This window comes from Neopsephotus bourkii, unplaced genomic scaffold (genome assembly GCF_033783945.1).
Source record: "Neopsephotus bourkii isolate Nb327-2 ecotype Australia unplaced genomic scaffold, CSIRO-AGI_Nbou_v1 NB_196, whole genome shotgun sequence".
Lineage (NCBI taxonomy): Eukaryota > Metazoa > Chordata > Aves > Psittaciformes > Psittacidae > Neopsephotus > Neopsephotus bourkii.
Window position 1 is genome coordinate 506,033 of NW_026900709.1, and position 144,179 is coordinate 650,211.

Sequence of the window (144,179 nt, forward strand, 5' to 3'; positions counted from 1 at the left end):
TATGCCAGAAAGAGGGTACTACCAGGGCAGGCATGCATTACTTCAGCAGCCCTTGCAGGTATGGTCATAGGAAGCATGAATCTCATTCAAAGTCATGCACCCAGAATGCTCTGGATACAGTCCAGAGCAAGAAGACCTTTAAGCACTGTTTGCTCTATTTCCAGGAGTCAATCTTCAGCTCTTGCGCGGGAACCCTTCCTGCTTCAAAGTGATCTAAAAGCATAATACTTGACAGATCGTAAAGAATCAGTCAAGGTAATCGTGAATGTTAAAAGTGCCATAGTTTGTAGCAAATATTTGCATTGACCTGAGTATTTATTCAAGAAATGTGCAAGGATGTGTGCTACAGTACCAGATCCTGATTGTATCCTAGTGTTTCTCTTTGTCTTGCTAAATGTACAGCCATAATGGAAATGTATCATTCGTTTTACTACTTACTAATTTTCCACTTAAAAATATAATTGTCATAATGAGAAACTGGAAGCAGTCTATGGTGATATTCCACTAGAATAGAAATGAAGCACTTGAAAAATGCTTTGGAAGCATCTTAGTCTCTTAAACCGTAAATCAGTATTAAATGTAAGATGCTCAGTAATGTAAAAGTGATCAGATCTTCAAAGACAAACATTTCCATTCTCTTTTCTCACTTCTCTCATTAGGACACTGTCTGAAAGTAATAGAAGTAACCATGGCCAAAGAGTGGTTTTTAATGGGGTGTTTTGGCTGTGGGCTTTTTTACGATTAAATGAAATACAAAGTTTCTTGATGCATTATTTTGTCATTTAGGAGACTACTTTCCAAATTTATGAAAAGCATAATAAATTCTTATTTTAAAAGACCTTTTTCTTCTAATAATAGTTATAATTACCATGTAACATGGCATGAATCTTAAGTACTTAAATACATTATATAAGTATGAGCCAAATCTCTGTAAATGCCATCAAATAACCTGGACTTCTATAACTTACTTTCCAAGTAGCATATTTTGGTTTACTACTTTGCTGGAAACACAGGAAGGAACATATGACTAGAATTTATTTCAAGGATGCCTTTTAATGGAGGTTTTGAAGCCTAGGTATTGAAGCAGTCTTTGTAGCATTTATAATCTCTCCCCAATATTTTTAAGTCTAAATATGAATTTAGTTCTTTGTGATCATGTATTTGTCTTCTCTTATATATGTAGCAAGATTTCAGTGGGCATGAGATATGTAAGGCCAAAGTCTTGCTACACAAAATTTTTCTTTCAGAAATCTTGTTGCCTTTGCCATTTTCCATCCCAATAATTCAACAGTCAGTTGAAGAAAGGAATAAGGGAAAATTTCTCCAGGCTGAGCAGCAAAGTTTAATACCTAAAACTGAAAAGACTCCCAGATGAATAGAGCAAACCAGACAACCCAGCAGACATGAACTCTGGCCCACAATCTGCAGATAAATCTGTTTGCATGGACAATCACCTACACAGTCTGATGATGTCAGTGGAAATCCATGCAGAGGTAAGGACTTGCGGGCAGAAGCTTGGCTCTGCTCAGATTAGGGAAGCTGTTCAGGTGTTCCATTTCTTTGTAAAGTGAGACAGATGTTAGATGGTTGCTGCCATTATATTTACAGTAGACCATGAGTCAGTTCAAGCACTCAAAATTGCTGGCTGTCAAGCTGAGCTGGGTACTGCATTCATCCTTCATTACTGGGAATTTAGGTCTGTATCTTAGACAAGGGCATGAGTGAAATAAGATTTTTCATCCTATTATGATTTTCTTTTTCTTGCCACACAAAAAAAACCTTAATTTAGTTTTGCACAGGTTTTGGTCGTGTATGAGGAGATGCAGTCTAAGAAAAGGTGAAATTAAGCTTCTAGCAGAGTTTCATAGGACTGTTGATTATTATGTAAGTAATTCAAAAAGATGCTATTTTTTTACTTTCATAACAAAATACTTTTCATGACTAAATTCTTTATTCCAATTTATAAATACTAAAGGCATCTTCTATACATACCTTGTTATATTTGTTAAAATCCACTTATCACTTATGAAATACGAAAGAAATGTGTTTTATTAATTTATTCCACAGTATTATTATTCCAAACTTAGATACATCTTTCGTAAGTATTTTTAGTTCTGTTTCCTCTTATTGTGTCTACTAGCTTTCTCCTGTCATAAATTTGTATACTCTCAGCCAAAAACTAGCAGGTGTCCCATTGACTACTAGCATAGATGATAGAAAATTTGCTCTTGGAAGCCTTTAGAGGAAAAAAAATAAAAATAATCTGAATCATTCAGACTTATTTGTCTCTGTCTTTCCTTCTGTTTTTGTCGTGTTGTTTTGGTTGGTTGTTTTGGTTGTTTTGGTTTTTTGTTTGTTTGTTTCCTTTTTCACAGTACTCCTTAAAATAGTTTTTTCTTGTGATGTTCAGAATGCCTTTGGAAAGTATTTTCTCTCAGGAACCTAAGCTAGGTTAGACTAGCTTTTGATGGCCCAAACCTTAAAGATACTGAACACATAAAGCTGTTAATTTCAGAAGGTAATTCTTTGGTAAACATAATCCTAGCAGAGTCTTGAACAGAGTTCTAGCTAAGAAAACTGACAAACTTAGAAAAGAGTAGAAAGAATGGCCTGTTTTTCCAAAATAAATTATTTTTTTTAAATCTCTTTTGAGTATCCTGTGAAAATTCTGAAGTTGGTCAAGAGGTACGTAAGCTTTGCTATTCAAATGCTTTAAGAAGGGGGCCTACAAGGATGCTGGGGAGGAACTCTTCATTTGGGACTGTAGTGATAGGACAAGGGGTAATGGGTTAAAACTTAAACAGGGGAAGTTGAGATTGGGTATAAGGAGGAAATTCTTTCCTGTTAGGGTGGTGAGGCACTGGAATAGGTTGCCCAAGGAGGTTGTGAATGCTCCATCCCTGGCAGTGTTCAAGGCCAGGTTGGGTGAGGCCTTGGGTGATATGGTTTAGAGCGAGGTGTCCCTGCCCATGTCAGGGGGGTTGGAACTAGATGATCTTAAGGTCCTTTCCAACCCTAACTATTCTATGATTCTATGATTATACGTATACATATATATATATATGTACACACACTTCATATTTTCCAAGGTTGCAAGGAAGAAACTCATGGAGTTTTCTACCCCCTACTTGTGGGGAAAGAGCTTGTGTGCCCTTGTGAGGTTGAGAGCTATGCTGGTGGTGGCATATGCTTCCAGTTGGGTCTCCCATGCCAGACAGGTCTCAGCTGAAGGGTCAGACAAAGTGTGTCCACGGGCAGGATGGGCTCACTAGCCTTTGAGCAACCATCCTAGGAGAAGGACAACTCTAACTTCAAACCCAGGCAGATGGAGCTCGTATAGCCCTGTAAGGCCATCCATCTAAGAGAAGGATACTCTAATTAAACCTACGACCTGAGGACTTTGCTGTCACCATCCAAGCTCGCTAGGCCCTGGCAAATAAACCTCAGGTGTAAAGGGTGGGGCCAGTTCTGTGCACGCTGTGCCTCACCTAAAAAATCCACTGCGCAGGCCCGAAGGGTTTACCCACACTGGCAAAGCCCTGTAGCGACAGGCGAGGGACGAAACGGCAGGTGATAAGGTGCACTGGAAGTCGCAGACCCAACCCTGCATGCAGGCTGTTCAGGACATTGGTCACTCAAGACTGACTCAGGAGATGACAGTCTTGTTTATCAACATCCTGAATGACCAAGCAGCCTTTTTTCAAGGAGATCACTGCTTGCTCCTTATGGAGGGAGGCCTAGAAAAGGTGGCCTAACCAAAGCTTATCTCCCCTCTACCTGGTTGGCTAGCCACTGCCAACGGGCATCTTCTGTTGTGGTCTATCAAAGACAGGTGTCCAGATAGACACTTGCATGTGGGAACATCAGAGCCATGCTTGATATAGCGGACAGTGGGCGTCCTGAGCACCATTCTGAATTAATTGCCCATGAACTGTCATGACTCAGCATTGACATTGCTTCTCTCAATGAATTTCACCTTTATGAGGAAGGTAGCCTTAAAGAATATGGTGCCGGCTATAGACTGTACTGGTCAGGCAAACCCAAAACTGAAAGTCATCTTTCTGGAGTTGGCTTCATGATTAAAAACTCCATCGTCTCTAAACTTGAAAATTTGCTAATAGGTCACTCCGATCATATTATCTCCTTACACATTCCACTACACAATAAGCAACATGTTGATCTTTTCAGCGTATATGCTCTGACTCTGCAAGATGACCCTGCAGAAAAGGATAAATTCTACACCGACCTGCGTCACCTCACTCAAAAGGTTCCTATAGATGATAAGATCATAATCCTTGGTGATTTCAATGACTGAGTAGGTAAGAACTCTGAAGCCTGGAAAGCAGTACTAGGCAAGCACAGTGTTGGTAGCTGCAATGATAATGGATGCCTCTTGGTAGAGTTTGCCTGCAGAGCAGCAGCTTACCATCACCAATACTATTTTCCAGCAGAAAGACAGCCTGAAGACAGCCTGGATGCATCCTTGATCTAAACACTGGCACCTTATTGACTATGCCTTAGCACACCAGAGAAATGTTTGCGATGTCTGTCACACCCGAGTGATGCCTAGTGCAGAATGTCAAACAGACCACTGCCTTGTACGCTGCAAACTTAACCTCCACTTTAAGCCCAAACCTAAGAGGGGCTGCATTCCGAGGAGGAGGCTCAAAGTTAATAATCTTCAAATAGCTGCAGTGATGGACAGCTTTCAGGCTAACTTTCAAATTAGGCTTGAAGACCATCTTATAGACTCTTCTACTGAAGCGCTTTGGCAACATATTAAAAATAGCATCCTGCAGTACTCTGAAGCATCCTTTGGGTTCTCCTTAAGGAAAAACAGACTGGTTTGACGATAACATTCAGGAGGTCCAGGACAAAGAAGAGATCTGTCCATCAAGCACGCCTCGCTCAGCCACTTTGCCATGTAAGAAAAGCAGCCTTTTGTCTTGCATGCAGTAAACTCCAACAGAAACTTTGAGATATCCAGAACAAGTTGTGGCTCAGCCTAGCAGAAAAGACTCAACTATGCCAGATTTGGGTGACCACGGGGGATTCTATGAGACTCTGAAAGCAGTGTATGAACCCACATACCAGGTTCAAAGCCTCTTACTCAGTGCAGATGGCCAAATGCTTCTTACAGATAAAATCTCCATCCTGATTCATTGGTCTGAACACTTTCAAATACTCTGTAGTGCTAACCGTGTAGTCCAAGACGCAGGAATCCAGCACATTTTACAACATCCGGTGAAAAATGAATTGGATATAGCCTCTACCATAGGGGACATTTTTAAGGCTAGACAGCAAGTGAAAACTGGCAAGTCAGCTGGGGTCCACAGAATCCTACCCGAAATCTGGAAGCATGGAGGCCAAGCACTTTATGATAAATTTCACGAGCTAGTTGTGTGCTATTGGGAACAAGGTAAACTATAATCAGATTTTCGTGACGCAATCGTCATCACTCTGTATAAGAAAAAAGGTGTAAAGTCAGACTGCTCAAGCTACCATGGTATAACTCTGCTTTCCATTGCTGGAAAAATCCTTGCAAGAATACTATTGAACAGGTTAGTACCTGCTATCACAGAAGAACTTCTACCTGAAAGTCAGAGTAGTTTCAGAGCTAATAGAAGTACCACAGACATGGTATTTGTTCTCAGACAACTGCAAGAGAAGTGTAGAGAACAGAATAAAGGGCTCTGTGTAACTTTCATTGATCTCACCAAAGCTTTTGACACTGTGAGCAGAAAAGGCCTGTGGCTGATCTTGGAATGATTAGGCTGTCCCCCCAAGTTCCTCAAAATGATTATTCTGTTAGATGAAGATCAGCACGGGCAAGTCAGATATGGCGATGCACTCTCTGAGCCTTTCCCAATAACCAATAGTGTGGAACAAGGTTGCGTTCTCTCACCACCTTCCCAATAACCAATGGTGTGGAACAAGGTTGTGTTCTCTCACCAACTTTATTCACAATCTTCTTCAGCATGATGCTCCAAAGGGCTACAGTAGACCTCAACGAACAAAACACCATTTATATTTGATATCGTACCAGTGGGAGCCTGTTCAATCTAAGTCGTGTGAAGGCCCACACTAAGACCCTAAATCACCTTGTCTGTGAACTGCTTTTTGCTGATGATGCCGCCCTTGTTGCCCACACAGAATCAGCTCTGCAGCTTTTAACATCTTGCTTTGCAGTGGCAGCCGAGATTTTTGGGCTGGAATTCAGCTTGAAGAAGACAATAGCTCTCTACCAACCTGCAGCACAAGAATATTACCATCATCCCCACATTACCATGTGTGAGTCAGAGCTTAAGTCAGTTCAGCAGTTCAGCTATCTGAGAAGCATTATTTCCTCGGATGCCACGATCAACAAAGAGATAGATAACAAAACAGCAGAGGCACATAGAGCCTTTGGAAAACTCCATAAAAGAGTCTGGTACAATAAACACCTGAAGAAAAGTACAAAGATTAGTGTCTACAGAGCCATTGTACTGTCTACTCTTTTATATGGGTCTGAATCATGGGTCATCTATGGTCATCACCTGCGATTCCTTGAACGCTTCCATCAGCACTGCCTCAGTACAATTCTAAACATCCATTGGATTGACTACGTGTCAAATGTTACTGTCCTTGAACAGGCAGGGGTCACCAGTATCGAGGCCATATTCCTGAAATCGCAGCTGCGCTGGGCAGGGCAGGTCTCCAGGATCGAGGATCACCGCCTCCCTAAGATTGTGGTTTATGGTGAACTCGGCACTGGCTGCCACAAGAGAAGTGCCCCAAAGAGGAGAAATAAAGACTCCTTGAAACAATACCTCAACCTTGGCCATATTGACTACCATCAGTGGTCCACCTTGGCCTCTAATCGGGAGATTTGGAGACGCACCATACATAACGCTGTTGTCTCCTTTGAGAACACACACAGAATTAGTCTCAAGGAGAAAAGACAATGTAGAAAGAATCGTGCCTCACCCGTACCACCCAAGGAGACCTTTCGCTGTACTTTTTGCAACTGGATTTGCCTATCCCACGTAGGCGTTTTTAGTCATCAGCGCGCTTGTAGTAAGAGTGGGTAAAGCCCTTCCCAAATCTTCATTTGTGAAGTCAAGTCATCAATATTTTCCAAGGCTGCAAGGAAGAAATTCAAACTGAGTGCAAATTGAAGATCAAGGTTTCTGGTTGGCTTTCAGGTAATCAGAAAGAAAAAAATAAGCCACCTGTTAACAGCAGTTACCTGAAAGTTTTTTTGTTATTCATGTGACCAGCTTAAATATATTCTTGTTTCTTCTATACTGATGATTTTGTTTTATCTTGTCTTTGCACTAGTAGAATTTCCTGTTCATCATCTCTTCGTTCCAGGAACAGCTAACAGCCACAAGTCATCTTGATTGCAAATATAGTTAAGTAATTTATAGCCTGTATTAATATTTATATGTGAAAAAAACTGATTGTCCTAAATTCAGTTTGTTGTATTTTTATATGCTGAGTTCCACAGACAACATCTTAAGTGACTGTACTTTTTTAGGATAGAGTTAGCAAGGAACAAAGCTTGTGACTGAGAGGAAGGAGCTCTCACATCTATGCCTGTTCTGCATGTCATTTTGTGTTAACATAGATGTGCCATTTAAAACCTGCTTCTTCCATTAGCACACCTCTAACATAGATGTTTGGAAGAATTGTGCTTTGAGATATGATAGTGAAGGCACACTGAAAGATCACTATGTCAGTGTAATCACTTGTCAGTGCAGTCACTATGTCAGTAGTAATCACTATGTCACCTTTCCGCTTTAGCTTCTAATAAAACAGAATCATAGAATGGGTTGTGTTGTAAGGGATCTTAAAGATCACCTAGTTCCAACCCCCTTGCCATGCAGGGTTAATGATACTTCAAAGTTTGAAATTCACTATTAAAATATATTTTTGAGTTGATTAATTTAAGCTGTTATCTGCACTGTACAAAAATCATGCAAGGAGCATCTCTATAGGGAATACGAATCAGTATCACTTGAAGCACAACTGTTGTGGCTAAAGCCTCCAATATCACAGTCTTGCAGTTCTGTATGATCAAGGCTATGAAGTGCTCTTTGCCTCTCTAATACTATCCACTTTAAAAAATGCAGACTCTTCTGATTTTGGCTATTACTTTTCTCTGGCATAGCTGAATTATTTTATAGAGCACAAACATTCCCACAATTTAGCTCACGTCTCTGGCAAGTTAACCAACCCCTGTTCCTATGGAGCCAGAATGTACGGAAGGCAGCCATGTAGACGACCTAGGTTGATTTAAAAGACTGTGGCTGGAGAGAGCAAATGAGTCCTCCAAAACAGGAGGCTCTCGGAAGGAACTATTGCTGCTGCACATGACTGAACTTTCCATTTATTCCTTCTAGTCTCTGCTAATAGCATCTCAGCCTTCACAAAACATACTTCCAAAAAAACCTTGCACTAAGTGGAGAGGAAAAACATTTTGTCTCTGTATACTAACTTTTCACTTCATTTGCCATTCAGAAATCCATAGTGTTTAATTTCTTCTTTGGCACAAATTCTTTTTCTCTTTCAAGTACTTACCAAACTGTGATACAAGGGAAATCCTCAAGACCCTTAACCATACTATCTGCTGCATTATGAACTACCATACTGATAGTTATGGCAGTCCTTTATACTAGCCCCCTTTTTAGTCAGGATACACAATAAATAGCATGTGAAAGGACACATTTTACTGGTTAGATTACATGCTTGTATTTTACTGCTGATTGTGTCATACAAGTGAACAATGTCTGCATGAGCCCAAAGGGATGACTTTCTTCATAATCTGTGGTGTAGTCCAGCACTGTTGCCTGTTAAGTACTATCTTCTCACAGAAAAACCCAAAGTATTCCTGTAAACTACAGTATTTCTTCTTGCAGGTTTTGTCACTGGTATGTCTAACACATTATTAGTGAAACTGCATCTTGCTGATGGGATTTTAATCCCTTTCTTTCAGTAGACATTTTTTAATTTGTGTGGAACTCTTAACATCTTAATAGTGATTAAATGTATAGTATTTAATTTAAAGTATTAAGTTTAGCTTAATAGATTATGTTAGATTTATCCCAGATAGGTAAGGTGAAAATCCAGAAGGTCGGGCTTTAGACCATGCACAGCACTTCTGTGAAATATTTTTGTGGCCTAACTGGGATTATTCAGGTGTTAAATATTAAGTGTAAAAGCTTTGCTGAACCTGAACCTTGATTAACCGTAATACCTTTCTTGCTTTTACAGAATTATGGGAAAATATCGGAAAGCTAAATGAAACAGCCTCAAACAAGATCTGTGCAACTTCCCTGTTACATTAATCTGTAGACAGAAGAGAAGCAAAATCAGAAGAAACACCTGAGAAATCAAATTCAAGGTGAATGTGAGTAGAAGACTTCTCTTGAAAGATAACACAGAAAAGTTTTGGATATGTTTAAGCCAGAGACATTTTTCATATTTCTTATTAACATTAAATTCCAGTAGCCAATATAGAACGGAGACTGGGGTTTTGTTTGGTTGATTTTTTTTAATGATTTTAACATTACAAACTTCAAAACCTCTCTGCCCCTATTTACCTACCTTTAAACTAAGGCTTAAGCCTGTAAGGTTAAAGTCTTTTGCATCCACAGAGTAAGACTCAAAAAAAAAAAAGGAAGAGTTAAGGCTGCCACTGAATCCCCTAGTGATGCATTCATAATTTTTATATAATAGATGGTAATATTGATTTCATTTTATTTTATTTTTTGCCTCTGCAAATAAACTTCCAGGGTTTAAGACACATAAAACCAGATGGTTGATGTTATGATGCCTTTCCTATGTGGAACTTTTATGTATTTTCTTTCCTATACCATTTTTGCAGTTTTTATTTCCAGTTTCAGAAAGCAAGGTTTAAGTCTTCGGTAATCTATTAAACTCCCATAGCATCTTTTCCTAATCCCAGCCATAAATAATCTCCTATCTTTATATTTCAGTTTTGAGAACAATAGGCATAGTATTCTGTTGTATTTAGTGTAGCAATTGCCATAAAAGATGCAGGAGCATTGGTTTACTTCAGTAAGTTTGAACTTTTGACAGACTTGGAAGAACGAGCAATTCTAAAGCTACACATCTCTTAGTGTTTAAGTTATAATAAAACAAAGCCATGTATGAACAGATAACTGATCCTGATTAGTCATTCAGCATTTTGAAATCCTTGTTTTTCCTTTATATTATAATTTCTAGTTTGCCAAATGTAGAAAAATACAGGTCAACCAAGGTGGGGCTGACTGACTTGTAACAAGTTGTGCTTTTTCAGCCTGTGGTGATTCTCTGTTTCCTTAAAACTGGCCATTTTTTTTTTCATTAAGTATCATATTGGTGTTTAAACCCCTCGGAAAACAGTTATCCAGGATATGCAGCAGAGCCTGAAATGGAGAACTGAGTTGAAACAGATAAGGCTTGGATCTGAAATATCCCTTCATGAGCATGGCATTTTAAAGGATGAGGCATAGCTGCGGCAGTGCATCAATGGAAGCAATGATACCTCAGTTTTGTCTTTTGGTATGAAGTTTGCCGAAGCTCTAGCTCTAGCCCTAGCCTGAAGTTTAAATGTTGATTAATAAATGAGAAGTTAGGAAGTATTTTGAAAGAGCAGAGTGAAAAAATTAGTGGTAGGATGCTGAAATACAGAGCACGCCACAATTGAATGCATCTTATTAGGTTTTCTTTCAAAAAAATTACTGTTTGTGTTTTGGTATCTTCTGATTAGTGTGTCAGATGGTTCCCTTTTAGCCCAATTATTTCCAACACCTGTAACTAAAACAGTTATTTTTGACTTTCTAGTGAACTTCTCGCTTCATTTTTTTTTAAGATTTCAAAACTTTATACAGCATAAAGATTATGAACAGTCATGTGACCTTTATGGTTATGCAATCTTCTGTTATAATTTTTCAAGATTAAAAAATGCAAACCAACCAACCAACCAAGACAAGCCACAGGTAACAACTGAAATGAATCTGAAAAGAGCAAGTTAAGGTACAGTTATATTAAATATTCTGGCACTTCTCTGCCCATTTCTGACCCAGCCCTCACTGTTGCTTTGGTAAGTTCTAAGTTTATTTCAAGTAATTCTCTCCTGACATAATTTCTGTCTAAACAGAAACCATAACAGTGACCATACAGGTGACAAGCTGAACTCTTTTCAGGGGGAGAAAAGGAAGAAAAACATTCTGTTTCTGGTCCAGGACCCTGTTGCCTGAGCACAGAACAATTTGATACCTTTGCCTCCCCATTGCCAGAGGAGGCTATGAGATCACATGATGTCTATAGGACAATGATTTGACCAACACTCCTCGGCCTGAAAGGCGAATGGTTGGAGAAAACTTTTGTAGTGGTTTATAAAATAACGAGAAGAATGAAAGAGATAAATAAGATGTGATTCTATGCTGCCCTGATCTAGAAGGCTTTGAATAAAACTCAGAAGTGGCAGTATCATACTGCATAAAAGGATTATTTCTTCACACAACAGAGTTCAGATTGTTAAAGCCATGGGCCTTGCCATGGGATGTTTTGAATGCTGTTTGTATAAGTTCAGAATGCTTCTGGAGAACTCAAGGTGAAAAAAAAATAAAAAAGAAAATCACATTTGGAAGCTATTAAGCACAAAACACCACTCGTGGCTTAGGAAATCCCTTAGCTGTAAATCGCTAGAAGCATTTTTACTCTGAGAGATTATCGGTTTGTAATTGCCCTGCTCTAGCACTCTTCCTGAGGGGATCTGCTGCTAGTCACTGCTCAAACTCAAATATGGGGTTAAAGTGGACTTCAGTCAGACCCAATATAGGGAAAAATCACATTCTTTTTCTAAGTGATGCATCCTGTTTTTCACTGAAAAAGCCCTGATATGCAGTGGTTCATCATTAAAAAAGCAGTGTTAAGTGAATTTAAATATGTTTCTGACCACATAGCACATTCACTGAAGGAGAGAGCATGGCATTTAGAATAATGAACCAGCAGTCAGACTAACTCAGTACTAAATTGCAACTGTCTGATAGATCTGTAGAAATATCCCTTAACATAACATATGAGTTGGACATACCCCATCACATATTTACAAAGATGTCTTGCCTTGGAGAGTGACGGTTTCCTTGTCTATGACCTAGATTCCCAGTTATGTTTGTTTTTCATAAATAAGGCCACACTGAGAATTCTAGTCTTCATGTTAGTCTTAAATAGCCAGAAATATTTATGAACCAGGTGATTTGTAAATCTCCACGTGTGTTAATAACCTTATTGGGCAACTGCAGTACTACATGAAAATATAAATAAATCATAAATAGTTATTAGAACAAAAGCCATTCAGTATTTTGAATGCCTGTCTGGAGCACAGTGAAGCAGTCCCTGTCACTACTGAGCTCTTAAATTTGAAATCAGAGTCTTATGACAGCAGATTATTCCAGGGAATACTGGAACAGAAATGAAGAGAACATAAAGGAAAATATTTATATACTATAGAGGATATGTAAGTATATAATGTAATAACCATATAAATGTGATTGCAGAAATAAAGCATGCAGTAATTTCATAGGTTTTGTAGGGTTCTGTATATATCAATGTTAATGGTGACAAGAGCAAGACCAGGACATTTAAAAGTCTGCTGTATCAGTGTGCTTAGATTGGAACAACACATATTATTGTTTTTCAAAATTACCAGAATTTGCAGAAATCAAAATATGTAGAAATAAAATTGAGGCTCTTTCTCTTAAAGAGCAGACTTATTTTTAACAACGACTTTGTGTCACCAGCTTAAGACATGAAGAAGCAGTTTGCCTGCATAGAAGCCAAAAGCAGAAGAAATTTGCTATCGAGACAGAGGGCAAGAGGCAGACCACATAAATATGCAGTATGTTATTTTAATTCATTCCAAAGGCTGTAATTCAGAAAAGATTTTCATCCTTTTCTTATAATTTACTTAATAGACCCATTTCATAATCTTCTTCATTCTGTGCAAGGCTAAGGGGCTAATGATGAATTGCTTTGTTTTCTTTGATTCTAACCAAGTCTTTGGTTAAATGCTGCGCAATTGAGGATATGGAAGTATAAGGCCCCTGCAGCTTTCACAGTAGAGTAATCCTGGTCCAAAAAGAAGTTAATCTAATAGTCAATCACTCCCAGATCTCATACCCTTTCTAAGTTAGAGTCCTATTTTGTTTCCTTACCAATTGGGTACATTTTGCTTTAAAACTTTTATGTAATCTGCCTGATGAGAAGATACTGAATTGGCTATTTTTGATGTTTATGACATGTTTGTGTTTTAAAACTAGGTTCATTTCTTTAGATAGACTGACATAAACCTTATGACTAGTTAACACTGAGTTATGACAGCATCTGCTTTTTAAGGGAATAGGTTTTGCACAGTCTGACATTCTCTGCTGGTTATATATTCTCTTCTCCCATTGTCAAGTTATTTCACTACTACCTCTAGCTTAGAGTTGCTTAAGTCTACTCATAACCTAGTCACATATACTGTAATTCTGCATGGAGTCAAGTATCAGAGGAGAGAGAAGGTATCTCCTTTCAGGTTCTGTTACACTATTACTCAGTTTAATGCTTTGTAATATCACCCGCTGGATTACTTCATGTCTTTTTGCCCTATTATGGAGACTTGAATACATAATTACATGTGTAATAATGTGCAACAGTGTTTATTTATTTTAAATTCCTGATTCATGGACTGTTAAGTGTGGATATGAAGATACACAATGAATACCTGTGTGTTTTATAAACAACTCTTACATCATGAGTGATCATAGATAAATAATCAGGTGGTTTCTTGTGTAAAACATACATTTACTAAAACCTTACTACTTGACTGTCCTTATGGAGAATTGTTCTCTAACAAAGAAAGCAACACCATTTCAAGGAGCAGTACTATCTAACAAAACTAAGAATTGTATGTGTTTTACTGGCTTTTAGGACACAGCTTTACAAAAAGTTCAGTATAAAATCTAATGCTACCCACACCGCCAGGAAATGTTTTCCCTTAGGCAGCACCTTACATCCCCTAAGAAAACATGTGGTCTAAGAACTACAATCCTGTAAGACCACATCGTGTTGCCTTAAATTCATAAAAACAGCCTTAATTTAACTGTTTATATTTACAGGATACATGAATTCATAACCTAAACCTATTACTTTGAAACATTGACTCTTGAGCTCTAAATCAACACCTTTTAGAAATCTTTTAAGTTGGTAAACATGCTTCTTATCAAACCAAGCAGCAGCAGCTGCTGCTTCCTTTGTGGTATTAAAAGCTGAAAACCCACCCCTCAGTCTGTATAGGGGACACTTCCATGTTCTGCATTATCATTATCTGTAGCTGCGCACAGCTGCAGAATGGCCCCATCTGAGAAGGCTGGCATTACACAGACATCTTCCAATCCAGAATCTGTTCCACAGGGCCCAGTGATACCACAGAAATCAAAACAAAACAAAAGCAAAACCAAAAAAATTCCAAAAATCCCCAAACAAATGAATACCCCACAACAACAACAAAAAGAAAGAAAATAGGTAGGTTTGTGTCAGGATCTGAGGGTGGGGAGGAAAGAACCCAGTCATTGTCTCTGGTGAATATTATTGTTCTTGCCAGCAGCATATGGTGTTGTAATTGAATGTCATAAAGTTTGCATGTAAAAAATGCTACCAGACTTTTGGTTTACAGTATTGTGAAAAAATAGCAGCAAATAGGTACTGGAAACTGTAATGCCTAATAATTTATTCACTCCTCAAGCCAAATTCACACTCAAAGCCAAATCATGTGCAGAATGAACTCTAGCATATGCTAATATTAGTAGCTCTTTTTTCTTGCCCAGTCTTTAAGGAAAGACTTTTGACTGTTGTAGTTTGGAGTACCATTACATTCAGTTCATATTTCAAGTATTACACAGGCAGTACAGAGGGGAAGTATTATCAGTGGAACATACTGGACACAGTTTTTATGGATCCCATTTTAGTAAAACTATGGACATTTGGAACAAATACTGTTGCATTATTTCCTCAATTACCATGCAGTCCAGGTGGGAAGCAGGTAGGAAGTCTTCAGAGAGACAAAACATCTGTGGCACAAAGTCTGACTGAATTAGAGAATCTTACTTAAAAAATTCTTAGTGTTCTTCAAGTATGGTAGAACTGTTCGTATCTTTCTGTGGCCTGCTCATGTCCATCAGACTTTCATTCTTTTCACTCAAGTGCTCTGGTTTCACTTCACATAGAGATATGTGCCAGGCAGAACCTTCCTTAAGTGTTACCTGCTCATATCAGCATATGGTAGTGTTTTGCATGTATTTTAGAAAATTTCAAAATCACTTAAAGATTTCTATGTCACTTATTTGTAATGAAAATCATTCAAACTAAACATTAGTCAATTTCCCGGGAAGGCGCATCTCTTTTGAGAAACAAATGAGAGGCCCTGAGAATGCAACCAGCAGCCATCCTGAGTAGAGATGTCAGTCAGAATAGTACAGTTGCTCAAGAGCTCCAATAAAACAGTTAAGCTGAATGTAGCCAAATAGTTTAATTTGGTTTTACACTCCAAATGGAAATAGTCCACCAATCCCTGTAAAGTCTCTTTTTCATTTTCATCTTATTATTATGCTATAAAGAAGAGGTTGCAGAAAGAAACATTTTGATAGAATTTGTCAAGGAGGTAGCAAAGGATTATTTTAAATGGTCTCCACCTGCAATAGTATGCTAAAAGTCCAAATTTCTAATAAAAGTAGAAAAGTAGGGCGTTGCATTTATATCAAGTATTATGTGTTACAAAATGTTACCCAGGTTACTAAAACCTGAAAATGTCGATGTGTCATGCTTTTCTCCAACTCTGGCATATAAGGGGGAAATATTCATAAGGTTTGCTAAATGCTGTAGTCAAAACATCTTTCTGGTTTGACCTGTCTGTAGAAATTGCCTACTACTCTGGATGCCATCAAATGCTGTTGTCAACAGCTCATAAGCCTGCGTGGAGAATTATTCTTCTCTTTTAAATAAATTGATAATTTTCTGAACAAGTTCATCTTCAGTTGCATTTTAATAAAAAATACTCTCTTGAGTACACTCACATAATCTTGGAGGCTAGAAGTGGAAAGAGCTTATTAGGTCATCTAGTTTACCTGTCTGCCAGTGTGTGATTGTGCACTACAAGGTCGTTTATAATTCTTTGGCTCTTGGCATTTTGTGCTATATACAAAATGAAGCAGGATTTACCAGTTTAGACAAAAATTCTGTGATAAAAGGCCTCTCACTTAAAGGTTCCACATGTCGTGTTCGTCTCAGCTAATGGCAAGACTAGGAGATCTTACATGTTCTCCTTTCAGACTGACACTACAACCAATATTTTTTGTTTAAAATTACATGAAATTGATTAAAAAAAAAAGAAAGAAAAAAAGCTTGTTCTGTAATTATTCACCAAATTCATTTGCATTAGAAAGCAGAAGACAGTTCAAATAGAAGACTTAGTTCAAATCATGCCACTGGATCTAGAAAGAAATTTTAAACTTTGATCTTCTAATGTGTTAGTTATAATAATAAAATGTCTTATATTTGAGATAGGACATACATATAGGACATCAAATTGCGAATTCTCATCCATTTTTTTCAGGCTCTGGGGAAAGGGGTGGGAAATCTTAGGGTACGAGTGCCTTGAAAAGAATGCCATACAGATGAAAAATACCCCAAACCACAAAACCCCTGAAGTGCTTCATTCTAAACCGATTTATTTTATTCAGCAACTGAAACTTGTTTGTCTCACCTTATTTATAACGTTACATTTGTAATGACAGTAGTCATTACAGTATCAAAAGTTACTGACAGTTTAAGTGTTTTCTAGGAAAAAGAAGTCAACTGTTCATTTTTTTCCCAGGCTTTTGCAGATCTTATTGCTATCTCATCTCATGTCCACAAACTCATTGTAAACACAGACTGATGTAAAGCAAACACTGAAGCCTCAGTATCAGATAAACAGAACACAAGATTTGAACTTTTTTCTACACAAGTCTTCCCAACATAATTTACAGCAAAATTTCCATATGTATCAATTTTTATGGGATTTTATGAACTTCATATTGTTTTCTTTGAGGAAGTCTACAGTTTTGCTGACTATACAGGGGTTTTGATGATGCTTTTAGTAGATGTGAATTCATAAAATAAAGGATGTGCTGTGTGCAACAACAAAATGTGTATTTTTTAATACAGAGGTCATGTAGAAATGCAGAAAGTTTTGTGTCTATACAGTGCCCTTTCGCTTAATTTCACAGAAGCTAGGGAAAAAAAAAAAAGACTGAAAAATGCTTTTACTGAACTAAGTAAGGGTACTAAAAAGGCATTTGATAATTAACACTGTAAAGGAAGACAGTGAAATGTTTTATAAGAAAAAAGATTCTTGGCCAGTTGAAGATTATGATATCAGGGAAGACCAAAGTGACAAAATATGGAATAAAAAACTGAGGAGTTACAACTAACTTCATGTCAGGATACATAAAGTGGGTAGTTTTAGGGAAAAAGCATAGAAAACAAAATTATAATTTTATATCACAGTATCACAGTATCACAGTATGTTAGAGATTGGAAGGGACCTCAAAAGATCGTCTAGTCCAATCCCCCTGCCGGAGCAGGAACACCTAGATAAGGTTACACAGGAACGTGTCCAGGCGGGTTTTGAATGTCTCCAGAGAAGGAGACTCCACAACCTCCCTGGGCAGCCTGTTCCAGTATTCCGTCACCCTCACTGAGAAGAAGTTTCTTCTCAAGTTTAAGTGGAACCTCTTGTGTTCCAGTTTGTACCCATTTCCCCTTGTCCTATCATTGTTTGCCACTGGGAAGAGCCTGGCTCCATCCTCGTGACACTCCCCCTTTATATATTTATATACACTAATAAGGTCACCCCTCAGTCTCCTCCAAACTATAGAGACCAAGCTCCCTCAGTCTTTCCTCATAAGGGAGATGCTCCACTCCCTTAATCATCTTAGTTGCCCTGCGCTGGACTCTCTCCAGCAGGTCCCTGTCCTTCTTAAACTGAGGGGCCCAGAACTGGACACAATATTCCAGATGAGGTCTCACCAGGGCAGAGTAGAGGGGAAGGAGGACCTCTCTCGACCTACTAACCACCCCCCTTCTAATACAACCCAGGATGCCATTGGCCTTCTTGGCCACAAGGGCACAGTGTTGGCTCATGGTCACCCTGTCGTCCACCAGGACCCCCAGGTCCCTCTCCCCTACACTGCTCTCTAAGAGGTTGTTCCCCAATCTATACTGGAACCTGGGGTTGTTCCTGCCCAGATGCAGGACTCTACACTTTCCCTTGTTATATTTCATCAAGTTATTCCCCGCCCAACTCTCCAGCCTGTCCAGGTCTCGCTGGATGGCAGCACAGCCTTCTGTATACCAACACAGGCAGAAGCTAATTTTACAGCTGCAACAGAGATCTAGTTACCTGGATTTTTTAAGCCAGAAAACTCAGCTTTAGTCTGAAATTCTCTAATTAGAAAATACTAGAGATATTTTTATTGAAAAGGTTGCAGGAAATATTGCATTAGTAGTATGTGCTTGAAAACTATCAGTTGCATTTATGCTTGGTTTATCTGAATGGAAAATACAAAATAGGAACACTGAAGACAGAAATAAAACAGTGCAGGACAATGAACAGGGCAGAGGTGCAAAACTCAGCCCAGAACAGAAAAGGCAGATGCTGCCAGGATAAAGAAGCTACAATCCAGGCATTCTAGAGAAATGTACAACAGCTTTTTCAGACACTCCGCTACATAATTAGAGCTCAGTTTTGTGTCTTCCAACTGTCAGAGGGATTTTGAAAGTTGAGATTTCAACTGCATTCAACCCTGATATGAATTCCTAACCTGCTTTCACCTTGATTTTAGTTAGGTTCTAAACAACTGATCAGTCAATGTCATAATTTAAGATTTTTAGATAAACTAATATCCACCCATTGCATAACATTAAACTTTCTCCACATTACAGTATATGCATGTATCTGCAGTACTAAAAATACACATTTATCAAGGTGAGTTAAAATAATCCCTGGATTTGCACACATTATTTCCGCTTTTGCTAAATTTATGAACATTGCAAAAAATACATGCCTTGTGAAAGAAATCTCCAGTCAATTTTTCAGTCAGGACATTTAACATAAATTTTCCAAAAACATCAAATCAGCCTTCAAATAAACGTGTGTCCTTCTGGAAGATGATATGTAAGAAAACAGATTCACTGTAAGGTCATTTTATTCCTGAAGATGCCAGAAATTTGCTTGTATGGGTGTATTGGTGAAAGGTTAGCAGACAGATCAATACCTTTCTGCTTCTTCAGCAGCAGTGTCTGAAGTAACTGGCTGGTCGTTCTGTGGGTGGTTCTTTTGCTTTTCAAAATGTCAGCCAAACAGCCACAACTGTTAAGGCCCTGTGCTTCCCAAAGTACACAGATGTTCGGGAATGGATAACTACCAACTGTGAAAATAAGTTGGACATCCAAATATGCTTTCTGAGGAAGTCATCTCATGAGACACACTAAACCTTTGAAAAGCAAGGGCAGTTTATAATAAAGTATATTATGTAAAACCACGTTGGTTTAAAATATATTATGTATAGACATATTTTAAAAAGCGGGAAGGACAGGTACACCTTAAAGAAGCTATGCTTTCTGAAGGTGGTTTGTATCATTAAGATAAACAGGGTGGGAAAGGAAAGGGTCCAAGGAGCTGGCAGGGCTGAGGTGTCAGGCCTTCTGCATTTCTGCTCTGTCCTAGTGTGATCTCAGGTCATAATATTCTTTGATTCGGAGACTCTGTGGCTCAAAAATCAACTTCTGCCTGCATAACTGCCTTGTCTGGTTCTTACCAAAACCCAGCAGTCTCTTAGAGTCTGTATCCCTTTTCCTCGTTACTCCAGCAATACCCATGCCATGCACCTTGATAGTTCACTGCTTGAATAGATGACACTCACTGTACTGTTTTACAGTTACCTGTTTTGACAGGTAACTGTTTTGATGATTATCATTAGTTCTGTTTGAAGGGAGAACAAAAAAGCTGTTGAGTTAACCTGCCAGGTTAGACGGTAACTCATTGTAGACAAACTGTTTTCATAGAAATAGAGCTGTTTAAAAAAAAGGTCATTATTGAAAATACTCAAAATATTTGGATTAATTTGTGAGTATGTTGCATGTGAAAGGAGCATTTTACAATACATGTTTTACGATCTCACATATGTGAAGACTGTTTTACAGTACTTATGGCTTAAAAATTACAAGGTGTCCTTAAAAACATCCTATATCTGAAATTAATGCTAAAACCGTGAAACTTATAGTTAGTTTGAATTTGACCTAATAGTCAAAGCAAAAAGCAAAGAAGAAATACTGTAAGCACTTTGGGTCAAACTTTTCTATTCATGCTACAAATAGACTGAAACAGCAGCACACAAGGAAGCACCAACTTAATGTCCTTAGATTTTTGTTTACCAGTTAAAAACAACAACAACAAAAATTATTAGTGTGATGACTGTGAAACTGAAATGTCCAAAGAAAGAGCAGCTTCAAGCTCTTGATTCCCTGAAGATAGCTGAGAGACTGCAGGGTCAGCCAAGTAGTGACTTGTTGATGCAAAGTGTCTAGATTGTGCCTTGCTGGCTGACTGTGGGGTTGCTTAATAGTGCTCTGGGGACAAGGGGTGAAGGGTTTGAAGAGCAGGCTCTTCAGCTATCACAGGTCTGAATAGCTCATCTTAAACCTTATTTCCTTATTTTGTTTCTTTTCCTTTTGTCCAACTTTATTCCAGATGTTAGTGGTGCTCTTTGTTAATCAAGTGATGTGTAATTACAGTGAGAACCAGATCAGAAGCTCCAAAACAAGAAAATGCAGGATGTGTAAATGGCAGGTATATACACCATCCAAATTCTGTTGGGAGCTTTGTCTTTCAGAGGTGGCCACAAAATCCTGCTGTTGAAAATCAGGCAATATGTATAGGGGTCCTATTTTATCTCCTGGTGTTCTCTTGAGAGAAATGAATAGTAATTTAAAAAATACCTAATTTGTGCCTGTTTGAATGGGTTTGCATCTGGATTCCCAAGGAGATCAAGCCAGCCTAGATATGTCAAGCGGCACTTCTGGAAAGTCAAAACTGCTTCAGTGGTGAGTGTAGTAAATCTCTTTGTGTTGACTTGATAGGCCTTTGATGTTTATACTATTTGATGTATTCAGGGGTCTGGCTTATGTGTCATTCAGCTCATTGAAAAGAATGCACTGCATTTAAAAACTGTAGAACAGAGTCTCTTCTCATTTTCTTCTACATCTGACATCATTTCCCACAGCCATTCCTGAAGGGTAGAAATAACTCTATAGTGAGAGATTATGTCTTTCATGTATCATTTTTTTGCCTGACTTTTTCACAGAAACAGAAAATAGAGCAAGGTTCTTGATGCTTTTTTTCCATATTAAGTTTGTTAAAAAGACCTGGATGTGTCTATAAATGTAATTCATATCTACTTTAACACTTACATAATGAGCATCTGTGTGTTTTGGACTTCTGATTTATTCTAAAAATAATATTCAAAATTTCCTTTCAGCTTGAAATCTATCAGAATATCAGACTTCAATGTCAGTTCCAGAAAGAACCGGTTGCAGTGTTTCTGGGGAAGGACAAATAGTTGTTTTTCCTTTTTGAGGGGTTATTAGCTCTGCATTGATAGATTAAAACTAGCTTCCTCATTGTATTCCAAAATAGCCAAAGCACTATTCTAAAGCAAAACTAGTGCACATTGCTAGATTGATAACATTAGAAGTTATTCAAGGTCAAATTCTTTGAATTCTTATGGTTTGAATTATATTTTACTCTTTGCCCAGCAGAAATTACAATCCACGCTGCTTGTGTACTTTTATTAGTACAACATTAGAAACATCTCATGAATATTAAAGTATTGCTGCTGACAGCTTTGCAATTTTCCGAAGATATTAATGAGGTGAATTTTCCTAACTGTCATTTATTTGAAAACAGCATTTCCAGACACTAACAGTTTTGGTGTCTTTTTTTTTTTTTTTTTCCTGAAGAGCTCTATAAGGACCCTTCACTCTAACTGTGAAAATGTTTTAAAAAAAGTTAATAGAAAAGACTTCATTCCTCTTCTTCGCACACTTGCATATAGGAGATGTTTGATTTAAATACACATGGTTTTCACCTTTATGACAGTTTATTCACAGGTTAACAACAACAAAAAAATATTATCAAACTGCATTGACAAAATTTTTAATGCTATTTATTAGAAAGCTCCTTTAAGCTAAAATTCAAAAATGCTTCTCTGATCACTAAAACAATAGTGTCATAAGTTTGCACTTAACATATACACACTTTGTTAGGTCATAGCTAAGTAAGCTTGATCGTACTTTATCATGAGCCTATGGCAAGTATGTTTTTAATGACACCTGTATGCTTCAGCTCTATTTGCAACATCATGCTCAGATTGTACATCACTTTCTACAGCTTGCCATTTTACCAGATGGCAAGTTCTCTGGGGTGTGGGTAGCTACCTGAATTAATACTCTAACTAGTGTTATTTATATCGCAATATCATCTGCACTGAGGGGTAGGTATGCTCAGGTTTTACTATGACACAGTTTGTGAGATTTTATTTTAAATAGGAGCCACCGACATTCAAAACATTTTATGATAATATCCTCAGACTTACCATCCAACCTCCCTCTTCTTGATGTTTCTTGAGAAGGAGGTGCCTTTGCAGTTGGTTCTGTCAAAGCCATGTGGCACCAGGTGTGGCAGAAGAGGGTATCTGCTTTGCAAGCAGCTGCTGACCCAGGAAGCAGGGGCAGCTCTAACTCTGAGGAAGTCAAGATCTATCCCAGCAGAAGTTCATAAATCTTCCAGTGAGCTTTCTTGACGCTAAGTTTTAACAGTGACATGCACTAGTGGCAAAACACACACATAGTTTTCACCATTTTACAAGAGAAGGTGGCTATAAAATAATACAAAGGTCTTGCAACAATGCTGTATCATGTGATGACGTGGCAGTGCTGCTGCTGCTTTTTCTGCTGACTTTTCAAGATGCAGTTGTGCATTTCTGCAAGGGCGCAGCAGCCCTCAGTAGGTCTTTCAATTTCCAGCCCCCAAGTCCCAGAGCCAGTCACCTTGCCACTTGGCTGTGCCTCTGAAGGGTGTGTAAGAGTAAGCTGCAAGGCTGTTTAAAAGGGAATGATCTTTTATATTGTTTTGCGATGTGGAACAAATAAGTATGCTTCTCAGTATTTTTTCGTAATTAATAGCCTACAGGATGCTTGCTTTGTATCATACTGTTCTCCAAAGAGAGTTGCATCCAGGCAAATGTGCATGCACATGCCAACAGAAGGCTACAATAAATCTTCGTATTGAGGTTGCCCCAAGCTAAAAAGCTAGAGACAGAAAGCACTAGTCAGGATTCTATTTTTTTTTGTTCTTTCTCTAAGGCAGTGACCTTGAATCATGAAAATGGAAGGAATTCCACTTATTCAGAACAGGCGTGGGGCAAAAAATCAATTTCCAGGTGTACAGAAATGTTTTGTATCAGCCAGTGAAATCTGTTAGTATGTTGATTGCTTTTGCATTGCAACACTTGATTTAGCTCGGTATGTAAACATCAACAGCAGTAGTCTGTAGATTGTGCTCATGCAGATTTGTGGAGATGTTAACCATTATAAGAATGTTAGTTACATCCTCAGAAATGTGTTCTACAGTGTGCCTGTATTTAAGAAATGTCTTTTTTAATTTTTATTTTATTTTTATTTTTATTTAGTTAAATTCAGACAAAAATATAGAAAGTTTGCGTGTGTTGATCTGCACTCTCTGAACATTGGTAGAGGACTAACAGAACAGCAGCATAAAGCTACAAAAGGATTTATGGTTTCACTCACTGGAGGCACAACTCTTATTCCAAAGGTACCAAGCGTTTGACAGGAATGCTAGTTACGCTTCTGAACAATAATGGTGAGTGTCATTTGGCTAGTGAGGACCAAATATGAGGTACATGACAACCTGCCTAAACTGTGATTCATTAAATATGGTGCTGGATCAGGACAAGCATTCTCCACATATCTTTATTTCTTTATTCTTTATTTTTAGGAAATATTCTCTTTTATATTGTAGTTTCCTATTTTCTTGACACAAAATGACACTCGAAGTTCTCAGTGATCTAGAGATGGTATATGTAAAACAATTAGTGATTTTGAAATTTCATTGTTCTTCCAAAGGAAAATCTTTCTTTCACTTTTTGAGAAGTTAAAATGGTCATGGGTAATATGTTGGGAGCTGGAAAAATAACGGTACGCAGTGATTTTGTTCACAATGGCAAAACATAAAGTAGGACAGTAAGGCAGCTTATGGGAAAGATAGTAAAACAACACTGACCTCCTGACCATTATAAATTAGGAAGTGCAATTCTAAATCAAAACCAGCACCAGAAGCTCTGGGAATGGGAACAAGCTTAATTCTCTGTTGTGCAAAGAACCCAAGATTTCCGTAGCAGCAGATCAGATTTTCAGCCCTGTGTATGTGTCTGCTTGTTTCATAAATTCCTGACAGTGTGTGTTCTGCTGTCCTTGGGAACAAGCAGAAGCCAGTGAGGGTAGATGCAGGGTGGGTAGCTGGAGACTGGTACTCTTTCCATGCCAGTGAGATGCAGAGTTTCCTGGGAGTGGGGAGATTTGAATAGTCCTTGGTTTCCACTGGGGAATCTTTCTGCGTTTGAGAGCCTCCTTCTCACCTGTGTCTACCGGACAGGCTGACCACTGTCACTGCATTAAAAAACATGCTGCTACCATCAGGAAAGAATGACCCAGACCAGATCTCTAATCTTAAAATAAATACTAATCAGATATAGTTAGCATTCACTAAGAGATACTTTCCACATCTGCTTATTTTAATTTTCTGCATGCAAAATTTCTTCAACAGCGTGGGTCCTGGAGCATGACTGGTCTCTAGCAGGAGTGTAGTAGAATATCCCTTTGAGCACAGGGAATTTAGATGGGGCAGGGAGGGTGAGGTTACATGTATTTTCATTTAAAAATAGACTCTTACTTCTTTGCTCTCAAAATCAAGACTATGGCACTCTCTTTTTCCGTATATTCATGCCTGGCTATTCACTGTCCTGCTGTTTGAAAAAAGGGTTTCTAATACCTTCAAATACTGATTTAATTAATTGAAGTAGACACTTATCTAAATTTCCCATGCGTGTGGAATCTGCTGAACAGAACACATTCTTATATTGAGAAGTGAAAAGATTTTAATCCTCAAAACTGTGTATTAAAAAAACCCATTGTTGTTATATTCTTCCAATATTTTTTTTTCTATTGTATTCATTTCCACTACTCTATGACACACAATTGTTAGGAAAGCATCTCTTATCTTTAGGAAACAAAGAGTAAATAGAGCTCTAGTGAGGCATGATATTTTGATTCATAGAATAGTTTAAATCCAATTCATTAACATAAGTGTTTCAAGTAAAAATTTAAAAAGACTTATATTATTGCCACTCTTCATGACATAGAGGTTGCAGGGAAGAAAAAGAAAGGAAAAATGTGTGCTATTTTCACTCGGTTTTCCAGATGATTCTTTCTAAATATTTAACTTGGTTACCAGAGACCACCACAACTTTGTTGTTACTACTTTGAGGTGGTTTTGTGGTATCTTCTTTAACTCAGAATATCTAACAAAAATTTCCCAAACTTGCCTGTCATAGCCCAAACAGTTCTTGCCAACATGCAGTTGATATTTGAACTAGGGTTTTCTGTACTGTAATATTAAAAAAAAAAAACAACAACAAACTGCAAGCCTATATAGAACTTAGCCATGAAATGAGTTCAGATGAGCCGTGTAACTACATACCTATTTATGGTTTTCTTTTTTAATATCTTTGTCAGCCATTGTACCTAATGTTATTAGTACAGACTTTAAAGGGCTCAAATACAGGTAGCAATTACAGGTAGCAATTTAATGTTCTTAGGACAGAAAGGAAAGCTACCTTTGAAAAGCAGAACAGATTAATCCATGTACCTAAGCTAGGGTCCCACATTGTTCTTCTATGCATGACACTGGACAGATTAAGTGCCACCACTTTTCAACAGCAGATGTATGATGAGCTCTGTGGCAATATACTAGAGTCAACAGCAAAGAAAAGAATGTGACAAGTGGTTATGGATCAGAAGAAATCCCATTAAATAGGGATAGAGAGAATCCTTGCAGTCCGCCTTCCAGGCCACCCACCCACCAGCATGAACAGCAGCAGGGCTGAACCCAGTGTCGTACACTTCTTGCAGAAAAGCAGCTGGATGCTGTTTCTCCATTCTAGGAAAATAGTGTACTCTTTGGGACACACAGAGCCCTTACAATCCACGTCATACCTGCCTCACACTGTTTGCAAGTGCAAGAATTGTATTGTCATGTTCTCTGACCTACTTGCACATCTCCAGTGCTTTCAGTTAGAACTGGTTTTTCTTTGCTTCCAATCATGTTAATACTGAACAGCTCAAGAGTTAAAACATTTAATCTCTGTTCTTCTGTTTTTTGTTTTTTTTCTGAAGAATGAGTCATATGAGTACGGATGGCCTTTTGTTATTCTTTAGTAAATTCAAACAAGAATATTTATGCTCTCATTAGAAAAAACAATAAATCAGCAAACAGAAATATGTGAAACAATATCTTAAAAAAAATCTTGGCTGTATCTTACAGTTATTGTTCCTTTTTTTTTTATTTTAGAAAGTCAAACACAAAAGAGTGCTCATTAAATGTGCTGCATTGCTAGTGCTGAAGCTTAAACCCTGGAATTTTTCGATGCTGAGGACCAGTAGCTGAAGTACAGTCCACTTGAGCCCTTCTGTAAGCTACATGTACTGTTTGGAACAACAGTGATTTGAGCAGAGATAACAGAGATAGCAACTGGTCCTTGAGCAGGGCCAACAGAGTGACTGCTTGATTTGCGTGGTGCACCCTCACCTTCTACACAAACCTCGTGGTATTAAGGATAACCTACTTTTTAAGATAACTCACTCTCAGATTGCTCTTCTGATGAATTCAACGGGGTTTTTGTTACTTTTAAGATACACCAAAACATGATTTTCTTGTGATTGTATAAGACTAAACATAGACCCAAATCATGACAAAATTTGTTTATACATTTATAAATCTTTTGTGCCATTTTACGTTATTTTGATGTCCAAGAAGCAGAAGTTTTAGAGTACAAAAGCTTTTACAAGATATTCTGCCACAAAATCGTGTAACTATTTCATGAAGTACTTCCTTAGGTGGGTAAGACTGTATTTCTTTAAAAAAGTGAAGGTCTGAGATTATTTCAATTGTGTGGTGGAAATAATTTTGACGCCTTGCTGAAAAGGATGAGCATCTTCACAAAGGCATGGGGCCAGTGTTCCAACTTAACAGATTCCTTTGCTGGCAACCAGAGTAAGTACGTGGTCAGTGCAGAAAAACCACGCCCTGGCCACAGATTTTTAATTCCCTAGCATTCAGTACACCCAAAGGTCATTAAATTAGCTTGGCTTGTGTCCCTCCTGCTGTGAAGAAAAATTGCTGTGGGTGCCGTCTGCTCTACCCGTATGCAGTCATAATGTTGGCTCTGCCTTAAGAACCTTCACAGCTGTGCTGTAACACAGTTAGTTCCCAGCATGACTCAGATGAAAGATTTAATTTAATCTACACAGGACTTTTAAAAAGCTTTTATTTGTGAAAAAGTTTTTATTTGTGAAAACATTGAAGCTGTGCAAAGCTGAAAACAGAGCACGTGTGAAAAAGAGACTGTGTCTCAAAGGCTGATTTCCCATTGTCTTAGGAAATAATTTCAGTGAAAATGGAAAGATAAGAGAAACAATTTCGTTGACTTGGCCACCTTAATTCCTGTAGTTGTCCATCAGTCATAATTTGTATTACTTTAGCTCATAAATAGGAATCATTAAAGAAGCACATGGGTATTTTTGTTATTTAGTGGCTCTAGATTCAGCTTTTGTTGTAGGTCAAATGTTTTTTAAAGGAGGGCTTTGAGAGGAAAATAATGTATTTTGGCATTTGTATTAATTCACTAAGTACAATTTGAGCAAAACCAAAAGCTTCTTTACACTTACCTACCTTGTTTTTTGTTGGTTTTTTTTTTCCTTTCTCACCCTCTGCTTTTGGTTGCTTTTTAAATGTTTTATTTCTGTGAAACTATACAATGCTTTTTAAATTCTGATCATTAAAATCCACACAGAACAAAAAATATCTATCTTATTCCTGACACTGGGGTAATTACATTGGCAAAAACTGAAGATTCTCAGTTCAGATTGAGCTCTTCTGGAAAAAAGGGATAGCTGTCAGCATGTTGTGCCGGTCAGAACTCCATGAACTTTCAAAGTAACACTTGGATCATTAAGGATGGTCTTTTAGGGAGGTGGACCTGAGGTCACCTGATAAATATGTAAAATCATGTCGTTCATTTGTCTTTTGGAGGCAGCTTATTATTATCCACAAGACCCAAACATGCTCAAGGAATCCCAAACTGCAGATGTAGTATGAATTCTCCAGTCTTCTGACGTACAGGTTGGTCATTAGTTTTGGTCTGCACATTTTTCATGGAACCTGCAGTAGAGCACAAATAAGTTTAATAATGTAAGTATTTCAGATTCCCCCATGCAAAAGTGCTCCAGTTCTGATATGAGTACCTTTTCCTGTTTAGTCCAGATGCCAAGACACTACACCCTTGGGAAGGTGAGTGTTAATCAAGGACTACTTACTAAATATTACAAAACTGTCTGCAGGTCTCAAGGAACAAGGTGGGTGGATTTATAGATGGCCTGTTTCTGTTGTGAAAAAGAAGCCTTTGATTATAAAGTGTCCATGGTGTTCAAGGAAAGCTGTTGCGCCACAGTTTGTTCAGGCCAGGTAATGAAAATGAAACAAAATGGTGAAGTTAAAAGGAATTGACTTATGACTGCAAATGACAATTGCTTCGTGGTTTTACACTAAAATCATAAAATCAATTCTACAGCCACTGTTATGTAAAGGTAGCACTAATGAGAAATTCCAGTGTAGCTGAGCATTACCATTCATTACTTGCTGAACCACAGCAAATATACTACAGAACCAAAGAAGATAAGGTCCTTAGATTATTTTGGGTTCTTATGGAATGTAATCATTAGGTGATATTTATTATGCTTCCATACAGAAACCTCAATATTCATTTCTGTACCAATTCAAGCCCACAGATTGAACACCCAATGCCTATGGGAAATAGTAGGCATCATGGATAAATCTGGATTCCTAATCAAGTTAGAGAATAATTCAGTTTCCAAGGTGAACAATACAGAACTGTTCTTAGAATTTTAATGTTACTGCAACAATCAAGTGTTTTTCTGTAAAAACTGAAGCTTTGGTGAAATGGTGCAAGTAAGGGTGTCATTAAGGGTGTTCTCTTTTTTTTGAAAGGACAAACTTAAGAAATGTAGAGAAATCTTTACTGTGGTCCAATACGCTGAGAAAAAATGTAAAATTGAGTTTGAAATTGGCTCTAAGTCAAACACTGTGATCGAATTTATTTTTTCCTTGGCCATTTATATGTGAACGCTTATAACATTCATTAAGTTTCATGTAAATTAAACAATCACTGTGATGAACATGTGGGAATTAATACAGAAAACAGAATGGCAATAAACTGATCTGCCTGCAATTTTGATAAGCAGTTTAATTCTAATTCTATACTTGAGAGTGCTTTGGATCCAGTGGTTAGTCTGTATGCTCATATTGAAGACAGCTAAATGAATCAATCCAGGCATTATTAAATATTGTGGTTCTAATTTATGTCCTGAACATAACTCCAAAAGATAAGAAAACCTTGCAGGCCTGTGCATAAAAATTTGAAGCATTTTGTCTTACATTCCAAGATAGCTCAACAGGGCATGGTTAGCTTTGTTGGTTGTTATAAACCTAAACTTTATAAATCAAATAACCCAACCTGTTAAGTAATATGATACTGGATATGAAATTGCACAAAATGATTCCACCATCCCAACAGAGTCAATGAGGAAAATTGGGAGGTATTTAATTCATGCCCAAAAGGTATGTTTAAAGTAGCATCAAATTGTTTAAGATCTCTTCATACTTGCTTCAACTTCTTCCACCTCAGGTGACCCCAGCAGGAAAGGATTAGCCAGTTTAAGTGCAAATGTATTTCAGATAAATAGGTTTTGAAATGAGAACTGATACCTTTCAGGTTAAAAGGTAACATTAAGCTGCTCTTGTTTGTAGTGCATACAGAGATATGGGTCACTTTTTTGGGGATGACTGTTCATGGCATTAATGTATTATTGATAGGAGGCATGGTTTTCTGGGTCACTGTAATCTCAGCAACACTAAAGAACAAATGAATGAGCACTGCTGCAGTTAATAACCTGTATCAGATTAATTCACTGAGAGTAGCAATTAGTTTGGTAATTGTTTTATCAGAGATGCACACTGTGACAGCTTTCTGCATTCACTTTGGAGTCTCACAAACTTCATAACAAAATTACATTCATAACAAAACCTGCTTAGGCCAGTTTATTTGAAAATATAAGGGTTTGTGTTCTTATCCTATTCTCAGTAAAGTTTTATATGGAATGAAGAAAGAACTAGGCTTAAAAGGGATTAGTAGTCATAAAATGTCTTCTTTTTTTCTTTTTTTTTTTTTTTTTTTTGGTCCACTGTATCTTCTTGTTTGAGGAGCAAACAGTGAAGAAAATGGTGGTACTTGTTCTATGTTCCTGTCAAGTGTCGTAATGACAGAATCAAACTGAATTTGAAAAGTTTTAGTTCACACATTTGCTGCTTCTATTTGGGATCTTATTTTATTCATGTAATTTTTTTTAGGCTTGCTTTCTCCCCATATCATCCAAAATCATGGTGTGAGGCAGAGATAGTGAAAAAAGTACTGGAACAGAATTTTTGCCATTTTCAGGCCTCCCTTTCATTAACACTGACATCAGCAGAAATATCCACTTCTGAGAATCTTTCAGTTTGTGCATCTATATCAGGTACTTACCTTTTATCTTTGTTAGGGAGCACCAAGAATTAAAAATCTTCTTTGGGCTGTACCCATTGATTCTAATTAACATGAGAAAATGCTTCACCACAGAGGCTTTACCACAGGACTTCTTTTTTTTTCACATGTGTATGTATTGCATGCAGTGCACACTGACTGTTCATATACAGTCTCAGTGTGCATTCTGTACACACACAAAAGTTCCAGATGTGCTGTGTATCTTGTTAGTTGACTTTGTTCTTCTGTAAAGCCAAGGGAAATATTAATCATTCATTTACTGTTAGGGGATGGGTCTTCTTCTCATGTTTCAGTAAAGGGGGTGGAAAAGCAAAGTAAGCCAATTTTTTTCCTATTTAAGGCCAAAGCTGGGGAATGCATGTGGCTGAGTTCTGTACATGGCCTGGTGCTGGAAGGGCAGGGAACAACCGATGTTGCTATTTTGAATAGATTTTTCTTCCCCCCCCATTTTTATTTTTGCACAGAGAGTCTCATGTCTAATGTTTAGACATGATGAGCTTTGTGCGAAAAGTAACTTTGCTCATTCTTGCCGTGTTTCAACCCTCAGTTATTTTGGCACAACAAGACGGTGAGTAATTCAAGCTTCTTATGATTTAATGTTTTTATTTTATTTTTATTTTCACCAACAATTTTAATAGCTTTTAAGAAATGTGTATTCACAAATCTCACCAGAACACTCTTCCTTCACTAATTCAGCCGTCAGATACTTAATGCTAAAGCAGAAAGCTGCAGGAGTTTGAGTTACCGTCCCCGAATGTTTTTCTTCACTTTGTTTTCTTCTGTGATTACAAGGACTTTATAGTTCTGGCTGCCTTAGCTGCGATTGTTCTTGTTCTTACTTGTTTCCCTATTACAGACAGCGGAGAGATTTTAAGCTATTTCTTTTAACTCTTGGAATACCATTTTAATGGTTTAAACTGTGCTGCTGTGAAGTTATTTGTCACAAGCAATAAGTCTTTGCTTCCAGCGTTTTTATTTGAAGTTCTTCTCCTCTATACTTGTGTGTTTTCCACTGGCAGCGTGGGGGTTTCTTTAAATAATTTGCATGCAAAAAAAAAAAAAAAAGCCTTAAAATTCCAACCAGTTTTAATGAAATAGTTTTTAAGAGGGTATATGAAAATATGTCAGCTTATGGGACTTTTACTTAGTCATAACGCAGGAGGGTAAATGAATTCCCTCAGCTGCAATAGTTTGAATTGTGCATCTGCAGGCTGTTTTAGTCCCTCAGGAGACTGATTAGCCGCTGATCGTATCTGAGAATCCATGGGAGTATGCGTGTGTTTACAGAGAACAGGAACACCAAAACCCAAATGTACATGGAATTTAGAGGGGGGAAAAATACTTAGTATACAACAATTCAACTTAGAGTGAAAATAAGTTTGGTATGAGTATTTAAGTTAAACAGATGACATTCCACAAGTACAGCTGACCTTTTTTGGATGTTCTCTGTTCCTACTTGCCAGACATTGTAAACCAGAGCTTCCTTAAGATAACACATTTTCTTTATTGTAAATATAAAAGATCTGCAATGTATTTTTTCCTGCATGAAGGCAATTAATAACTTTACAGACAACTTAGTAAGCAGCAGCCAAATAAACTGTAGTGCAGTAAAACCAAATGCCTTTAAAACACCCCCCTACCCAACTCTATGATACAAATCATGAAAATGATTACTTTAGCCCTTTCATGGCAAAACTATCTGCTGCAGCATACCTGGAAAGGCACCTTAGCCAAGGAGGGTGACTGTGAGTCCACCAGTAGGCTGTTAGCAGTGGAGCAGTTTGAGCTCAGGGGGCTCTGTGCATGAGCAGATCAGGTAACGTCATCTGCAACAGCAGCATGCCCAAATACCAGCTTCCTTCATCAAGCAGCACAGACACAGGCTAACCCTTGCAAGGGCTTTTTTTTTTTTTTTTTTTTTTTTTTTTGTAAAAACAACGTAAAGATGTTCTGTAGAAGAGAAACATAATATACTGTGATGTTTTTCTGTTTCTGCTTTCCCAGTACATAAGCTGTTCCTTTAGTAATCCTTGGTGAAGAAAATGCTATAAAATTTTAGCAAATGTATGCTGTAAGTTTTCTCTGCTTATAGCACAAATAACATAGTCCATACAATTAATATGTATTATGTATATTTTATATTTATGTATAAATATATATACCTATGTTCAGAGAGACAAGGACTAAGGGACCAGCCAATATAAAAAGAAGGAACATCAGTTTTACTTCTCCCAATAAACAAATCCCCTCTGAATGTCATGTCCCTTACCCTCACTGTGGTAGTACCCCTGGCCATTCTGAGGTGCCACAGATATTTGACTCAAGGAATGGTAAATTTGGGGTAGAAGAGCAATATAGAAATGAAATGTGAGGGAGTATTCTCATTTCTTTGCCACATTCCTGTTTCATGGTGTAGTAACATTTCCTTATTGGGCTAGCTTCCATACTGCTTACAGGGATGTGGTTTCACAGAGACACTGATAAAACACTAGTTATCCCTTAAAATACCTGACTCTGTCCTCTCTTTGGAATGTTCCTTTCCACATATTTGGATATGCTTTTCTTACAGAAAATAATAATTGAAGGAGTAGATTATTAGTATCACTAATTCACATGCAGGGCAGCAATGGACTGGGAAATCAAATTTTCCACAATTCATAAGAGAATTTCCCGACATGCTAAAATGCTCCCTCTTGTCAAGAAAAATATTTATATGGTTAGTATCAAATGTAAGTCAATATAAAATTTTCCTTGGAAAAACCTGGCAGGAGACAAGATTTGGCAAGACATTAAGGAAACTGATCAGTATACACTGACTTTAGGACAGTCAGATGTACCTCTGGGCTGTGGGTTTCTTTGTCTTGCTGTAGTAGCTAGGAAATACTAGTATTTGTGTATGGCCTCAGGCTGAACCTCTTCAAAAGCTCAGGAGCTGGATATTGTGGAACAAGGAATTTTCTGTGAATTCTGTCCTGGTAACCTACTAGGATGCTTTTAGCCTGCATATGAAATCACCTTGACACAATTCAGGCTTCCTGATGTGTGTCAAATTAGCATAAGGCATTTGCAAGCCATGACTGTTCAAGATAAAATGCCTCCTAGTGGCTGACGTGAAATAAAGCTGGTGCTTCAGACATGACAGATAATAAATATTCAAGCACAGTTCCAGCATTTGAAGGCACTTTTACATCCTGCATATTAAACTAACAGAAAGTGTAAGAATTTGGAATGGTTCTTTAGGAAATAAATCCATCCTCTACCAGCCACCACAATTTGTGCAAGTATATGCTAGCCTTACAGCTTACATTCATCCTATTTGAGTTTCTAGAGTCAATTAAGACAGCTAATTCCAGAAGATAGCATAATTTTTAGCATGTTAGCTAGATTAGAGGTACTTGACAGGTTCCACCAGCTACAAAGGAAGCACATGCACAGCCCTGCACTCATTGGTGCCAAAAGGGAGGTCAGATGGATTTGGGCCTGTCTCAGCTGCATCTAAGTGGTTAATGGGTATCTCAGTCACCTGAAGTGTGACACTTATCATACATACACCACATCATCCTTAAGGAACTTAACTGAGATGATCAAGAAAACTCTACTGTTCTAAAAGCAGTATGAGAGTAGAGCCAGAAACCCTTCATTACTATTCCAAATATTGTTTTGCTCTAGTGTAATTAGAGCATTTTCCTTGTAATGTAAATATTATCTTGGATGTTTGTTCAGGAAGCTGACTTCTGAGGTAATGACTGAATCCTGAAATATCTCTGAGAAGACTTACTGACCTTTCAAATTACTTTCAGTCATAAATTTCAGTTCTAAAATTAAATATAACCACTCCATATAGGTTTCAGGAGGCAGAGAACTTTTTATGCTGAGCACACGCTTCTGATCCCCTAGAAAAGAAGGTTGATGTTTTAGGAAAACTTGTGAACACCTTGGCTTAGACATTTTGCTTTCTTCTTTCATTCATTTATAAAGATTTAATAGGTGATGAAGTAGACAGTTATTGCACAGATGCAGGGCATTTGTGAGACAGCCAGACTGACATTATTAACACTCACCTATATGCAACAACGCACATAGGCATTCTTTGTTGATAAATTAACTAGTTTAAGGGTAATGACTATCCTTAATTGGTGAAAACCTTTTTTTTCCTCAAAGATTTTGGTAATACAGAAAAATCTCCCTCCAGAGCTTGGAGGGTAAAACCAGATAAAGTATGTCTGCATACCAACAGATAATTACACCATCATAAGTAACCCAGGCTATGTGAAGGTATGAAAGATCAGAGGTTTACTGCTGTTCTTCCATTTTTTCTTAACAGTTTTTTGTCAAGCACACGGCAGGCAAGGTTACATTTAGGAAAACTGCAACGTTCCTTTCTGGTCTGGAAAAGTCACGCTAAATGAAAGCCTGGGGAATCCACCCACTCTAAACATTATATATATGTTATTGGAAATATGACTAATTTCATAAAGACATTTTAAATCACACATCCCTGGAAGACATTAGCTTTAGGAAAATGAGACCATTATATATCCTTTCCATTCTTTTCCAGGTTTATTTTTGATTTGAGGCCAAATCTACGTAGATTGATTTTTTTAAAAGAGGAGGTAGAGTTGGAAACATCCACTCCTTTATCACATGGGGAAGAAGGAGAGGTAGAAGGGTGTTGTCTCTGGCATGAATATGCCAGAGTCATTATATGCCTCAGAGTCATTATATTTGCTCCAGTCTTAGTGCTGCAGGTTACAAGCAGATCCTATTTCCTCTTCCATCTTCTGCCAAAGTTTTGAGGTTTGAAATAGGCAGCCAGGTGTCACATGCAAAATCTTAGCTGATGCCAGCCTTATACAACAGATGTGTTCGCTGGATGCTAGATTTAATAGATCCCGTCCAAGAGAAGGAAAGGAGTGAATTACTGTCACTTTTTGTTTCACAGACTGGCTGATAAACTGGATTGACATTGTTCCAGTTATGTGCTAATATTGTTCAAACCTTCTTTTAATCAGAATTGTGCAGAAAATGGGAAATAGCGGACTTCATAATTAGGAAAGTATGCAGTAGGTCACTAATGGAAATGATGGAGTCTGTCATTTAGCATTTTGGATTAAAACAATCTCCTCAGAGTTTAAAGGTGAAGCCTAACTGTAGAGGGAAGAAAAGTGTGTTTTCCCAGGCCAGTGGGCACCATGAAAATTATATTGCTTTTGATATTTTTGTGGTAGGTTAGTAGTCTGGAGAAGAGCACAAGCCACAGCTGCTGTAAGAGTTGCAAATTTTAATTTGTTGGTTTGAAGTAATAATTCATCAAAACCCACAGAAGTGGAAATTAGTAAAATGGTCATGTCCATTAATACTTCAGATTATGCTGGCCTTTAGTCATGCTTGTTTAAGAAACTAGGCAAAGTTCTTGGCTAAGAAAACAAAACCATGGCAAATATAAGATGTTAACAAAATGGGGGAGTGCGTTGTGTTGAAGTAACTGAGTTAGATTCCCACATCATTGCATAAATTCTAGGTGATGGACCAAAATTCAATTTATTTTTGGCAACACCCCAAAAAATAAAACTCGTACTTGAAAAATGTATATATAATCTTCTGATTCAACAGGACAACCGTAAGAGTATTCTCCTTGTGGTAGGTTGGTGAATTGCACAACTTTAATATGGTTTAGAGTTCAGTACCTACCACGTGTACGTCTACAATTTTGAAATGTTGTGATTTTGGATTGAAAAATAACCTTCAACCCACAAAGGAAAAAAAATTTTAGTGTCATCATTTTACCTGCTGCAATTCTTTACCAGCCTACCCCTCCTTTGACATATTTATGATAATATACCTTGTGCAAAAGGAGAATTGGGCATATATGCAATTCCTTCTCCAGGGGTGGTGCAGAAAGTGGAAGTGTATTTTGCTTCTATACCTTCAGGTCACAATGCTGAGTGATGCATGGATGGATGAAGAAGAATGCTACAGTCCCTGGCCCTTGGCTTGCTGCCCATCTCCAATCTAGGGGATCTAATGGATTCCTTTTGGAGAGGAGGCTGTTTTGGGCTGTGTGGCTCATGGTGATGTTATCTGTGTTACAGAGATGCTGTATCATGACTCACTGCATTTGGCTTCCCATGGCCATGCTACTACTTGATACCAGAGCCAGTACCCTGGTTTAGTTACTGCTGCAGGACAGCAACTTCTCCATAGATTTTCTTTCTTCTTTTGAATTTTTTGATTTGTATAGGTTTTGTGAAGCTTTACTGTCAGTCCTCTCTCCAGCTTCCCTGACAAGAGGTGTTTTGTCCCTGGAAAAATCTGTAAGGAATTCCCAGAGAATTTCCCGATATTTCTCCATTCAGCACAGTCAGACACTTTGTGTTTCAGGGAAATTCCCGTATTTATGTATAGGGACCATGCCATTAATATTTCTCACATTGCTTTGAGACTCTGTAAGAGTTTCAAATATTAACCCTCACCGTGTTCCTGGCTGTGGCTAATGAACTGATCTCTGAATCTTTACAGGCAGTAAAAAATTATATACTATAGGAGTCAGAAAGTCTCTTCTGTAAGTATAACAGAGATAGAGATGTGTGCTTATCCTGTCTTAAACGCTGGAAATGTGCAAGGAGGAATGAGTTCCAACACTGACTGTAGAGAAATTCATCTTTGATGCGGAGGCACAGTAAATGATATTTTTCATTTACACTTTCAAGCAGTCTGTATTTTTTCTCATCTTGTACTTTCTAAAGGAAGTTTCTCTCCATTTTGCTTTTAGAAAACCTATCCTACTTCCAACCACTGCTTATATTTATTTATTTTCACTTCAGAGACAATCTTCTTGTCTCCAAATTTGTGAAGTGGAAGCCTCTGCCTGTTTCATGTCAAAATGACAAAGGAAAACATGATTTAACCCCCTCCAAAAACAACCATTTTTTCACTTTAGTTTGGATAAACTTCATCCCTGGGACTTCTGGCTTTGTTTAGTTTAGCAGAAGAGATTCCTTTCAGATTATCTAAGAGACTACTTCCATTTTCCCTGATTTACATCAAACCCTTCATTTAAACCGTTCATTTAAACATGAACGATCTGAATGAGAGTGAAAATGATACCTCCTGTAACAGTGTCTGCACATTTTTTCATTGCTTTAATTCCCACAAGTACTCCATTAAGAGGTGTATTCCAGGGAGGAGAAAGCACACACAAAATATTAAACAGCAAGAATGTGATGATCATGATGGAAAGATAGATATTTTAAGCTGAACATGTTTTGTTATTTTGAAAGCCTCAGCCTTCTCTTACAGCTAAAGAAGCACCCATATGGTTCTCAAGAAATGGGAGATGTGACTTGTAGTTTTAAGAATCTACCTGTGTTTGTACCAGGATGGTCTTCAGTAAAACACAAAGATCTCCATAGCCACAGGAAACCCATCCCTTTCTGCAGCTGGTGTCTCTTCCAGTCACTGTGAATTCCATATTGGAGGGTGGCACAGACACTTCTCCTATCCTGCCAGGCACCAAAATTTCCTTCCATGTACAAAACCTCTGTAGGCTGCAATGGTGCCTTCAGGCTCTGCTTCAGCTCCAACCCCAGCACTGTGAAGGGCAGTAGAATCACAGGAACATCCTGTGCACGTTTGCAGCAGTAGATATGAAAGAATGATCTGTGTCTGGAACTGACTTCCCACAGCAGTTCAACACTGCCAGTTCTTGGAAAACTTCTGGACATAATTAGTTCCCACTGCAATTCCCTGCAGTTCACACCAAGTGAGCAGTGGGTGTCTGCTGCAAATATCTGTTTTCCTTTATTCTTTCCCTTTGTGCTTCTTCTCTTTTCCTTCCTTCCACTTTCTTTTAGGAGAAGAGGCAAGAGCAGAATTGCAGTTCCTTTTTCAAACAGACATGAGAGAAACAGTCGCTCACCCAAAGTTAATGAAAAATACGGGAAGCATTGCTCATCATTTCTTTGATGTTCAGTGTAATATTCAATCTGAGCATCAAAGGAGAATGAGCTACATCCCCAATGCTTTCCTTCAGCTATAAACAGTGAAAATAGAATTCACATTATCTCAAAAAACACTTCTATGTTCATGAGAGGCTCTCTTTAAAAAATCACATATTTTTTCTCTGTTTGGCTTTACATCTACTGTATGGTGTTGGCTTGTTTTCCTACAGAGCAGTAGTCATTCTGTGCCAGCTGTTTAAGAGAAGAATGTCCTAGAGAAAACAAACAATGGGCTGTGTAGTGGGAATTGCAAATCTTTGAAAAGAGCAATTGAAATCTGCTCAGACATTTTGAAGATTCTTTGCACAATATTCAAAGGCTGTTGGTGGCTTAGTCATTGGCAGGGTGGTCCTCTTTGTTGATCCCTCTTTTTTTGTATGAACAGAATAGCATAAATATGAAGGTAGGGGGAAGGAAAAAGAAAGAGAGGCATCCAAGTCCAACTGATTCTTCTCCTGTTAGTGCAGCTGAAGAAAGAGTGTTGTAATCTTCTTTCAGTGACGAATCAAAAAAAGGTAGGGAGCCTCTTCAGTTATAAGGTGTCCTGTGTCTCAGGCTCTTCCACTCATACCTTTTAAGGGGTCCAGCACATAAACTCTGGTTCTAGCCCTCTTCTGCTACACAGCGCTGTTTATTCTCACCCTGTGCCAGCAGGCATTGTTGCTGCACAGAGCAGGGAGAGCTAAATGTGTGCCAGACTTCAGGTTGCCACTTCAGTAGCAATGACTCTGACCTCTGATATTAACAAAAAGTCAGCTCTGTGTTTGAAGTCTCTTCAGCTGACCAGAAGTGTGGATTTTCACCTGATGAGGGAATCAGTTAGGAAGATCCTTAGCTCTTCACACTTGAAAAATAGGCATAAAATTTAATGCTTAAAAGTGGCCCCAAAATTAAGAAAATTGTCATTTGTACCCTGAGAAAACACAATACTGACTTTGGTAGCCTTAGGAAAGTGACAATAAGAACGTTGTATTCAGTGTACAAATAGCCATTTTATTATCCTCTATGAGGCAGATAAAGAAGAATTTCAAATACTGCCATATGTATCCAATAAACTGTCCAAAATGAATGTGGGGTGAATTAGTATAAATCGGAGTAAATAATGAATAATGAATGAGTGCAAACAGATACAAGCAGATGCAACTAGGTTAATGATACTTTGTGCACTCAATCTCCCCTATCCCCAGCCTTCTGAATTACAAGTATCTTCCATTTATTGGCAGCCAAAGATGCAATTCTTTTCTTTAGACAAGATGCCAGAGTTCATTCATCCATCACTGGAATATGAAATACAAGAACCAAACTCTTCATTTACTTCCAACTTCTGAAATTACAGAGAAATCAATAGAATAGTGTGGGGAGTTATATTATTGTAGAATTTGAGCCCCTGCTGCTGTTTTCATTTCTGATGTAAATTCACTATGGCCATGAAGATATTCTGGGGCTGACATCGTCCAATGCATCTGAAAATGTAAATGATATTACCATATGTACTAAACTGCATTGTTAGATTTCCCATCTGTTTCAGTCTCGGGAGAGAAGTGTTGAATCAAACTGATTTCTTCCAAGGCAAACACAAACAGTATTGCATAAAGTTGTTGGCCCTCTCACTGAGAGAAAGAGGGGAAAGAGAAGATCATGTCCCACTTGAAATTTTAATCACCCGATAAAAATTGTTTTAATTACAAAGTTAGGTAATGAAAAAAAAATGTCATACTTCCTCCTTACCCACCCACCAGAGCCTTTAGGTTCTATCTTGAGATGCTTTAAGTATCATGAATGAAGTAGTTATAGTAAGTGTTTTACAGGAGGTGCTACGTAAAGCAAGCTGTAACAGTGATCAGTTTCCAGTGGTTCCCTTTCACTTAGCAGCTCAGAAGCTGAATCTCACTTTCATGGTGCTTTGGATCTGTCAGAGAGGTTGTACAGTCTGGGAAATCTGCTTGTGCATAATGACTTTTCCAGTTTTTCTTTATTCATGCCTGGACAGACCTACTGCAAGAAAAGTTGCGAAGAGCCCTCCAGTATTATAAACTATTCCTTGTCCTAGGGAAAATCAGAAATGCAGAAGCATGTTTTTGAGATATATTCTGGGGGTGATTTTTTTTTTAATTTATTTAAAGTTCTGGAAAAAGTTGTGCTGGATTTTGGTAAATTTTTCCACTCCATTGATACTAGTAATGTTGAGGTTGAAGCTATCACTTTTCTTTAAAAATACATTAGGCCAGCTTCTTATGGAATAAAATTAGAAGTATACATGTGTTCAAGTGCTCAAAATTAAGATTACCCTGATACTTGGACTCTGACTGTAGAAGTCTGTATTGACTGCTCAAGGAGTGGGCAGGATATATTTTTAAAGAAACTAATATTTTATAATAATTTATAAAATCATAAGTAATCACATAAGACCTGGAATTCATGTCAGTTACTGCTTGGTTTAAGACACCAGTCTTGCTGACATTTGGCATCATTCAGTCTAAAGACAAGAAGCACATTAAAATCAGATTACTGCAGAGTAGTGAGAATTTGTGCCAGCATTACAACTAAATAGCCACACAAAAAAAAAAGGAATTGCAGATTGCTGCTTATTTTTAGAGTGACATCAAATGGCACAAAAGTTGATGTGCCAAAAAATATTGTAATAACTGAGAGGATGGAAAAGTCTCATAGGCATTTTACCAACAGTTGGAAGAGTGACTGAAAAAAATGTGCAAAGGCCAGTAAAATCAAGGGAGATTCTGATCAGGCAGTGTTCACCCTTAATCAGGAAGGAATGATACACATTCTGCAGAGTATAACAAAAGAGGTCCATTGCTGCTAAGAAGACAGGATTATAAATATAACTGAGTTATAGAGTCAACTTGTTGAGAGAGGACTTTGGAGAGGAAATCCCAGAATAACATCTCAATATAGGCAGTCATTCAGGAATATCTTCCTCCCTCACAAAGAAAACCCAAACAATTTAGGCCATGATGTTGTCAAGGAATACCTAACAACAAAAGGAGTATAACCATCTCCTGCTGCTTATTTTTAAGATGTTTTTCTCAGTGTTTAGAAACAAGTATAACAATTTTCTGGGCAGCCCCAAAGCAGCAAGGTGATACACATATAGCAATCTATTCTACACTGCCCCTCGTATTAGTCAGTTTAAAGTCACTGTTCTGCCAAAGACAACCCCCACCAACTAAACAAGCAAAAAACCCTCCTTGCACTTTGTTTTCTTATCAGCTGTTTTGAAACAAGAAAACTTTTCTTCCGTTGTTTTTCATGCTCAACACCAGCTGAAGCTAGTGGGACTGTTGTGTAACAATACTGCTGATGGGATATCACTGGTCCCCATTACAAAGCAAAGCTTATGGGACCGGGTGACCTTTAAAAGTTGCATGAAGAACATAATTCAAGGATATCAACATTCATGCCTGACTAGAACAATTTGTGAAACATAAATGTTGAGGCAGAACAATGTGACAGCTTCAGCCACTTTAGACCCCATTACCTTTTAGAAGAGCAATAGCCCTCTGAAGATGAAGGAGAAAAATTAAGAGTTCTTTCATAAGTCACTCTTTGAAAGATTAGGAAAAAACCATTAATCTTCAAGGAATATAGAAGCATTTTGTGTTTTACTTGGTAGCAAGTATGCCATAAGGTTATTTTTATAATCCTGGTATTTCTAAGATTTCTAAAAGCTGCAGAATGGTTGCAGCATTTGGAGCTTATAAAGATAAATGAATGCAGCAAGCAATGACTTGTTTAAAATGCAAACACTTGTTTGTACCAGTGCAGGCCTGATTTCCTGGGGGTGTGTGTTCCATTTTGTAATCTGAAAGACAGATTGGGTAGGTACAAGCGCAAGGACAGTTTGGCTATATGACGTAATGATCATTTGGCTGAGAATTCAGCCTCTTCTATACATTGCTACTGAAACAGTGCATGTCTCCTTTCTGCAATATCTCTGACAAACAAGTGCAGTATTATGATTAACCAGCATTCTTTTTTTGCTGCTTTCTCTTTCTTGCGCTGAGTTTGAGTAAAGAGGAAAACATCTGGGACTGGCTCAGTGGCAGAACTGTTCAAACACCAGCTTTTTTGGCAGACAAGCATCCCTAGAAGTAAGAAAGCTCTGGTTTCAGAGTGAAAGCACAGGATGTAGCCACCCTTCTTTGGTTATAAAACTCGGGAAATCTGTGAACCTTTCATTCATACTCCTTTTCCATTCCACCCGATAGCAGTTCTTCCTCCTAAAGGATGTGGACCAGGAAATGATTTTTAAGATGGACCTGCTCTGATTTTTCATAGCCTGAGTTTAAATGTTTCATCAAAGTTTCATTCCTGCTACCCCCAGTCAAATGAAGGACCACGCTTGCAAAATATTGCATCAGTACCATTAAATCTGCAAATATCTAACAGATAGGTACACCCTAATTGGCCCTCATGCACCATGTCAATGGATTCAATTAGTTAGCTGGTTAAGACAATTCCAGCTGAGAGAATGTCTGTAGGCCCTACAGTTGAAAAAAATATAATCTTATTAAACTATTTTCTTATATTTCTGCCTCTTTTCCTGACTCCTCTCTGAAACTGATACTCTCAGTACTCGGCACTTACCTGACAGGAGAACATGTTAACAAACAGGACATTCTGGCGCAGCAAGCCGCTTAGTTCATTATGAGTCTCTTTGTTTCCATTACTGACCACGGGATGGAACAAGTCTGTTTGATTTTCTTATAAACATCATCATAATACCAGACAGGGAGCCCAAACCATTTACTCTGAGGTAGACGCTGTAACATTCTTTTCTGCTCAGTAAATGGAAAGCTGCTATGCTGCAGACGCTGAGATGGATTCCTGTCTCTACTCCAGTGTAGGAGAGGATTAGAGCTTTTCCACTGAAAAAGAACAATATATCTCCTAAACAGTGAAGGAATACACAATAAATGGATTTGTTTGTTATAGAAGAAATTTAAAACCACATTTTGAAGTAGTCGTCCCATAAAGCAAATCACCAAAACCTGGTCAGAGTAAGGAAGCACAGGCACTGTGCAATTAAAAGTCCGTAAAAAGCAACAGAAAGACCCTTCTTAGCTTCAACAGAATTTATATTTAGTCAAAGTTAGAGGCAAGGGCTGCTTTCATCTCACTGCTTTAGACTTTGCCGGATTAACTTTAAATAACAGCAAAATCTGTTTCCTTGACTCATTGTGTTTGTGATCAGATTCTCACAGATCAAAGCTCCTTGGTTTTGTTTCCCAAGCTACCATCCAGCGGCTACTGGAGGGTAGTGAATCACCTCATGTGGACTATTGCCCTTTCTGAGACAGCACCAGATAAGTTCAAGATGTTATTTAATTTCTAACCACTTAGTCATATCTCTGCAAATGGGATATATGAGTCTGCTGCTAAGGCAATGGCAGGACATTTGCTTTGTCCAAAGTGGAAAAGCTGTGGTTTTTGAGGATACTATTAGGAGACTTTTCCCTTCTGACATAGAAATGTAGTTGTCATGATCATGGCAGTTGCACAAATAAGCCAAAAGCAACTATAAAACAGATCATCTTCTCAGGTCGTAGCACTAGATAACAAATTCCCATTCACCTTCCTGGGAATCAGGATTATGATCCGTATGACATCTGTACCCTTCAGGCCTACCACAATCATATTTGTTTTCCCCTGTGCACTTTTGGGCTCTTTTTATGTACCACACAGGTCCATTGAGACTAAATGAGGATTTTTCTTTCAGCTTCGGCTATTTGTCTACTTACATACAGCTGCGACTTAGAAAAACATTACATTATTGGTCTTAACTTACATACGGTTACTTAGAAAATAGAAAATAATTAAAAATCAACATATGACAAAGCTTATGTTGCCTTTTCTTCTTTTTCTCACTTTTTACGCTGGCCCAGGGAAATGCTATTCACAGCAAAATCTTTAAAAATGTCAATGCTCAGTAAACAGCATAAATGCAAATTTAGTCAGGCTTTCAAATATTAAATGTAGTTTTGTACAAAATCTCCAACAAACCTTTGCAGTAACTGCAGAGAAGTGAAGTGCTGTATAGCTAAAATATTTAGAGCTTTGGGAAGAAGAATAAGATTTTGCATTGCCATAGATGAATACTGTTGAGTTCTAATATGTTTTTAAATCTTAAGCTAATATATATGTTTAGGGAACAATAAGAAAAGCTGGGTAAGGCAAGTATGTGACTTTTACCACAAGTCTAGAGGTAGTTAAGTCAGCTTTTTTATAACCTTGTTATTTCTATATGTTTCTTGCCAGTGCTTTAGCACAAATCAGCTTTCCTTTTCCAAAGGATTTTGGAGCTAGCAGTTAATCTTTACAAGAAATACAAAATGCATTATGTCATAACATGCTGACACACAGATCTACATCTGAGCACAGAGGGGGTGTCTTGAACAGACTAAGTCTTCCCATATGTAAGTTTCCTTTGGAAACCCATTTAATACTTTCATTCTGCCAAAGGCCACAGTGATTTTCATTGCAGCTCTCCCAGCTTATTTCTTAATTCATTTAACAATGTCCAGAAAGTTAGAAGCAAATATAAATGTCATTATATCCACGTCTTCAATTTTTTGCCTTTTTTCCTCCTGTTAAATAATGCCATCTACTGTAGAATAATTGAATGACAACCTTTTACAAATGCAGAGAAATCCACTTTATTTTCTTATTACTGTAAAATTATGTCAGTCATTTTGTGACACATTCCAAATTCCCATGGTTTTCATCAATAATCTTGACTAAAATGTGGAAAGGTGAGTATTTCCAGTGTGAAAAATCGGTGAATGAGAAAAGCCTCTGCTTAAGAAAAGGGCAGCTGTCTTGAAAACAATCTTTTCTAACCAGCAGGTCAAAAATATGGGAAAGATGGCCCTTTTCTGCTCCCCATTCAAGGACCTGTTCTCTTAAGCTTAAGTCAGCAGGAACACACCTCTGGAAATAATAAACAAAAAAAAAATCACAAAAAAAAAACAAACAAACAAACAAAACCACCAATACAAATAAATGAAAATTAAGTAAGGATGAAGAAAAAATAGACATGAAAATGCAAATCCTTGGATATAAATTTACTACTGAATAAGAAAATTGCTGTCTTAAACACATAGTTAAAAACAAATTGTGGTTTTGAAAGCATACAAAAATGCTGAGAGTTGAAAATGTGAATTTTAAAAATAATAAAACACATCTTATGGGTACAGAAGTGTGTACACTATGCATTTTTTTATATGTATATGCAGTTCATATAACTGTACATTACATATGCACACAGTATTATGTTCTTTTAGATCTATATCATGGTATTTTTATTTAATAATTATGTATAAACTATGTTTTGCCCTAAACTATAGAAAAATCACCTCTTACCTTCGTCATTACATTTAACCTGCGGAGCTGGGAAGTACTTAAGTGGAATGACAGCTAAGTACATAGCTCTTGGGTGAAGTGGATCTATGCCCACCTGTGTTCCCCAGGGTGTATCCAACCAGCTCCTTTTTAAAAGGATAACAAGCTCTAACCCCCCCTTATCCTTGGCGGTATTCTGCCTCCCGCAGTATACTGCTGTTGAGGTCTTCCTCTGTACCGTGAACCACTTACACACTGACCTACTCAGATTTGATAATTCAGGTTTTCCCATGTGTCATTAGACAGATTACAAACAAGGTTTCATTTTTAATGCTGCACTTGCATTTATTTTTGAGGCTTTTTGCATCTTGTTGTTCTAATCAAGCTGGTGGTAAAAACCAGCAACCATAAGACAGTCAATGTTTTGCTGTTTGCTTCTTTTAAGACTGAAGTGCAGAAATAACCTAAGTTGGTGGACAAAGAAAGCCTGTAGTAGGGTTGATATTGGGAAAGAAACCTCCTGTACCAGGCAGTGCCCTGCTCTAAGACTCCCACTCTGGTTCTCTGCAGAGTGAGCCAGGAGGTCTTGGCTGCATTCTCCATTGCCCTTCCAGAGCTCATAAGAGGAGGTGATGTATTTCATGGGTGACAGATGAAAAGGTTAACATGGGTGAGAAAAAGCAGCTCAGTGAGACACTAGGAAGGGAGTAGAATCTGAAAATCTAAGCTCAGTTGTGTACATGGCAATAAAGAAGGTGAATTGTTCAGGTACAAAAGGCAAGAGGATTCAGGGCAGATGAAAAGGAAGGTTAAATGTTATGGGAAAGATGAAACCAAATAGAGAATCAGAAGCAGAATGAGAAGACAGGAAACACATCCAAGTGTGTACTATGCCAAATAGCATGGGTGCTGGTATGGAAAAAGATACTCGCAAATACAGAGAAAAAGTTAAACAAAGAATGTGAAGAAAAAAAGGAAACCAATGTGCTAATGCAATAGTGGAAAAGAGAAAAAACATGATGAAAGATGCCTTATGGGAAAAAGGAAAAAGGGACTGCATAACCCATAGGAATGGACTGCATTGTAAATTTGGACTCAGCTTTGTACTACATAATTATGACCATTACAACTCTTTGATGGTATTCAGAATTTTCTGTCTGGAGACAGTAGCAATTTTAATGTCAGGGCTTTGAATTACATTTTTTGGTATTTTTTCTTTTTTTGAAGGGTGATGTGTAGTTGGTAACTTATTTGATATTAAATTTTTAAGGACAATGTAGGTACACAGATAGCCCTTTCACCAGAATTATTTGTTTATAAACCTAATTATTTTGAATTATTAATGGAAATACAATCTTATTCCATTGTTTAATATATTCACTAATACTTATATTTGCAATCTGAGACTTCCAATAATTTCTACAAACTTACAAGGAGGTTGTCTAAATTTGTAGTGTTATTTTCATTTTGGTTTCTTAGACTTTCTGGATGTTGTTTTTCTGAGAAAATCCAAACCCACAATTTAATGCTTGAAGGTGGTTTTCAACAGTATCTTCAAATTCATTATCTACAATAAATTTGATCAGTAGAACATCTGTAGGAAGAAATTCACAAATCCATGAGTATTAGAGATGAACAATGTTTTTTTCTGAATATGCAGACCCTTGTAGCATTTGAATGGGGCAGATGACACAATAATTGCAAACCATTTGGGCATTTAATGTGAACATTTTTTTGCATCTATCACATAGTTGGCTTTCAGAAACGCTTTGAAAACACTTAGTGCTAGCTCTTGATGCAAGATGCTAGCAACAAGAGTGCATGCAGGACAGATGGCTTACTCCGCATCCATGTGTAAGTGATCATGTTGGCACATGGGGCCAATGATACACTTGTTTGAGAGATCTGGCACATTTTCATTTTAGCTGCAGCAGAGAATTCAATTGCTAATTACACAGTAATTCAGTTTAACATTAAAATTACTCAAGACAGAAAATTATCACAGATTTAATTGGGCTTTGGATCAGCTCCAGGAGGTTTCCATTGATGTCTATTTATATACTCAGAGCAGACTGCAATTAATGTAACAGATCCTCCCAATGCCTGAGGAGAAGCATTTTGCCTTTTACTTCACATGCGTAAACCATATTACAGTATAAAAGAATATCCAAGAGCTTTCATGTTATACATCTTTGATATGGAAAACACATTTGAAATCTAATTGAAAACTATTTTGTCTGTATTTCTAGTTGCAGGATGTACCCATCTTGGGCAGGTTTATGCTGACAGGGATGTCTGGAAACCAGAGCCATGCCAAATTTGTGTGTGCGACTCAGGATCTGTTCTCTGTGATGACATCATCTGTGACGATCAAGAGCTGGACTGTCCCAACCCAGAAATTCCCTTTGGAGAGTGCTGTCCAGTTTGCCCGCAAACAACACCTCAACCTACAAGAGTAAGTTTGTTCTCAATGCTGTCACATTGGTTTTGCCACCTTCTTGATCCATGTCAATCTCATTTTCATTTACATGCTCTTAAACACTTTTAAATGTTAAGCTTGCTACTTTCTGACTGTAGACAAATACTTAGAATGGGCAAATTTTGCCAAAACAAATCTAAACAACCAGCTTGAACTTTCACAGGGTTTTATCATTTTTGTTAAATTCAAGAAACATTCTGCATTCTGTCGGGTACCATATCTGATAAAATCCTTTTTAGTAATTTGGGATATGCATCTGAAAACATGGAGTCCTTCAACCCAGTTTTATGGAGACAACAGGCACAGATGGATAGTAGAAAGGAATAGAGGGCATCAATTAGCCATTACATTTTTCATTTTATAGAGAAGCATAGGAATAATGCAAACAGCTTATTTGTGGACTGCATGCTCAATCTATATCCATGAAACTAATGCCAACAGAGTTCAACTTTGACAGTTTTCACAGGATACTGCAAAATTGCATTTCTTATCAACTCAATTCAACATTATCCGATAATAAATTTCCTTTTGAAAAGTTATTGCTGACTTAATGCCCACTAAAGAAAAGGTGATTCAAGCTTTACATCCCTAATTTATCACATCTTGTTTATATACACCAACATTATGTAAATCAGTTGCATCAGCTTAAACCCAAGAAAATCAAGAATGCTAGTGCGTGCAAGTCCTCTGCCTAAACCTTTCAGTAAGTGAGCCAGCTATAATGAGCTCTAAGGTTGACGGAACGTTTCGGCCTTGTTTAAGATCCATGAGATTCTGTTAAACTACATAGATTTCCATAGGCAGATTGAAGATTCTTATCCAGAAGATAAAAGAGTGAAAGAGATGTGTGCACAGAAAAGAAAGGGAGATTTGTTTCTGAGCTCTATTGTATATCTATTTAAACATGAAGTGTCATATACAAATACATCCTTAATGTTAGTTGCCCCATGTTAGTGCAACTGTACTGCATCCACAATTACCGGAGCTATTTCACTGAACAGTTTTCAAGGTGTAAATGAATGATACACACAAGCATGCTGGAGACATGCTCAGTGCATGAGGCACAGCTCCCTCTCTTGTTGAGTCTAGAGACTTTTATTAGTTCTGTGGTTCCTGACACTAAAGGACATGTGAACTACTTCCTGCAGCAGTGTTTGGTATGTAAGAGTTTGGTCAGCCCACTGGAAGCTGTCCTGCTGACTTTGGATGGTATACTGGGAAATGCCACCTTGAAAGCTGCTATGACTAGCAGCTGAATACATAAAATCTCTTCTGAACTTTTGAGAATCCAGATAGTGATGTGTAATTGAATTATTAATTGGAAAAAAATATGGAAGGAGTAAATCTGACAAATTAAAATTAGCTGCATTATCACACTTTAACACGCTGGACTGAGAAGGATACAAGAAAACTCTCACGGCTTTCCACAGTGGACTTCTGTCCCCATCAGACACAATGGCAAAGCCCTACTGACTTCCTAACTGCCACATTTTTGCCTAGAGGAGAAGTGCTGGTTTTAGTTTTGCTTTCTTATTTCAATTCCATTTCCTTTCTTTACAGACTCCTGGAGTAATCAGCCAAGGCCCCAAAGGAGACCCTGTAAGTGTAGTCTTTTCTTTTCCAAGGAAACTAACAAAATCAAGAGCAAATTCCTGTAGTTCTGTATATCCCATTCAAGCTGCTGAGATATTCAGCTTTCACTGATGTCTGCACTATCTGCATGACTGTGCCATAAAGTTACTTTAAACTAGCCCTTTAACTTCAATAACATTCTTAAAAAATTAAACTGGAAAAAAAAGTTTAGACCAAAGTAATTTGGACTAACTTTAGAGAGAGCTTAGTCCATACTTTATTAGAGTTGTTTTGTTGTTGTTATATTTCTTCCCAGTAGGGAAAAAAAATAAAGAGAATCTATGGACTCCGCTATCAGTATTGATTTTAGATTTAGGAATTGATCTGTTTCTAGTGTGTTCGATCAGCTGCAATAATGCTCCAGCAACTACAAAGTGTTTCCATGTGTGAATTTTGTCTACTGTCTGTCTTTTCTAAATGTTCAGTTGTGGCCTTAGTTATATTAGAGAAAGTTTCCTACCACAATTGCACAGACTTAGTTACAAATGGAAGGATTTGTCCTGTGATACCCTTGCAGTTAGAGTCAAGTGCCAATGTTTGTATCTGCTCTGTGTCTTTGCAGGGTTCTCCTGGAGCTCCAGGCAGAAATGGTGCCCCTGGCCCACCAGGAGCGCCAGGGAGTCCTGGCGCTCCTGGCCCCCCTGGGATCTGCCAGTCATGTCCCAGTATAAGTGGAGGCGTAAGTCATTGCATTCAGCTTCTACCTTGTTGTCCATAAGCATACAAAGTCATACTGTAGGTACCTATCCCTTCCGCCTTCATGCATATTTTGCTTTCAGTGGCATCTGTCTCTTATTTGTGCCTTTGCAAAGCACAGCTGAGTGGTAGGTGGTGTTTTCTTAGGTTTGGGCTTTGTCCACAAAATTTGTCTGGAGTGCAATTAAATCTCTGCCTTACCTTATTTTTTAAAATCTTTCGGAGCCAGATCTGAGGAAGGACTTACCTAATTCAGAAATAAGCTGACAAGAAAGAAAGTCTGTAGGAGGAAGGATGTCCCCTCAAGCTTAATAGCTAGGGAACTCTCTTAGTTTCCTATGGTTTATCCAATGCATGTTTAATAAAGAAACATTTCTGGGAGACTAGACTGAAACACAGGTCATCTCCTTGCAGGGAAGTGCCTTGTAAATAGTGTTTGTCATGCTTCCTCTTTATTTCTGACCCACTTGAGTTCTTTTCTGAAGAGCTGGACAGAGTAAGCGAGAGAGCTGATTTTAACTAAAAGTTCTGTGCAGTTGGATTTGTTAAGGGAGCTGAGTCACAGCTAACACTTTTTGTCTCCTATCCAATGGAGCCAGCCTAGCTTTACAAGATGAGATTGCTTTAGCCCAAAACTGCTAAAAATCATATGTTAAAACAATTGCTACTTTTGAATATGGACCAATGTTTATAGCTTCCATGTATGCTTCCTACTTTTGCTTTTCGTAAGCCAAAAACTGAGGAGAGATATTTTGCTTTAATTAATTCTGAAAGGGTTTGCATCTAAAGGAATAAGCTTCTGGAAGAGGAACCCATGGGATCAGTTAACCAGTCTCCATAGATGTCACAATAATATACCAAGAGAGCCACTGGTTTTGGGTTGGCAGATGCAGACAAAGGAGAGGGTGATAGGCTGAATTAGTCCCCCATTCTAATAATGCATTAGAGATGTGTGGTTGAAACCTGATGAAAGGGTGCTCCAGTAGCACAGGAGTCTTCACATACCTGGTCAGCAATGGGACTGGGGCCACAGTGGTTTGGGTTATCAGGCAGAGCACTACATGGATTCAGCTTTTCCTGCTCAACCAATTATGTGCCATGAACATATAAACTGTGTTAATGCCATATTATTCAATTGAGTTTGCTAGTATCTGCATAATAAAATCAATGTATAAGAAGGCTTACATGGGAATTCCTTGAAAAACTAACTGTAGAATTTAGAGTTTTCCTTTCCTAAGCAGTATTTTATGTAAATGGATGTGTCAAAGGTGCTATCTGATCTCAGGACCACAGAACACATTTTTGCTCCATGCCTTAGACTGGAGCTTCCACTTGTTTCAAGAAAAATTGTCCAAAGCATTGAGGCTTGGCTGATTAGGCTCAAAATTGATGATTGTATTTGAATTATTTGGAATGACATAGTGAATGGGAAGGGAGAAAGGGAAAGGTGGGAAATGGCATTAGGAAAAAGGCATAAAACTCAGTTTTCTAAGATGTGTATGTTTCCACAAATGAAGTAAACTAAATTATTTGTAATTCAGCAAACAACAGACTTACACATAGGTAAGAGATTTTTTTTTTGCTGCAAATATTCTGAAATGAGACATTCATTAGTCACAAATAAAAGAAAATAGGAAAGCAATAACAAAGTGTTAAAGTCTTTAGTGCAACAGAAAATCCTTCTTCAGAAAAGAGACTAATAAAGAAAATGGGGGAAAAGCTTAATTAAAAGGAGTCAAACAAGAATAAGAGGAGAGGGGATGGTAATTTTTTTGTTTCAGCTGAGGACCAGCTGCCAAGATGAAACAGGATGCATAGGGAGATAACATCACCATGACGTCAAAAGAAAACTGTTGGTTGGGTTTCTCTTGTGGATTATTTACATACATGGCAGCTGTATGTCAAACAAGAACTGCTCCACAGATAATTATTTCCATGTGTTTGCCATATCAGTGTAAGAAAAGACTTATTTGATTCATAGCAGTCAACTTTTTTCCTTTTTTTTTTCCTTTTTTTTTTCTTTCTGTTTTTATTTATTTCTTTTCCAGAGTTTTTCTCCACAGTATGACTCCTATGATGTGAAGGCTGGTTCAGCTGGTATCGGCTACCCACAGCCCATTGTAAGATGATATAGCCTTTTTTTTGTCTTTTTTCTTTAAACAAACAAACAAACAAACAAAACCCCACAAATTTTCTGCTGGTAGGTTATACCTTGGATGTATGTATCCTGGTTTTAATTTAACAAGATAAGTTTTAATATAATTGTTGCTTGCAAGTGGAATGCAATACAAAGTAGCAGCATGCATGACAATATCATTGTATTAAGTAACTGTAGGTCATCTGGGGTTTTTGCCTTTTCTTTCTTCCTTTCTTTACTATCTTTTTCTTCTTCTCTGTCTCTGTTTCTCATGCTATCTAAATATTTATCCCTTTCTCCCTTGCATATGTTCCTTGTTTATCTGTTTTGGTATTCTACAAATTTCTTCCCTCCCACCACTTTATAACCTCTTCCATTGTGCCTAATCTTCCTTTACCACTCAGCAGCATTCTGTCTTTAGTCAGTATGATACTCCATACTTGTTTGCTTTCCCACAGCTCAAGTTTGCCTGATAACAAGTGAGTAAACCCCTCTTATAATCTTTTTTTTTCATGCCAGAAGCAGTCAAAAGCTTTTAACTTTTTCTTTTTACAATTACTATTTTTTTGCCCACAGCTATTCAGACTGTGCACTAAGGATGATGTATCTTCCTGCTAGGCCTAGCTGAAGTTTTTCACAGTTTTGTTTTGTTTTTAGTGAAATAAAGCATGGATTGACTAAACGATTTGTGCTTCCTGTATAAAATACACTTGAGTGCTGTACCTTATGATGTTCTTTTTAGGCACTGGGATTTAGAGATACTCATCACCAGTTACATGAATTGTTCTTGATTTAGGCAATCTGCTATACAGAGGATGTGGTGAATTGCTACTATTTGAAATTGGCTGCTGCTTCATTAAGCATAATCATTTTCAGTCCAATGCTGAATAACTAGGTTTGGGTATTGCGTTGTAACAGACCAAAGCAGTTCCAAGAAAAAGTGTTATTTCTCAGGATTCCATCAGATCATCTTGTGAAATAAATTTTACTAGTAACGACAGCTGTTTATCATGAAATAGAGTTCTTTGTTTTCTCACCTTTATTTTAATATCTTTATTTCTACTTTGTTCATTTGCTAGTATGATCATCCATGTGTTGGTCTTCTTCAGCCATCTGTTTTTGCCTTTATTTATTCATTTATTAATATTCAGCTCCTCACAGTTTTTGCCAATGGCTTATATGTCGTCTACATTTTACTACTTGGTGTCCTAACATGGGTTGTGCTGAACCAGGCAGGTAACCAGGATACCTTTCAGTTAACAATTATGGCTACTTCTCTCCATTTTGGCATTTTCCCTGGAGGTTCTTAGTGATTTTTTCGTGCTGTGTCTCCTGGACTTGGGTTGAATAAAGAGCCCTAAAATGCCTTTAGCCAGGATTGTCTGTATATTCTCAGCTCATATGGTCTTTCATATTGCAGCATACAATACATGACTGCAAAGTAAGTAACAGAGCAGTTACATGCAGATGTGACTAAAATTGCTAGAACAAAATAATGTTTGTCATTAACAGTAAATAAGCTAATTTATTTATTAGTTTATAAATTTGGTTTATCAATTTTCAACTTAAACAGTTTGAATAAATACCCAAACTAAAATAATTTGGAAAAGTAATGAAATAAAAAATGTCAACTATAGCACCAACATTTCTCCATGGGTTGTTACCATGCCTGGCATTTTCTTGGTCACATATCTCTCCATTACTGTTTTCCTGATGCCTTCCCACTGCTTATAGACTGATTTGAATTTTACATCACAGTTTCTCTTTACTTGCTTGCACAACCTCCACATATGTCTGTCTTCTTCCACCAGTGAACATACTCTAGCTGAAATACACACATTTGTTCACATACCTATCAGTTTATCTCCTCAGTGTGCACCTTGAAAAAAATAATGCTTTGTTTGTTTATAGCTGTATGTCTAATCAATTGATTGCAATTAGTGAGTTGATGGCTGCAATTCATGTTCAATCAAACTTTTAACAATTAACAGCAAGGGACTGGTCATTGTATTCACACATTGAAGGCAACCTGATTTACCCAGAAACTAACTGCTGTGCCACTTGGTGTGCTTCTTCTCCTAGAATATAACAAACATTAAAACAATTCTCTTTTTTTTTAGATAAAAGACAATCTGTGAACTAGTATTAACATAATATATTTGTAGTATAATAGTATTCTGTACTGGGTATACCAGTATAGCATAGCAATACTATTAATCTTGTATTATGAAAATTAGGTTCACATAACATATATAATACATGACCTATTCTGATAGAATCTAAAAATATCCCATTAAACACATTATGTGCAATATTAAGCTATGGAATATACTACCAGTACTGCAGCACACATTGATTCTCATGTAATTTGTATACTTCAATTGTTTTGGCTGTGGCAAGTGCATAAACAGTGTAACAAAACTTTTTTTAAAGAACCACATATAGTTGCAGTAAACCATTGTGTTAATTTTCAAATGTTTTCTGTTTTGCAGTATCAAATGCTTTCATGGTTGTTGCTACAGGAATTAAAAACATTAGCACTCTTCCCAAACTGAGAAATTCCTCAATATTTTACTCCCTTTCTACCTGTTAAAATGAGGGAGAGTATTACTGATTTGAACTAAACTATATAAACTATCGAGGTTTCATCTTCCAAGTCCTTTAGTTAGTCCAGACATCATTTCTTTCTTATGGCTTAGTACTTTTAAAGTTCAGAAGAGATTTAATTGGTGAAAATGCCTTACTGACAGTAACAAAAATATGACCTTAATTCAATATAACTGTAAGTCCTAAGAAGTCTAGGGTCGTAAACAGAATTTATCATACAAAGTTCTTCTAATGTTTTGTTCATGTATATGTAATATAGCTCCTGAATAAAGGTGATAAATTTCAAAAATAGTTTTAGAAAGCAAAATCTGGTGTCAATAGACTTGCAAGCAAGTGGTTCCACAACTGAAGATGTAGGGTTAGGCTAATAAAGCTCAGTTACATGACAGAGAAGCTGAATCTCATCAACTGTCTAACAAATTGAGAGTTCAGTTATCTATTCTTCCACTATAGGTAGCTAAAAAGCTGAGCTGTGGGCATCCTTCTGGGTGTATAAGGAAGGGGAAGAGTGACTTAAATGAAAAAAAAACATCCTGGAAAATATCTTGTGGAATACGTTAGCTAAGGCTGCAAAGAGAAACCCGGTGATCCCTTTTCTGAAGAGACTGTAGGTACTAGGCAACATATTTAGCAATGTGTGTATATACTGCTGCTTCTTTTTTACTACACCAAGTGCATGACACTGTGGATTTTTCTCTGTACTAATATGTAAAAATTTATTTCACAGTTATTGGCAACTATTGCAACTACATTAATCTTTATAGTTGTATTACATTAATATAATGATCTTTGAATCTACACTACAGAGTGGCTTTCCAGGACCCCCTGGTCCCAGTGGCCCTCCTGGCCCACCTGGTCATGCAGGTCCCCCTGTAAGTAAAATCAACCTTTCTGTAATCATCTCTTATTCTTTTTAATTCAGCTTCTCCTTTTCTCTGTCATACATATTAGGTAATTTTCAACTGATAAATTTAGATACTATGCTGAAATTTTTTTTCTGTGGGGTGTCAGCTAAGATTGTCTTAAGACATACCACTGTCATTTGTTAGTATTCCCAAATGTTTATTTATCCAAATATTTAATAGATAAAGGAAAGTGGGAATCCTAATATATATTCAGGGAGCACACAAAGGGTCTGTGGTTTTTGATGTATAGCTCTTTTTAGAGTTGAAGTTTTAATTCTTTTTTCATGGAAGCATATTCTGTTTGGTTCTGCTCATTTGTTCACATTTCTGGCTACTGTTTTCCTTACAGTTAACAGATTATTACAAAATATAGAAACACCATGGAATGATGTGTGTAACTGTTCACATCTTCACCATTTTCTGCTGTATTAAAGGGCTCTGCTGGATACCAAGGTTCCCCCGGAGAACCAGGACAACCCGGCCCTCCTGTACGTATGCAATATCTATGACTTCATATGTTAAAGGCATGATCCTACAAGGAACATCATCCTTGGAGTGGGTTGAAATTTTAGAGAGAATTCTGTCTGTTTACTACTATGTATGTCAAATGTACAAGTGTTATATAACACCTAGGCTTTAATTTGAAGGAGACAGTGTTTTTTGTTATTTTAGTTAATATTAATTATTTTTCTACAGGGACCTCCAGGCCCTGTTGGAATGATAGGCCCAGTTGGTCCACCAGGAAAAGATGTAAGTTCACAATTATTCATCCAGAGATTAATAAATGGGAAGAAAGAAAATTCATTAAATAGTCAAACAGCATAGCGCATTGATACCATTGCTTTTAAGAATTTTTATCATCTCCGTATTTCTTAATTTGACAACATGACTATAAAAATGTAGATTTGGCTTAGGTATAAATGTCCATTTCAAAAAAGTTTCAGTTTCAGTGGGCAACTTGATTGACACAATAAAAAAAAAAAAAAAAAAAAAAAAAACCAAAAAAACAAAGGAAAAAATCTTAAGCATTAAATATGTTATTTTGATCTGGTGCAAAAACCAAATAGCGGTTATAAAGATAATCAGACAGTAGTCTGATTCCTTCAAATCTTGCTTTGAGAGTTATAGGTGTTAAAACCATCTTTTATGTCACAGCTAGTAGTCCTGAAGGATAGGTATAGTACAAGGCAGGACAAGCAGCTTTTTGTACATTTTGAGTGTATCACCATTAAAAATAAGTTTTCTGTAAACATCTCTTCCTAAAAGTTGGCCTGAAATAAACTAGATTTTAACCAAAGTCTTGTTAAAAATTGAGTTTATAAATACTGGCAACTGTTTTTCAGAAGGCAGTCATTTAGTAAACCATCACCCTGCTGTAATTTTCCCCATTATCTTCGGTGGGAGTTTCATCTGCTTATTTCACCTCACCTTGTTCTACTAGGATCAGATCTTTGCCAGTAACTGAAACAGTAGCAGAACAGCCCCCCCAAAAATCACTTTCTTTCAATAGGGAGAACCAGGAAGGCCAGGCAGAAATGGAGACCGTGGAATCCCTGGACTACCGGTATGGAAAAGCCCCCAATAACAGTGGTCTCATAATCAAGGTTTTGTTCTCCCAATTTAAGTTAGTTGTGTGAACATGACACACAATGAACATTTGCTTATGCCCTTAATACAGTAAGTATGTGATTTATTAATCTATATTTGTGTTCAGGGTCACAAAGGACACCCTGGAATGCCTGGAATGCCTGGGATGAAAGGTCAACGAGTAAGTACCGAATATATTTATAGCTGAGTTTCTACTATGGTGTTGCACTGTTGTGCTCTTTCAGTCATAAATTCCCAGCTAAAGAGACTGAATCATAGAATTAAAGGCCAATTTCTGGACAATGCAATCTGACATTCCATAACAAAGGCCTTAAATTTTATCTAGTTACCTCAATTGTAAAGCTTCATCCCAAATGCTAGGCTGAAGCATGCTTTCTAGAAAAACATCCACTCTTAACTAATAACCATGGAGAGATGGAGGATTCAGAATTGTCTTTTCAAAAAGTGTTCCAATAGCAGGTAGCACTCACCATTAAAAATATGCCCCTTTATATGATTTTGTCTTGAAGCTTTTTTTTTGCTGAGAGGAATTAAGTTTTCCAGAATGTAAGATGAATACTATTCACATATATATATATATATTCACAGATCTATATATATGTATATTCACAGTTTACCTTTCCCACAGGGTTTTGATGGAAAAGATGGTGCCAAAGGTGACAGTGGTGCTCCTGGTCCAAAAGTAAGAAACTATAGCATCATCTTTGTAATAGGTAGAGTAATGCCCTCTACCATTTATTTTATAGATATGCTTTGAATATTACACAATTCTAAAAATCCATCAAACATTAAAGAAACTCATACAGTATCTCCATGAAAAGAACTGAGAATTATTCCAAAGAGTGAGACATTAGAACTACATCATGTCCTGATTTTGTAGCTGTATTAAAGATGAGATTCCAAAATGAAAAGACATGCCTGGACCAGCTGACTTTATTGCATAATATTGAAGGACCAGGACTTCCTGCCTTTTTTTTATTCTATTTAAATATTTTGTCCTGGCACTTGTTTATACTTCTCAGACCTCACAGACCTCAGTTCATGCTGATGACACTCAGCACCATGCAGAGAGGAGCTCTCTCATTGTTATGTCTCTTCCTCTTGAATAAACCAAAAAATGTCCTCACCAAAGTTCAGTCTGCCATTAGTGTTTTCTTTCCATAACAGGGTGAAACTGGTCTTCCTGGAGCAAATGGAGCACCGGGCCAACCGGTAAATATGTGTATCCTATCATATTTAAATTGAATTGCTACTGGCACTTCCTGGTTAACAGAGTTACTCATCTTTCTTTCAACTATAATTACGCCACCACGTTCATTGAACAACACTGAGATATGCAAATAAGATCAATGTCTCTTTGCTCCACCATATTACTTTGGAAGTCATCTATCTGACTCGCTTTCTGTTTTCTAGGGACCAAGAGGTCCAGCTGGTGAAAGAGGAAGACCTGGGAATCCTGGTGGCCCTGTAAGTAATTGCAGCTGTTTATATTATCCAAAGCACCACATATTTTGTTTCAATATGTTAAGAATTCCTGACATCATAGTTTTACTTTAAAATAGTTGTAATGCAAAGGATTAGAAAACTATATAGTGTCTGTAAAATCATACATGAAAATCATACATTCTGTGTCCTGGGTAGTTCTTGGCACCCAACACCTCTCTTCTTTCTATAGGGCTCCCATGGCAAAGATGGATCTCCAGGAGCAGCAGGCCCACCTGTAAGATGACTTACAAATGTCTGATTTTAAGTATTTGTGTTACTCAAGTCTTGTTGCTTCTATCTGATGTTCTGCAATGCTAGCAAACCCAAGACTGGGGTTGCAGTAGTTTAAGCATGAGCACTTTAATTAATTATATTTCATAACTGTATCGGATGGGATTCTTGAAAAATGCAGTGCAATAGGAGACGTTTAACACTGTAAATTAGAAAATGCATAAATCCAAAACCATATGATTGTCAGAGAACATATAGATTAATAGAACTGCTATTCTCTATGCTGATCAAATTGTCTTATCAAATACATTATTTAGCTAAGTTGAGCAAAAATTTTTCTTTCCCATCTGCCTAGAAACCTGATCATGTTCACTTCTGTATGTCATAGCTATATTAGCTTTTTTTCCTCCTATACTTTTCTATAATTAGAAGAAACTTTGAACTTTTTTTATAACTTAATCTCTTTAATATAGTTTTCATAGGGTTTTTTTAATTTGCACACAGTAATTTAGGTGAACATGTAAAAGTCAGGGTAAGTAAGATGTAGATGTAGTATTTTAGGACTAGCCAAACTTCACCTTTTACAGCATGAATTATATTTGCTATTTTGCCAGGTGTTTCCTTACTCAGAGAAAAATCCTGTAATCAGACTTTTTTTTTTAATTTAAAGTTAATTCCATACGGCTTTTACCTTTCACATGAATAATACTTCTTTCACTTTTAAGGGTCCCCCAGGTCCTCCTGGAACTGCAGGATTTCCAGGCTCTCCAGGTTTTAAGGTATTCCACTAACAATGCATACTAATATAGCATTTGGTGCTCTCTAATTAGCCAGCTTATGCCATTATACAACTTTATTTTCCAGGTCCTCCATTTCCTGGCTATTATTACACTTGTTGCAAGCCTAGAACTGATGTGTTTTCATATGCATCACAGGAGACAAACCCTATCCTCGTCATCTTCATTAATACCCACACTAAAATACCATTAGGTGGTAGACCCAATGTTTTATGTTGCATAATGGGAGGGGCTCAAACTGAACTTCCCACAACCAGAGGAGCTGTACAGTATGTGCTGGCTGGAGTGCAATGGGTACTTTGTGCCTCAGCATAGAGCTGATTTGGCTCTTGCACTCAGGTGATAATGATAATTTTCCCTGAATTATGAAGATACCACAGTAGAGGAAGAAATCATGAAGCTAATACTGATTGCCTTGAAGACAAGGCTAAAATACATTCATTTCTCCTTTTACTGTTTTTTCACAGGGTGAAGCTGGTCCTCCTGGTCCTGCTGGTTCTAGTGGCAGTCCTGGAGAGAGAGGAGAACCTGGTCCTCAAGGTCATGCTGGGCCACCAGGGCCTCAGGTACATGGGAACAGAGAAGTGATATGTCAGCCTGCACTTCAGAAAGCCCTACATATCCTTTGGTTTAGTTCTAGGTTACCAGCACTGGTTGTTTATACATTTGTTTTTCTCAGGGACCTCCTGGAAGAGCTGGAAGCCCTGGCAACAAGGGTGAAATGGTGGGTACTCTTCATATCATTGTCTTTGGACTGGGCAGAGTCCAGAAATGACATGCTCTCTTCATCCCCACCTGCTGTTCATTCTCTGCAGGGACCTTCTGGTATTCCCGGTGCTCCTGGTCTACCAGGGGGTCGTGGTCTTCCTGGTCCGCCAGGTACAAGTGGAAACCCTGGAGCAAAAGGCACTCCGGTGAGTTACTAATATTCATCACAATGGGTTTACAAACAAATATGGTGGAAATAGTTCTGATACTATTAAAAGAAAACCCAAACATTGAATTTGTCCCATTCACTTGAGATGGTCTAATAATTATTTTATAATAACAATAGGCAATTATTTTTATAAATATATAGGATATTTATCTTTCAGGCATGTGCATATTACTGTATGTATAAATTATACATAAATGGTAATATTTACTTGCTTTCCTAAATTATCTATCAATTCAGAAACACACAACAAAAAATAGCTTGTCTAAACCAGCTACATTAGACAGAATCTGCTGTTTTAAAATGCCAGTTAAACATGTTTAAATTTACGTTGGCTGAGTCCACAGTCCACTATACCCAGAAAATTGTACCTACTCTTATAATGTCACTTGCCCCAGCAGGTTCTTTTCTGATAGCCTTACAATGCATGTAGTTTATTGTCAGAGAAAACACTCAGGGACTTCAAGCATCCCAGTGATATCCAAAATAGCTCAGAAACAGTCATATCGGTTTATTCAGTGGTGTTTAAGATCATATCAGTTCTTTCATTTATTGGATTTTTAAGGAGACCTGTTCATCCCACATTCAGGTTCAACCAGTGCATACTAATTCCTTTGCAAAAAGTGAAATAATAAAAATGAATCCATAATTTGAAAGATACTATGTCTAGTTCTTAGTATTTTACTACATCTAGTAGCTCTAGGATAATAGCCTGCTGCAACCCATAATTTGAATGGGTTTTTTTTCCTGTCTAGGGAGAACCTGGTAAGGATGGTGCAAAAGGAGATCCAGGCCCAAAAGGCGAGCGTGTAAGTGATATTAAAATGCATGCAGAGACTTATTCCAAGGAAGTCTGAACCCTGAACCATTCCTCATACAAAACCCAAGTGAAGGTTGTGTGTTGAGACTTCTCACTTCACTGGTAAGCTGGTTTCTTTATTGTTGACAGGGTGAAAACGGCACCCCAGGTGCTCCTGGACCTCCTGGTGAAGAAGGCAAAAGAGGTGCAAATGGTGAACCTGGCCAGAATGGTGTACCTGGTACCCCTGGAGAAAGGGTAAGCTTCTGTGGATGGACCGGTACATTTTGAGTTCATACAGAGACATCAAACTCTGGTGTACCAAATTGTTTGAGGAGAAATGTTGCTCCATATCTATTCTCAGCAAAATCCAGATGTGAAACTGGGTTACAACACTGGGAGGAATTCATATCTAGTTTTCCATATGAATCACAGCACTTCTCTCTATCCCACTCTGAAATACATGAAATTATTTGGAGTTTTAATATTAAAGCAGCAGCGATCTTACATAATTGGAAGTTGTATTGAAAGATTTGTGCTAAAAAGTAACAATAAACTGTGAGAACTACACGGGGAAAAAGAATAAATACAAATTTCAAAATTACTTCTTAGTTAACAAAAATGAACAATCACAAAATTTCAGCTCTGGAAATTTAAATTAATGCATTTTTTTTCTACATTCAGGATATGTCCTTATGTCAACATTGCCAATAGGTCTGAAATGTTAATAATGTCAATAACAAAGTTATTGTCAGGTTGTCTGTGTTTGAGTATCTTTACTGCCAACAGGTTCTTTTTGCTAATAGATTCAATAGCTTTCAAAAAAGCATTCTCACAAAGGAATTTGTGAATTGGTTTATTCAGCAAAATAAATAGCAACATCCTTACAATTCTAGATTTCTGTTCCCAAGGAAATTTTGCTGATCTACTTATAACTCCTAATTTAATAATTGATTCTATTATTTGCTGAAGCAATGGTGAAACCGAAGATGCACAGTGAACAAATTGTCATACATTTTACCTTTTTTTATAATTCACATTTCTTGTAAGCAGTGAAGATAGTAGTAAATACAAGTATTAAAACAATACAATAGAGCTATTTTCAGTATTGAAATAGAAGAAAATAACTGTTCAAGACTGGATGTGTTATTTTTGGTATGAATTTAGGTAACTCATAAAATAACTAACACAGAGCAGGCTAAAAATAATGGAGGGCAGACTATGATTTAAACAGAAGGGTTATGTCCAAAGAGACAATAATTTTGTAGAGTTTCTTGCTAGACTGAAAGGTCATTTCATCTATTTATTTAATAAATTTTCATAATAATATGTCTACCATTAAATACTTTACAAAAAGTAGCAGTTGCCATTACTAAGTCACACTGCCTATAATACATATTATGTTCTTTTGTTTGTCAGGGCTCCCCCGGTTTCCGTGGCTTACCCGGTAGCAATGGACTTCCAGGTGAAAAGGTATAAGTCTTTCTCTAAAAAAACCCCGAAACTTCTGGAAAATCCATTGAATTTGAATGGACAATTTAATGTTCAATATGATACTGATTTCCTTGCTGTGAATTTCAACATCTTTTTAAGGGGCCTGCAGGTGAACGCGGTAGCCCAGGTCCTCCTGGCCCCAGTGGACCTGCAGGAGAACGTGGACAAGATGGAGGCCCAGGACTTCCTGGAATGAGAGTAAGACAAGATGTCTCCAAGAAAATGAGATACAGTCTATTAGAGATGCCTTATCTGAGCTGATGCAATAGAGGAGGCCCATTAGAACTTTTTTTCTGTTAATTCCTTTAGATAGAGTACATATATTCATAGCGCAATAGATAACCATCCAGATACATGGAGAATTCAGGTTAACATCTGTCACAAGTGAGTGTGGAAGCATAGTGCATGGCAAACTCTGAGAACAGGGGATCATGTTCATGTTCATCAATCATGAGATTAATGTGAATTAGCATTGGATGAGTTTCTGTATTATCTGTTTACATTTTAGCAAATTTTGTCGTTTAGTATAAAATACATTATGATTATTATATTTAATACTTATTTGTCCTATTGTGTTTATATATGTTTCTATTTAAATTATTATTTAATAGGCTTAAATGTAACATTTAAATTATACATGAATAGCTATATTTCAGTTCACTGAAGTATTATATTTGTTGATTATTTGCCATTAAAACATACAAGCTTTTGGTCAGGTTTTCATAGTACATATCAAGATTTTCAGAGATAATATATAGCATAGTATGTACAGGATGTAACAACATTGTGAACGATACTAAAACCTAGAAACTGCTGACAATAAATTTGAATTCAGAAGTCAGTTTGACTGCAGGCTTCTGGGAGCTAACAGGACTTCATTGGAAATGTAAATGGATTACTTAAATTATAACACAAAGAATATCTAAAAACATAAAACCAGTTAACTGTGTTATAAATTATGTTGCTTTTAAGTAAAGGTACATAGTCAAAATTGTTTCATTCCTTGATTTTACCATCTGAAATTAGTTTTCTTCCCAAATAATGTAAGAACACAGTGGTTTTGTATGTTTATTAATATCTGATGCTTTGATTATATACAATGATTTTCAGAGAAAGCAGTGGACTTCTAACAGAAGAATTTGTTTGTTTTCTCTTTTTTCTCTTTAATGGGATGGGGGTAGAATGGGAAGAGTTTTAATGTTTATTAAAGAGTTTAAAATTAAGCAAGTAGTTTAAAATGTATTTTCATATATTTATATATTATAACCTAATAATACATTTTTTAAACTGAATAATAACATTTTTTTTTTCAACTGTAGGGTTTGCCTGGAATTCCTGGAAGCCCTGGAAGTGATGGGAAGCCTGGCCCTCCAGTATGTACATTGCGCAAATATTTTATGCTAGTCTTCCTAGTGACCTTACTCACACTTGACAGTATCTACATGGCAGGTTGTTATCACAGTCAGATTGTCTCTTTTTTTGTTTCTTTTAATCACCAGATCACTTTATGTTCCATCTCATTGTAATAACCTTCTGCAAATCTTGCCATTTCATACTGTTTAAGATACAGAGTAGGCAGAAGCTTAGTTGAAACACAAAACACACAAGTTTCGAACGTCTCTAGCCTTATCTCACCCTCAGTCGCTATTTAATATCCTGAGTATTCATTTATTTCAGATTTATTTACATCAGATGGATATTTGTTTATATCAGATATCATGTCTTAATTACTTTTTTGCTTATCCCAGGGCAGTCAGGGTGAATCTGGCCGCTCTGGTCCACCTGGGCCTCCAGGACCACGTGGTCAACCAGGTGTAATGGGTTTCCCTGGTCCTAAGGGCAATGAGGTGAGTGGGATTTCTCCACTTCTCCTGTGTTTATGCTTGGTCAGTCACCTGTTAAAATAAATTGCTCCATATGGGGGCTATCTCATACTGCAGCTTTATGTTATTGTATGCAATATTTCAAGTGTAATCTTCCTCTTTTGTAAGGGTGCACCAGGTAAGAATGGAGAAAGAGGCCCCGGTGGACCACCTGGAACACCTGTAAGTTTCATTAGCATTTTTTTTTAATTATATAATATTTTAATAATGACATAATATTAATAATAATTTGGTGAGTCTTATAAAAATTATATTAGCCCACAACCATAGCCTAATTCTGTCTTTGTATAGGGTCCTGCTGGGAAGAATGGTGATGTTGGCCTCCCAGGTCCTCCTGGACCTAGTGTAAGTGTTGTAGTCCCATTAGAGATAGTTACCAGTTATTGTCAAGGTGATCTGGCATCTACAAATAGGGACTGTAAATTTAAGGGAAGGAAAATATTTTCAATAATATAAAAAGTTTGCATTTATGAAGACAAATAAAAGAGCTCTTCTTTGCCTTTAATAAATTAATACTCAAAACTTATCAAGGAGAAACCTGATTCAGGCACACATGGGGTAAGCTGAAATGCAGTATCAGTTGAAGTCTTGGGAATTTACCACCTATTCAAATTGAAGTGCATTATTGTTCCATTTAGCATATAGAGCATTTCAGACTAGTATCAAGTATGAATGTTTCTGCTGAGTTACATCTAACTGTTGGAGTGAAAAGAGGAAACACTAGAACACAGAGATATGTTAGTCTTTGGGATTGTGCAGTGTCATCATCAGACCACAGTAAAAAGGCATAGATTAGAGGTGGTGTTAAGGTGTTTATATGTTGAAATGTTCTAATTTCTTTTTGTCTTTTATTTGATTCCAGGGTGCTTCAGGGGAGAGAGGAGAACCAGGACCATCAGGTCCACCTGGACTCCAGGTGCTGTGTTTATTAATTTCCGATGTTGGTCTTTTTAACAGACTAAAAAAAAAAAAAAAAAAAAAAAGAAACAAAAAAGAGAGAAAGAGGAATGAAGGGGCATCTAAACAATTTCATTAGGGTGCATGTCATCATATTTTGAAGTAAGACAGATCAATCAAAGTTACAGCTTAAACATTTCATAATTGCAAACCAGCTGGCTAGCTTAGTAGATTATGTCACATAGAACTTCAAGCTATCAAATTAGAACCTCCTCCTTTGTAAAAGATTGTAATGGGTTGGGCACACATCTTCCTGTTAAAAAAAAGTCTGCTAGATAGGGAAATTAATGGTTTATCTACGTAACTTGGATGATAATACTGTTCCTTCCAATAGGGATTGCCTGGTGGACCAGGACCAGCTGGAGAGAATGGAAAGCCTGGAGAACCAGTAAGTAGTGATTCTTTTTTTTTTTTTTTTTCTTTAAAGTAACAAAAAAATACATGAGAAGTCTTCCTAGATTACATTTCCAAATTCAGACAGCTTTCAGCACTCTGCAGAGCAGAGAAGTCTGATTTTAGGAATAACAGAAGAGAGAAACAGGGTGCCAACCACAACGCAGATTTATTAAATAAACTGCACATTTAACTTACATTTATTTTCTCATAAACAGGGGCCAAAAGGTGATATTGGAGGACCTGGATTCCCAGGCCCTAAGGTAAATCATACAGCAAAGTTTCTTTAATGACTAGAATAAGTTAACAAACTATGAACCTGGAAACCAAGAATGATGCATTTCTTTGTCACAGGGTGAAAATGGTGTCCCAGGTGAACGTGGTGCACAGGGTCCTCCAGGACCTCCTGGAACAAGAGGTGGGCCAGGTCCTGCTGGTTCAGAAGGTGCCAAGGTACCCACAGAGTTGCTTGTTTTCCTGCTGTTATGTCTAGCATTCAGGTGAATATTATTTTTTCTTTTCCTCATAATTTTTTGTTAATCTTTAGGGTCCTCCTGGACCTCCTGGTCCCCCTGGAGGCACAGGGCTGCCTGGCTTACAGGGAATGCCAGGGGAAAGAGGAGCTTCTGGAAGTCCTGGACCAAAAGGGGATAAGGTAACACACCAACCCTCTGCTAAATTTATGCTAATTTGGTGTTAGCTTCCCAAATGACTCTGAGTTTGTTCACATACTCACTTTTCTCCCTGCTTCAGAGGTGCTGACTATGTAGCAGTACTGCTGATTTTGCAGTGTGATATGGGACCTATATGTTAAAATATGTAGGAATTTTCAACTATTTTAATATATGCTAGATATTTTGCTGTTCTAAGTCTCCTGGGGGAGATGTACATCAAAACAGTTCTAATTTAGCTAATTAAGGATTAAAATAGTTCGTACCAGGGGTAAACAGTTTCGCATAGACTCCATTTTGAATCAATTTGGGTCTTTTTTCCATCAAATTATTCAGTATCTGATGCTGAATACTGGTCAGAAAGTCATCCCCAGTTTTAGATTTCTATGATGACAATAAGGAAATCTGGTCATTGAGATACCATCAGTATCAGATCCTCTTCTCTGTAGTGTTTTAATTCTTCTCTCCCCAGCCCGTGCTTGTCTTATTCTTGCTTTCTTGCTTATGCTTTTTGTTTGTCTTATGCTTGCTAGGGAGAACCTGGTGGCAAGGGTGCTGACGGCATTCCTGGTGCAAGAGGAGAGAGGGTGAGTAGTCTTTAAACACCTAACAGTTACTCAGTTAGTTTCACATAATCTGTGTTTAGAAAATTATTAAATTTAACAGTGCATACCATCTAGGAGAGGTAAAGTAGTAATCCCATTGTATTTCATTCATGTGGTACAAGTCTAGTTTCATAAACTAAACTTAATACTAGTATTTTGTGATTACACCTTCTTGAGTAGATGTAACAGATTTTTTTTTACAACCAAAAAAATACAGTTAATTGGGTCAATGCTTTGGACGGAAAACATGGAGAATATGTTACTAGCTTCCTAAATCTAGCTGATTTGGAAAATGATGGTTATAATGAAGCACAGATGACATTATGATAGTAAATATTCTCATAGAGAATACTTCTACAGGTTACTATATGTGATATATTTATACATCTATATAGCATATAAACATAAAATAGACACTTGAAACATATACATGTATCTAATGAGTACATGCAAGCAGTATATGCATCAAAATAATGAGAGATGACATACAGAAATGCAGCTTGCATGAGTTGGAGGAAATATAAAACATTAATTTTGAACCATAAGGTACATTATAAATTCTCAAAGAAGAAAAAAGTCAGGGAGTTTGTCAAGAGATGTTGGGCATATACTGAAGAAATGTGGATAATGGATAACTTGCCTAGCATTGAAAAGACCTATTAACTTCAGGTAGGTTTGGATTAGGTTTATGTGGTGGGAAAAAAAAAAAGAAAATCAGTTTATTGGAGTTCTTTTGTGCTGCAAACTGGTGTGATCTTGGAGTGCCATTCCAATGTGTGTGCAACAACACCCTGGCATTGTAGACTTACTTCCATTTAAATATTTTAAGCTGTTTTTTAGACTGAAACATAAATGGAACAGAACAGAGGAATAACATTGTCATATTTTGATACAAAATACACTACTTTCTAATTGTTTAGGGTAATGTAGGTCCCATTGGTCCTCCTGGTCCTGCCGGCCCACCTGGAGATAAGGTAAAGCATCTTCCATAATGGTGTTTGATATTGTAAAGTGTCACACCAGTGACTGTCTCATGGAAAGAACACCTAGTAATCATTCTTGTTCCTTACAGGGAGAGACTGGTCCAGCAGGTGCCCCAGGTCCAATGGGTTCCCGTGGTGGTCCTGTAAGTGATAGCACTTTTCTCCCCCTGTGACTTTATCATGGTATAGATATTGGTGTTGTACCTATCCTGTGAGGAACATATGTGGCTCGAGTTCAAAATAAACTAAGAACATTTGGCTCTTGTTGACTCAGGATTTACAGGCACTAAGGATTCCAGAAAATCAATGTTTTTAACACTAAAGGGGCTTGAGGGCTGCACTGATAGGTCAAGGCAAGTATGCAGAAACAGTTGTTTCCATCTTGTCTTCCAGTTAAGCAAACTTTTAAAAATACTTATATTTAGTTTTTAGATTGGTAAGACAGCACTTTTGGATCTCAGTTGCATCTGGGCAACACCTTGGATTGTGCTCAGGGTTCTGCAGGTGTGACTGAGATAAGTTTGTCACACTTTAGATAAATTGGATAAATCCTGAACAGCTCTTTTTAGAGCTCAGGAGCTCAGATGAGGTTGGGTTTTTTTTCTTCCAGAAGCTGGTAAGATAAAGAAACTAAAGTGCTGTTTATGGGAGTGTTCTCTAACTTATAAACTGAAGCCTATCTTCCTAACATCTTCCACTGGTGACGTTTTCTACAGGGTGAACGTGGAGAACAAGGTCTTCCTGGTCCTGCTGGCTTCCCTGGAGCTCCAGTAAGTATAAATCAAAAGCAATTGAATGTGATTGTCAGTGTTTAGTTTCTCTAAGTTCATCTGCATCTCAGAAAGACTTGCTGTAACTCCTTTAATATAAATACTTGTTACACATATTTGATACTCTTTCTGTACTCAGTCACACCTACAGCAACATTTCTTTACGCTTCCCTTCCTGTACTGGTAGACTAATAGAGTTCAACTGCATTCACATTTAATTTTATATTTAAATTCCCTTCAGAAAAGAGTTTCTTATGACAAGGATATCATCTGTATTTTTAAGTCATAATGGAATGGCACAAATTTTCTACAGGGACAAAATGGGGAACCTGGTGGTAAAGGAGAAAGAGGCCCACCTGGTCTAAGAGGAGAAGCTGGACCCCCAGGAGCTGCAGGTCCACAAGGTGGTCCTGGTGCACCAGTAAGTTATTTCTGTTCCTCATTGCTAAAGGAAAAGTTTCTTAGTTCTGCCTCAGCCTCAAGGTGGTTGGGCCCAAGTGTAAACATTTTAACTTCCTGAAACCTAATGATGCTTTCTATAATTTTAATTGACTTAACAAATCATTTGCTTTATCTGTTTTCTTCCATGTAGGGTCCACCTGGTCCCCAAGGAATAAAAGGAGAACGTGGATCTCCTGGAGGCCCTGTGAGTATCTCTTTGACTTAATCACTGATAAATGACTTTATCTATTATAAGAACCATCAGGTCAATGAAAAATAAGACCTTCAGTGACTTTAAAATCTGCATAAATAAAGAATAATTAAAGTGCTCCAGAAAGAGTAATTAAAGTTGAGGTGTTTAGTGATTTCGATTACATTGATTTTAATATAAGGTGCCAAAATAGCTTTTGCTCAATGACACAAATCTCTAAAATGGTTTATCTCAACTGTAATTAGATTTATATCCTGCCCTTGCCAAGTTTCTCAGAGCCCATTAGTTTACCTTTGAGGAACATATTTCCCTTGAAGGGAAAATAAAAATTAAAATATTTTTAATTTCTTGTTCAGTTCTAGGACATTTAATTCATGTTTTAAGCAAAACATCTAAATATAATTCCAATTCAGCTGTTATATAAAAATTGATTTGTTCACATTTTTCCAATCTGAAGAAAAATGACAATTGAAAGTATTGATCTCTTATAGGGTGCTGCTGGTTTCCCTGGTGCTCGTGGTCTGCCTGGTCCCCCTGGTAGCAATGTGAGTTGTCTTATCAGCCTTTTCTTTTATTCTTATCTTGTGGATATATTTAGACATATATTAATACATTAAATTGTATTAAGTTGTAGGTACCTTGACATGAATGTAACATAATTAAAAGCACCCTGAATATGATGTTTGGACTTGGAGGGAAAAAAAACTTCAAAAGAAAGTTTCTCTCCTCTTATTTCATATGGAATAGCAGTTCATTCACTTACTGTCTTGATACTCTTCCTTCTATTACGGTTTGCTTTCCAAAGTCCATCAGAGGGGAGACCTTCTCCTGGATCAGGTTCTTGAATATTGCTGTTGGTGGTATATGTCTTGCATCTTTTATGATGCAAGAAATATTCAGTTCAGGATCTTGAATTGGTGTGCATTTTCAAAACCACATTTTATAGATCACTGTTGAGATTTTTGTTTTCTTTTTAGTTGACTGTAGCACTGAATGGCATTAAGATTTCATGATGTTGGGACAGAGGATTTTGGAAAGATTTGGAAGTTTAGATTGGATATAAGAAGGAAATTCTTTCCTGTTAGGGTGGTGAGGTACTGGAATAGGTTGCCCAGGGAGGTTGTGAATGCTTCATCCCTGGCGGTGTTCAAGGCCAGGTTGGACGAGGCCTTTGGTGACATGGTTTAGTGTGAGGTGTCCCTGCCCATGGCATGGGGGTTGGAACTTGATGATCTTAAGGTCCTTCCCAACCCTAACTGTTCTATGATTCTATGATCCTATTATTCTTGTAGCAAAAGTTCTTGTCTTACGATATGGCCTACATCTGAAGTTTAATCTACCAGTGTGCAGTCCTATTATAAAAATGTATGCTGATGGACCAGCTCATTCAAATATTTTGTACAATATCTTTGAAGAAAAGCTGTTTTATAGTATTATTCAACATGCACCTACTTTTGACTCTTAGAGTAAAAATTAGATTCTGATTTTTGATTTTTTAAAAATTAAGACAATATGAAGAATACAGTGGATTTTACTATTTTAAAGTTAAAATTATAAGTTATCCTTTGTATGATGAGATATAAAGTAAAAAAATCTTTTATATTTTAATAAACAAATTTTTATTTTCTATCTTTTAATTACGGATAGATGCAAATCAGCATATTGCTGAATAAAAAGTAGGATTTAATTTAAGATACATTAAAGTCATCTTAATTCTTTCCATTCATTGGCTATGCTGAATTTTAATGAAAGATACTTCATTCTGTACGTGTATGAGACACCACCTTAAAGGTATCTGGCACAAGTGACTCAATAAATCAGCAAGGTCTTCTACTATTCCAAATTTCTGTGGCAGAGCCAATGGTAAGGAATGTGTATCCTGTGTTGGATGCATTACAGCCACTGGGCATCCAAAACGTGCAGGTGTTGCATTATGCAAACTGTAAGTCCAGACAGCAGGGAGAAAAAAAAATGTTTTGAAATTGGTAGGTGGAAAGATTCTCTTTATAAGACCAGATCAGATTTGGGTGAATAGAGGTTGGGCCTTAAATCTGCCTTCAGGCAATGACTCAAGTCTGGCTGGCTTTCATAAGGAAAGACCAGTGCCAGTAAGTGTGTGCTACTGGTTCACATAACACAGCTCACGCTTTTCCTTTTAAAACTCTTTTTAGGGCAGCCCAGGTCCCCCTGGTAATGCAGGGCCTGCAGGCAAGGATGGGCCTCCTGGACCCCCTGGTAATGCTGGTTCTCCTGGCAGTCAAGGACCTGCTGGAACAAGAGGTGAGCCAGGTGCACCAGGTGAAAAAGGGCCACCAGGCGCACGAGGAGAAAGGGTAAGTACATGTCCAGCCAGGGACTGTTACACCAATAGACAAGTATTGTATCTCAAGAATATGAAGCTCCCGACTGAATGTTAAAGATGCTCAGTACTGACTGCTCTGATGTTTTCTTAAACAGGGGGCACCAGGCGAACCAGGTCCTCAAGGCATTGTTGGTGGCCGAGGTAACACGGGTTTGCCAGGTTTGCGTGGCCCGAGTGGTCCACCTGGTATGGCAGGTGCCAAGGTGAGAGCACATTCACTGCAGCAAAAACATCAAAGTTAACACCACAGTTGTAATTCAGCTGCTAAAAATAGCTTAGAGATATAACAAGTAATGAACATGTTGGGGGGGGGGGAGGAGTTAAATGCTTTTCAGTCCAGAGACAACAGAATTTACAGTTATTTGTATTTTTGCATCCATAAGATCAGGCTTTAAAATGTCCAGCAACCAGCAGCTGTCGGATGTGAGATTGTCTTTCATCTCTATTACCAAAAGTCCTAGATCAGATTGTCTAGAAGCAAATAACCAGCTTCACACTCTTAAGGCAGCCATGGATGAAAAACTGCCCCTGAGATGAGATTTAAGTCATAGTCTCACTTGCAAGTTATTTATATTTGTTTGATTCTCAGTATGTTTCTTGCTTAAATATTATGACCCAAACAGAAAAATACTTTCAACTACCTCCAGAAAATGTTGTGTGAGGCTTGGTTTGTATTTTATCACTAATATAGTGATAGACTTGGATTTCCCCCCCCCCTTTGGCTATTGTTTTGGGGCACATAAGAAGAAACATATTTATTATTTCTTATTTGACAAAACAATAAGGAACATTCCTTGGGTTCAATGACCTTGTGTGAATATTACAAGCAATGAAAAGAAACCATTTTGGCCAGGTTTTTATCTTTCTTATTTGAGTATTCACAACCACCAGTCACATTTTCCCTTTAAATCATTTCATATTTAATTAAAGATATGTAATACAGTGGTATTTCACAAGTACATTATTTTGCAATATCTTTTGTTCAGGGTGAAGATGGTAGACCTGGCACCAATGGTGTCCCAGGAGAACGTGGTGCTCCTGGTCCACAAGGTCCTGTTGGACAAAGAGGGCTACCTGGAGAGCCTGGCAGAGATGTGAGTGGATGTTAGACCTTCATGCCAGCTTGTGCATTACAAATGGGAAGTTCTGGGAATAAATATGCTTTAAGGTTCCCTCAAGTGCCTCACACACAGGGGTCTGGGCAGATTGTGTTCTCATCTAACTTAGTGTAGCCTGCTGTCTCTGCTATAACTTTTACTACCTGTGGGCCACATCTTAGTCTTGCTGGGATATGAACATGAGACTACACTGTCTACATGCCTACACAATAATGCAGGTCTTCCAGATCCTTTATGGGCCACTCTACCTGCAGGAATTCTTCCTTCTTGAGAGCTCTCTCTTTCTTTAATAAATATTCTTAAAGCTTACGGAAAACAAGCTGTGTATTCATCATCTAGTTTATGAATGAACTGTACCATTCTTTTTCCAGGGTAACCCTGGCTCAGATGGCTTACCTGGACGTGATGGATCCCCAGGAGGCAAAGTAAGGAATCACCAATATCTTTAGATTGCCAAATAAATGTTACATAAAGATGACAGTATAGGTAGCTCTGTACTATGTAACTTGTGCCTTGAATCTCTTATAGTCTTTACATTGTAGTTTTGTAAAACATTAAATTTATTACCCTGTCAACCGTCACTCTCTTCAGGGTGACCGTGGTGAAAGTGGCTCTCCTGGCCCTCCAGGACCTCCTGGTCACCCTGGACCCGCAGGTACCAGTGGTGCACCTGGAAAAGCTGGTGAAAGAGGATTTCAGGTAAGATCAATGTAAATAGCTTACTGCTTATTTACATACCTCTTCTATTCAAAGTCTATTTCATGCAGTAAAGTGGAAGTTTGGAAGAGTCATACATTTGTCAGTCAAGAGATTCTTGACCTCTTTTATAAGCATATCATGGGAAAAGACATCACTTTATGTTCTTGATGACTTTATCGAAATTACGCTCTAAATCCACATACTCCTCAGGAAGCCAAAAAGCAGATAGGGCCCACCAATCCCTATCTTAATTTCCATCCCATCTGGTGCTCATGCAGCATGAATGATGCTATTTATTTAAAATAAGGGAGTAACTTTGGAAGTCTTCAAGTTATTTGAGAAGTGCTGACACCAGCACAGCTTAAGCACTGAGCACCTCACAAAATAAGGAAGGAGTGTAGTGCATATGGTATGTATCAGTGCCTACAAGCAACTGAGTAAAACTAACATTGGTAGAAAAAGGAACTGGCCAAAATTCTTGTTGATTATATATAGTGTGTGTACAGCTTCCCCATGTTTCCAAACAGCTGCTAGCTTTGAACATTTTGCTTATCTATAAATAAAACGGCGAATGCGTTAACTCCAAGTGATCCATGCCAACATCTCCTTATTGTGTCACAGGGTCCACCTGGTCCTCCTGGCTCTGCTGGTCCTGCTGGTGCTCGTGGTCCTGCGGTAAGTCATATTGAAAGTATTTGTGGTATCATACATTTACTATTTCCTATTATTTGGGCATTTCTGTTATTTCTTTTATAAATTCCTTTTATTGCAAACCTACTCTTAAAGGGTCCTCAAGGTCCTCGTGGTGACAAAGGTGAAACTGGTGAACGAGGCAGCAACGGCATAAAGGGTCATAGAGGATTTCCTGGTACCCCTGGTCTCCCTGGTCCTCCTGTGAGTATTTTGCATTGGATTTTGCTGTTCTTAGCTTCTGTGGCTGAGGTCCCAGGTAGTTAGTTAGATTTAATTAATTTTCTGAAGACAGACAAAATTAAAAAGAACCTGTGTGATTTGACAGTCAAATGTGTTCAAAAGCCCAGATTCCCTGAATCAACTTCAAATAAGTAACAGTAAAGCACTAGAAGAAACTGCTAGCAGGTAAAGATGGGTTGGGTATAACCCTTCTCAGGTATGTGTCTGACTTTGTCTGGAACAAAAACTTCTTGTATTCATTTCTATAGGCTATTCCTGATTAAATTATAAAAGCAAGGGTTTAAATTTCTATGTCTATTAGAAATACATGGTGGACAAGCAACTAAATCCATGAAAAAGCTACTTGGAGCCCAAATACCTCTCTTCTGTCATGCATCTTTTGCAATAATTAATATTAGGGCAAAATAGGCATGAAATAGTAAACTGCTGAATTGTAAACATGCATTACATAGTTCTTAACAGCTAAAAGAATTGAAGGGTGATAGACAGGCATGTCCTAGGTATTTATGACAAGTAAAAATGTAAAAAGGTATTTATATTGAAAAGAATATTATTAGTAGCATTCACGATGTGAGAATCAAGAAACCAAAACTCACTCTATTAATTTACCAGTGATGGACGTGTTAAGTGTAAATGCCACTGATACTAACCTATTTAACAACACAGTATGACCTGCTGTCTAACATATGAGTAAAATATCCAAACACCCAATAAATTCTCATTTACACTACGACAGGGAACAATTAGTTTTAAACATGAATTTGACAAGAGTTTATCAAATTATTTAAATAACTTTACTGGTAATATGATTAAAACTGCAGCATTTTGAGCCTACAGCTCTGTATTCTTATGAATACATGATTTCATCCAGAGCTCACTAATGACCGTTGGCATTCTTGCATTTTGGATATCGCATCGTTAATATTTTTCATATAGAGAATATCCAAGGTTTTTTTTTCTAGTTAAATAATGACAACAATTCTCTCTCATATCTGACATAGTCTTCTTATAAGGTTGTTCCATATAACCCTAAGGATGTTTTCAATGTCTCTATATAAGGCACATCCAGCTAGTTCAAAATATTACTGAGAGGTACCTGACTTTTATTCATAGGGTCCCCTGGGTCCACAAGGTGCAATTGGAAGTCCAGGAGCTTCAGGTGCAAGGGTAAGAAAAATTCCCTATTTAATGCAACTGGAAGGAAGATTCAGAGTGTTTGTTTGGAAACAAATAGAATTTATTTATTAAAGTTTGTCATCTTAACAAGCAACAGTTAAAGAAAGAGAAAATGCCTGATAAATCATATAGAAATGGTCAAAATATCTCTCAAAGCCTTTCTGAATTTGAGATTATTTGGTAAACTGTTTTGACTATGTTATCTGTGTTCAACATTGTCCTAGGGTCCCCCAGGACCAGCTGGGCCACCTGGAAAAGATGGTACAAGTGGTTATCCAGGTCCAATTGGTCCTCCTGGCCCCCGCGGTACCAGAGGTGAAAGTGGCCCCGCAGTAAGTAAATTGTGCACACTCAAACAAACAAATCTTTAGGGATTATTCATGAAACATAAGGCTCTCCCCTATTTGATTATCTCCCTCAGAAAAATCTGTACTTCATGGACAGATTTTGTTATAGGGTGTATCTAGCTATCAAGGCTAAATAAAAAAAAACAACTACAGATCATTTGTACTTGAGTGTAACTATTAATGCACTGGGCATTATGGTAGTCTCAGATAATCACTGAATTTTGTGTGTACAAAGGGAAGACAGGATCTCCATTTCAGATCATGGACTCCCTTTGTGTCTTGGAAGCTATGAAATGAGTTTCCTAGAGTACTCCAAAGAGGCCAGTGCTGCAGTGGTCACTAGCACAGTCACTTCTCCTAAAGCCAAGTAATGATTATTCCCTGGATTTTGGTGCAAAGGGTTCCATCTCCTCTTCAAAGCCCAGACAGAAGGAGGACAGACACAGCTTGACAGAATTAGGAAAAGAAAATTCCAATTTTAAGAAAACAAAGGCCTGGAAAGTCTAACAGATGTTTATGCATAGCAACTGTCATTATTTAATAAGTAAACTGAATGTGAGAATTCTATTTTTTTTTTTTTTTTAAGATTGAGGTGCACGCAGGCACAAGTTTTAACTTGTGATCTCTGCTCAACACTATATTCATTATGTTTTAGGGTCCACCAGGCCAGCCTGGTCTTCCTGGTCCTTCTGGTCCTCCTGGTCCATGTTGTGGTGGCGGTGTGGCTGCCCTGGGTGCTGGTGAAAAAGGCCCAGTGGGTTATGGGTATGAATATCGAGATGAGCCAAAAGAAAATGATATCAATCTGGGTGACATCATATCTTCAATGAAATCAATCAACAACCAGATTGAAAACATCATTAGTCCTGATGGGTCACGGAAGAATCCAGCTCGTAACTGCAGAGATCTGAAATTCTGCCATCCTGAGCTCCAGAGTGGTATGTTAGGTTTTAATTTCCACCAGAAATCTTGATCTAGCAAATTTAGCAGATCTTGAGTTGGTGGTGTTTTTTCTTTTCTTTACATGAATACTGTTGTCTTTGAGTATTTAAATGCAGAGATCTGCGATTAAAAAAATGGGGGTTTTTTGAATGTAATGATAAAAATGATAAATGCGATAATAACTTCAAACTTTAATTTACTATGCATTTGCACAGTATATACACTGACTTCAACTTCATTCGCTACATGTTTATAAGTGAACATTTGTTTAAAAAATTGTATGGAAAAAACCCCCTTGACAAGTATAAATTGTGTATGTGTTTCAAGTGTCATATTACAGTGTGCAGATGCACTCAGGATATTTTTATATCATCTTATATTCTGTGGCATCTCTTCTTGTCAAAATTAACATGCTACCTAATTTGGCTCAGGAATCTGGCATAGAGATAAGCTTCACCATCATACAATCATCTTCTCCAAATATATTGTCTGTTAACATTTTACTTATTTTTACCTCTAGGAGAGTATTGGATTGATCCTAACCAAGGCTGCAAGATGGATGCTATTAAAGTGTACTGTAATATGGAAACTGGTGAGACATGTGTCAGTGCTAATCCCAGCACTGTGCCAAGGAAAAACTGGTGGACCAGTGAAAGCAGTGGAAGAAAACATGTTTGGTTTGGAGAATCTATGAATGGAGGCTTCCAGGTAAGAAATTACCTCAGTTATCAGCCCAAAAGGTAACGTACATATTCTACTCATGCGCATCACAATGTACTAAATATAGTACTGAAATTAAACTAAGCTAAAAATTTAGTGGGTGAAATAATAGTTATATGGACTGTCCTTAGACAAGATTAAACAAAAAATTCTTGCGTATGTGCGTACTGTGCAGTTCAGCTATGGAGATCCCGAACTTCCAGAGGACGTCTCAGAAGTCCAGCTGGCCTTCCTCCGCATCCTCTCCAGCCGTGCTTCCCAGAACATCACCTACCACTGCAAGAACAGCATTGCCTACATGGACCAAGCCAGTGGAAATGTTAAAAAAGCTCTGAAACTGATGAGCTCTGTGGAAAGTGAGATCAAGGCTGAAGGAAACAGCAAATTCACATATGCAGTTCTGGAAGATGGCTGTACTGTAAGTAAACAAGACTTTACTATTGTAGTTTAATAAATAATTCCCTCCAGAAGACTAGACCCATGATCAAGGAAGAGAGAGCTTTGCATGACTTCATAAGGAAAGGACACAGCTTCACCTAATTGTGGAAATTAGATTCTGTGCAACAGCAATGTCACTCCTGTAGCAACTGTAGAAAGTTTAAATCTGTGTTTCACAGGTATCTCCCTGCTTTAGAATCAAGTCAGTGAAGTCAGTGACCAAGTTTTGATCCATCCCATATCAACTCTAAAACTAAGAGTAGTAGGAATCAGCTTAGTCATACAAAAAAAATCAATGCTATCGTCTGATTCAAGCCATGAGCTATGATTATGGGAAGGGGAAAACACGGTCACCTATCTCACAGAAGCAACATTGCTCACTGTGCCTTGCTCACAGCGGCAGGAAGTACTGGAAAGCAGCAATAATTGATGAGCATGCTGCTCTAAGTGCCTTTTAAGGAACAAATACAAACATTGTAACACTGTCCACAGTTTCTCCCTCCTGCTGTTTAAGGTCCCAGAAGCACCACAGCAAACTCAAATATATGGCAAACTTGCTATTTAAGGATGCATGAACACATCTACTTTGCAACATGAAGAGCAACCTCATTTCTGCTGTCACTTATTCCTGAATCCAAAACTACTTTTCAAACAGAGTAGCCATTTGCACCATCTCACAGAATGCAGAGCACATTTCAGACTTAAGTCAGGGCACCAGCACCACTCCAGAGTATTCTACATTCCACTATTTGTCCTATCCTTTATGAGCTCCAAGGTCTACAACCATATGAGACCTTACATGAAAGGTCTAGAAGAATGTCTACAAGTTTGCGTTTCTACAGACTGCAACCACTTTTCATGGTGTTGAGAGGGACACATTGATATGGAAAGTATGAAGTCCAGTAAACTGTATGATAACTTTGACTTAGCCCAACACCAATTTCTCTAACATGTTTGGTTTTGTCTTTTCTTTTTAACTTCACAGAAACATGCTGGTGAATGGGGTAAAACTGTCTTTGAATACAGAACGCGCAAGACAATGAGGTTGCCTGTGATCGATATTGCACCCATGGATATCGGTGGTCCTGATCAGGAATTTGGCGTGGACATTGGCCCAGTCTGCTTCTTATAAACCAAAAATCCTGCTCTTTCTGAAACCCCAGCAAACAGATTCACACTCCAACTGTGCTCCCTTGTTTTAGCCTTGTCAGCTAGTACAGGTGACCATCTGTATCCCAGTTATTTATTAAGAAAATTTCTGGGGGAAAAGTCAATTTGATATCAAGGGTTATCTTTTTTGCTATTACACAAAGTACAGTAAAAATGCTTTTTTGCTCTATTTTTTTTTTTACCAAATTCCATTTTCAAAACATGTCTCCGTGGTGCTATAATACAACTTCAACACTTAATAAAACAATACTGTGTTCTATTAGTTGAATGTTAGCCAATTTACAAAGCACTGATTGCTCCCAGTACCAAAGTTTACCCTTCTTTCAAAGATACAGTCCATAAAGCTAGAAAGACCTCCTTGTTTCAACTACCTCAAGATGGACAGAAACCGGGATGTGTCTAATGAGTCACACCAAAAATCAGTCAAACCAATCAAAACACATTGAACCCATGGTCAATTCTGTGGAATTATTAGGTACAAAATTGTCTGTTTCTGTACTGATTAGCTGTGAAGTACAGTGTATGTTAAGAGTTTAATACCTTAATGTCAGTAGTCACCATAATTTTATTGTTGGATTGTATTCTGTTCTCAAAGGTGCTTCTCTACTTTCCTGTCATTGCTGGTCAAGACCACTAAAATTAGGGAAGTGTAAAAAACTAATATGATGGTGCTAATGTATTTTTCACTCCTAACTCTGCAAGTCAGGGTTATTGACTTGCTTAAAAAAATAAAAAGGGATTTAAAGCAATGGTAAATGTCTCCTGTCAAAGATTGTCATTGGCATGTCATTGTTGAGAACTTTCTCCCTTCACTCTGTAAAAGTCAATAAAGATGCAAAATTGTGAACTTCTATCACATTAACACATTTATAGTGTTGAAGGTTATCCATCTTTGTAAGCTTTTATATGGTTGTTGGTCTATTCCTTACAGAGACACATAATAACATATCTTAATAAAACTCCTTGTTTCATAAAACTCACTTTTTAAAATTTATTTTACTATCTGAATCTCTTTCTTTAAACAAGTTAATAAAGGCAGGCCACAACTCCGGTACTACTTTAACTGAATTTTCTAAGATAATATGTTTGAAGGAAAACTCAGTAGCCTTGAGTGATGCAAGTTATCGCATCATACTATGACATGTCCTTTGTTACTTTTTTCACTCTTATCCATCCAGTGGCTCATTTTTGAAGCATGGTAAGCTTCTTTGACTATCAGCATGGATTCAGCTCTTACATCAAGAGCCAAAATAAGGCTCATGCACCAAGGCAGGTAAGTTGGAAGGAAATAGAAGAGCTTAAATCTACCTCAGTCTAAATAAATAGGCAGCCATAGGCTACCACTATCCTTTCAGACTGCAGCTTAAATAAATGGTCTAAGGGTCTCCAGCAGTGAGAGGCTGGAGGCAATGGCAGTTTGATGAAGCTGATAATCTAAGCATCTTGGTATTCTTTATGGCCATTGGAGCTGCACAGCTGAGAGTCAACCCTTGATCATAGCAAAAATCCAAGGATATGCAATTACCACAGTATTTGAGCCATACCTGAGTTTCAGGCCAGTAGAAGAAAATTTAGCTGTACACCAGTATCTGGGTTGTGAAACTGCTCCCAGAGGTAGATGTTGGTAGATGCTACTCAGTCTTTCCTGTGAAGGAAGATACAGAGCCTGCCCCCACATCATTACTGCACTGTCACACATTGCTCTACAACCCAGCATCATAAACAAGGTCAGACAACAAGAAGTAGGAAGAAAAAAATCTCCAGATTCTTAAAGGCTCTCACTGATGATTATGGATTGTGCATCCTCTGAGAACACTTTCAGGATTGCACCAAGCAGGGAAAATGGACAGAGAGATGCTGTTTTTTAAGAAACCTCACCAAATTTGTCATTAAGCCACTATGATTCTGATACGTGTGTACTTTTATAGAAAACTTTGACATAATAGACATATGAAAGAGCTCAGCTTTGTAAATAAAAATTAGATTAGAAAATAAGAAAGATTTAGATTCTAATCCTTTGGAATTCTTTAGATTCTAATATTATGGTGGTTTTTTACTCTGATTTAATGTGTCAGCCTGCAAAAGGCTTTTATTTTACATGGGAATACAATTGAAAAGAAATAAATCTTACTGGACACTTTCAGGTTAGCAACACCCTTACTCACTGTTATGCAGCAGCACATCAAGTTCATAGACTACAGAACCTCTGGGACTAACCCATTTTCATGCAGGTAACTAATAGAGGTCTTTCAAAGCTGTCTGGAACCACCTGCTTTCAAGCTATAAGATGTGTTTTAGGCATCTATTTAAGTAAGTAAGTGCACCTTTCTTTGGCATGTAAATTTAAAGTTGATTGAATAAATTAAAAACCAAATAATACCATAGGCTACACACTTGAAAAAAGAGGCATGAAGGTGAATGAGAGGCTTGAAGTAATAAGGAAAGATGCTGCTCACACAGTAGTAAAACTGATACATGAACTTTCTCATTCTGATCCACAGTTTCTTATTCAGTTGTATGATGTTATGCCAGCTAATATGCAAACACTTCATAACACCACTTACTATGGTTCTTTGGGGAAAAAAAGAACAGAAAATCATTCAGTCAGCTGATTGGAGCTAGCCCAGCTAGAGCTGCAGCCGGCACGCTACAGCGACATCGAGGTTCTACCGAGATTAGGAAAATCAGAGGGGATAGCGCAGAGGCATCGCGATTCCCGACATTTCCCGACGTTTCCTGATTCCCGAAGTCCCACCAGCCCTTGCAAGAGAGTGGCTGATGTGGCGGGGAGGGTTCCCACGGTGACGGCGACCACCCCCCTGACCCTTGACTTGAAAGAGCCTTTGAGAGGGCAGCAACGCTGCCCACCAGGCCCAGGGAAGAACAGGTAGGTCGTTTTGCTGACCAATATGGTTGTCTCCAGGAAGAGAGCTAGCAGTAAGAGGACTGTAGCAACTCGGACACAGACCCCGGCCCTAACCGTGGCTGTTCAGGTCTCTGGATGCAGGGAGTGCCAGAGCCTGCTACTGCCGGGGGAGGGAGAACAGCATTCCACCTGTGTGAGGTGTGAGCAGGTAGAAGATCTGCTTAGCTTGGTGGCTAAACTTAAGGAGGAGGTTGAGATGCTGAGGACCATCAGGGAGTGTGAAAGGGAGATCGACTGGTGGAGTAACTCCCTGGCTGGCCAGTTGGAACGCCTCCAGGGAGATACCCCCCAAAAGGGGATGGACCCCCTGCCCTCTCAGACAGAGGGGGATGGCCCGAGACAGCCCCTGTTATGTAGCTGTCGCCCAGAGGTAGGGGACCAAAAAGATGATGAGGGTTGGAAGCAAGTTCCGGTTCGGCGTCATGGGCAGCCCTCCTCCCTTCCTGCCCTGCTTCCCCAGGTGTCCCTCCGTAATAGGTTTGAGGCCCTGGATCTTGAAGAAGAGGTAGGTGAGGATGTGGTGCAAGGCCCGCCTACAAGGCCACATAGGAAAAAGCGGTCGACTTCACACCTCAAGACTGCCTCTGATAAGAAAGAAAGAAGGGTCATTGTAGAAGGTGATTCCATTCTGAAAGGAACAGAGGGCCCGATATGCAGAGTTGACCCTCATCATAGGGAAGTGTGTAGTCTGCCTGGAGCCCGGATCAGGGATATCACCAGGGCGCTCCCCAACCTGGTGCACCCGACAGACTACTACCTGCTGCTGGTCTTCCAGACAGGTGAGGGGGAAGCTGCTTCCCGCAGTCTGAGGGGGATGAAGAAAGACTACAGGGCCTTGGGGCGGATGGTGAAAGACTCTGGGGCTCAAGTGATCTTCTCTTCACTCCTTCCATCTTCTATTGATGATGTGGGACTGAATGGGAAAATTCAGTCCATAAACGATTGGCTTCGAGGCTGGTGCTGCAGGCAGGGCTTTCGATTCTTTGATAACAACTGGTTTTATAGGGCACCAGTCTGGACATTGGCATGTGGAAAAGGTTTATTGCACAGAGGCAAAAGGATGCTGGGGCATGAATTAGCAGGGCTCATTTGGAGAGCTTTAAACTAGATTCGAAGGGGGATGGGGTTGTAGCTGGGCTTGCCTCAGTGGGACAGCGCTCCAGAATTGATGAAGACTGGGAGGCCTCCTGTAATCCTAGGGTGAAATCGGTGTGCTCGGCTCGCTCCCTGAAATGTCTGTACACCAATGCGCGCAGCATGGGAAATAAGCAGGAGGAGCTGGAAACCTGTGTTAAGTCAGGAGATTATGACCTGGTGGCAATTACAGAGACGTGGTGGGACAGCTCACATGACTGGAGTATAGTCATGGAGGGCTATGTCCTTTTCAGGAAAGACAGGCCAGCCAGGCGGGGTGGTGGGGTTGCTCTTTATGTGCGAGAGCAGCTACAGTGCGTTGAGTTCTGTCCGGGGACAGATGACGAGCGATTTGAGAGTCTGTGGGTGAGAATTAAGGGGCAGGCTGGCAGGAGCTATACTGTTGTGGGGGTCTGTTACAGGCCACCGGATCAGGGTGAGGAAGTTGACGAGGCCTTCTACAGGCAGCTGAGAGCGGCCTCACAGTCACAGGCCGTGGTCGTCGTGGGGGATTTTAACTTCCCTGATGTTTGCTGGAAGGACTACTCGGCAACCCAGCTGCAGTCCAGGAGGTTCCTCCAGTGTATAGACGATAACTTCCTCATGCAAATGGTGGATGAGCCAACCAGGAGAGGAGCGCTGCTGGATCTCATCCTCACTAACAAGGAGGGTCTGATTGAAGCAGTGAGGGTTCAGGGCTGCCTTGGTTGCAGCGACCACGAGATGGTAGAATTCAGGATCTTGTGTGGTAGGGTCAGTAGAATAGCAAGTAGAATTGCAACCCTGGACTTTAGCAGAGCAAACTTTGGCCTCTTCAAGCAATTGCTAGGGGAAATCCCATGGACTAGGCTGCTTGAAGGTAAAGGGGCCCAAGACAGCTGGTTGGCATTCAAGGACTGCTTTTTCCGAGCTCAAGATCAGAGCATCCCGACACGTAGGAAGTCAAGGAAGAGGGTCAGGAGACCTGCATGGCTAAATAGGGAATTGCTGGGTATGCTCAAGTGGAAGAGAAGAGTTTACAGGTCATGGAAGGAAGGGCTGGCCACTTGGGAGGAATATAAGGCTGCTGGTAGAGGATGTAGGAAAGCAGCTAGGATGACTAAGGCCTCCTTGGAATTAAGGCTGGCAAGAGGGGTCAAGGACAGCAGAAAGAGCTTTTTCAAATACATGGCAGATAAAACTAACACCAGAGGCAATGTAGGCCCGCTGATGAAGGGGATGGGTGCCCTGGTGACAGAAGATACAGAGATGGCAGAGTTACTGAATGCCTTCTTTGTCTCTGTCTACTCTGCCGAAGGCAGTCCTGAAGAGCCCTGTACCGCTGAGACTTCAGATGAACATAGGTCAACGGAGCGGTCTGCCTTAGTCGATGAGGAATGGGTTAAAGACCAGTTGAGCAATCTGGACATCCATAAATCCATGGGTCCAGATGGGATGCACCCGCAGGTGCTGAGGGAACTGGCGGAGGTCATTGCTAGACCACTCTCCATCATCTTTACCAAGTCTTGGGAAATGGGAGAGGTGCCTGAGGACTGGAGGAAAGCAAATGTCACTCCTGTCTCAAAAAGGGCAAGAAGGAGGACCCGGGTAACTATAGACCAGTCAGCCTCACCTCCATTCCTGGGAAAGTGATGGAACACCTTATCCTTGGTGCCATCTTAAGGCATATCAAGGATAAGAGGGTTATGAGGGGCAGTCAACATGGCTTCACCAAGGGGAAGTCATGCTTGACCAATCTCATAGCCTTTTATGAGGAAATAACACAGTGGATGGATGATGGCAGAGCGGTGGTTGTGGTCTACCTTGACTTCAGCAAAGCGTTTGACACGGTCTCCCACAGCATCCTCGCAGCTAAATTGAGGAAATGTGTTCTGGATGATCGGGTAGTGAGGTGGACTGTGAACTGGCTGAAGGAGAGAAGCCAGAGAGTTGTAGTCTATGGGGCGGAGTCTAGTTGGAGGCCTGTATCTAGTGGAGTGCCTCAAGGGTCGGTACTGGGACCAGTATTATTTAATATATTCATCGATGATTTAGATGAGGGAATTGAGTGTACTATCAGCAAGTTTGCTGATGACACTAAGCTGGGAGGAGTGGCCGACACGCCAGAAGGCTGTGCTGCCATTCAGCGAGACCTGGACAGGCTGGAGAGTTGGGCAGGGAGTAACTTGATGAAATATAACAAGGGAAAGTGTAGAGTCCTGCATCTGGGCAGGAACAACCCCAGGTTCCAGTATAGGTTGGGGAACGACCTGTTAGAGAGCAGTGTAGGGGAGAGGGACCTGGGTGTGCTAGTGGACGACAGGGTGACCATGAGCCAACACTGTGCCCTTGTGGCCAAGAAGGCCAATGGCATCCTGGGGTGTATTAGAAGGGGGGTGGTTAGTAGGTTGAGAGAGGTCCTCCTTCCCCTCTACTCTGCCCTGGTGAGACCTCATCTGGAATATTGTGTGCAGTTCTGGGCCCCTCAGTTTAAGAAGGACAGGGACCTGCTGGAGAGAGTCCAACGCAGGGCAACTAAGATGATTAAGGGAGTGGAGCATCTCCCTTATGAGGAAAGACTGAGGGAGCTCGGTCTCTATAGTTTGGAGGAGATTGAGGGGTGACCTTATTAGTGTATATAAATATATAAAGGGGGAGTGTCACGAGGATGGAGCCAGGCTCTTCTCAGTGGCAAACAATGATAGGACAAGGGGCAATGGGTACAAACGGGAACACAAGAGGTTCCACTTAAACTTGAGAAGAAACTTCTTCTCAGTGAGGGTGACAGAACACTGGAACAGGCTGCCCAGGGAGGTTGTGGAGTCTCCTTCTCTGGAGACATTCAAAACCCGCCTGGACATGTTCCTGTGTAACCTTATCTAGGTGTTCCTGCTCTGGCAGGGGGATTGGACTAGATGATCTTTTGAGGTCCCTTCCAATCTCTAACATACTGTGATACTGTGAAACTAAACAAAAAAAAAAAAAAAAAAAAAAGCAAGCACACACACACAAAATAAAAAGATAACGACCACAAAACCATCACCAAAACAAAGCCAAACCAAACCAAAACTGCCTCAGTTTCCTAGACAATGCCAATAGTTTTAACATACCACTAATTTAGGTTTTAATATTAGATTCTAATGTCACCTTTCCAGCTATTTGCTGGTTATCACCTAAAAGGGCAACCCTTTTGTAGGACACCAGAGTTTTTCTTGTGGTGAAACTGGACTCCCTGACTATCGTCTGTGGCAGTGGTCTATTGCAAGACCTTTCTACATTCTTTATGGAAAACATGTTTGAAAAAAACCCAAAACAACCCCAAAACCCGACAAGAAGCCAGCAACCCCTTCTCTAACCAGAAAACTTGGCTAGGCTGTAATTTGAAACAATTTAGAAACACGAATCACTTGCAGAAGCTTACCTCCCTTTGGGTGATAGGTGGGGGCGTCCTACCCTAGCAGCTGTGTGGCTTGAGGCACTGCTTTAAAAACCCTGCAAGCGCCTTTCACAGCCATTGGTGGGTAGAGCATTAGAGATCGCTGCAGAAGCAGCTTGACTTTAATGCTCTTCCTTGCAGGAGGTAACCACCTAGGGACTGCTACTGGCAAGAGTGGAGCCCTTCAGTAAGCTTGTGTCTGCAGCTCTTCACCTCAGTGGTAAGTTTACAGTTAGAACAAGGCCAGGACAAATAGTCACTTATAATGGGGTTATGATAGTTTCTGAATTTGAGCTACTAATTTTTTTTTGAAGCTAATTACTAACAACTTCCCTTGCTAGAAAAAGGAAGTCAGACATTTAAATGAGCAGCAATGTAAATTGTAATCTGTGTTGTGACACCAGGTAAAGAGTCTTAAGCCTCTGTTTGCAGGCAGTAACTTGGAGGAAAAACTCTCTATAAGAATTTTGAATTCATAAGGGGAAAGACCTTCTTAACATCTTGCCATTCTATGACTGTCCTGATAGCGTTAGTAGAGAAATCTCATTTCCAGTGTTCCTAGTCAGCAGCATGTTGACTATATAAGCCAGAAAATGAGCCCTGCTGGAGGACTGGTTATTATTTAAGACTAACACATCTTCACTGTAGCCGCCAAATTAGAATATATTTCTTATCACAGATAACATACCCATTTCAACCAAGACTGAAACTATAATGGTTCTCTGAAAAATCATACCAATTTCTTATCACCACAATGAAAGTCAGGTCTGGCAAGTTCTTATTTTTAAACCAAGTGCCTCTCTCCTGGACACGTGAGTAATGAGGCAGTAGTTGCAGAGATCTTAACCTATAGTAATATATGAAATATTTTTTATTATTTACTATTTTAATACAGTATGTGCTTATAATCATAAGTCCTTGATTGTATCTTTTTATGTTTTAAAAGAAAATGTGTAGAAATCTGAAGTAATAGAACAGAAAGATGTTTGGGAGATGAAGAGATGCTTTCTGTGTTTCTACTTACCTGTTTACTGAAAGAAAGTGAGATGTAGTTCACCCTACATGGAGGGACTCCTGTTCAGGATGAATTAAGTCCACCAAGGCTTTTGGTCTTCATATTCTCTTTTTTATTTTTGCCATAAGTTCTACCTGGCAAACCTATGCTTATCCAGAAATTTTCTCTCACAGAGGAGGTTCATGAGATACATTACTCCCTTTCACTATACCTTTTAGTCATGGACATCTCTGGATTAAAAGTCAAAACTTCAGTTTTGTTGCTGAATCCACATTCACTGAGAGCACACAAAAAATGTGCCAGAAATTAATCTGGCGGATGGAAGAAAAACTGACTCTACTAGCATCCTGCTCAAACTACTGCTGCCTGTTACCTTGGTACTTTTCCAGATCTCCCAGCAGATTATAAAACTTATACTGAGAGCACATTAGGCACATTAGCAATCAAAATGAGTTTCTTCTATGTTCTTTAAAGCATTCCAGGCTAAATTTTTGCATCACTCTGCTCAGGTCCTCCTGAACACTGTCCAATCTATTGACTCTACTACAGTGTGTCGTGTTTCTCATCTCTGACATTATGTCCTTTCTTCTTTGGCTTGAGGAAAAGAGGATTTCTTTTACCATTCTTGTAGAAATACTGCGCAATAATCACCTCAAAGGGATGAGCAGCAGCTTCACAAGAAAGCTGGTCTTTTGTACCTAGTTTTCCCTTTGTGACCAAACATATGGTCTCTTGGGGTGGACAGGGTTTAATACAGTTGGTTTGCAATTGTGGTTCATCATATTCTTCATAATGGTTCCCGCAATCTCCAATTCATTAATAAGCATTACCTCTGATCTTAACATGAGCTAAATTTCTGAATAGCATCACAGCAGGTAAAATAGGGTGGCTAAAAACACTCTACCTTTGACGAAACTGAATTTAACTCTCTGGTACCCATCTAGCAACTTTGCTCAAGAAGGCTCCTTTATGGATGTTTTGAACACTGCAGAATAGGCTTGAAATTGCGCATTTCAAATTATCTTTAAACTTCAAGCAAACTGCAATGCACTGGACACAAATAATCCAAAATCAAGACTTTTTCTAGCATAAAGACACCATTTGGCCAACTGGGTCTACAGCTCCACAGTTTCTTTGGCATTTCTACTTCAGCTATTGAACTGATGATTTTGATTTATATTTTGCCTTTTTTTTTAATTTATGTTAATACCATCATTGACTAATACTGTAAGTTTTACCTTTGTTTCTGTATTGTATTTGTCTGCTTGAAGGAAATCTTTTTTCTTCAATTGCATTTTTACATTTCCATTTAGTTACACTTTTCCTTTGGTAATTGTTATACACTGTTACTTCCTGGTATCCCATTTTTTTTTGTAAATAGCCTCTCAGCAAGGCCAACTACCTAGCAAGTATTACATCTTCAGGACAGCCTTATTTCCTGAAAATAGATTGTAATAGTGTTTAGCAGCCCAATAACTACACTGCTCAACCTCAAGCAGCTATATGAGATAGAATCATAGAATAGTTAGGGTTGGAAAGGACCTTAAGATCATCAAGTTCCAACCCCCTTGACATGGGCAGGGACACCTCATGCTAAAACATATCACCCAAGGCCTCATCCAACCTGGCCTTGAACACTGCCAGGGATGGAGCATTCACAACCTCCCTGGGCAACCCATTCCAGTGCCTCACCACCCTAACAGGAAATAATTTCCTCTTTATATCCAATCTAAACTTCCCCTGTTTAAGTTTTAACCTGTTACCCCTTGTCCTGTCACTACAGTCCCTAATGAAGAGTCCCTTCCCAGCATTCCTATAGCCCCCCTTCAGATACTGGAAGGCTGCTATGAGGTCTCCACGCAGCCTTCTCTTCTCCAGGCTGAACAGTCCCAACTTTTTCAGCCTATCTTCACACGGGAGGTGCTCCAGTCCCCTGATAATTCTCATGGCCCTCCTCTGGACTTGTTCCAACAGTTCCATGTCCTTTTTATGTTGAGGACACACAGTTCTGAACACAATACTCCAAGTGAGGTCTCACGAGAGCAGAGTAAAGGGGCAGGATCACCTCCTTATACCTGCTGGTCATGCTCCTTTTGATGCAGCCCAGGATACGGTTGGCTTTCTGGGCTGCAAGCACACACTGAAGCCGGCTCATGTTCATTTTCTCATCAGCCAGCACCCCCAAGTCCTTCTCCACAGGGCTGCTCTGAATCTCTTCTCTGCCCAGCCTGTAGCTGTGTCTGGGATTGCTCCGACCCAGGTGCAGGACCTTGCACTTGGCATGGTTAAACTTCATGAGGCTGGCATCAGCCCACCTCACAAGCATGTCAAGGTCCCTCTGGATGGCATTCCTTCCCTCCAGTGTATCAACCGAACCACACAGCTTGGTGTCATCGGCAAGCTTGCTGAGGGCGCACTCAATCCCACTGTCCATGTCAGTGACGAAGATGTTGAACAAGACCGGTCCCAACACCAATCCCTGAAGGACACCACTCGTTACTGGTCTCCAGCCAGACATTGAGCCATTGACCACAACTCTTTGTGTGCGGCCATCCAGACAGTTCTTTATCCACTGAGTGGTCCATTCATCAAATTGATGTCTCTCCAATTTAGAGACAAGGATGTCTTGTGGGACAGGGTCGAACGCTTTACACAAATCCAGATAGATGACATCAACTGCTCTACCCCTGTCCATCAGTTCTGTAGCCCCATCATAGAAGGCCACCAAATTGGTCAGGCAGGATTTCCCCTTAGTGAAGCCATGCTGGCTGTCACCAAGCACCTTGCTGATTTTCATGTGCCTTAGCATGCCCTCCAGGAGAATCTGCTCCCAGATTCTGCCAGGGGCTCTTACCCTATAGTAATAAGAAAAATAATGCTTTTTGCTCTTAACCCATCTTCAGACATTTTTCTTGACTTGAGGAAAAGAAATCTCCCTCATTTTCCTATATTTGCTTGCTGTGTTTTGTAGACACTGATTGTGTTGGTTTTATTTATATATTGTACCATCTTCTTTCCTATATTCGTGTTTTGATGCATTCTTCTAATGCACGTAGTACTCTACAGAATCTTTTCAGCTTAAAAAACATAGAGCTAAGTATTTATAATAGCCACAAGGAAGTTATAACAGGCAAGGAATGAATTTGGGAGGGAGAGGCTACAACATTTGAACTTATGCTCTCATGCACCCAAAACCAACAGAATAACCACTGAGCTAGAGGGGTGCAGCAAAACAGAAGAGAAAGGAAGATGTTTGGATGGAAGGAGAGTGGAGATGAGATGCATTTTCGGCTGCTCCAGCAGCCTAAAAGAGCAAACATTCAGACAAAATACAAATTCTTCATAGTTACTCTAAACCAGGTTCAAAAATCCAAAGCTGTGATTCGAAAAAACACCAAAACCTGTTATTCAGGGAGGACTTAAAACTATCAATTCCTTGTTGGTCTTTCATTTTAAGCATCCAGAACTACTAAAGTGCTCTCTACAGGAAGGCCCTGATGAAGTCAGTAGGGAGGAAATGACATTTGATGTACACATTCAGAGCTGGGCTCCTTTAGGAAATACAAAAGGAGCAAAAAGATTTTATTATTTTTATAACATTAATACTAAATTATACAGTATATAAACCAATATTAAACTTCTCATTTAAGCCACTGGGCATGTTAGCTGAGGTATCCAATAAACTGTATCACTGTGATCAGTTCTGTCCTCTGTATATCTTTCTGCTCAAAATAAATTAAGGAAATGTTGAGCAAGAGTAAGAAAAAAGCCATGGAGATGGCATTATTGAACTCCTTTCAAAATATATATTTAAATGTGAAAGATCACGAAAACTAGTCAACAGCAAAAGAAGAATATGCTTACTAATACCTGAATCTCAATTCTTTGCTCATTCTGCTTGCAGATAAACTTTGTCTGGAAATATTTATCATAACCTCTAAGGTCCACTGAGCATGTCTGAAAGATTTTTTTTTACATTTTTTTTCCCCTCTCTAATCAAGAATTTATTATTTCAAAGTTTTAACTTGAAATAAATCCAGAAGTAAAACACACTGTTAAAAGTAGTCAGTGTTAGGAAACACTGCTTGCAAAAAGAAATCCAACATGGATTCTGCTGTGTAGCTGTATAAAATCTAAGTTGTGAAGGTGAAAAAATTGTGTTAAAAAACCTCAATAGCCCTATAGACCAAACCTGTTGCTTTTCATTCTTGGCTGCTTTTTTTTTTTTTTTTCTCTGTGAAATACTATAAAGGATAGGCTCCCATTACACTGACAGGGCCCCTCGCACCAAGTAAGCTCTGCTTAGTCCCAAGTCTGTAGTCAGCTGTGTGATTACATACAAAGTCTGGTATTTTATATCTAGAGTTCAGTGGCACAGGGATAAAAAACTGACAGTCATACTACAAACACCTTTGCAACAAACAACTGCAAATCCAGATGATTTGGTTAAAATCAAATTATAAAAGAATCCATAAGTCTTTCTTTAAATGTTGAAGATAAACTACCACACTGACTCCACCACTGATGTAAACACAGAGTAAGTGCCAAATGAGCAGCAAACAACAGGATTTTACCTTCTAGATGAGATTTTAGTGAATAGTTGTCACACAACTATTGCACTACTGGTTTTGAGAAACCGAGAGACCATGTAAGTCTTGGGGCTCATTGCTCACTGAGGACATGTCAGTTATGGAAAACAATAGCAATGACCATATAATATATGATAATTTAATTTAAATGTAGGCTCTAAAATGATATTATCATAACCCGTCTAAACTATCTTTTCTACCCTTTTGAGGCCATCTGCAACAAAGAACTGCACTATATGTTATAGCTGGTATTTATTTAATGCTACTTTATGAATTAAAATCAACTTTTTGCAAATTGTCAGCTCATTCATTCTAGGTTCATGAAATTAAAGCTGTATTTACAAGCAGCTGTGCCACACTGCCTGCATAAGAGATAAAGTGATTTAGAGGAGTGAAGTTTCCCCTACCATACTTTTTAATTTTTTTGTCTGCTTAAAAGGATTCTGCAGTACTTGAAGGAATGCTAAAACAGGGAAAGAAATGTAATACACATGTATGCTATAAACATAGTCAAGAGACCAAAAAAAAAAGAAAAAAGGCATGTCCAACAACTTGCATTGCAAAAGTTCCTTAGTCAAATACTTGGATTTACCAAAAGCTCACACTTCAAGTGAGACTTTGCCTCTGTGATTCTCCAGTGGTGGTTTTTACAGGATATTATCTTAAGACTGCTTTCTAGTTAAAGCTCTTTTTCAGTGCCCAACTCACCTGACTGAGGAAATACTCCAAGCATCATATGGAGAGATGCAAAGAGAGGCTTGAAAAGAAAATAAAATGTCCCTCAAAACTAAATAATCTTTGCCTTCAACAGCCTCACAAAACATTTATAATTACTCATGGATTATGACAGTCTGCTGATGAAAATCAGAGATTAAAAACAACTTTCAAACTAGCACCTATACTCTGAATGTTATTTATTTTGTGCATCTGGATAAACATCCTGTAGAGGTATGATCACAGCCACTGGATACTGACCTTTGCATCAACATGTAGAAGCAAGCCATTACACCTCAGATTATCCAGTGAAATTAATGTTATCTAAAACTTCTCAGGGATCCAGTATCATAAACTCACACCTGAATCACATTTACAGAAATTATTTCATGCCAGTAAAAAGAAATTACTGAGTTCCAGCTTGGGTAATAAAACCAAACAGATAACATCAGTGTGAACTTGTCAAATTCTGTATCCCTAGTCCCTACTTACATGTATGGACCACCTTGAAAATTTCAATGCTCCTACTCTTTCAGAAGGAAAAGAATATAAATTTTTGCCTACAATGCAAATTTATGTCTTGTCCAGAAATTTACCTATCTGATAACTTACATTGACATTGAAATTGGCTAAGTCACATTGTATTCAGTCTTGAATAAAAATTCTTTTTCTCTGGAGTCTCAAACAACACTAGTTAGAGGCAGCTTTAGCAGGACTGCTGGTGATTACTTCATACAAACAGGTGTCAATCTTTTAAGAACTAGCCCAGAGGGCATTATTTAAAATGCCCTCTTATTCCTATGTGTAAATTACTTCAGAAGAATGTATCAGTCATTCAAACAGCAACAAAGCAAAAGTTAAATGCTTCTATCTTTAATTTCCTGGAAATAATCTCATATGGGATACACTGGAAGGAATTCTAAGAAAGGAAACCACTTGCATAACAAGAAGCATGTATTTAATTAAATGCTTTGCAAAGATACATGAATAAAGCTATGTGCATGACTTTCTTTAGGGATGGCCCCAGCTGTTTATTTTTTTTTTAAGGAACAAGAAAAAAAGTGGAGAGCACAGATACAATAAAGAAACAACCTAAATAAGTTTGTACCCACATACTTTACAAAATAAAGCATGCTAGTGGTACAAAACATTCTATATACTGTATGACCAACAAATAAATGCACTGTAACATTGTTCTCTGAAACACTATAAGCCTAACAGCTAAGCTCTGAAAATGACACTGACAGTAGGCATCTTTCATTTAATCAGCCTTCTGGAGAGTCATTTAGCACCATCACTTTTTTGTTGATTTTGCCCTGCCTATCTCCTTTCTTGAAATAACAACAGAAGCATAGCACCTTTTAATATCTAAAATAGAAACAGAAATCTTAAATGCATCCCAACTTCCAGAGATGAGGTAGCTCATGCTAAGAAATGATGGAACTTTCTTGCCTTGACAACTCAAGGCCAGTAAGTCAAATTACTGGGGATGCATGTCTGGATGTCAGATAAAACCAATGAATTTCTAAACTTACTTTCTTTTTCTTAGCAATTGGTCTGGTATACATGTGAATGACTTGCAACATATATAAATTGGCACCATATGTAAGACATCTGTATCATTTGATATGTAATGGCTTCTTAGATGGGCAAATATTGGAAAATCAACAAGTACTGGGTTTAAGAAGTGTTTTGAAGATTAAGGGTAATTTAATGGAATTACACAGATATACTGTGAGAAGTGAAGTCTGGCCTTAAAATTTCAGATATGGGACACCCCTACTGAAAACTCATATTTACCCCAGTAGTGTTTTTACTTCATAAATTAATCATGGCTATGGAATACTCTTCTGAGCAGACTATTACATAGAAAGTGCAGGAAAGACAATGCCAAATTAAGATGATCTTGTATGAAGACATTTTTTTCTACAAAAGTTAGATTTCTGTGAATGGCTGTTATACTGGCAACCACAGGAAAACAAATTGGGTAGAAGGAGTAGGTATGATTGAAATGTAGCCAACAGGTCACAAAAGTGCTCTACTTTTCTGTTATTCAGTATGCATCCTAGCAAAAGAAATAATCCTTAGAACTTTACACAGTCCCACATTAAAACTATCTATTTTGAATACTTGTAAATTTCAAAATAATTTGAAACAAAAGTGAGGAAAAAGATTCATATTACTTTTAAAACATTGTCATCAATCCTCTTAAAATTGTACTGCTGTACTAAAGTTTCAATCATTTAAAACAGAAGGTTTGAAAGTAAAATAAATATTTAAAAGGAGGCCGGGCATTTAAAAAGAACCATATATACAATGCTGATCCAATATCAGCCATTACTTCAAGAGTCTCAGGATTAACTTCAATCAGTCTAAGTTCATGTGTTTAATTGCTGCTGTTGCTGGGTAGCGTGTTAATTTCCCCCCTTTCTCCTAAACAAAGCAAACTGGCCCAATTTCAATTCCAAATTCCTGTTCGGTACTGCCAATGTCCACCGGTGCCAAATCTATGATAGGTAAGCGTGCCACGTTCTGCGTTCTGTACTCAAAAACAGTCTTTCCCAAGTTCCCATTACGTTTCTGGAGGAGAAAAAAAACGGAAAAACATAGGCAGAGCTCATGTCAGAAACAGCCCAAATTCCAGCTGGTGAGTCAGTTGTCTGATAGGTCAGAAGAAACAACAATAAAGGATGTTTCTTTTGCTAAGCAACAACCCCTGCCCTGTACTGCACCTTTGTTATTTTAAAATGTACATATCTTGCTCTTACAGCAATGAACAGACACGTCAGATTGACACACCAGGATTTCTCCCTCAAGCTGGACTGATTTTTCTCTATGTTATGAAATTCTTCTCTTTGTTTTAATATGCACCTGCACGCACAACCTTGGGCCATATTACTTTAAAGCACAGGGAGTAACTTTTCAAGTGCCAAACTAATTTTAGAAATATTTTGCCAGTATCTTGGACTTGGCTGACAATGCTAATGAACATGAAAAAATATTACTACTTGATGGTTTTTAAGCCCACTTAAGTATATGGGGGACATTTTCCTTTCCAACTCAGACAGCCACAGTACCAGCGAGTTTCCTTCAGTGCATTGCTGCAATAATCTTACCCATCTGGCAGACAAATGCTTCTGGTTATCTGACCAATTTGTGTGATTACACACAATTAAACAAGTACTAGGAAATGTAAAATGCTCACTGACAAGTAGTAATTTGCAAAAAGCCTCTAAATACTGCAGACTTCTATTATGTGAAGAATTCTAGTAAAATACTGATTTGATCAGTTACCTCTACAATTCATAACGAAATTCTGCAGCACTTTAATTACTTCATTCTATGGATTTTTTTCTAAATACAAATGACAAAAAGGCCAAACTTACAGAACAGCTGTCATGAAGAACAGTGTATCTGAATCGGCTGTTGCCTTCTGCTTTTATCTCCAGGTCATTGGCCCCTTTCAGAATCACAGCTTTTTTAAGGTTCTTTGTCTGGTCGTCCATGTACCCAACGCTGTTCTGACAGATGTAAGTGATATTCTGAGAAGCTTCCTTTGATAGGAGGCGCAGGAATGTCATCTGAGTAACAGCTGTATCCCCATACACGAACTGTGAATATAAATAAATAGATCAACATGTATTTCATAAACATGAATTAAGAGTTCATGAATTTTAGAAACATCTATCATTACCATAACCCTTTCCAGACATGACTAGCAGAAGCCCCATTACATGGTTTCTTTTGTAATATGCTACCAGTTAAGGACAAAGAAATGTAGACATTCTGTAACAGGGGTCATTTTGGAGAATTTTGACCATAAAACTGTGCAGCTGAACAACTCAAAGGCAGCTGGGCCCCCACAAACACACCAAGTTTTGGAATGAATTCTGCCTTGTTTCAAAAAGGGATTCAGTAGAACTTAAACCTCACATATGAAATAGTGCATTAGAGCAACCTAGGTTGGTTGTAGATAAGAAACATCAAGCACAGAAAACCCTTTTATAGTGTATCCGCTATATTGCAACTTCAACAACTTGTTTTCTAGAGGCTTTGTAATGTATTTAGAAGCATCACAAACAGCCAAAGTTTAACAATATAAAAATTAACTATACATTTGCATATGGGCTTTATTAACTAATTAACTTTCACAGAAGTTTGACAAATACTTTACAAAGAGCCAATGTTCCTGTAAAAAAAACAGAAGCTGTTTTTCTACTAATAACAAAAATTCTGAAATTCATGAGGGTCTTTTTTTGTCACCCTGTACTGGTTTTTATTTTATTCATGCTTTATGAATCATTACAACATAAAAATCAATAGTCAAGACTTACTAAAAATGTATATATTTCACTGAAACTGGCAAAGAAAAGAGAAAATCTCATACATTGACATTGCCATTTTATACAAGATGTTTATCCTGCTTAACAGTCTCAGGCCCACTTATTATTTAGAATCCATAAGGAGAGCATCTGACTATTACACAAATACTACCATTGGTTATAAAACCTGACAGAGTTTTCAAAAATGAAATACTCCTTTATAGTATTCCTGAAGATCTTTTCTTCCTCCAAAGAGCATCTGACTTACAAAATCCCTATGTGTAGCTCTGCAGGCAGCTGAACATGAGCTCTGACATCTTCAGTCATGGTAAGTTCTGCTGAATTTAGTAATAACTGGAAACATCTCAAGAAAGCAATCCATAACACGTGTTCTCAATATCACATGTTCTCATTTGTTCACGTTCTGAGCTGTTTTCAGGAGTCCAGTTGATAGCAAGATTGTTTTTTACTCTCAAAATACTAATTTTAAAGATATTTAATTACTCCCTAATGAAATAACAACTGAAAATATTTTCTGTGGTTTTGATTGGATGAACTAGGTATAAAAATAGCAAAAGGTAGTTATTTAATTATGTATTTTGCATATCATAAACTTCTGTTATTTATCAGGATCATAAAGCTGCCTTTGAGAAGTTAACAGCGGGAAAACGCAACAGAAAACAGAGTGGAATTTTTGTCTGCCTGGAAACTGATGCGTTCAGCATGCAGCATCCTGGCATATGTGGTAATACTCACACTTTCTTTAAAAACTGATTTCTAAAGTTAAGTTTTGTATTTTTTTAGGAGTAAAGAGTTTGCCAAAAGAAAGAGTAGAATTCAACTAAAATGGCAGTGGCTTAAATCTTGTATTAGGGTAAAAGTACTTTTTTTTTTAAGGACAATGATATCAAGTTACTACAATAGATTGCTAGAAATGTTGATAATTTTTGGATCAAGAGAAATAAATCTCTTCCAGCAGTGGTCTACTTGGAGCCAACCCTGCCTTAGATGCACTTGCATTGTTTTTTTCAAGCTCTTCCTCTACTTACTGTATCATCATAATAACCAATTGAATATAAGCCAGTAAATCAATAGTTATAACGTTCTGACTGTAGTAGAATCTGCTCAGAATAACAGATGAGGTTCAAAACCAGAAACAAATGAGTTTCACAGAAATTTTATATATTTAAGTACCTGTGATCCTCTGTTCATATCAAGGCCATACCAAATGGGCTTTAAGTCAGATGACCTGCTGGCCCACCATGTTTTACGTGGTATAGTAGATGGATTTGCAGAAATACAGGTCTCTCCAGTTTCCATGTCGCAGTATACTTTTATAGCATCTTCAACACATCCTTGGTTAGGATCAATCCAATACTCACCTACAAAGAACACAAAGTTTCAGAAAATGGGGCAAAAACCTGGTAAGGCCTACCACAAATTACCTCTAACTTTGTTCTGATTTATCTGCATATAATCGATATAAATTAGGAAAGCTCCTAAATGGCATGTTAGAGCATTAGCACCTATAAACTGCTAGTATGGAGCAGCAGCAGCAGCAGAGAATTCTGGACATAAAGCATTCACAGGTTGTCAGCCCACAGGTAACATTTTGAGTTAATAGCAATTAAGCAAATATTCACAACTGGTGTACCAATGTATCTCTGTCACAATATAAGTAGTGTTCTATGGTGATAACCCTTTCTGAACTAATATTTCATGGAAGTCTAAAATATTTCAGATTTTAAAATACATCTCAATAAAAAACCTGAATAAATAAATATGGGATACATCAGCATATATAATTTATTGGCAAGAAGGAATACATTTTTGTGAGACATTTTCAAGCTTCTAGTGTGAATGTTGATTTAGACAATAAAAAATCTGTATTATGTATTTTTTTCCAATGTACAAGTATATACTGGAAACAAGACAGCATTATTTATACACACCGCTCTTCTTGGATGGGTGGCACAGCTTCAGGTCATCACAAGTCCGTGCTGGGTGTTTCTTTGAACCGTCTGGGCTGCGCATAGTCTCAATCTGGCTGCTCAGTGACTTCAGTGTGGCATGGACTCCTGGGTCTGTTTTGTTATGGTCATCTGGGGCTGCTTCATCTTCAGTAAACTCCGGTAATGGATCTGCCATAGCATCATCATAGTGTCCCATAATGTCACCAATGGCAGCAGTGAGGTGGCCTGGAGGTCCTGGAGGACCAGGGGGGCCAGGATCACCTGGAGGACCCTAAGGTTCAAAAAAAGAAAAGGGGGCAATAGAGGCAACAGCAGAATAAATACTACACAAAATGATAGTGTCAGTCACTCTAATGCACAAGGAATATTCAGATACAGATAAACAATTCCCATTTGCAGGAACAGGGGTAAGAGATTAGAACCGCATGTGAGGTACTCTCTCTGCTTCATGCTTCTTCTGCTTTTCTTACCACCTTGCTCAACTTCATATCACTCATCATTTCAGACTTAACAGCTAGAAGAAGTCACCAAGGAATGGCCTCAGTCCATTTTTTGTTAAGCCATCTGTCCCTCCTTGTTCAAATCCCTACCCAATAACTTTATTTCTTAAAGTAGAAGTGATTTTAAGAGCAATTGAAAATTTTTGCTTCCCCTGAGTCACCACAGGTACATTTTAAATGAGTATAGCTTGGATAGAAAATTTGGCACTAGAAAAATCTTTACATTCATCCTGCACAGTGCTGAGATTTCCGGCCACAGATATGTGGGATAGAATCTACATCATCCTAACTTGGCAGAGAGTTGTTTTCCTGACTTAGTAGATTTTCCCAAATGATGGGTTGTGAGGTCCTTCTGTCAACCTGACTGTGACACCTGGGGAGCTAATTGAGTCTTAACACGGAAGATATCTGTTAATAAAACATTATCTCCACCTGCAGGTTCTGCCAGCTCTTCATTGGCAGCAGAAAGTCTGTAACATGCCTCCATCTGAAATTTAATGCTCTGGTGAATCAGACAATGTATCAGAATGTGGCATTTCCTTTGAAAGTAATTAATTCACAACTACCGGTCCAAATGCTTACCACAGAGCACACACCCAAGTTTACACACTCTGTGTGTGACAAATGAAATCTCAAACTTTTATTTCTTGCTTTTTGGTTCCAATTTATAGTTGCATGCAATCCACCATGAAAAGTAAAACTAAAAATACTGGTACATGCTATTTCTTGTGCTGTCTCATTACACAGATGAAGTAACTGGACACACATAATCTTGCGCTCTACCACAGACTTTTCATTCAAGTCTTAGTGCCTTGGCAAAAGTGGAGATACTGATAATTGGCAGAAATTGAAATGCAAAAGGGTAACTATAAGCACATGATAAACACAGGAAACCTTATGTCTTATAAGACAGAATAGCAGCAGAAACTGTCTTCTCTTTCTCACTATTTTATTCTACCTTTTCCACTTTTTCCCTGAAAATCATTCATGTGATCATCCTGATCACACTTTTCTCACACCCCTCTAATTTTCTAATTTATCTTCTTTGGTATAGCCTACCTTATGTTTTACTGCTTAGGGTTTTGTAAATTGGTAACTGTGGAATATGGAGGAGTATTTAGCAAAGGTTTAGGACTTTTTCCACAACAGCCAATATATTTTTAACTGTCATGGTTGGTATCTGTAAACCCCAGATCAGCCTGAAGATCAGCTGATATGAGTGTTAGAGTTTGGGCTGTTTGTTTGGACTGAAGGATTTCTTTAATGCATGATGGAGTATGCTGCTGGTAATCAGTCACACAGGTGTTCTAATTTAGTGCCACCTTTGTGGGACTACTGGCTTTGAACTACTCCAGATTCCACATACACCAAGTGACCTATGCTTAGGCCTGAGATTTTAGAACCCAACCTGACAAACAGCTATGCTGAACTGCAGATCCATCAGGATCCAGTGAGCTAACTGCAGTAGTAGCCCCAGGCTTGCTTAAGGAGAGCAGAGGTAGATCAGACTGGGACTGTCACAGATCTGGAAAAAGAAAATTAGCAAGAAACAAGCCCTTTCAATACACAGGTACCCTGGCTATTTGTTGGAGAAATTGTATCAAATCTTCCCATTTGTCTTGAGCTCATGGATGTTTGAGAAAGTGATGCAATGGACTGTAAAAAAATCTGATTATTTGAACGGTTACCTTTTCCCTCATATTCCCACCAACTTACCTCAGGTCCGGCTTCTCCTACACTCCCTCTGACACCGGGAGGTCCAATTGGTCCAAGTGGACCAGGACTTCCATCTTTGCCAGAAGGACCAACTGGACCTGGAGGACCCTAGGAAGTATAAGAGAAAGAAGGAATGTATTTTAGCATTTAATAACAAAAAAGCAGTTTACAAGCAGTAACTTTTCGGGAAGCAAGACAATTATTTGTGTCTATCACAAAACTTTTAAAAATCACCCTTTTACTTCTTCTCTAAAAGTAAGAAGGCAGTTTCAATGCTGGTGTTCTGAAGTGAATCACCTCCTTGAACATACCTTGGATCAAATGTATACCTTTTTCCTGTTACAGGAAAACAGTTACGTGGGTTCAGTTCCAGTTGCTACATATACTGGAGCAGCTGTTGTACACCCACACATACATGGACTAAGAGACAGACTGTCACTTGGGAAAACCAAGGGAAGTCATAGTTCTCCTTTAATTTTGGGTGAATGACATACGTTGGGGTATGACAGGCAAGAGTAGCAGTTAGCAGAGCTGCCCCATATATGGCTTTGCATTTGCTGTAGCAAAATTGTCTGTAAAAAGAGACTGTAGCCCTGTAGTTATTCTGAAATATTTTTTTTTCTAGCTATAAACTACACCAATGTCAAAATTTTACTACATTAAACAAAGTAATGACTCTCAGCAAAAGAGAGCAATCACTACATGATACTGAAGTCAATAAAAGTCAGTGAAATAAAAGTGAAGCAGAAATAAAAATCTGACTTGGACAAAAACAAGCAAGAAAAACCTTAAACATAATACTCACCCGAGGGCCAAATGGGCCTGGAATGCCAGGACTCCCCTGTTCACCAACAGGACCCTAAAAAGAAGACATTATCATATCATTGTAACATTTAAAGCATATTCCTTTAGTTTTAAAGAATTAGTGTGTGATATATACAATTCTGTAGGAATAGGATTTTAATATACATAAGCTATCAGTAACACCTTTCCCTCTTACAATTAATTTTCATTCTACTGTTCTCTTTTGTCACAAAGTAACAACTAATCACAATTTAGATTAATAGAATTTACTGGTGCTTGGCTATATCTAAAGTTGCTCCTGCAGAAAGGCTTTGCTTTCATAACATTTAGAATCAGACTGGCTTACAAAAGAGTAACTGATAGCACTACTATGAAGTGGAAAGTTGTTTTGGATGTGGGGTTTTCTTGTTGACTCTTTTCTTGCATGTCTAAACTTCCAGCTCTTGCACAGAATCAGTGAACAAATATAAAAAAAAAAATTAAGTTTTCTACAGCATTTCCATTCAATTGCCGCTGAAATGATGAAGTTTTTGAAAATACTAGCGAGATACTGTCACAGTACTCCTAGGATTTTGCGTTTGATTCCTTGACTGTAAAGAGTTCAAACACTGGCAAAAAGCATTTCACACTCCAATGTACAATCAACTTTTGTTATCAACTTGTGCTGACAGGTTATAGGCTCGGTGATTGGCATTAATGGAACAAGAGTAGGAGAACACATATCTTGCAAAGCGCAAGTTTACTTTGTCATGCAACAGTACTGCAAAATTACATTAAAAATATTAACAAGTACAGACAGACCACTCACAAACACCTTGTGGGGGGAAAAATAACTCATGTTTGCCTTTTTTTCATTTTAAATAACTATGTTCCTGATACATTATTTAACTATCAAGGAAATAAAATCATAGTAAAAATAGAACAACTTACAGGAGGACCTGGAAGACCTTGAAGCCCAGTGAAACCCCTGTGTCCTTTCTGGCCCCTGTCACCTCGATCTCCAATGTCGCCTTTGTCACCACGAGGTCCTTGGGGACCCTGTAAAGATCAGTGCTGAAATGTAAAATTCTGAACTGAAAAAAATCCCCAGCCTCAAAAACCTCTCACTCACTTTTAGACACTACATTCAGGCCCCCTTTACTTCTAAAGCTAGAAAGAAGGTCATGCTGGGGCAACTCAAAGAACAAAGTTTTTTACAAAAAAGTAAGTAAACAATCACAGAAAATGGTACTGTACTTAATTATAGTTTAGCTGTGGTAAATTCAGTCTATTTAGCTTCGTAAGTCACAAAAAGCTTGCAGTAAAGATACTAAATCGTTTACCTAAAATTTGTAAGATTGAGAATTTTTTTTTGTCTTACTGGATATGGCAAATGATTTTTGGAGATGAGATTGAAATATTGTGGATCTGTCACAAACTCAGAATGATAAAACATATTTTCAGTATGAAATCCTCCATCTTGTATCTTCACTTCTGACAGCTCCTTTCACCTTCACTATGATTAAAATACAGCTGAAGTTCCATTCCCTAACTACAGACAATAATGTTCAGGCTCCCCAGTACAAATATCTTGGTTCTATTACCATCACAATTTCACTCTTTCTAGTTTTGATAGTTTTAAACTTTTTATACTAATTCAAGAATCATCAGAAAACAGCTTCTGCTTACAATTCTGTATTTCTCAGCCCAAACAGCATGCTAAATTTCTCAATGCCAGATTCCAAATAGCTTATCAATGGCATCATTATTACTAACTACTCAATAAACCTTTCCTGTATCTCATATGACATCTGCTTAGGGACAGGACAACATTCTTTTGAATTTCTCAAGATTCCAATTAATTTTTTGTTCCGAGCTTGGACTGTAAAAGAGTTATGTAATGCAAAAAAGATGGGTTTTCTTTGTTTTTCCATTTGGACTGAAGTCAACCTCCTGAGTTTCATTAAGGCAGTTTCATGGGAACAGGTGATTTTGTTATATTTTTCCATTTTTGTCAAAAAACGTGCCTTTTTGTTCAGCATTCATTTCCTTACCCCTTTTTTGAATTGTCAAACACAGACTCCAGCAATTTGCTAACTGAATTCCTACCATCATCTGGGCAGCAACAAACTCCAAATAAATAGGCTTCCAAAGCATTCATTATATCTTTGCAGTGTTGCTAAAGATAGTCTAGAAATACCAGTGTATCCAAATAGATTTGTACAGGTTTGCAGCTCAGAAAACTACCTGTATCCACTTGCAATCCGAACACTAGAAGTTGAAGCCCTCGCTAAAAGTTGAAGCCCTGTTTAGCATCCTCATTTAGGTTCAACTTCTCATGCACTTTCCTTTAAAAAGTAACTCAGATCAAACCACAGTGACCATGGAGCACTTACAGGCAAACCTCTTTTTCCTGCACGACCTGAGGGACCCATCGGACCTCGAGAACCCTATAAAGATTGCATACAGAAGGTATGTGAAGCAATGTACAAAAGCAAACACAAGTTTGTTGTTCTGCTGTTTGGGTTTTTTTAATTTAGAAAGTATTTAAAAAAAAAAAATCACTTACAGTTTCACCTCTTTGACCCGCATCTCCTGGAGGGCCAACAGGACCTGGAGTTCCTGGGCCCCCTGGGGAACCTGGTAAGCCTGCAGGGCCAGGTTCACCACGATCACCCTGCAAAAGATAATTTCAACATTATTGACATAAAGAAGACTAGACTAGAGTAACGCAACAGGACTCTAGCATTGCTGATCTATTTTGTACTGATTAGAATCCACAGATATTAATGCTGCAAGAACTCAAGCCTGAGTTTGTGGAGATGGGTGTCCTTAGCCAGGTTTCCTCAACTTTGCAAGGCACTGTGATACAATTTCAGAACAAGTTCTTCATTCAAGTTAACTGAATTGAGAGAAAATCTACAATAAGTCAATAATGAAATGGAGATTTCCAGGAGTGACTTAAAAAAAACAATATATACTTACACGTTCTCCAACTGCTCCATCTCGTCCAGGAGTACCATCATTGCCAGCAGGTCCCTAGAGTTACAGAATAAAAATAGAGAGTATTGATCAACTCTGTAATTTGGAATTGCCATAAGAACTAGAAAGTTCTCCACCTCTAACTTCAAGTAAAGAAGAATAACTGCTGGACTATTTTTTTGTTTGTTGGGGGTTTGTTTGTTGTTGGGGGTTTTTTCATATTATGAGTTTCTAATACTTACCTCTGGACCAGCTTCACCTACAGGCCCAGTGGCACCTGACTGGCCAATAGGTCCTGGAGGACCTTTATCACCAGGTGGCCCTGTGGGACCTTGTTTTCCTGGTGTCCCCTGAAAAAGGTGAGAAATATATCAAAATTCTAATCACAAAACAAAGAAAGCACAAAAAACGCCTTGCTGCCTGCAAGACACTACTCATTAATCCAATCTTAAGTACCATTTTTAACTTCAAACCTGACAATGAAAAAAAAAAGTTCTTCTAGATTTTGAATATATATTTAATTCACTGTGTATTTTTAAGCAGTTTAATTGTGTTATCTGCTTTTGAATAGGCTTTTATTGTCTAGGCACTGCACTTGAAATTGGTCTATCTAGCAGCAACTCTCTTACACACAAACTCTTCTGATATATCAACATGTCTGATGGCGTTACCTGCAATAGGTAATGTCTTTCACCTGGAATAATATAATGTAATTTGAAATAACTAACATGACATTTTTGTTGCTGTTATTGGATTTTTTTGGGTTTTGGTTTGTTTTCTCCCTCCATCTCAACACCAACAAACCCCGTTAGCCTGAAATAATTTCTGGCCAACTTCATCTATGAATTGATTTTATTGATCCAGTGGTAATGGCAGATCCTCCATACTATTCCTTTTAATAACAGTCCATTTAATGATCTGATCTCCTGGATCATAAGACTATCCAATAAATATCTATAAATCCTACCTTAAAGCAAAGAGAGCACAAATGGCAATTTTGAAGACCGTAATTCACAATTTATGAAATAGCAGTTACAGAGTTATTTACTTATATTCAATGACCTTTGGGAACCTAAATGAAAAGTCTGAGATTTTTATTTTTTTTTTCAAGTTTTTAGTTTTGGTCAAATAGGAACATTCTGGCTAGAAGTCTTAATGCCATTAACCACTTACTCTTGATCCCAGCTGAGACCTTCCCTTATGGCAGAAACAAAATCTTCCACCTCATGCACTTGCCTGGGATTTAACTATTTACTATTCTCTCTCTATTCTCTCCTACAATTGGATTTTTCCAACTTTCTCCTTGTGCTATGGGGCACTATGTTCTGAATTCCACAAAGATTATGAGGATGCCCCAGCTGGTGGCATATTGACTTGGTTGTTACTTACTGCAGGACCTGGAAGCCCTGGCATGCCTCTTTCCCCTCGTTGTCCTGGCATACCAACAATACCTCTTTGACCAGTAGTTCCTGCTGGACCAGGGGGTCCATCCGGGCCCTGAAATCCACAAAGGATAAAACATTACAGTAGCAATAAGGGTAAGTATCAATGAGACCAAGCCTAGAGCTGGACGAGGAAGAGTTAGTAACATCAACCAGGACTTACCGGCTGCCCATCTTCCCCTGCATCACCCTTGTCCCCAGGACCACCAGGAGGCCCAGCTGGCCCTCGATCTCCCACACGGCCATGAGAACCGGGATCACCACGAAGACCTTGGGGACCTTCTTTTCCTGGGTCACCAATAGGCCCAGCAGGCCCTGGAGCTCCCTAGGAAAATTAAAACACCTCATTACATTGGACCTTTTTGTGATCAGGACAACCAAATTCTAAGGACTGTGTTTTGATTAACTAGAAATGTGCATATGCTAAAGGAAGGCTCAAAGTGTGACTGAGTTAAAAGCTTATTAAAAGCTTATTAGTTCATAAACAAGATGAAACAAACATCAAATTATGTCCAAGCTCCCCTCCAATTTGCAATTCCAAACTCCTTTTTTATATACATTTTTTAACTTTGGATGTACAACTACTGCTAAAAACCCCGCCTTTGCCCATTCTTCCCAATATCATCAAGCTAAAGTCTACATTCAAACTTTTAGTTTATATAGCACAAATTCACATTTTAAATGGACCTTTGTTAACTTTTCAAATACTCTGAAAAGACTTCACATGTATATTACGCTTTCTATAAATGTCACGTTTTGATAAACTCACAGTGAATGCAATCAAAACATTAAAAAGCATAGGAAGAGAGTAAGTGACAGTTTTCTGTGTGGAGTTGGATCATCACTTGTTGATTGACGGATTATATTTTCATGTGTGTGTTTCTGAAAATGTTTAGATACAAGGAATTCTGTATTATTATTCTTATTTATTTGAATGGATTTTATGATCCACCAATGAAATAGCCTGGTAGGGGGCTCTTCCTTTCCCAGAAACTCTCCTAACTTCAATCACCACTGAAGGGACAGGGGAGTATAAAGTGCAAGACAATATAGGTTCTTGTTTTGTTCCTGTAAGCAATTAAATCATTAGAGCAGCTCAAACAACTTGAAGCCTAACTGCAGTGTAAAATCTTGCACTAATTTGGACACACTGACACCAGATCAAGCCCAAGACTAATGAGTTTTATTTAATACAGTCGGATGTAAGCATGAAGTCACAGAAGTCAGTGCTGACAAGCTGTCATCTATAGCATCAGGCCATAAACACTTCTTCACCTTTCCTGCTTTTCTGTCTTCAAGTTTTTTAAATTTATAAAACACACCTATTAGGAATAAGAAACTTGACTTACAGTAGGTCCTGGAGGCCCAACTCTTCCAGCAGATCCTGGGAATCCAGTAGCACCCTAAAAAAAATGTATCTTAATGCCAACTTTGTTGCAAGAAATACAACACTAGGTACCTCAGATGTTCTCAGTTGAATTAGTAAGCAAATAACATATATTGTAATTAACTAAGTTAATATGTAATATAGAATATATTATACATTATTATATCTAATATTATATGTATTAAATACTACAGAATATATAATACATAAGAAATATATAATATTGCATATTACATGTTACGTAAGTAATTGCAGGCTGAAAACCAAGCTGAGATGAGGAATGATACATACATTGCATAAAATTTCAGGATTAAATTATTTGTAGCTGGGTCACAAAAAGTAAAATTTACTTACAGGTGGACCCTGAGTTCCCCTACCACCTTTCAGACCAGGAACACCTGGAGGACCCTAAGAGGAAAGGAGAATGAGAGGGGTGATAGTGAACACCCAGAACATTTTTTAAATAAGCAAGATCAGCCTATGCCACTGGTTCTCTGATTATGTTACTTATACTCACTGGTGGACCAGGAGACCCAGCAAGACCCTGTGGTCCTGGAGATCCAGCATCTCCTTTCTGTCCTGGTTCTCCAGGTTCACCTTTCACACCTGGCTGACCATCAGGGCCCTGTAAGAATATTTAGGAGAGAAATAATATATAGGAGAGACATCAGGTCAGAGAACAGCAAATCTTTCCAGCCAAAAAAAGTTATTTTTTAGCGAATTTCTAGAAGGCAAAAGATAATAGGAGAATAAGTCAGCCCACAAAACACATTAAGCATTTGCTTAACAGTTCAGTTGAAGAGAACTGTAACAGTTCACCACAGTCTTTAGAAGATCACTGATGAGATTTTCTGAACAGTCTGTGAAGTCAGCATTTACATTTAAAATATTCTCTTACCTAGCTCACATTTTTCTTTTCTTTAGATTTTCTATTTTCCGCATCATCTATTACATACTTAAAAGTAAATGGGACTAAAAAGGCATTGTCTTTTCAGGTCTTGTTTTCTCCCTCCAAAGGAAGCAGGTGCCTGATTTTTTCTGAAAGGTCTGATACAGAGTATTTAGGCTGTGGGAATGTTTAGGGTATTCAGCGGAAAACTCATAAACATTCCATTTGGTCCATCAGCTCATTCCAGCCTTCACTATTCATGGCACAAATCTTTGCTGCCTTCAGTAGATGACACTTTATAACTTGCCTAATTCTAATCTCAAAGGAGCAACCCAGCATATTCATGAAAATATGAAATCTGGTGAACAATTACGTAATTTTATCAACAAAATCACTTTTCAACTGTCTAGGGTATTTATTGGCCCTTTACCTGAAAAAGAAACAGCTCTTTCTGCAACAAAAATGCTACTCATGTCCCAGAACACTGCAGTATTACTCATAATGAAGGAAACTAAGCATGTCAAAGCATGACTAAAGGAAACTCATTAGTGTCACAAAACACATACCGGGGGACCAGCAAAACCAACAGCACCAGTTGGGCCATTTTCTCCTCGGGAACCCTGGCCAAAAAAATTAGAATAATTGTATTTAACAACTGTCTTTCTATATACAGAATAATTCACAGAAGGATGTTAACTATTTGCTATCATAAATGTGCTTACACTTTTGCTCTATTAATCAGAATTAATTTAATCATGAAATAAACAATGCTAGCTGTGATGTTAACATCTGCCTTGTGTTCAAGACTATATTTAAACTTTCAGAGTTTAGAGATGGAAGGCATAAACAAGGCACTAAAAGCACAGTAGGTGAAATTCTGCTCACAACTACTTCCAGAGATGGCACAATTAGCTGAAGAGTACATATTTTATGCATATTCCAATGAGATAGACTGGGAAAAAACACAGTAGTTCAAAGATGTATTCTTCTACAAGATCAGAATGGCTATGAGCTGCTTCAGCTGAGCTTTCCACACAACATTTGTTTGGAAAAGAAGGAGCTGAAGGCTGCCAAGATCCAGCACTCCCTAGAAGGGTGGAAAGTGTTCCAGTTTATACTGGAAATAAGATTGCTCTGATTTATGACAGAGACATAATCAATTCCAAGCAGTATGAAGGATCTAAGGGCTGAGCCTCTAATTCCCTAATCAAAGTCAACCCTTAAAATCACAAATTAATAGACTATGATGAGTTAACAGAGGAACTCAGGTATACCTCTACTCTTTGTCTCTAGTTGTATGTTTACAGTAGTATCTGGTATAGGTATGCTTTGAACAATTAAAAGTGGTGGTACATTTTCAGGAGCTAGGTAAATGAAGGTAAGTCTCTGTAAATTTTGCCCTAACACAAGTATACAGCCAAGGGAAAAAATCTACTTGTTTTTGCAAGTGCACAGAGTCAAGAAAGAGCTACAGATTTTATCTACAAAGGAAGGGGAGGAAAAAGGAGGAAAATATATCAGCAAATGAGACAAATGGCTGGAGTCCGGATAAGTGTTATATACTGTCAGCTTATGTCAGTCAAAAACTGAACAAGTTTACTCACAGGGTTTCCACGGGAGCCAGGAGGACCAACTAGACCTCTAGGACCTGGTTCGCCCTTAAAATTAAATTAAAGGTTATTATTTCCCAAGTAACTTATTTGACAAGTAGTAAAAGTGCCAATAAAGTGTGATAATATCGAGAAACTTCAGTAGGGAATTGAATAAAAATCTGTTTACCTTTTCACCAGTGGGACCTGCTGGACCCATTGGGCCTATTGGACCAGGAAGACCCTTTTGAAAAATTGAGATGAAAAGAAGTTAGAGAAGTTGTGCTCCAAAACAGTTAGTTTAAATCTTCACATATGTTAGTATTTCCATACGATTTTTCATTCCTTCGAAGTCTTGTCCTTTATCTCAGAAAACTTGTTGGGCCTTCTTTATCTAAAACTGACTTGAATTTCCTCTCCCAGTGTCCAAAATCCCACATCTCAAAGGACCTGCTTTCCTTCATTCATTTTTTTTCACTTACTTCATCTCCTTTATGTAGTGTTTGTGCATAAGTCCAGTGATTAAAAAAAAAAAAAAACACCGGCATTATTTTGCTCTCTCAGGAGAAAATTCAATCCTTTTTCCCCACTTGCACTGAAGCTCCTTTTCTTATGCTAGTATTTAACTGTTTCAATTATCTTTAAAGTGTCCATCACTTCTTCTGAAGATTCACTGACATCTTGCAAACTCCTCAAGTGTCCTTTGTCTCTTCAGGGGCAGTTAAGTTGCAAATTTTCCATTCAGACCCATCAACTCCACATAATGATCCTATAATATTATGAATATTTAGATATCCCAATTACAGTTCTCTTTAATTAGAAGCAAAATACCAAAACTTGCACCAAGTTTGTATTGAACAGAATTCCCCCTCCCACGAAAGAACTGCTCTGGAACTTAGTTCAAACTGTAGAGAAATATAGAAAAAGAAGGCATTAACAAGGGATACTGTAATGCCATTAATGCTCTAGTGGTCGCTAGCAGAAATATCTGCAGATACCTGACTATAGAATAGGGATGTACATTTAGCTCACCATTATTTTACCCTCTCACCAGTCACTGTAAGCTAAGAACACACCTTACAATGACTAAGAACTATTTTGTATCTTTGGATAATATCTGATTTGTATAACTCGTTCCAGCTCAGAGCTGGTATTTTTAAGTTAGTCCTTCTGTATACTAAGGTTTCACCAAGACCTTTTGCTCTTTTAACAATAAATTTAGGCCAGGCAGAATCCTTATCTTTTGAATGTACCCCACTTTGCAAACACCTAGCAGTTAGTACTCCAACTGGTTTGCAAAACCCAAGATTCTCAGATACATGAGATTCATGTAAAAAGTAACTCAACTTCTGGGAAGAAAATATGGCCAGTGTATACACAGCAAACCCAGTGCTTTTGGGATTATTGCACAGCTGGTCTATGCAGAAGAGCATATGTACATGACTTGAAGAGATTCACCATGTTATTTACACATAGGAGATTCAAAGCTTTACAGTAGAGTCAGTGACTTACTGCCCATATGGGGCTTAGTACATTTACCGGAATTTTCACCTGTGAAACTCGGGGCAGACCATGGGGAACTCACTCCAAACAAGAAGGTGGCATCTGCCTTAGTACAAGAGTAAGAGCTGGAAGGCCTGCTTTTTTGTCATATATATATTCTGCCTGTCCCTTTTTCAGTATTTTTACTATAGTCAGCTTAGCTGAATCCCAAGTCAACACACTACTTCTGGGCATCCTTTCCTTAGATATCTTAACTCTCACTATTGATGATACAAAATAAGGGTTTGGGACACAGTCATCCCAAACCACTCTGCACATAGTATCACCAGGCTGAATAGCGTTTAACTCCATGAGTTGAGTACCCTAGCAAAATAAACAATCTGGTGAGTGAAGAACAGGTCTAAATAGGGTGACGGATTTACTTACTCTTGCCCCGTCGTTGCCAGCTGTACCTTCAGCACCCTTCTCACCTATGCCACCCTATGGAAAATACCCAGAAAGTCTCAGTTATGACTCTAGATGCTGAATACCCTCAAATAATTGCAGTATTAAGAGACTGGTGACTTGACTCAAGACAACAGAAATAAATACTTACTCTGTCACCCTTGGGGCCAGGTGTTCCAGCGATCCCTCTTTCTCCAGGCATACCTTGAAGTCCTGGTGGGCCTGCATCACCAGGTGTCCCACTAGGGCCTGGACTTCCCTGAAGCAAATAAAGAACAAGTTGCTGTCTATTCATCTGTGAAGTATCTTTGTCTCCAAGCTACAGAACACACTGTGCCTGTGTTAAAGTCTCTAGGGCAATGTTTTAAGTAACAATTTTCTCTTAAATCTGGAATTTATTCCTGTCCAAATACTTTTCCCATTGTGTTACTCACGAAGTTCAGTTGTAATACTGAACTGTAATACTGTAGTCCTTCCAAAGACATTAGTATTAGTGCATGAGGATAAGCAAAAAAAGAAACTCGAGCATCTTTCTACACATGCCACATGCCACATGGTTCTATTACACAAAGTAGCTACAGGTAGGAGTTTGCCAGGGCAGAGTTGCTGTATTTATGCTTTGCTTCTCACAGCTCATGTCTCACATTACTAGAGACAATCCCTACTTGGGGTGACCTTCCTAAGACTAAGTAAATAGATTGCAGGTGAAAGAAATGCATGCTGTTTTCAGCATTTTCTTTTAAACCCTCATCCCTGCCGAATGTCTTTACGTAAACTGATATGGCTCTTAAAACATTGCTAGAAGGTTTTCTGCAGTTCAGAAACAGATTTGCCCAGCTTTACTGAAAAGCACAAAAGCCATTTAAACTTCAGAGCTATATAAATTAACACAAAATGTGATTTCTCAACATTTTAGTATCTTGCAATTTATTAATATTTTTATACTGGTATAAAAATGGATTTTATGTCTCCCTAAAGCCCTTTTCATGAAAGAGATCTTGTTTATACAAGCTATCCCTTTTATAATTAAAAAAACCCTCCTCTATGTTTGTGTGCATGAGCAGTATCATACATTATATCACTGCAGCAACACAAATCTCTATTCAGCTTACCTTTGGACCATCAGGACCATGGCCTCCAGCCATACCCTTTTCACCCTGGAGTCCTGATGCACCTGGTTCTCCCCTCTCTCCTGGATTGCCACGTTCTCCCTACAAAATTGAAAATTATTACTTATTTGGAAATTGGGGTTCAGTTCTGGTAGACAAAATCCTAAATACACTGTAAGTGCAGCACTGCTATTTGAACAAAGAGCCTGTGAAAAAGTTCTAGGAGAACTGATCAAACAAAAAAACAGATTTACGCTTTTATTGTTAAAGGTAGGGTAAATAGCATGTTCAGCCTGGAGAAGAGAAGGCTGCATGGAGACCTCATAGCAGCCTTCCAGTATCTGAAGGGGGCCTGCAGGGATGCTGGGGAGGGCCTCTTCATTAGCGACTGTAGTGATAAGACAAGGGATAAAGGGTTCAAACTTAAACAGGGGAAATTTAGATTGGATATAAGGAAGAACTTTACTGTAAGGTTGGCGAGACACTGGAATGGGTTGACCAAGGAAGCTGTGTTGTCCCTCGTGGTGTTCAAGGCCTGACTGGACAGAGCCTTGGGTGACATGGTTTATTTGAAGGTGTCCCTGCCCATGGTAGGGGGGCTGGAAGTAGATGATTTTAAGGTCGTTTCCAACCCTATCTAGTCTATGATTCTATGTTGTTCAGCAAACTAAAACCCGTCATTTCATAGGTGTAAACCAAATCGTTTAGCAGCTAGTACTCAACACCACTTCATTAGCTACAAAACCGTTAAAGGTGGTAGGTTTTACAGAAAACATCTTAAAATGTATCCATGTTTTACAACCATTTTGTTGGTGGGGAAAAAGTAAATAATCACTTCAGCTGTTGAAGTCCGCAGTCTGTATGAACTGGCAACCTCAGAGAACTGTTACAAATGTTTAAACTCTGAGAGAAAACACTTACCCTAGGGCCCAATGGACCAACTGCTCCAGGATCTCCAGGCACACCCTAAGCAGAACAGAACTCACAATTAGAACAAGAGCATTATTTATGAATAATGCCTTACAATTATGCCAGTTAGAGATAAAGAATTAATTTCCAAAGTACTATGAATGTAGATGGCTAGTTCTGACTATTATTTGTCTGAGACAAGAGCAGAGTCCAAATCAGTCCAAGAAGTTGGTCAGATTCTAGAAATTATTTTATCCAAAAAGCAGTCCTCAGACACCTTTCAGACTACATCAGTACATATTTTGAAATAGAGTGGGAAATTAAATTACAAAGAGAAAAAATGGTAAAAGTAGTTCATGAAATGAATTCTTGTAACATTACACAGAAATTACCTGATCACCTGGCTTTCCTCCCTCACCTGGAGGACCTGGTGGCCCAGGCAAACCCTGTAAAAAAAGTTAAAAAAATGATGACTAAGATGGTAGAAAATTATGTAAATCCAGGTTTAACTAAGATACCAAGAATATCAATGTAATATTATATCCTATACTAGAGAATGCTGCCAGAGATCCCTAAGAAAAAGTTACACGAATACGGCACCAAAGTGTTTTTCCTGTTCTAAATGGCAGCCTTTCTTTAATGTTAATGTGTAGGACAAAGGCATATCAGCCCTAAAAATTAAGTTCCCTATTAACAGAGGTTGACTTAATTAATATTTTATTATCAAAACAATTCTTTGGCTCTGTATTTGGCACATCTTTGGAAAATCTCCAAATTAAAACTGAAAACCAACAAAGGTTCTCTCAAGGGATACAGAGCTGGTATTTAAGCCTTTGCAAGTTCAGTTTAGCACACAGCTGATGTGAAAGCTAAGTATCACTCATTATTCTTAATGGCGCTGCCTTAGTTCTGAAGTTGTGTTTTGTTATACATCACTTGCTCCAATTTGACACCGGTTTTTAATCTTTCTTTAAAAAAACATGAATGCACATACCTGAAACCCTGTAGGACCTGGAGGGCCTTGTTCTCCTCTTTCTCCTGCTAAACCCTACACAAAAGAAAGTAGTAAGTATATAGCAGAGGAATATAGGCAGGCCTCACAATTTTTCTTCTCTCTGAATATGTATATTTTCAATTATGTGTTTGTTTATTTTACATTTTTTACTTAACCCCGGGACAAGGCATACCCTATCTAAAAGATGTAATAAAATATATATCATTTCTCTAAGATCCTCCCCCAGAAGTTCTGTGCTGGCATGGAAACACTCAGTTCCATTGAAACTAAGGAAGCTAGGAGTATGAACTCTGAGAAAATTTTGCTCCTTGCCCTATTTTTTGTAATGGTCAGTAAAAGGAATTAAACTACTAATATATTAATAAGTACAAAATTTCCCATTTTCTAGGACAAAAATTTCTTTAAATGTTCTTGTGATTTTTTATTTGGAATCGACAACGGGCATGAAGATAGATAAAAACAGAAGCAGAGGAACAATGAATGGATGGAATGACTGGCAGGTAGGCAGAATGGTAATAGCTGACTTACGGGTGGGCCAACAGGACCAGAAGGACCAACTTCACCATCTTTACCAGGGGCTCCCTGAATTAAAAATGGCATAGGAAGTATTGTATAGTGAACATATATAAAAGAAAAGCATCATATTTTGTTATAATTGCAAATAGCAATCACACTCACTCTCTGTCCTGGGACACCTGCATTGCCTGCTTCTCCGGGTTTTCCAGGATCCCCCTGATTTGCAGAGTTAAAAATTACTGTGTTTAGATACTGTTTTCATCTATTAAGATATATGCAAATGTTTAAAGTTAAACAGATCTTGGGTACCAGGTGCCATACTCACACTACTACCCTTTGGGCCAGGAAGGCCCATGCTGCCTGGCTGACCTCTGATTCCAATTGAACCTGCAGGACCTGGACGTCCATCTTCTCCAGGAGCACCCTGCAGAGATAAAGCATTTTCCACATTCGATTATAAATGTATTTATTCTTATGAACTTATTTACCTCTGTAAAATGTTTGTATATATATATATATATATATAAACAAACATGAATCTAGTTTGGTGCTACAGTTATCAATCAACATGCTTTTAAGGCAGACACAGCTGTAGCCACGCTGCTGGATTTAACTAAATATTATGCAATTTTTATAATAGAGCCACTATGTACAGATACTTCAGTGTTTTCTTGAAGAGACAGTTAGAAAAGATACTGAGTTCAAGATGGCTTAAAAATATTGCAGCAGCTGCTAAACAACAGATACTGCTGCAGAGGCAAAACTAAACGTACAGTATCTGCACTAATTTTGGAGCCAGGAATCTAAGGTGAACAGTTAGAAGATGAACTTGCAGAAATCAAGAAAACTGAAATTAATAAAGTAATTTCCAGGAGTTGGGACCCTTGAATTAATCTGGCATTAATTGAAAATACTAAGGTTTTTTTGTCACTTACCAGGGGGCCAAGTTTTCCTTCAGGGCCTTGAACACCTGGATTTCCTGTCAAACCCTAAAAGTGGGAGCAACATTGGTGTTAAGGTTCTGTATATAATTCTAGAACAATAGAGAAATGCAAATAAATGCAAAAGACATGCTCAGTTACTACCATAGTACAAACTTTTCTATATCAAAGTTGTTCATCTTTGTCTTCACTTTACAGCCTCATCCCTCACTGTCTTTGATCTTCCTTTTTCTTATTTTTTTTCCCTATTCTTGCTTGTACACCTCTCAAGCTTCTCACAGGCTCATCTTTATTTCTGCCATTATCTAATCTGTAACATCCCTTTCTCTGCTTTTGTGATATTCCAAATTCTCCTCAAATATTTTTCCTGAAAAATTCTCTAGATGACATGCACCACTCAACTATCAATCACCAGTTTAATGAAGGTTGGACTTCAATTAACTTGGCCCTTAGGTCATGTTATCTGTGGCAACTATGTGCTTTACAAGCACACCCTCTTCAGTTCCACTGGCTTGTACCCATCAAGGTTATTTCTCCTTCTTCAGAGGCAAGTGGAACGTGTGCTTACCAACATCAGCCGGAAGACAGACAGACATTTTGACCTTTACCCTTTAAATAGCTTCACTGAAACAAGTCTGTCCTTTTATAACAGCTTCTTAATTCTGCAAAGTTCATTGCTGCTTTCTGAACATGAAAAATGATGTTGTTTATAGTGTACTGCTATTAGTTTCTTACCCTTGCACCCGGGAGGCCAGGTTCACCAGGACGCCCAGGATCTCCCTGACCTCCTTTAGGACCAGAAGAACCTGCAGGACCACGCTCCCCTTGGGCACCCTAGAAAGATACCATTAGGCTACAAGTTAAGAGGTGGAACTGCAACTGTAAGGGAAGGTTAAATAAAAGAGGTATCTTCTATTAAGGATCTATTTTTTTGCAAACAAGAGCTCCAAATAATTAATGCTTATTATTATTATTATTATTACTACTACTATTTTCCCAAATTATTATTTAAAAGTTGTCTCTTCAATTAAAAAAAAATATTTCAGAATTTTAGAATCCCTGCATTTTTACCAAGTCAGGGATTTACAGAAACACTAGACCATAAATATGTGAGTCAGTTTCCTGGAAGTGTTAAAAAAGTTAGGAAAGCCAAAGACAGATAAGCAAGTCTGTTCAAGGGACAAGTCTAGGAAAAACAGTCCACACACAAAGAAAAGGCTTTCATATAGTTACCTGCTACAGAGCAATACATAAAGAAAAAAATAGTAGAACAGGTCAAATCTATCCATATTTTTGCATGAGGGAGCATTAAGTCAGGGACCAGCAAGGAAAACTGAACATCACAGGAACTGAAAGTGATTTTTCCCAAAAAACTTTTAGCCTCAAAACATTCAAATCCTTTTTTGGCACCTATCAACTCCTTTTGATCCTACTTCCAGTGATTTTGAGGATCTGCCTATTTGCTAGAAGCAGGCATTTTTAATGGAACTCTTTCTTTCTATATATATCTGTGTATGAAAATGTAACAAATCATCCAATAAAAGATGGACACTTTAATTTCATTACCTTTGGTCCAGGCAAGCCATCAGAACCTGGAAAACCACGGTTACCAGGAGCACCCTATAAAAAGCCATAGATATGGGATGATTATCTTAATTTTTACACACCTTATTGAAAATAAAGTACTAGATTTAGGGCTTGGGGTTTCAGTTTATTTCCTTACAAATTCCTTACTTCAATACTTTAAACTTGCCTACAAAATGTCAGTGCTTCATTTATGCATGCTGAACAGCTCCTTCTATGTGAACAGCCCCTTTGAAAGCAAGGTGACAATTTGTGCAGGATTAAGCAAGAAATCTGAGATTTGCCTGTCATATCTCCATCATTTCTCCTACCATACTATCTGAGGCACTGAATTCAGAAATGAAACTATCCAGTATAAGAAGAAAAAAAAAAAAGATAACTGTGTCCTTGGTTCAGCAGAAGAAGTCATTTTTCTCCTTAGTAGCTGCTGCAGTGGCTGGTTTTGACTTTCAGCCCTGGAACAACACTGGTAACACTTGTTGCTAAGTGATGTTTACTCTGACCAAGGACTTTCTGAGTCTCATACTCAGGAGAAAAAATGACTGCTACTGCTGAACCCAGGACATAGCAGCAGTGGTTTGTGTTATACCGTAGTTACTGGACTGTTCTTATCTCAACCCGGGGGTTACATTCTTCCAATTCTCCTCCCCCATCCCTCCAGGAGCGGGAGGAGGAAAAAGGTGGGGAGTGGGTGAGCGGATGTGTGGTTCTGAGTTGCTGGCTGGGCTTTAACCATGACAAACAGTATGAAACTACTGTTAGGAATATAGTTGCACTATACTCAGAATGAACCTGTGAGAAAACTCGTGGTTAGCTCAACAGGCTTTTTGGCTTAGCACTGCATTTCTCAAGACATTCCTTTGGATTGCTTACCCTTTCTCCAACAGGACCTGGTGGACCTACTGAACCTGGATCACCTCGAGGACCTCTTTTCCCTTCTTCACCTATAGGGCCAATGGGACCCTGAGGACCTTGTGGGCCCTAGTGAAAGTAAAATATTTAAAAAAGACAAAATTACTGTTAGTTTACCAATTCTCAGGTACATTGAAAAGGACTGTCTTCTCAACATGATAGACATTTTTCCAAATAAAGGAGGAAAAAAAAATAGGTTTTGAATTACTTAAAAAGTGCAGCTTTTCAGCATTAGTTTTTCTCTTTTACAATGGTTATAATTTTTCAGTAAGTGCACTTCGAATAACCTAAATCTGCAGTTCAGCTGTATAGCACTTCTAATAGTCATCTATTTGGTCAGACGCAACAATTTGTATTTACTATTCTCAAACAGGCAAGCTGCAAAGGATCCAAAATTCAGTAAGACTCTAGTAGAAATTCTGACAGGAGAAGACAGTGGAAAGGAAATAGCTACTTTGTCTGTATGTTTCTGTCAGTTATTACATGATCATTCAACTGGTGAGAGAGAAAAACTAAAGATTGGTTGACAAGTCAAACTGATTCTAACTTTGCAGAATCATTTTCTTGCAAAATTCACATGATTACAGCATGGAATTAGCCATGTTCTCAAATAATCTGTCAAAAATATTAGCTATGTGCTACCCAGCTCCTCATACCATAAATGTATAAATATTCATGTTTTAATGTATGAAGAAAATATAATTTATATAACTGCATAAGTATAAATGTATTAAATACCAGTATAAAATAAAAAGGATGCTTTTATTATGATTAGCATGCAGACCTGTATGCTCTTAAATATCCAAGATCACATGAATCCATTTCATAGGAGACTGGGAAATTGGTATACAGTCATCCTGAGTGTTACAGAAACCTCAGCAGATGCACTTACAGTTTTTTTTGTCCTTGAGTCTTGTAATGCCTATACTGAGTAGGTGATTTGTAACATCAAAGGACCTGCTTCACCAGTCATTGTTAGTACTGTCTAGTCAGGTTCACTTTGGTTTGTTCCACTATAATTACCCTCATGATTACGAGCATCAGAAGTGTCTTGAAAAATTTAAGAATCTATAAAATATTCATACAAGCCTTTGTGATTTCTTTTCATCTTATACAATGGAGACTTACAGGTTCACCTTTAGGTCCTGCTTCTCCCTTGAAACCTGGGACACCTGGGTCTCCCTGAAAACACAGAAATAACATCCGCAAGATTAAAATGCTGCATAGATTTTTTTGACCATTTTGTATTATGCTATGAAACAGAAAAACAGTTTCTAGTTTAGTGACTAGCTGTAGGCAATATAACAGAGGCTTATAATGTTTTGTTGTTCCCCTTAGCGTGCTTGTTTATTTATATATCTATATATTTGTTATCAAAACAAACTTAAATTTGACAATTCCAGGAGATAACTGTTACTGTTTGCAGAAGATTATATACACACTCTTTTTTCTTAGGCCTTTAAGAAAGCAATCCCAGTATTTTGGACACACAGAAGACTCACAAGATCTGATTTTAGCATACTCACTAGCATGCTATTAACTTATTTAAAGGAACCCCACTGTTAATCATAGAATCACAGTATGGTTTGGGATTGGGTTGGAAGGGAAGTTAAAGATCACCTAGTTCCAACCCTCTGCCATGGGCAGGGACACCTTCCACTAGACCAGGTTGCTCAAAGCCCTGTCCAGCCTGGCCTTGAATGCTTCTAGGGATAGTGCAGCCACAGCTTCTCTGGGCAACCTGTTCTAGTGTGTCACCACCCTCACAGTAAAGAATTTCTTCCTTATATCTAATCTAAATCTACCCTCTTTCAGTTTAAAGCCATCCCCCCTTGTCTTATCCCTACACACCCTTGTAAAAATTCCCTCTCTGAATTTCTTGTTGGCCCCCTTTCGGTCTGCTATAGGTCTCCCCAGAGCCTTCTCCAGGCTGAACAAGCCCAACTCAGTCTGTCTTCATAGGAGAGGTGCTCCAGCCCTTTGATCATCTTCATGGCCCTCTTCTGGACTCAATCCAACAGGTCCATGTTCCTCTTGTGCTGGGGACCCCCGAGCTGGACACAGTACTCAGGGTTGTGTCTCACAAGAGCCAAGCAGACAGGGAGAATCACCTCCTTCCACCTGCTGGCCACTCTCCTCCTGATGAAGCTCAGGATACAGGTCACTGTTTTAGTTTCATAGACTGACACGTTTGCAAGCCATGACAATTTCAACAAAGACATCATTACCGGCTGGCCTCGAATACCCGGCGGGCCAGTACTGCCTTGTGGTCCTGGGGAACCAGGTGGACCTGATAAACCAAGGGGGCCTCCAGTCCCTGGAGATCCCTACAGATAGAAAGAAAAGCAAGTACAGTAAGGAAACATAATAAAAATAAGAAAATAAAGTGAATTCACTTACATGATTTCTTCAACAGGTGACAGGATTACTTACAGTAGGGCCCTTAGCACCTGGGGAACCATCTGTCCCTTCAGTACCCTACAGATAACATGCCAATCATTAAAATTAATTCTAATGAAAAGGATATTGATAACAAAAGCAGATGATGACAATTATTTTATCCACTTTGACCAATAAAGTCTGGTCTTATAAGACAATAAAACAGAGTAACATATATGATCTACTTGTGTAAATGCCAATTGGAGTAACAATGCAAGAAGTTAATGTGATTCTTAATCTTTAAGATCTTAAATTTAAGCTTTAAAGTACTTCTAGGATTGAGACTATATAAAGCTGTGTACCTTCAGTTTTCCAAGTTGTTTTAATTAATCAATGAAAAGTTATTTTCAACAAAATAAGCACAAAACAAACGAATGAGACCTTTCCATTCCTGAGAAAAAAGTAATTTGAGTACAAACCAATGTTTATCAAGTTGGGTTGGGTATTAGAATTCCTTACAAACAAGCAACATGCACAAACTAAGCACTGAGGAACTCAATTTAATATACTTACAGGAAGACCTTGCGATCCAGCTGGGCCCTGTGGACCTGTTTCACCTCTTTGTCCTTGGGGTCCTTCAGGACCACGAGGTCCTGTCGGACCTGCTTCACCCTAAGATTTCATAGAAAACAACTGGAGATTATTTTGCTCTACAAAGTAGTGCTATGAAGTAACTAAGGAGGAATACTGATTTTATTAAAAAAAAAATCAGAATTTTCAATAGTTCATTACCCTTAAAATATATTTTTACTTACCTAGTTCTGCTTGTACTACTTTTATGTGAATGTAAACTTTAAAAAGACAAACAGAATTTTTCCTCAATGTATATAACGACAAGGAAACTTTATACAGAGAAGCAGCACTGTAACACCCGTGACCCAGATCAGATAAAATAGTTTAGGTAGACATCTATCTCTAAAATCCCAGTATGTATCCATAACTTGGCAACTTTTTTTTAAGCTTCAGTAACAACTAAAGCTTAAGATTTGGAAATCATAACACATCTTGGGTTTTTTTGCACAGTACAGATTAACTGACTGTTGCAGCACTGTATTAAATATAAAATCCTGGTAAGATTGGACCAGAGGCTCGTACAAAAACATTCTTCCTGGTACCTCCTGGTACCTCCAAATCAAATTTGCCTTTTGGAACTGGTGGCTGTTAATATCACATCTTCATAGCTGAAATAGACACAGTCTGCTTAGCTTTTTCGAGTTCAACACAGTTCTTCCAGTTTTACATCATCCAATGATCAACCTTCAAGACAGCTCCTCCTTTCCAAAGTTTCCATTGATTCATCATATGACAGCTTCTCCAAACATTTATTTAGGTATTATCTGGTGTTTAGCCATACCAAAACATTGATGACATGCACTAAAAGGCCTATCATTTAATTGTATACGTTATGTTAATTCTCTTATTAAGACTTGTTCCCAAAAAGCCCTTTTGTGAATGCTGCCAGCTTCAGGATACAAAACATCTGCTGAACTTGGCTACCTGACTAATTGAGAGTTTCTTCTTACATAATTTTTTCCTGTCATGTGTAAAGGAACAAAGAGGAGCAACTGGGTGGAGGCCAAGTACAAAGAAGTGTAAGGAAGCTGTATGAACCATAAATGTGGTAATCATCACGTGCTCTATCATTATGAACTGCAGTACACCTCTGATAGGGTTCAGGCATTTGTCTTACCAGTCCAGGTCATCTCAAAAAGTGTCCCCAGCTGAAACTAGAAGTTTCAGCACTATAAGGTACTGCTTAAATACTGTCTTAGACTAGTTCTCACAACTTAACTTATAATAATGCATCTCATTATTCTTTGAATGCACTGGACAAGATTCCTGAGGCACTGCATGACAACCATCTTATAATCACCCCTTAGCTCAAGCAAGAGTGAAAACAAAGACAGCATCCTAACTGTGGTAAATTGCAACTGCTTCATTTGGCCTCTGATTTCTATCTTCCGTCTCAAGGTCTTGACTAAGACTGATTTCACAGCAACTCTTAATGACCTGTATACATGTCAGTCTCAACCCTGTGTAGTCTAGCACACATTTTTTATTCTATGGACTTAAGACATATTAACAAGGTATTTTATTTTTTACCTTTACACCTGGAGCACCTGGAAAACCTGGAGAACCAGTTATGCCAAGTGGGCCCTGTAAAAGACAGACACAAATGTGTAATTCTGCAGTTTAGATCACAGATTAGTATCTAATTGCTGGGTGAATATGGTTCTGGCATTAAGTGTATTTTTTAGTTATAAAACATTTGTTTATAACAAAAGAAAACAATCATTTTTCTAAGTGATACAGATACATTTTATAGAATTGTGGTGCAGTATTTTAATAATGTATTTACTGACCAGCAAAGTTACAGCTCTTGATTCAGTTATTAATGCACAAATTGCAATGTGTACAGTTGACAACTACAGCAATTGTTTTTCAAGTTTAGTTTTCAACAAACTATTATATCCTCTTTCTAGATCTATGGTATTGTGGTATGGAAATAAAAAGATCAGATATTTGATAAAGGATAACAATTTGTCCTACAGAATGTAGCAAAGGAGAGTTTCACTTCTTTCAGACTTAAAACAGTAATCTAGAAAAAAGAGAAATACAAGCCACATCTAAACTAAAACAATTGGATTGCTAGACAAGATTTCTGTAGTAAGCAACAAGTGAAAATGACAAGTGGAAATATAATTAGAGGCTATGCAACTTTACGCCCTGCTTCCTACTCTTCTGCCCCACCGAGTTTCAAAAATTCACAGCAAAATTCAGTCACAAGCTTTAAAACACAGATTTTGTATCAAATTTTCAAGGTTGTATAGGCACATACTGCAGAGAATTTACTGCTTGGATTTTTTTTCAGAGATAGGCAGATATTTTTCGAAAAGGAAATGGAGGATAGGATGCCACACCGTGAAACACAGTGCTGTGCAGAGGTACACCTTCAGCTCCTGAAGGCAGTGTAGCTCTTCCCAAATAGCATTATATCTTGAGACAGTTGATGCTGTGTCTAAGAAGGGAAAGGTTGAGCAGAGTGTAGTATTGAAGCGTTACACAATTGCTGTTTCTAGAGCAGAATTCTTTGTGGTGCTGCAGAGCGTAGGTGTACCTCATCTGGCTGCAAGTACATGAAGCATGGGGCTGGGATGAAAACAGCTGGGGCTGCATCATATGGAAGACTGTCCAAACTCACTAGAAAGCAAACTTTAAGTGTATACACTTGAATATACCTGTACAGTATGATACAAACCTTGTTTTGCTAAACAGAAAACTTCCAGTTAAGGACTTTTCAGTAAACCTGTAAATTCTTTTCATTTTCATAATGCTTTTTGTGCTGAACAGGACATTCAACAGATCTTTCTACTGTATTATAAACTCTCTGGATGGCAGCACACAGTGGTTATTAATATTCAGTACAACACTGTTCCCAGATGGTTCTGCTTTATCGATATTTCCCTGATTTTCTTTTTTGTAAAATATGATGTATACTATAAAAAAAAAAGTTCTATGTAATAAAGCTCCACTGACAAACTTAGTAAGAACAATATGTCCCCCAGAGCACTCATTACAGACAACATTTCTGCCATGACCTTGAATGGATTTCTAGAGAACTGATGTAAGAGCTCACTAAGTATATTTTTGAAAACTTATGTCCCAGTTTACTGGATCACAAATGCATGTCTGCCAAATCTCTCTCTCATTGCAGGAAGAATTCCAGAATTATGCTGTACCACCTCACTGACCCAAATAACAATGCATTTCATTAACACTTCCTCCAATGAGAAACATATGCATTAAGTACCACTACCTCCCTTGTGACACTACATGGAATTTTACCAAAAATGTTAGCCAACAAGATAACAAGTCCAGTGAAGCTGAGCTCATATATTATGCCAAAGAAACAAATTCAAGTTTCAGGTAGAATTTCATAGCTCAAGACTCAGGTCTTGACTAAACAGTTTCAGATACTGAAAACTAAACAGTTTCAGATACTGAAAAATCTTTTAATTGGAAATTTCTTCTAATGAATTACCCTTCATTCATGATATACTAAATAGTTTTGCAGCTTCTAGACCTGTTTCTATTACAGTTAATTATTTCTCAATGAAGATTTTAATAAAAGAGTCTTGTGATTAAGATGACACAGGAAAATGAATTTTTCTCAGGACTTACATCACTTCTAAATAAAGAGTATTCAGGGAATGAAAATTGCAGACAGTATGCAGGTGTTTGGGGGTTTGGGGGTGGTCTGGTGGTTTTAGTGTGGGGGTTTTTTTGTTCTTTTTTTAATTCTGGTTTGTTTTCTGGGGTGGGATGTCTTGGGGTTTTGATTGGTTTGTTTTTACACAGAGTGGGAAAGGTGCAGGCTGTCTGCATAAACGGACAGAGACTGTCAACCACATCCCAAAAGTAATGCTTTGGAAAAAAAGGAAATAAAAAAGAATAGTGCATTTTTAAAATGGAAGCTGACTTTGCACAAGTAGTACAAACTCATCATAAGCCTTTATTTGCAAAAGCAACACATAATTAACTTTGTTGTGAATAACCACACTGGCTTCCTAATACACATGTGAATTCACTCAAACACATTTTGCAAATGAGCTGTGAGACCGAATTGTAGGAGTGAAAGCACCACCCTTTGATACACTGACAGTTTGAACAGCCCTGTTGTAGTTGTGTCAGATCTTCTGCAGTCATGCAAGTTTTCTCAGTTTGGCAGACATTCAGACATAGGTTTCTGTTTCTTCAGTTCAGTGTGTGTCTCTCCATATTTAAAAGGCTATGGTTTACATATTTTTTACGATCAATTGCAGCAAATGCAGTGAAATGCATTTTTTCTTGCTGAGAATGGGTACAATCTCATTTGCTAACTTTGTATGTGAAGGAAGATAATATGTAATTAGAAACTGTTTTATATTGCAGTGTGTATCTTTAAGACACTTTTCTCCCTACAGCATGGGCCTCACTTCATGAAAGCAGAAAGCGTCACACCTCCAATGAAGATGCTAAAGCCTACTCCTCTGCAAATTAAAACCTTTAGACGAAGCAAACTACAGAGTATTATTTCTCAGAGGATATCACTGGAGCTAAAATAAGTAGAACTAGGAACCATTCACAGGTAATTCCAGGTGCCCTTGACTGTTACCAGAAATTGCCAACAATTTTCTCATGCTTCTTCAGGTAGTATGAGAAGGAAAGTGATTATTATATAAGGTAACCGCCATTATAAGGTGGGAAAAAAAAAAAAAAAAAAAAAGACAATTAAGAAAGAAACTTACCATTGGCCCTGGCTTCCCAGGCATACCATGCTGGCCACGTCCACCCTAGACATGAAAATACACAAGACTGAATATTTATAACATGCTCCTCTTCAAGTAAATAGTTTTCTCTTTTCAGACAGGCCAGCAGTTAGACAGTCTCATTGTATGAGCACATATCGTAAGTGGAGCACGTAAGTGTCATAGGGAGAAATTCCATAAAAAACAATACCTGACGCTGGATGGAAAGCAACAAAAAGAAATTTCTGCTCAACTATGATCTCATGTCAAAGCTAATCCCACTTTTTGTTGAAAAATCAAATATTTTTAAGACAGTTTTATTACCAGCAATTAAATTATAAGACTTAATTTAAATTGAAAGTCTAAACTTTCATTTTAAACTTTCTCCAGAAAAATTAATACATATTATTTCTGTTTCAGTAATTTTTGGTGCAAACAGCGTTTCACAAGAAATTTCACAGAAACAACAATTTTGTGTCGCGAAAATATCAAGTGCGGTGAGGTACTTGGCCCTATGGGCAGCTCTGTTATAAGAAAGTACCATATAGCATTCTTCTTTCAAAACTGTCAACTTTTAAAATTTTGAGTAAAAGCCTCACCCCACAAAACTCTGCTCAGCCCTAACTTTCTTAAGCTAGAGCAGAACTCCCTGTGGAATTGACTAGCAGTTACATGAATAAACACTTCCAGGCTCAGGGATTTAAATTTAAGTAAAATAAGGGAGCAATTTAAGTAAAAAAAAGGAAAGAGAAGGAAGATCCTACTTACAGGGGCACCCTGTGGTCCAATTCGACCTCTTTCTCCTGGCATTCCTCTAGGTCCCTTGAAGAGAGAACAAAAAGTACATTATTTAGGAACTTATTATGGCAGAACATAAAAATGGGGAAAACAGTCCAGTTGATTTCCCCCTGCCACATACCCCCCATCCCCATAGTGGAGAGAACACATGCCACCTCCTCTTGTTTTTCTCTTCTTTGCTTTTTACTTTTTTAACACACTTCCTTTTCCTTTGTGTCGTTTTACATTGCATCACTCTCCAGTGATTTTCTACTCAGTCTTCTTCATTTGCTTTTATCAACATGAATAGGTTTACTGAGACTACAAGCACATGACAGACAATGTGAACAACAGTTACAGAATCAAGCTGTATTTTTTTCCTCCTGAAAGTAGCTTATCTTGTCCTACAGCAAGAAAAAAGTAGCAGCTTACATAAACCACTGCAGCCTCACAGGCTTGCCCAGTGGAAATATAATAGACAGTGATTTCTCTTTTCCTATTTCAACAGTATTTCCAATTTTAAACACATTAGAATTCTGTATATACTCACCAAAGACACTAATGCAATCTCATTATTTACTACGTCTCATTCACACAGCATGTTCCACTCCAGGGATATTACATTCTGCATGACACCAGATGGTGCTTAACAGAGAGATGTCATTATCAGAAAGGTGCTTTAGTTCCAGAAGCACCACTGAGAGTCTATTTTTGCCATGTTATGCTGCTCACAAGTATTAAGTTGTCCAAAACAACATCTGAATGAAAACTACTCATTAAAATTTGCATTGGCGGTAGCATTTACAATCCTAAATCATGTAATATCCAGTGCATATGCCACTTACTAGGGGACCTGTTGCACCCATGGCACCTGTTGGTCCAGATTCTCCCTAGAAATGAAGATGAAATTACACAATTAGAGGAAACAAGTTAGAGGAAAATGAAGTTACATGTTTCATCCCTGTGCTCCATGCTTATGTTAGACCTAAGACGCAGATTTCCATGTCTTTAATCTTAAGAAATAGTTCTGTCCCACCTGTAATTGTCACCTAACGTTTCAGCCTTGAGCCCATCTTTAAAGGATTGACACCAGCTGGCTACCCTATGTTACCAGTGCTTTGAGCTGATGCTGTAAAGGTGCTGCAGTACCAGTGAGAGTCAAAAGTTCAAAGAAAATAAAATCTCTAGGTGAAAAATAGTCAGTTGAAGAAAACATATTCTCTCACTTCCCCAGTGCCTTTTAAGGCATAGTTTCTTTTAAGCCAATCTCTAGTATTGTAGTCTGAAAGAAGGGAGTCAGGTTTTAGTTACGCATTGCGATATGACAGGATTCGATTTGATGTGATGTTATGTTTTGTATATTATATTGTCATATTATATTACATTACATTATATTAAAAATGTTTTAAAGCTGTTTTTTTTATCTCTCAGCTTGGTCACATAAAGACAAGAACCATAAACTGGTCAAGTTTGTACAAAATCACAAGATGTGCATGTGCTCTTACTTAACAGGCTTTCTTGTCTGTAGTATTATGTATGTGTCACAGATAACAACTGTCATTTTGTGTGTCAATTCGCCCAATGATATCTTACAGACCTAAAACTGAGCTCCAGCCGAAACTGGCTGGCACTGTTGAACAATCCTCTTTATAAAGCCCAGATATGTCATTGTACAGCACTTTATATGAATCAAATGCACAATAGTAATGGGCAATTCCACTTAGCCTCTCCACTTCATATAAGTAACAGTGACAGGAAAGGCTTCAAAGCCTTGTAGAAAACATCTACTATCTTTCATTATTTTGGCATTATAGAAAACATGCTTAAGCATTTAGTTCTTTGGGTCATGAAAATACCTTTGCTCCAGCTGCTCCAATTTCACCTTTTGGACCGTCAAGTCCTTTCAAACCCTGTAATTTATAAAAATATCGGAAAATTACATTCATATATGTATAGACTGAGAGCATTTCTACTATTGTTGTTAAAATAACTCAATATTGGTGTCAAGAATGGATCTGAGGTGGCAAGAGTAAGAAAGGAAAAAAATAAAGGAGAAAAAAACCAGATGGAATAAAGCTTTTAAACACTTCCTAAATGGAAACCATTTGTACTAGGTACATTTCCTTGGATTTGGTTTCTTTTCTAAAACAAGAACATTAAAAAAAATATCCTAAAACAACAAGGAGGTGGCTCTGAGCCATAGGAAACCTATTTAATTCCTCCCCAAAGTAAAATTCTGGGCAGAAAACTTGGTAATTTGTAATCACTCCGTGTTGCAAACATATCCACCTCTCGAGTTCCCCACCCTAATGCAAGACTTGCCAACAAAGCAAGGGAACTGTCAGGTTTGTGCCTTCTGAAGCTTGGCAAGGTTCAAGCAAGCTCATTCCAGATTCCCAGAACATTTGAAAATAGAGTGAAGAAAGGGATGGAGGATATAGTACAGAGGTCAGCTTAAAGGGGAATAGCGTGGCTTTTCTGCAAAGCCCTCTCTCGACTGCCAGTAATTCAGCTACAGCTGGCAAGTCTAGTATCTTTATACTGAAACATCATTTATAGGAGAGTGAAAACCTTGTCTCTTACCCTGTGCCCCTTGAGACCTGGGAGACCAGGAGCACCAGGAAAGCCTCGAGGCCCCTAAGTAGATAAAAGGAAAAACAAATAAGATCCTGATTTCTGCAGACAAACCTAACAATAATGTCACTAACAGGAAAGTGGATAGCAGCATTAATACTCATACTCCTAGCATTCCTTCAGCTTGGTGACATTACATAGCAAGGCAAGCATTTGGGAGGTTCTCAGACGATGCAGCCTAACATACTATGAAGGTAGACAGTCTCAGCATTATGCACATTCTCACTGATATTAAAAACTTTATCACTTACATCAGTGTATGACCCAACCTCAAATTTCAACAGAAGTAATGAAATAAAACCAGTGGTAGATCAAATTTTGAGGCCAAATATGGAGAAACCTTAATTAAACAGAGACCAAAACTATCATTCAAAATAATTAGAAACTTAGACCCAACTGCAAACTGTACATGTTCTTTCAGAATATGTCAGTCAAGTAGCATGATAAACAACTGCTATTTAAACACATTTAACAATAAAACCAAAGTTGCCTTACACTTAGTTTTCTATCAAGCTTCCAGATCTCTCTTTCAGGAAAGACTAAGTAACCAGAGGAGAGCTAGATGCCTCATGTTCGACTATTGGTCATGTGAATATATAATAGAAAGCCCATTAACATCTTCATACTCTCAGAGAACAATTGAACAAACTGTTTAAACGTATAATTTCTTCCTTTGTGGTGCCTCTGAAGCAAAAATTATAGTTTGTACCTTTCGGCTTAATAAAAAAAATCACAAAGCTATACTACAGAAAATGAAGTATCATGAAGCAACACTGAAATTCAGAGAAGCAAAAATAACATCTGAGATCTCAGCATTAGAGAACTTCACATACAGACAAGCTATTTCCTTATTAGCATACATGTAAAGGTCTTTCTCTTCTCACAGTCAATTAAACAGACAATGTTTGATCATAAAATTCAGTAAGAAATTACTTCAGATTTTGCAGATTCCTAAAGAAAAAAATAATTCATGAGGATATGAAATTTCTGAAATGAATAGAGTGTTTGAAATTATGCCTAATGAGTTTCTCAGTGAATAATGATCTCTGTTGTCATACAAGATCTTGCATGTAAATTTGAAATCGTACTACTGTACTACTTATGCTTGTTTATGCTGAATGTAGCCTACAAAAAGGATTTATTTGGCTTGTGCTCAGTGGTATATGTGTATCAGTTTATAAGACCAGGGCAGTCAATGATGACGTACACACATGGGATGAGTCACACAGCAAAAAGGCAAATTATATACAAGGGGAACCAGCTATCAGGTGTCTCTGTAGCAGTCTACGAGCTTGTCCTTGATCAATACATGGCAGTACTCTGATAAAATATCAGGGTATCCAGTGGTATTCTCTATAGTGCTATCCAACTGCAGCAAATCTTAATGCCATTTTGTGTGTATGGGTGTAGTTGTATTACTTCTTTCCTTCATTAGAAAGTCTTCTAAAAGATTACTTTATTTAGCAAAACAGGTTGATCTGAACAGATTACTACTCCACAGACTACATTTGCCTCATGCAGTTTAAAAAACATTGTCTTTGACCCATAAAACTTAAGAGGAAAGTTTAGGAAACAACACTGCCTTGTTAAAGAAAAAAAATATTGTTTCTCTCTCCAAGAGATCATATCTACAGCTGCTAAAAAAAAAAAATAATAAAGAAAAAAAAGTGCCACGCAATCACTGGATGCTTAAAAAGAAAATGAGGCAGTTTCAGAGATGATACACATCAGATGGGTTCAGCTCTGGAATTTCTACATTCCCTTTCCAGCCACACTACAGCTCCCTTCCAGGTACAGAAACTTGACTGGTGAGGGCAGAACACTTAATATGAGCCAAAATGGTATGTCTGTTTTATTTCTAGACTGAACCATGGCAAGTACCCTCTGCAGCACAAGCACATAATATTTGGAAATCCTTTATTCATATTTGCATACTGAAAATAGATATAAAAAATAAAATATATATGTGTATGATATAATCCTCTCTTCCCCTGCCCTGACTGACCCTTATGAAGTGCCATCCCAGCCTGACATCATTCTAGGGTCTCTGAGCACTTCCTGCACGATTGTGAATGACCATGCAAAACACTGGGAAATGGGAGTATAGCTTGTATATACTGTCATCTGTTCTATGAATATTTTATCAATGAAGCAGTTGAAATGTGCACCTGTGAAGAACTGTCAGGATTAACTCAAGGACCTCTGCATGACCTGTTTGGTTCCAAGCTATCACTCTGATCTGAATTATTACAGTAAACTAACACAAGTATTCCAGAAATTGAATGGCAGAGCTTTGCACTTGCTATTAAGAGAGATAGTGATGATGTAAGTATGGTCATTTTGCTAAAATGTAAATAAGCTCTTACTGGAGATCCTGGAAATCCAGGCTCACCGGACTGTCCTGGTCTGCCAGGTTCACCCTAAGGAAAATAAAAAACGAAACATATGAAAATAGCAAATGTGAAATTATCATTCTTCCATTCAAATGAATGAGGACATTCACATCAGTATTATATATCTGCTCTTTACTGTACAATTTCAATGATAAAAATCAACTACACACATCATTAACAATGTGCATTGGACACAGCTTTCAATGTTTTTTAACAAAGAATTGCAGAAACTGAAGACTGGGTCCAGAATGCATCTCAGCATCACAAGATGGTGCTGCAAGGTAGTTTTCCTGTGAATTAGTGAAGCAAACTTTTGTCATCCTTACACAGAGTCAAATTACTTTAATTTTCCATAGAAACAGCAATCTGAAACTGCCTGCACTGTAGCATGTTACTTCTTCTGTTCAAATGTTTTAAAATGTGTATAATTTCATTGCAGATAGGTGACTATTTTCTGTGTGATGCAACAGAAAAGAAAATACGGTAGAAGCAAATGAGAATATTTTGAAGATTATTTAAAGTCCTCCAGAGTCAAAACTAAATATTTCTTTACCTGCATTAACCAGGACTCTGGGTTGCAGGAATATGTAAGGCTTCAGAAAAATAGTTTCTGGACAGAGAGAAGGCAAAGTGCTTCACAAATGCAATTAAAGAAACTCATACATACACTGGAGAATGTTCTTAGAGAAGTATCAAGATCTGGCTTAACTCTTCCAAAATTCCCATTAAACTCCTTACACGCTTTAATGGGAAAGTAGCTGTTACACAAGAAATGGTAACTTTTATACTAAAATATGTGCAGTTTTCTACTGATTTCTAAGTTATAAATTACAATTCAAATGGATTTACTGTACTTTGCAAGCACATAATATACATCCACCAGTAAAATCTTCAGCTATTGTTGTGCAGTACATACATACTTACATAACATGTATATTACATATATTTTACATATATGTGCACAATCATGGATAGAGTAATAAAATCAGTAATGACTATAATAAATTATTAAGAAGTTTAAATAATTTAAATACTAAAATTTTATTGTCCAGTTCCAGGTGTGTGTTATCATTACAGTTCTTCTAACTCATCATACTATTCCAAAGAGACATCTCCAATTGCCCCCTTGCATCCCTGGTATGCTGATTTCAAGAAAAACACCTCAGTTGAAGAACTGGCTGAGGCAAGAAATAATAGAGACAGCACTTAAGCCTTAGGTATGATGATGACAGGTAAGGAAAACAAAGGACTGCTTTGAAAAGGGGTGCTAAAATTTATAAAGAGTACACTGCACTTAATGAGTATGATTATAAAGAAAAGTAAATGATAAAAATAGTTACAACAGGCATATCTGAAGGTTAGACACTGTCTCAAAGATGCCAGTATTTGTTTTATTACAAATAAAACAAGATACAAAGAATAACAAACTTACATCTTCACCAGGTTTGCCTGGAGGTCCCTCTGGTCCACGAGAACCAACTGGACCCTAAGAAATAAATAAATTTGTTGACAAGTCAATTTAGCCGTCACTAAAATATTTACTTCCTCCATTTCAAAGTCTGGTTTTATAAAAATGGATGTAGAAAAAGGATGATTTTAGGCTTAAGCACATTTGCTTAATTTTGTGCTGCTCTTTCTAATCACCCTGCCCCTAAGAAACCTGCATTACATTATATAAAAATATACGATGGATCCTTTAGGAGAAAAACAATATATTAGAAATCACAGTTACTGTTATTTTAAAGCTCTGGCTCTTGCTTTTACTTTTGAATAATTTTGTTGCCTCCAAAACATAAATATTCTCAATGTCTGTGTGCGTTACACTACCAAGTATAATTTTACCAGTGCTTAACCATCCTCAGGTCTCTGCTGGGAAAGTAACAATGTTTATAATCGTTATTATGCGCATCCAAAACAATTCAAATTCATTGATTCAGGACAACATGCTTCGAACACCACAACTGCTGACTGAAGTTACTTAATGTCTTCAACTGTGACAACACAGAAAAAAAAACTGTTCTGAAGTAAGGCTATATAATATATTGTTTGCATTTCTATTGTAGAAGTGTCTTACCATAGGTCCTGGATCCCCAGGTTCACCAGGTGGGCCTGTGGGGCCAGCACCACCCTAAAATTAAGCAGAGATGAATACAATTACAAATTCCAACAGGTAAAAATATAAGGATATAAATTAAAATCCATGATCAGGCCAATCACAGCCCATAGGAGAGTCTGGATTCTAATTCAGAACCAGCTCACATTTCCAAATGAGTGGAAGTTGGATATGAAAATCCCTCAGACTTTAGATAAATCTTGTGCCATATACAAATCCAAGTGGTAACTTAACACCATGCTAATACTGAAAGCAGAACAGTCACCATTTTGATTACTGTTCCTTCATTAAAAAAATGTGTGCTGGGTTAAAACCTTGTTACAGGTCTAACTTTTTTCTTTTTTTGAGTTTTTGTTTATAGAGTACTTCTAGAGCAGAGCTCTTGAGAGCAGCATGTTTAAATTCACCTCTAAACAAAGATGCTCTCATCCATCTGTCACTGAAGATGGACATTTCCTCAGAGATGAACACACACACACACACACACACACACACACACGCGCACACACACACCCCAATTACTGTGTGCTTTGCCTCCATCTCTAGCCTGAGATGAAGTACTTACTTGTTTTCCTTGGAGACCTTGAGGACCTCTTGGACCCACTGGACCCTAATAAAAACAAAACCTGTTACACACTAGAAAATACCCTTCCCCAGGTAACATTCATCCTAAAAAGACAGCAAAATTGTCTGCAAGTGGCCTCCAAGATAACATTTCTGTGGTCAAATCCTCAGAAAGGCTTTTGCTTGGGGGACTGATGTTATGAAACAGAAAATGATATAGAATGGAAATCTTCAAATCAAAAAGCCACAAGACTGTAAATTAATTAGCATCTGAAAATATGGGCTTGCTTGCCTTCTGGAACCTCACAGTCTCTGGAATCATAGATCCTAGAATCAATCAGAACAACCAGGTTGCTTGTATAGCTCCACTGAAAAAAAATTGTAATAACAGGACAGAGTTGGTTAGGGGGAATTGACTATCCTTGAAGGGAATTTCCATTACTCAAATTAATCTTGTAACGGAATCAGTGACAAAATAAATGAATGTTGCTGTTCTCAGCCGTGTGCTGATAAGCAGCAATAGAGGGATGTATTTTCATGAAACATAAAAACCACCAAAACAGCTTCCCAACAGTTGTGGTTTGTTACAGAAAATCCAGATTTTCCTGTAAAAAGTTTAATGAGATTTTTAGCAAAAACCTCATGCTTAATTGTGACTTGTAACGCACGGTAAACATAATCTTGTCCAAATGTAATCTTTTTTCTAGCAATACAAAATCATCTATAGCAGACAATAAGTTGCACCCTGACAGGGGCTCAAGATACATTATTTTCCACACACAATTCGTTAATTTTTACTAACTTTTACAAAGCAAATGTAGAAGTGTTAGGAATAGGCCTTTCAAAAATTCTAATTAACATTAAAACCAAAACAAAATACAACAGTTCCACTGTCAGTTACTCAGTTTACAAGGAAAATAGGATATCATAGAACATGATGAATCAATATAAAGACAGTGAGTGCCAACTGACTAAGCAGACTTTGTGTAAGGCCTCAGAGAGTCCTAGACAGATTAATATTGAAATGAGTCACATTTAAGAATTACAAAAGAAGAGGCTATACAAGAAACAGAATTTCTCGAGACAGACTGAGTGAAAGGATTAAGCAAAACGGTGGAGGGCAGCAAAGTAAGTAGGACAGCCTTGTGGAACAAACCACTGTATATGCACACAGCAAATTCACTGAAGAGAGACATTCATAAAAAAGGAGAGTTACTTGAAGAAATCACCACAAAAGTTAAGCAAAACATCAGATTACCTTTAGAAGCTTTCAAATTGTATTGAAAATGAGTTTTAAGGGTATTAATAGGGACCTGAAGGAATAAGATCCAGGTACACAAACTCCTGGACAGTGCAATCACTAAAGCATGGTTTCATTATGAATGAATGTCAGAAGTAACAGCAAAAAGTAAAACAGTGTTTTCAAGATATCACAAAGCGATAGATACACGTAGGGAAAAGAGATAATGTTCAAAACCAACACAAAGTTCTAGCAGAGACAGCTTATGGTAGTTAAACAGCTTTCACAGATGGTAAAAAAATTCAGTGTTACCATTAAATCCCCAGTCTACTAAAAATGAAGAGGATATCTGAGTACTGAGAGATGCTGATTGTAAAACTAGACCCAGCAGAGAAACAGAATGTCTGTCTTAAAATAATACAGCAAACTTTCAGTTAAGCACTGTTTTCAGAAATATTTTTTAAATTACTCCCAAAGATCTTTATGTCACTATGTGAAAAGAAGCCTTCCCAGTCACATATTTGTTCATTCTGCTTTGTGTTATAGATGACACTTTTCAGTTACTCTGCAACGAATCAAGGTATGAGAAAGTCAGGAGCTATTTTTTTTCCTGTACCTTAATGTTAATAGCTGCTATACTGCAGGAGGGAAGGAAGACAAGTAGGTTAGAAGTGGAAAAAGAAGTGGCTTCATTTAACAGAATACGTTTTTCACTTCAGTCCAGGTACTGTGCAAAGCTGCACTACAATATACTGTTCTAGAGGCATAGGAAGTTGAAGAGGATTGATTCCTCTTTGGGTTTTTGCATATGCACTCCACTTCCACCCTGTCCTACAGTACAGGGCTAATCTGGTCTTACCACTGCACCAGGCATCAGTCCCATCTGACTGCCAAATCCAGATTTCTCATCCAGTCCTGCCATCTGAGCTGAAAATGGCTGGGAAGAAAAAAAAAATTATTTTAGCTGTCAATCATTGTGGTGGTTCATAAGGTAAAAATCCATGTAACCATACCTTCATTATGTACATTGGCTTTGCAGTGCTCACAACTAAATTCTTGTTTTAATCACTAAAAGTTGTATTTCCTATAAATCTGAGGTGGTTTTAGGCTTCAAAGACCTGCTGAATATCTGCTTACTATTCTGACTCTATCTCCACTTTAATATTAAACAAATGGGAAAATTGCCTAAAAAGAGAAAAGCATCCCATGTAATCAATTAGCCTTCTTTCACCATCTTCAAATTTAATTTACATCTTAATTTGTCTTTCTTTTGTTTTCAATTGCTGTGTTTCAAGTTCAGAAATACATTAAGGTAAATGGAAATGTAGCTGATTTTATGATTGCAGACTGTAATTTTTAAGCATGCTGCCCTTATCCAGCAAACTGAAGGCACTGCTGTTCATGCCAATTCACAGAGCCAAATGCGCCAAAGCAGGGAGAACCTCCAGTGTCCTCCTCCTTCTGGAAGTACATAGTTGAAATCAATTTCATTTTGCTTCGTTCAGAGCCAGATCCTCACTCATGGCAGGCTGAGAAGGAGGAACAGCAAATGTGCATTCAAGTCTTTTATGAGTCAAGGTTTGTTTCACATCAGATTGGTCCCCGAATACATTTTCCGCAAGGCTGGCTAACTTCAGAGATAGAATACAAACTAAAAATGCCTTAGATCTCTGGCCACACCTATTATTTCTTATTTTCTGTGGAAATCTATAATGGATGGTGATCTAACACCCATCCCTGGTGCTTCTGTGATTCTAAGGGATTCCTCTGTGCTGAAGATAACTCACTTGGGCTGAACCTGATGGATTCAGTTTGGAAATGTGGTTCAGTCAAGAAATGCTGCCTAAATTTGCAATCCATTGGACTAACATGAATATTTCAGGTGATTGCCAATAAAACTTTACTGTTTTCAGTAACAGTGGAGGAACAATGGAGTGGTGAATCATAGCAGCTATACTCCAAACAGCAATAAACATGTAAAAGAATATATACTTGATGAATTCAAACATGTACTTCATTCTCAATCATGATTAGAGTTCCATAGTATTGAGGAAGTGAGGGGAAGGAGTCCTGCGGAGCACTGTCTGTATCTAGAGCTGGTTAACCCTTCTTTCACAGTTACTTACCTTACTTAATCTTCTCAGTGTTGGTCTGAACAATTCTAGCAAGAAGTACACTTAGCCACGTTTTAATTTCTCTCATTAATTATTATATATTTATATATTTATTTATATTAATCTTTTTTTTTTCTTTTCTGTATTCCTAATTTGGTACACCAGTTTCCGTGGGCTATTGTCCAGAACCATTGGGTTTAAGTCAGGTAGAACTAACACAACCCTACCAAGGATTTTAGATTTGGGCACACTGGCTTTTCTAGATGCTAAAACCCACTGCAACAGGTGTAAACCTTCCAAGACTTCTCACATTCACTTGTCCCAATTTTTGGCAGAACTTGCACTGCCGCTAGCTGCTGTCCCTCTTGACCAGGAGACAAGGAACTGCGTTCCACACTCACTGAAGCAAAGAGAAGTTACTTTTTCTACCATGTGGGTCTGGCCTAACATTCGCTTCATTTTCTGCTAAAGCAAGTGTAACACTTACCCTGCTTATTCCATCTGGTCCTGTGTGGGTAGGGTGCCCTGGAGGGCCAGGGTCACCAGGCTGGCCAGGGATACCAGGTTCACCATCAATCCCTTGAGGACCACGAGGACCCTAGAAAAAATAAATAAATTAGAAATGACAACAGTGTGCAAGGGTGTTCATTAAAATCACTGTAACTGGCAAATCACTGCCATGTTTGTGATAAATCTGCATTTCTACAGAAAGTTCTTCAAACAAACAACATCCCTCAAGACCTGCTCCTACCTTCAGATCAGAAGCACTGGCTAAAATTAGTCACAAATCACACAAACACAAGTCAACTGCAGTAATTTATATCACAGTCTCTTTAGGCATCTCAAGTTTCCCCCATTCCATACTAGAGTATATATTACTGCTGAAAAACTATTTTGCTCTGCACACAGAATACAGTATCATGAATTTACTACCTAAAGACATATAGCTCAGATCAGTGTACATACACGTTAAGGCAACTCCAGCGTAAGGCCAGATTTTTAAAGCCTCCTGACATCATGACTGGTTTAGACCGCTCATACTTTTGCTGAGTCTCGACACAGTTACACTGCCAAAAATGCAGAGTTAAGTCCCTCATGTTGTCTCTGGCTAGTATTTGCAGAATGGGCTAGGAAGCCGTGCAATTGCTCCCCACTTTTGATCCCTAAACAGCATTCATCTTGTATCAAAACTAAAATTAAATATGGAAGCAGCTAATAAACAACAGCAACAGGGCCAATAAAAATATTCTTCAATCATAAATACAAAGTTCATACTGCTTGCCACTACTGCTTTCTTCATTAGAATAAAATGCTTGACTACGGCAAGGAAAATTTTATACTGTAGAACGAGCTCTTCTAAGGATCCTTGAAGAATCCTTAAACATAAAACTTTGAAAGCCTGTTTCAGTGAGTCATCTTTACAAACACAGTTAGAATCAGACAGATTGCTCATATTTCCATGTGATGAGACTTGTGTTTCCTTGCAGTCTGTGGCACATTTGATGGAACTTATGTCTGAACTAATACTGTTTGAAGTAGTATGGTTCACATGTTAAAGAAAAAGCTTTCTCTTGGGAAAGGGCTACACTGTGATAACAGTGGCAATGAGTCCTGAAAACTCCCAGCAAATCAGCTAATTCTGTTAATTCTCTATCTGTCTTGATGGTCTGGAATTCCTGTAAGCCTAGCAATGAGGGGAAAACTCTGTTTCGTATCACGACATACACGTACACACACACACCTCTACTTGCAGAATGAGCTGTAAATAGATGGTATTCTGAAACAAGTTAGAAGATTCATGCATGTTGGATGGAAAAAGAAGGTTCTAGCAGAAAAGTTTATTATTTAATGTTTCTATTATAAACAGAAGTACACACTGCCAAACCTAAAAGTGCATACGGCCCAAAGGAGGAAAAGAATGAGCCACCGTCTTTTGTTAGCTGTCAAAACAAAACAAAATGAAACATTACAGAAAAACACAATTGTCTATAAAGAATTAAGCAAGCTCCCATACAACTACTGATTTTCAATATCCATACCAAGGCACCTTAACAAAATCTGGTATAGAAAAAGGTCTTTCTTTTACTTCTTTTTAGAAAAGGACCTACTTCTTAGTCACAAAAATCAACCTTCTTCAAGAGCAATACTGCAATCCCCCCACATCACAAACCAAAAAGTCACCAAAAAGCATATTTGTATTTGTAGGTGGCAGCTAAACAGTGGTATATAATCAATGTTTTTTATCAAAATCATGATTATACCTTTATTTATTTTACATTATTTATCTATGTCTATGTACACTAAAAAAGCTCTTCCATATTCTTTCACCAGCTCAAGGTCAGTGAGTTAAAGAAAAATTAAAAAAAAAAAAAAAAAAAATGCTCACAACAGGCCACGAGGTGGCAGAGTTTAAACACGCAATTGACTCATTCTGGCCCATTGCTGCTGCTGTTCAGGAAACTATTACAGGTTTTGCCTGTAATGGAATAAAAGGAAATGCAGATCATGGTAGAATACGCTCAAGCTACTGTCTATTTTAACTGCTACAGCAATTACAACCGACTGTAAACCCATACTGAAACAGAATATATCAATGGTTCTGAGGATGCTCAAGCTTATTTTCTGTCTTCAAAAGATCATTTGTAAACACCTAAAATACTATCCAAATGCATTTTGCAAATGCCAACATGTGATTCTCTAGCTATTTCTCTCTCACTGTTACATTAGAAAAGAATTTGAGATAAAAAACATGCTAACACTCCTGATTTTATTTTAAATCCAAGAGTCCTGATATTGTAAGATGTAGGGACACATAGCAAAGTAGAGTTCCTGCTCACTAGTCAGCAGAAGCTCATTTAAGGAACAAGCAAACAAAAACATCCAAAGAAACAAACAAACAGCTTGGAAATGTGCTTAGTGGTTTTGTAATAGCAGCTGTCAGTAATGAATTTAGCCAGATGAATTTTATAAAGGGTGCCTGTACAAGGTTACTTGCTCCACAAGGTATTTTAAACAAGTTGCAAACATTATGCAGAGAGGTTTTATATAATATAACTCCAGGTGTGAAATAACATTTTTTTCCCACCAGTAAAAATACAAAATCCTGCACTAACAGTCAGTCCTTATCCAAAAGCAGTGTTCTCTGGTCTCAGACCTACATTCTGACATACATACAGCTCACCAGAACCTTTGACATAACACTTTCAGAGGAGCCGACGGGTTCCCA

General features: G+C 38.0%; 2 protein-coding genes across 3 annotated transcripts in view; one reads left to right on the plus strand and one right to left on the minus strand.

Annotated features, from left to right (window-relative positions):
- Positions 1-31,441: 31,441 nt before the first annotated feature.
- Positions 31,442-82,058, plus strand: COL3A1 (collagen type III alpha 1 chain). Of its 2 annotated transcripts, XM_061376116.1 has the most exons (52): positions 31,442-31,668; positions 48,709-48,914; positions 50,499-50,537; positions 51,133-51,162; positions 51,199-51,249; positions 53,315-53,386; positions 56,817-56,882; positions 57,350-57,403; positions 57,612-57,665; positions 58,426-58,479; positions 58,630-58,683; positions 59,152-59,205; positions 59,691-59,735; positions 59,937-59,990; positions 60,199-60,243; positions 60,965-61,018; positions 61,504-61,602; positions 61,716-61,760; positions 61,852-61,950; positions 62,726-62,779; positions 62,920-63,027; positions 64,189-64,242; positions 64,363-64,461; positions 65,583-65,636; positions 66,012-66,110; positions 66,255-66,308; positions 66,438-66,491; positions 67,009-67,062; positions 67,438-67,491; positions 67,715-67,759; positions 67,851-67,949; positions 68,044-68,151; positions 68,701-68,754; positions 69,693-69,746; positions 69,845-69,898; positions 70,472-70,525; positions 70,839-70,946; positions 71,118-71,171; positions 71,669-71,722; positions 73,349-73,510; positions 73,635-73,742; positions 74,526-74,633; positions 75,029-75,082; positions 75,249-75,356; positions 75,978-76,031; positions 76,143-76,250; positions 77,403-77,456; positions 77,690-77,797; positions 78,468-78,750; positions 79,275-79,462; positions 79,650-79,892; positions 80,898-82,058. In XM_061376116.1, the coding sequence occupies exons 1-52, from the start codon at positions 31,590-31,592 to the stop codon at positions 81,042-81,044; spliced, it is 4,347 nt and encodes a 1,448-aa protein (XP_061232100.1). In that variant the 5' UTR covers positions 31,442-31,589; the 3' UTR covers positions 81,045-82,058. The 2 variants fall into 2 exon arrangements, with proteins under 2 accessions (XP_061232100.1, XP_061232092.1); XM_061376108.1 differs by having other exon boundaries at positions 51,133-51,249.
- A 13,669-nt stretch (positions 82,059-95,727) lies between these two features.
- Positions 95,728-144,179, minus strand: part of COL5A2 (collagen type V alpha 2 chain) — a 54,260-nt gene continuing 5,808 nt past the window's right edge. Inside the window, exons 6-53 of the mRNA XM_061344255.1 lie at positions 141,441-141,551; positions 139,699-139,776; positions 137,601-137,645; positions 136,997-137,050; positions 136,355-136,408; positions 134,896-134,949; positions 132,479-132,532; positions 131,752-131,805; positions 130,741-130,785; positions 129,887-129,940; positions 129,119-129,163; positions 125,934-125,987; positions 124,344-124,442; positions 123,825-123,869; positions 123,620-123,718; positions 122,520-122,573; positions 121,353-121,460; positions 120,462-120,515; positions 119,631-119,729; positions 118,890-118,943; positions 118,280-118,378; positions 118,117-118,170; positions 117,967-118,020; positions 117,418-117,471; positions 116,816-116,869; positions 116,436-116,480; positions 115,518-115,616; positions 114,557-114,664; positions 114,388-114,441; positions 112,649-112,702; positions 112,474-112,527; positions 111,436-111,489; positions 110,498-110,605; positions 110,335-110,388; positions 109,943-109,996; positions 108,757-108,918; positions 108,541-108,648; positions 107,394-107,501; positions 107,155-107,208; positions 106,739-106,846; positions 106,566-106,619; positions 105,121-105,228; positions 104,192-104,245; positions 103,387-103,494; positions 101,150-101,441; positions 100,392-100,579; positions 98,262-98,486; positions 95,728-97,455 (exon numbers count right to left, since the gene is read on the minus strand). Coding sequence (XP_061200239.1) covers positions 97,309-97,455; positions 98,262-98,486; positions 100,392-100,579; positions 101,150-101,441; positions 103,387-103,494; positions 104,192-104,245; positions 105,121-105,228; positions 106,566-106,619; positions 106,739-106,846; positions 107,155-107,208; positions 107,394-107,501; positions 108,541-108,648; positions 108,757-108,918; positions 109,943-109,996; positions 110,335-110,388; positions 110,498-110,605; positions 111,436-111,489; positions 112,474-112,527; positions 112,649-112,702; positions 114,388-114,441; positions 114,557-114,664; positions 115,518-115,616; positions 116,436-116,480; positions 116,816-116,869; positions 117,418-117,471; positions 117,967-118,020; positions 118,117-118,170; positions 118,280-118,378; positions 118,890-118,943; positions 119,631-119,729; positions 120,462-120,515; positions 121,353-121,460; positions 122,520-122,573; positions 123,620-123,718; positions 123,825-123,869; positions 124,344-124,442; positions 125,934-125,987; positions 129,119-129,163; positions 129,887-129,940; positions 130,741-130,785; positions 131,752-131,805; positions 132,479-132,532; positions 134,896-134,949; positions 136,355-136,408; positions 136,997-137,050; positions 137,601-137,645; positions 139,699-139,776; positions 141,441-141,551 — 4,029 coding nt within the window. The 3' untranslated portion in view covers positions 95,728-97,308. The remainder of the gene's footprint in view (positions 97,456-98,261; positions 98,487-100,391; positions 100,580-101,149; positions 101,442-103,386; positions 103,495-104,191; positions 104,246-105,120; positions 105,229-106,565; positions 106,620-106,738; positions 106,847-107,154; positions 107,209-107,393; positions 107,502-108,540; positions 108,649-108,756; positions 108,919-109,942; positions 109,997-110,334; positions 110,389-110,497; positions 110,606-111,435; positions 111,490-112,473; positions 112,528-112,648; positions 112,703-114,387; positions 114,442-114,556; positions 114,665-115,517; positions 115,617-116,435; positions 116,481-116,815; positions 116,870-117,417; positions 117,472-117,966; positions 118,021-118,116; positions 118,171-118,279; positions 118,379-118,889; positions 118,944-119,630; positions 119,730-120,461; positions 120,516-121,352; positions 121,461-122,519; positions 122,574-123,619; positions 123,719-123,824; positions 123,870-124,343; positions 124,443-125,933; positions 125,988-129,118; positions 129,164-129,886; positions 129,941-130,740; positions 130,786-131,751; positions 131,806-132,478; positions 132,533-134,895; positions 134,950-136,354; positions 136,409-136,996; positions 137,051-137,600; positions 137,646-139,698; positions 139,777-141,440; positions 141,552-144,179) is intronic.

Excerpts from the sequence above, each read along its gene's own strand:
- COL3A1 (XM_061376108.1), top strand. The coding sequence starts at position 31,590 with ATGATGAGCTTTGTGCGAAAAGTAACTTTGCTCATTCTTGCCGTGTTT. Across the intron at positions 66,492-67,008 it reads CAGGTCCTCCTGGACCTAGT|GGTGCTTCAGGGGAGAGAGG; the intron begins GTAAGTGTTGTA and ends ATTTGATTCCAG. Across the intron at positions 67,760-67,850 it reads CTGGATTCCCAGGCCCTAAG|GGTGAAAATGGTGTCCCAGG; the intron begins GTAAATCATACA and ends TCTTTGTCACAG.